General features: G+C 48.2%; 13 protein-coding genes across 18 annotated transcripts; 5 read left to right on the top strand and 8 right to left on the bottom strand.

Annotated features, from left to right (window-relative positions):
• Window positions 1-5574: 5574 nt before the first annotated feature.
• LOC112877385 lies at window positions 5575-11045 on the bottom strand. 2 transcript variants are annotated; one of them, XM_025941683.1, is made up of 5 exons: window positions 10047-11045; window positions 8776-9324; window positions 8427-8694; window positions 6109-6324; window positions 5575-5800 (listed from the first exon to the last, which is right to left on the bottom strand). In XM_025941683.1, the coding sequence occupies exons 1-3, from the start codon at window positions 11040-11042 to the stop codon at window positions 8584-8586; spliced, it is 1656 nt and encodes a 551-aa protein (XP_025797468.1). In that variant the 5' UTR covers window positions 11043-11045; the 3' UTR covers window positions 5575-5800; window positions 6109-6324; window positions 8427-8583. The 2 variants fall into 2 exon arrangements, with proteins under 2 accessions (XP_025797468.1, XP_025797467.1); XM_025941682.1 differs by having other exon boundaries at window positions 5575-6324.
• A 3392-nt stretch (window positions 11046-14437) lies between these two features.
• Window positions 14438-22580, top strand: LOC112873559 (sphingoid long-chain bases kinase 1-like). 2 transcript variants are annotated; one of them, XM_025936557.1, is made up of 10 exons: window positions 14438-14771; window positions 15030-15083; window positions 16000-16530; window positions 16635-17003; window positions 17994-18087; window positions 18161-18198; window positions 19009-19155; window positions 20226-20325; window positions 20452-21410; window positions 21692-22580. In XM_025936557.1, the coding sequence occupies exons 3-10, from the start codon at window positions 16123-16125 to the stop codon at window positions 21842-21844; spliced, it is 2268 nt and encodes a 755-aa protein (XP_025792342.1). In that variant the 5' UTR covers window positions 14438-14771; window positions 15030-15083; window positions 16000-16122; the 3' UTR covers window positions 21845-22580. The 2 variants fall into 2 exon arrangements, with proteins under 2 accessions (XP_025792342.1, XP_025792341.1); XM_025936556.1 differs by lacking the exon at window positions 15030-15083 and having other exon boundaries at window positions 14439-14771.
• Window positions 22581-24611: 2031 nt separating this feature from the next.
• LOC112873560 lies at window positions 24612-25558 on the bottom strand. Its single transcript, XM_025936558.1, has 2 exons — window positions 25278-25558; window positions 24612-25142 (listed from the first exon to the last, which is right to left on the bottom strand). Exons 1-2 carry the CDS (start codon window positions 25363-25365, stop codon window positions 24922-24924), a joined length of 309 nt encoding a protein of 102 aa, XP_025792343.1. The 5' UTR covers window positions 25366-25558; the 3' UTR covers window positions 24612-24921.
• Window positions 25559-41626: 16068 nt separating this feature from the next.
• On the top strand, window positions 41627-57459 carry LOC112874213 (pyridoxal reductase, chloroplastic). Of its 2 annotated transcripts, none has more exons than XM_025937416.1 (8): window positions 41627-41822; window positions 55427-55655; window positions 55771-55864; window positions 56051-56174; window positions 56325-56426; window positions 56516-56667; window positions 56767-56860; window positions 57054-57459. In XM_025937416.1, the coding sequence occupies exons 1-8, from the start codon at window positions 41679-41681 to the stop codon at window positions 57237-57239; spliced, it is 1125 nt and encodes a 374-aa protein (XP_025793201.1). In that variant the 5' UTR covers window positions 41627-41678; the 3' UTR covers window positions 57240-57459. The 2 variants fall into 2 exon arrangements, with proteins under 2 accessions (XP_025793201.1, XP_025793202.1); XM_025937417.1 differs by lacking the exon at window positions 41627-41822 and adding an exon at window positions 49417-49805.
• Window positions 57375-61165, bottom strand: LOC112874211 (methionine gamma-lyase). Its single transcript, XM_025937415.1, has 2 exons — window positions 60265-61165; window positions 57375-58275 (listed from the first exon to the last, which is right to left on the bottom strand). Exons 1-2 carry the CDS (start codon window positions 61079-61081, stop codon window positions 57608-57610), a joined length of 1485 nt encoding a protein of 494 aa, XP_025793200.1. The 5' UTR covers window positions 61082-61165; the 3' UTR covers window positions 57375-57607.
• Window positions 61166-68547: 7382 nt separating this feature from the next.
• LOC112874623 (heat shock 70 kDa protein, mitochondrial-like) lies at window positions 68548-72255 on the bottom strand. The gene is made up of 6 exons (XM_025938054.1): window positions 72052-72255; window positions 71315-71388; window positions 71154-71232; window positions 70503-71072; window positions 69791-70411; window positions 68548-69442 (listed from the first exon to the last, which is right to left on the bottom strand). Exons 1-6 carry the CDS (start codon window positions 72112-72114, stop codon window positions 68813-68815), a joined length of 2037 nt encoding a protein of 678 aa, XP_025793839.1. The 5' UTR covers window positions 72115-72255; the 3' UTR covers window positions 68548-68812.
• Window positions 72256-84547: 12292 nt separating this feature from the next.
• LOC112875700 lies at window positions 84548-85351 on the bottom strand. The gene has a single exon (XM_025939642.1). The coding sequence runs from the start codon at window positions 85257-85259 to the stop codon at window positions 84726-84728; it is 534 nt and encodes a 177-aa protein (XP_025795427.1). The 5' UTR covers window positions 85260-85351; the 3' UTR covers window positions 84548-84725.
• A 2195-nt stretch (window positions 85352-87546) lies between these two features.
• LOC112875699 (GTPase-activating protein gyp7-like) lies at window positions 87547-90614 on the top strand. Its single transcript, XM_025939641.1, has 5 exons — window positions 87547-87935; window positions 88029-88164; window positions 88244-88293; window positions 88737-88790; window positions 89052-90614. Exons 1-5 carry the CDS (start codon window positions 87787-87789, stop codon window positions 90346-90348), a joined length of 1686 nt encoding a protein of 561 aa, XP_025795426.1. The 5' UTR covers window positions 87547-87786; the 3' UTR covers window positions 90349-90614.
• Window positions 90615-91137: 523 nt separating this feature from the next.
• On the bottom strand, window positions 91138-93795 carry LOC112874619 (cytochrome b5-like). The gene is made up of 4 exons (XM_025938051.1): window positions 93618-93795; window positions 93401-93500; window positions 91707-91773; window positions 91138-91614 (listed from the first exon to the last, which is right to left on the bottom strand). Exons 2-4 carry the CDS (start codon window positions 93482-93484, stop codon window positions 91364-91366), a joined length of 402 nt encoding a protein of 133 aa, XP_025793836.1. The 5' UTR covers window positions 93485-93500; window positions 93618-93795; the 3' UTR covers window positions 91138-91363.
• A 168-nt stretch (window positions 93796-93963) lies between these two features.
• Window positions 93964-100050, top strand: LOC112874618 (protein HLB1). The gene is made up of 14 exons (XM_025938050.1): window positions 93964-94463; window positions 95159-95281; window positions 95400-95469; window positions 95637-95747; window positions 96018-96101; window positions 97086-97136; window positions 97601-97630; window positions 97751-97813; window positions 97915-97980; window positions 98120-98236; window positions 98349-98384; window positions 98724-98843; window positions 99093-99263; window positions 99527-100050. Exons 1-14 carry the CDS (start codon window positions 94147-94149, stop codon window positions 99635-99637), a joined length of 1470 nt encoding a protein of 489 aa, XP_025793835.1. The 5' UTR covers window positions 93964-94146; the 3' UTR covers window positions 99638-100050.
• Window positions 100051-106616: 6566 nt separating this feature from the next.
• LOC112874361 (serine/threonine-protein kinase BLUS1-like) lies at window positions 106617-115576 on the top strand. Of its 3 annotated transcripts, none has more exons than XM_025937639.1 (22): window positions 106617-107033; window positions 108898-109152; window positions 109234-109358; window positions 109444-109488; window positions 109753-109834; window positions 110116-110184; window positions 110297-110467; window positions 110549-110614; window positions 111008-111076; window positions 111168-111236; window positions 111416-111471; window positions 111642-111911; window positions 112695-112828; window positions 112976-113070; window positions 113166-113210; window positions 113293-113352; window positions 113893-113994; window positions 114102-114153; window positions 114228-114280; window positions 114394-114461; window positions 114791-114842; window positions 114971-115576. In XM_025937639.1, exons 1-22 carry the CDS (start codon window positions 106818-106820, stop codon window positions 115046-115048), a joined length of 2232 nt encoding a protein of 743 aa, XP_025793424.1. In that variant the 5' UTR covers window positions 106617-106817; the 3' UTR covers window positions 115049-115576. The 3 variants fall into 3 exon arrangements, with proteins under 3 accessions (XP_025793424.1, XP_025793427.1, XP_025793425.1); XM_025937642.1 differs by having other exon boundaries at window positions 106818-107033; window positions 112985-113070; XM_025937640.1 differs by having other exon boundaries at window positions 106818-107033; window positions 114397-114461.
• Window positions 115577-115803: 227 nt separating this feature from the next.
• Window positions 115804-118925, bottom strand: LOC112874362 (DNA excision repair protein ERCC-1). Its single transcript, XM_025937643.1, has 9 exons — window positions 118514-118925; window positions 118355-118430; window positions 118132-118235; window positions 117647-117746; window positions 117473-117549; window positions 116974-117073; window positions 116688-116759; window positions 116456-116524; window positions 115804-116272 (listed from the first exon to the last, which is right to left on the bottom strand). The coding sequence occupies exons 1-9, from the start codon at window positions 118861-118863 to the stop codon at window positions 115964-115966; spliced, it is 1257 nt and encodes a 418-aa protein (XP_025793428.1). The 5' UTR covers window positions 118864-118925; the 3' UTR covers window positions 115804-115963.
• Window positions 118926-127433: 8508 nt separating this feature from the next.
• Window positions 127434-129470, bottom strand: LOC112877593 (AAA-ATPase At2g46620-like). Its single transcript, XM_025941934.1, has one exon. The coding sequence runs from the start codon at window positions 129295-129297 to the stop codon at window positions 127729-127731; it is 1569 nt and encodes a 522-aa protein (XP_025797719.1). The 5' UTR covers window positions 129298-129470; the 3' UTR covers window positions 127434-127728.
• Window positions 129471-137786: the final 8316 nt, after the last annotated feature.

Raw genomic sequence — 137786 nt, 5'->3', positions numbered from 1 at the left:
GTCGTCACCTCATGGCTCGCTCGCACGTACGTGCGCATACGCGCAACCACACGTGCGGGTGTGAACGAAACCGATAAAAAAGGAAACACCGCGGCACGAGCGGCTCCCACGTGCGGCGCCCTCAATCGATCGCGTGCCGAACTTTCACTGTAGCATAGCAATATCGCGGGCTTTCTCAACCCAACCCTTTTTTTTTCCGGCCTCGCGTTGCAAAGTCAGAGCTCCCGAATACGCTTTCGGTTTGGTGAGCACGTACGGCGTCCACACACCCGGGAGGGGACGGGAGGCGGCGGGCGAGATCATTCCGCCTGATGGCGAGGTCTCCCTCTCCTCTCCTATCCTCTCCTCTCCTACCGTGTCCTGGTAGTACTACCACGAGCCAGTGGCCGTAGCGCCGGTACCCCAGTAGTAATTGACCGGTTTGACCCGGCCGACCGGTCGTACGGACGCGGAGGCGCGGCCGGCCACCATCAGCGGCGGCGACGCTGCTAACGAACCGCTCCCAACCGTAAACGAGCTGCGCTGTCGGGACAGGTGATCACCTGCTCTCCGCGCGCCGCGCGCGTTGAAAGTCAACCGCGCTAGCTGTTCGTCCATGGGCATGCCGGCGACCGGGCTGATGCTGGGGACTGACAGTTACGGACCCTGCTGCTTCGTGCCGCTGCTGACGAGACCTTGGATTTACGCGTTGGAGAGCAAGGGAGAATTGGTCTCCTTTTACCTTGGATGAGAATGAAGAAGCGTTCCAGCGGCTGTCAAATGTCAGTCGGGAGCGGTGGGGGCAGCTGGTTGCAGGCGAGCCGAGGCCGACCTGCATGGTGGCTAGCTGCTGGCTAGTTGCTCGCTGCTGTGAAATGTGGGCGTGCGGGATCACGAGGTGGTGAAGAAGAAGAAGAAGAAGAAGGACACGGTTTGATTGATGCGTGCACGCGCCGCGCTAGATCCTCGCTGTTGTTTTGTTCTCCGTTTTTCCACGATGTTTGACCTGGGTGCTGACTGGTTCCTGTCGTTGGATTTGACATGGTTTTGTCGGCTTTCAGTTTTAGATGCTGCGCGTTCTCGAGAAAATGATGTCCAAGTTTTGCATTACCTTCCTTCCATGCTCATGCACCTCCTTAAGAAGTAGCTACTTTTTACTCAAGTTCTGTAATACGCGCTCTCTCTACATGTACGTACATCAATACAGTAATAATAGTGTTGATAGAGAGAATTAAATACGTTTATTGGTCTTTAAACTAGAGGTGGTTATGTCTAATATACCGGAAACAGAGGGAGTACTGCAAGTATGTTTCTGCCTTTGTTACTGCCTTGTTACTGTAGGTGAAGAACCAGCATGGGTGCTCCAATATGAAATCATGCATGGTCAATATATATTTGCACTCCTCAGGCTAATTTTACATCATCCTTAGGATGGCAAACTTTAAAAATGAGTCATACCCAAAACAGGGGTATCAGAGTAGTCGGCCAAGCTAAGGTAAAGTAAAATCAGGCCTTGAAGGCTGAAGGTCACCGTCATCCCCCCTCTTTTTTAGCCCCAACAAGCGATGCCTTCGCCGGAGGAATACACGGAGCTGAAGTGAAAGCACCTCACTGTCAGCGAGCTAGCTAGTGGCGTCACTGTTCGCCACCGTACCCTCACGGCTGGCATGGCTGAGCGGCGGGCTTGACCGGCCGGCCGACCACGCATGTAGCTGCGCTCGCGCCAAGCATCACGCGGCTGCACGCATCAGCGAAAGCCAAACGAAATTCCACATCCGTCTCCGATCCCCCTAGAGACCGGTAGCTGTCGATCGAGGCCGATCGTTCGTGGACGACGCGGCGGCCGGAGCCAATCGAAAGCGCGCGGCCGGGGGAAGACAACAACGGCGTTCCCCGTGAAGGCGCAGCCACCCACGAGGCCCCTCCAGCGGAAAGGGACTCGCGCTTGCTTCCTGTTGCTATTCCTCTTGTGGGGGAGAGCTGTCACGGCGCTCCGTTCCGTTCCGGGCACGGGAGCTGCTGACGCCGACCGGGCTGGCACCTGGTTACAGCCTTACAGGGACGATGCAGATGGTTCAGGTCCAGGGTCAGGTTCAGTTCAGTTCAGGAGAGCTTGACAGGCTGCTACGCCATGAAGGCCAAGGCCTGTGCGTGTAATTTAAATTTACTCAGTGCATTTAGAAGTTGGTGTAGAGTGGTAACGGATCATGATTCTATTAGCCTCTTTACAATCTAACTTCAACTTTATTAATTTTCAATTTAAAATTTATAAAATTAGACCTCTACCTCTTAGATTATCTACACAAAATTTTAAGACACTCTGCAAGTACCCAATCTGAAACACTGTGGAGATTGTACCTGTACGACAGCAACCGATTCTGAAAGGCTGCAGCCGACGCAGCTGAAGGTTTCACGGCTCTTAAGTCTGAACACTGAACGCACAAAACCCTGCAACAGACTGACGCGACTCTGAAAATGATACGGTTCTGAACACACACACTGAGCTGCTGAAACTCTGAAAGGACGGTCAGTCAGTGAGGCAGTCAGGCTCCAAGTCTCACATTTAACGCACGATCTCCGGGCACCTCGCCTTCATTGCTCAGCCAGCGCCTGAACCTGAACTCACGCGACGCCCAGACGAAAGGCGCCAGTACCTGTACTTCCAAGCTCACTCGCGAAGTCAGCGAGCCCCGCCTCGCCTGCCCCGCCTGCCGCTCTAACCGTGCGTGCGGCCGGCATTAAGTGGGGTGCCGGCGGGCACGGGCGCCGGCGCCTGCACGTAAGCGTCAGCGGCCGCCCGTGGTGCGCGGCTGCCGCTGTCACCGGAGCTCCACCCGGATCTCTCTGACCGGCCCACCCGCCCCTACGTTTCGGTTCTCCACGGAAGCGGCGCGGTCACCGGTCGGACCGCCGCCGGGCTCGCCGTTTTAACCGCAGCTGCGTGGGCCGGTGGCAAACGGAGGGAGGGTTCGGAGCCCGGAGTCAAAGATGAACAGCTCGCGGGTTCCGTGATCGCTACGGGTAACTACTAGCTAGTCAATGACCCGAGAAGGTAAGCTGGGTCACGGCAGCTTGAGCTCCGATCCACTGGTCGGTACGCAAGCCATGCGCCAGTGGCATACTGCATAGCATACTATATCTGCACGGTGCCACAATTATTGGAGCACTACCAAAAGAAAATAACCAAAAGAAAAAAAACAAGCTGGCTGAGGAGACCCTGATGACAGGAGCGCAGTTTGGCAGCCTGCAGGTGAAGATAGATGGCACGGCTCACCACAGGTAGCTAGCAAGCATCTGCTTCAATTCCCGGTGATCGACAGTTTGACGCCGCGATACTGACTGTTAGTACCCTGTTATCCTAACTCCTAACCATCGAACTGTCAACTACTCCCGGCCCGGCCTTTTCGTGGTCGTCTAGTATGCTACCACTTGTTACCTCCTCGGAGGGTTCCAGTACCGTTCCGTTCCGTTTCGCTATCGCACCTCGATCGAGTGTTGTTACCGTGTGGTCAGCTGCTAGTAGCTAGCCTGCTGGCAACCCCACTAGCTATTAGCCGATAGATAGATGCTCGCAGATAGACACGCTGAATAATTCCCCCCCTCCTCTGCGGATAAAACGGGAGGATGGACGCTCGAGCCGGTAACAGATCTGGGCACTGCCAAGCTTGCGTGCAGCTTTGGTCTCCTTAGGCGCAGCGGCGAGATGAGGCGGCGTTGTCTTCTGACCGGCTTCTGTATTATCTGTATGAAGTAGTATGAACAGCGTGGTAACAGCTCGAAATCTACGCTGATATTTCTGACCGCGAACCCGTTAGATTCCCAACCACCGGCTCCGTCTCCACGCCACGAGCACGTTCCTCCTCCCAGAAATTTGCCGCCGCCGCGCCGGCCAGCCAGCGAGCTCGCCGCGGTTCGTACGGACGGAACGGAACGGAGGCGGGCTTAGCTTCTCACGCATCTGGTTCTCAGTTCTCATCCGATGGAACATGGATGGAGGGGAGGCATCTCCTGTCTCTCGAGGCCCTGCCTGCCAGCGGTGGCAGTTCCAACCGCCCTGTCGCCACGCGAAACATGCCGGGCGACGACGGGCGTGGCCGTGTACGACTCAGAGCTAGCAGCTCGCTGTTCATCTGCCAGCCTCGATCGGTGCCGCGCAAGGGGCACTGACCGGGGCGCGCGTTTCCTGTGGGTACGCAATTCCTCAGGGACCACAGGGAGGGAACCTTGTGTTACGGCGCAACTATTTCCTCTGATGATCCACGCGCGGTCCGAACGGGGCGTGAAGGGATTCGAGCTCGTGTTGCGTGTGGCCGGCCGGTGGCGTCGCAGTCCATGGGGTTCCCCGGTTATTAGGTTTCCTACCAGCTTCCAGCTTCCAGCTTCCAGAGGTTCAGAGAGATTAAAAGTTAAAACGTGCGCCAGTCAGAAGACCCGTCGCGTGTCAAACCAAATTCTGCTTGGCATCATCGCCGGCGTGGACGGCAACATCACCTGGTCCCCCGGCTGCACGCAAGGCAACAGCGCTTCCTGTCTTGTTTTTACACCGGAACAGGTTACCTACTGGGGCGGGGCGGAACGGCTAGATAAAGCGTTGGTGGTAAGTGGTTAGGCAGGGAACTGACGAAACATGGAGCGTGGAATCTGCAAGAAGCGCTGGTCGAAACGAAAGGAGTCTTTTTTTTCGACGCAAACTTCCATGGCGTGGTCCTTCGCTCGGTCGCTCCTGATCCGAAATCAGATGCTGCTCGCGACTGACATGGAATAAGGGATGAGGACCACACACACGAAGAATGCGTGACCACGGGGGATTTGGTGGTAGGCAATACTACTATACTATACTAGGAGTCCTCCAGACCAGACGGAGCTCAAGCTCTGGACCCAGAAGCAAGCTATGTAGAGAGGTAACATCTTCAGGATTGGAGGGCTGCCCAAGGAACTATGGGAGCAAGAGTTCAGCCTCAAGTCTTCATTACGTCAGAACGCGCTTGCAAGTTGCATCAGCATGGCAAACACATTGGCCAGACATATGACCTTTGGTGCAAAAACTTGAACAACAATTGAGCACAAGACCCTGCAATAGTTACATTCCAGATTTCCAGGAAACATTACTCGGGTCAAACACGAACGAGTTAGTGGAAATTTAGCTTGTTTGGTTCTTATCAGTCACAATTATTTTGCACCGTACCTTCCAGGACTCTGTACAACACTGCAGCTTAAAAGCCCGTACAATTGGATTGTACCAAGGTTTCATGCTATATCCTTCGAATCATATCTGACATGTCAACTTGTCAAGAAAGAACTACAAGGTGGGAAACAAAACTCCATGGACCTAGATGGGCCTGAAGATCTCTTTTAAGACAAAGATGGGCCTTAAAGACTGTTTGATAGTCCATGTCCAGACCCCACACAACATGCCAACATTACTCTACGAAAATAACATTGCAGAAGTAGGTCAAAATCTGTGTTGCTGGAGGCTGGAGAGAACATGCATAAAGCATTGCTCAGAGGATTCTTTAGCAGAAACTTATATTCAACAATCAACATTCAGTACGATGAGAAGCTGTGGAAAAAATGAGCTGTAACCCTCACACAAACTTACTAGATCAAATGGCAATTTAACTAGTGACTAGATCAGGCAATTGGAAAGGGAGTTAGGTCCATGTCCATGTTCATTAACATCAACACTAGACATACCACAAGAAGGTGGTTTCAACACTAGATGATGTCAGACAGTCACACAGAACTGAAAAGAAAGCGTGGACTTGACGGGCCTGTTCTGTAGCTCATCGAAATTTCACAAGATTCGATTGCCTCAGAAAATCTGCAAAATACCTCATGTTCAGAAGGGCCCTACGACTCTTACAAGGACTAAGCAAGACCAAATTCTAAAGTTAGTGTACTCCTATATCAAACTGTATCCAGTCTGGAACCCACTGCGGCTCTTTAGGTAATGCGTCACTTTCACAGGAGATGGTTTTTGAAATGTAACAGGAAAGAATAGATCGAATGGATTCTCCCTCATGGCTCTTGTGCTTTACACTGTTCACAATCTAACTAGGGTATCAACTATGAAGAAGGGTTACAGACTTACAGCTCTAAAACCCACAACTAACATATCACCACTCTTACCTGATTTCATGCATTTCAAGGAGAATCCATGAAGGTGAGTAAGCTGGTCTTGGAGAATGAAACCAGCCAGTTATTTCTCTCAGATTAAAGGTTTAGTCAAAGATCTCTCTTCACTAGGTCTCAGGCTGCAAGTATCATACACCAGCCGCATAGAGGTTCCAAAGCAAAAAAAATTCTCCAGTATGTCTTTTCAGCAAATTCTTCTGTCAGCAACCGCTACAAAAGGCAATTTCAGAAAATTCAAGTCAATCTGGCAGCTTGTATACTTCTATATCGCACTAAGATATATTAAAATTTCCACTGAAGTCAACCAAGACAACACATAACTTTGCTAACAGAATGAAATATATGCAAGAACAACATGAAATGCTGGTTATAGCAAGCATTATATGTAAACCTGAAAAAAAGGTATTTAAGAGAAAGATAGGACACACACATGCAAACACAAACTGTTGAAATATTTTGTTGCATAAGGAAAAACAAATTTCCAAAATAATTAATTTCATTTAGGTAAATGCTAATGTGGCATCTTGAGTTTTCTTTTACCTATTCTTGATTTTTTTCACCTGTGAAGCAGATTTGCTTGAAAAGAACTTTATTTATTTTCTAAATTTTATAAGCTGTGAAAGATGGAAGCCTCGTGAAAACTCAAAATACAAGAGGAAAACAAAATCTTGAGGTAGCGGTGCATATAAGATTTCTAAAATAACTGTTGATCTCCATGAATATGATTCCATGTACTGGTGTGACTATGAACAGTTAACATACTATCCTGCAAGCATAGTACTGGAATAAATATACCTGAGAACATATAATTGATTTGCGACAAGGGGCGGGGTTGGGCTTTTATGTTTTCATCTCTAGCTGCTTCTATAGGCTTATGGCTTTTATAGTTGTTGAGCTTAAGAAAAGGAACCTCGTGCTTGATATTCGATATTGCAAATGTATACTAGAGAAGATGATGACTGCAGTGTTCTGCACTTTCAGGTTAAATCATGTTTTCCACTAACAGGATTTTTTTACAACTAAATAATTGAATTACTCCAAACAATTCCCCCCAAATTTTGCCCAGGAAAATGGGATATAGTGGTTGATCAGCAATATGACTGGTAACTAGACCAGCGATCAGCTTTTGATGAGCGCGTGTATGTATAAGACTAGATCTAGGCAAAGCAAAATGTGTACCCTTTGACTCAGCGTTCTCCTAGTCTGGACTCAACAGCAGCATAGTTTATGATTACACCAGAGGATCTTATAAAAGTCCGACAGTAGTTCTGTAGATAAGTGCTCTCATGTCTCCAATCAGCAGGCATACTGTTCTTTTCTGTCATTGTTTTTCACTTTTTTCAGGAACATGCACATCTATATATCCCTCTAAGGTTATGTTTCGAGGAAAGGAAAAACTGAAACTTGAACTAGACTCGAAGGTTTATAACAAAGCTAGAAGTTTTATCCTTCTAAGAAAAAGGATGAATTAGTTTGCGTAAACTCCAAAGAACTTTTGGTTCCTAGAAACAAAACAAGCAAACAAGTATCACTGGCAAAGTAAAGTTGTAGAAAATTGGCAAAGAAATGGTCTCGTACCAAAAAGCAAAAGTCAAGGTCAATGATACCTACGGTAATACGAACACGATGTGTTTGTGCATAAGCAGTAAAAACAACAACGCCATCTTTCAGAATTCAGAAAATGATAAAAATGGTAAAACTTTCTAGTTGGTATGCCAATTCAATATAGGTGCCTATTGGCATAGTTACTATGATAGATAGATGTTCCCTTTGTATCCATGTTGAATAAGGTAACACAAAAGCAACTATCTGAAAAGTGTGTCATCATTGTGAAAGCTAGGCATGCAAATAGAGTACGAACAAACATGGTCAGCAGACTAACTATCTGCACATGAAACTAATTTGGAGCTCCTAGGGTTCAGCACACAAGGTTTTTCCCAAGTAGAAAGGAACTATAGTTAAACTTCTGTACATAGCATTTCCATATCTCATTCAGTAAAAGCAGAAAGGGTAAGGTTGATCGTTGGCGTTCATGTTAAACTTAAAGCTGTTAAAACATTGGCCCCAAAATGATGGCTCAATTTATCTGTTCTTGGCAATAGATGCACCGTAGGTAACAAGGTGGAAAATAAAATAAAATGATTGCATCAAGCACAAGTAGGTCAATAATACTGGAACAACAATTGTATTAGCCTGAGAAGCCATCTGAATATTTTGTACTAAAGTGCCCTATAGGATGCAGGAACTTCTCATGCTTAGCACTAACAAGCTGTTTTTAAATGTAATCTACTAAGAGAGGATACAGAAACTACCTTCAGTAACTACCAAGTATAACAAGCAGTTGACTACTGTCAAGCACTTGAGGCAGAAAAAGAGCCCCCATAACACTTGACTCAAAGAATGTAGGGTGGTAACTACATCTTCCAGGTATCATCTGGACAGAAAATATACATCTCTGTTTTCCATCAGTCATAGCGAATCAGAAGCTGAACCAAAAGTCCCACGCCCACATTGCCGAACAAACATAAACAGAGTACCATTAATAGACCCTTTAAGTGCACTGCACAACCTTCTTGGTGCCTGTATCAGCAGAATGGTAGCTTAACACTTGTAAAGAATTAAGAGAGAAAACAGGTGCTGCTAAGGAATGATAGTACATACCAGATGCCAATGCTTGCTTAATGGAGACGAAGAGACTTGGATCTCATCTATGTCAGGTATAGGGGGTGACCGGAAGCAAAACACCTTTCTTTTGAGATCATCCCTACCACTTGATCGTACGTAAGATCCCCTAGTCATGTTTCCATCCTTCCAGACTTCCTTCAAGAAAAATAAGATAGGCTTCTTGCACAAAGACTTCTGAACATCCCTAGTGTCAAAATCAAATTCGTTTCTCTGACTCATCCTATTATAAGCAATGTAAGTCCTTTGTGATCGCTCCAAATCACGAGGAAGAAGAACATTGGGGTATACTTCAATAGCATAGCCCAATGAGACAGCAAATGTAAGCTTTTGGCTTTGATCGTAGCAAATTGAACGCTGCAGGAAGCTCATGGGTTCCATTTTCATAGCCTTTGTAAACAGATCCAAACTCTCAAGAGAGTTCAAACCAGGGTATATGGGGTCCACAAGCTCCACGTGGTGGATACTGATGAAAGGAGCAATTGGATGAGACGCCAATAAACCATGAGCATTGCCTCTGATATCCCACTGATATATGACACAAGGGGGAAAATGACATTAGAAGGATGGGTGGATTGATATATGCCCGATTAAAGAAGCTGAAAAAAATATCATTTTGCAGGATGATTGCAGACAACAAAATAAATTTTGAATACTAAGCTATTATCATTTTCAAAGTTCAAACACATCCACTGCCTGTTTGACAGAGAGGCATTGAGAGACATACTGTAGAACAACCAAGCAGATCCTGGTGAAAGTGTAGGGTCCAGAAATGAGACCGAACGAAAGTAATCTTCAAGTCCTACCAAACTTCCTTTCACTGTCATAACCACCCTGGCGATACCCTACTTTTGTTGAGGCATTAAAATCTATGATATAACTGACCAGCTCAGATGGCACAACAGTGGAAAGCATCACCTCCCTTTCTGCTCTAAGGAAACAAGCATGACTGATGTGGTAAAGTTCCAAACAACACATCAATAGAGGCATCCAGGATCTAACCCAAGCTCATCGGGATAGATCCATGAAGATTCCATACATTTTGTTGGTTTATATTCAGAGTGTGTAACTACTTGTGAATTGAATGGGGGAAAGACGGTGTAATCCTCGGGTTACTTTCATGATGTGGCTAAGAACTAGTTTGGGAGCAAGTCCCACATAGCACAACAGTCTAAGCACTTCAATTGCTTCATGAATACTAACTGGATCAGAGGTGTATAGCACAAAATGTTGAAGGATAAGCTAGATACCTGGTGGAATCCATACTCGCGAGATAGGGGCACACCGAGCTCCGTAATGCAGGCATGAAGGCGGTCGTCGCTTCCATACAGCTTTGGGTACCTCTCGATGCACACATCGAGCGTCTGCGCGAGTGCGACAGCGAGGGGGAAGCTGAGCGCGACGCCGCCGCCTCCAAACGCCATGCTGTGGCTGAAGTAGGTGTTTGCGGAGTGGCTCTCGGACGACGCCCCGACGTACACCATCTCCCTCCAGTCGTACTTGCTGAGCACGGCGACCAGGTTGTCCGCGCACAGCACGGTGTCGTCGTCGACAAGCACGACCCACCGCACGCCAGCTCCTCCGCCGACGAGCCGCACGGCCTCAGCGGCGATGCGCGCGATCCGGAGTCCCGACGGGTGGCCCGTGGGGTTAGTGTACCTGAACCTGGATGTGTCCTCGGACACCCGGATCGGCGGCAGGGATCCCTCCCAGGCGGCGCTGGGCCCCGGCGCGGCGGGCGCGCCCGCGTCGAGCCAGACGTGGCCGCGCATCGTGGCGGGATCCCACCACAGGCGGACGTACTCGCGGCGGCGCGGCCAGAGATGCGCCGACCCCGCGATGCCGAAGACGATGTGGCCGAGCGCGAGAGGCGAGGCCGCGCCGGGGCCCGCGAGCGCCGCGCCCGCATCCGACAGCGCCGAGTGCTCGGAGGCGGCGGGCGGGGCCCCCTGGGACGGGGAGAGCACGAGGAGGAGCCAGAGCGCGGTGGCGAGCAGCACCGAGAGCAGCGCCAGCACGGCGGCGGCGAGCGGGCAGTGCCGCGGCGGCAGGAGCGCGAGCGGGAGGAGCGGCGGCGGCGAGGGGGCTGCGTGGTGGGGCTTGGGCATTGGGCTCGGGGGTACACGCCGCCGCCGCCGGTGGCCACGGACATTGGGGGTTGTCGCAGGCGGGACGTGGCGATGTTTTAGGGATGGACGGTGCGAGACGGGTGGCTGTCTCTCCTTGCAGTTGTGACACCATACCATTCCATTTCAAATTCCACTTGCACTTCTCTCCCCAGAAAACCAATTATTCCCCTTCTCCACAATTAATTTTGAATCTCAGCTCCTGACCGTGCCTTTAAATATTCATTCAGATGGTTTGAATTTGAATTCCGGATCGCAGTATCAACTGTCAAGTCCATGAGAGCGAGAGATTAGCGAGATTTAAGATTGCACGTGGAGGGTGGTGGCTGGATTGTTTACTGCTGATTATAAGCATATTTTTTCATCTTATTTTTCTAAGAGAGAATCATAGGTTTCTGACTTGTAGTGTAGGTGAATGGTACCCCAAGCTTCAGAAAAGAATATCTTGGTGTAGTGGGCTACAAGCGAGTGAAGCAAGGCGATGCCATGTGTCTAGAGATTGTGATCGCAAGAATTCTTCTAGGGGACCTGTAGAATATGTTCTCTCATCTCATCAATCATTGTGGCCATGCTTGTGCCAAAAGCTTGGGTACTGTGATGCGATGCAGCAGCTTGGAGAGGTCACAGCTGTGGCGCCGCGGTTGGCGTGAATTAGCGGGAAGTGGTTGGGATCAGTGAGCTGGAAATTGCGTCTCAAGCAACTGTAACTCCATGCTCCAGCAGCTGTGGATCAGTCTGCAGTTTGACAGGAGAGTAATTACTGTGCTGCAGTGTGCTAAACCTGACTGTTTACTAGCATAAACACTGAGGATGATGAGTGAGCCTGTTCATGTGATTGGTTTGGAGCTTTGGAGGCTGCATACATGTTTTGCACAAAAAGACTGGGGGAAATTCTGGTGCTCCATCGTTGTCCTCGTCCCTTATTCGTTTTGAGACCGAACACCATCCATTCGTTTCCCCTCTCGTCCCCTGTCTATTTTGTGAGGATTTCTTATCTTTTGTTTGGGGTCCCTGGCATCCATGTCTTGATAAAACTTTGTTAAACTGTACTGGTATACCACATACGCAGACATCAGCTATGCCATTGCATAAAACGAATAAAGTCAGCTGGTATTTGTTCCCGTTTCCCCTTCAAGAGAGAGGGGGGAAGGAACAAAAAAGGATGCCTCTTGATTGAACTCCGTGCACAGAGTTGATCGTACCTGAAACATTTCCCATTGAAGGACATCTATCAAGAATAAAAATAATTCAAAAAATTGTAACTTGTACTATGGACTTACTTGCAAAAAAAGAACAAACAAGTACATAAGGCTGACTAGTAGGTGATATCATTTTAGTTAAATGCACCTTGCTACTAGGTGTCCCTTAGATCCTCAAACTATTAATTTGCAGATCTGAATCCCTAAATTCACTTAAATAATTCAATCTAGGTCAAAGCATCTCTATTCAGTGTTGATTTGCCTGCTTGCCACAAAAGTTCTCAACTCATCATTTCTACTGCTGTTGGCCCCTACGTGAAATTCAATAGTAGAAACAAAAATTCCATTAGGAACCATTCGTCGTCCCAAGCTTGACATTTCCCCCAGTTCTCTCTCTTGGCAATTGGAGCTCCGAATCAATCTCTCAAGGTGGAGAGAGGTAGCCATATTGGCATGCTAAAAACGCAGGCTCATGTTAACTACTTACATTTGGAACTCCACTCACATGACTGACATGTGTACGAACATAGATCTGCAGATTAATAGTCCGGCAAATTACCCATACAAGCTTATCATATGATTTGTAAGGACATACTAAGTTCCAAATAGTGTAAGGAGGCACAGAATGCAATATTTACAACTGTCTTTAGTGGCCTAGATTCTTAGTGGCTCTAGTTTGTTTTCTGTACAAGGCTCTAATTTGGTATAAAATGACGTTGTATCTGTTTAGGGAGTTTGCAATCGGCCCATAACGTAGGACTGAACAAAGACATATACTGGGCCGTTTTTTTTAGAAGAAAAGGGAGGGTACCCCCGTTTTCATTTCATGGAAACAAAAACGGCTCGAGTCTTTTACAGCAGTTTAGAGTTCAAAAGCGTGTTCTAAAGCGTGCCCGCTTAACAAATCTAGAGAAGCAGCCACCCTGAACGTCATTGTCAGTCTCCCCGCTCACGCCAGAAACCGATGAAACGACCGCTCCATTCCTCACCAAGTTCAGAGCCGCTGGCGCAGCCTGCGAAACTGGCATGCTCCAGCTGATGCGTAGCGGTTGTCCTGCTTTTCTTTCCAACTCTTCCACGACTTCGCCCAGCCGAGGTTCCTCGGATCCTCTGCATAAGCTTTTCCATCTCCTCAGCATCCCGCTTGCCTTCCTCACCACCGTCCTCACGTCCGACCATGTTATTCCCTGAAAGCGAATGTCATTCCTTAGTTTCCAAATGCTCCACAATATAGCAGAAGTACACATATTTAGCACAGCATGTTTCTTATTACTAATCCACCACCTAGCTACAGCCTCAAAGCTATTAGCATTCTGAAGGTTTAAACCGTCGGCACAAAAGGACCAAACTTCAGAAGCAACACAACAGTCGAAGAAAAGATGGTGAACTGACTCAAATTCACCACAGAACAAACAGGTTTTATCATCAACATTTTTCCTTTTGGACGGATTGTCCCTGGTCAGTAACTTATTATTGCTAAGCAACCACAAAAACACTTGAACCCTGGGCGGAATCTTAAGACCACACACTGCAGGAGAATGACTTGGCTTGATGCCATTGAAGCTCACTGCAACATAGAGAGATTGCACAGTGTAAATCCCTGAGGAGTTCAAACTCCAAATAATAGTATCACACTCTCCCGTGAACGAGATAGACTCAGCAATATTCAGATTAACACCATCCCTTCATTTACAATATTGTAAAGAGGCTAGAACTAAATTGCTAAGCTAGAATTACCGAACCACTGATGCTCCCAAAACCTTACCGTTTTACCATCTCCTGTCTTCTAGGAATACCCCATCTTTGCTGCCTTGTAGGCCCAGAGCACACCCTTCCAAAAGGGTGAATCATCCAGCTCAGGACAATAGAAATATTAGGCTCCTGGGTTGTGTACTTAAAATCAACAATCTTCCTCCAAAGAAGATATTCTGGGCCGTTTTCCCTCAGGAAGATAAAACAGTACAGCCCATGTACCTTTAGCAGCAGGTGCAACCCAACCCAAAGTCCAATCTCAGCCCATTCGTCAGTGCGCGCAGCGTCACACAGGCTCCATTTGGCGTAACAGCATCGCCCGTGAAGCTGAAGCTGCTATGCCAATCGGACCCCGCCGCTGCTGCTACGCGCGCCGGTGCACCACCGACATGCGGGCCCGCCGCTCCATGGGACCCTCCATCGCGATTCGCGAAGCACATCATCGTGCGGCCGCGGGGGGCGAGCGGAAAAATCCAAGGCAGAGCCGGCGGCCTGCCCTGTTCGTGGAAGATACGCTACGTGCCATAGCAAGGACGCGAAAGGGGGCCCGATTAGCACTAGATTAACCGGACCATTTTGCCCGATCGGAAATAATCTAAGGCAAAGCGGAGCAAAGCAAACCCCACTACTCCATCGTTGCCGTGCTGTCTGTCTTCCATTAATAAATTTTTTTCTCCCCTTCCTCGTCTGTGTCTCGTCCTCCTCGCCCCTCACCTCTTCCTTCCTCGGGCGGCTAGCCAGCCTCCTCTTCCTCTGCCTCCGCCGCCCACGGTCGTCTCCGACCACTGCGAGCCGCGAGCTAGGGTTTGGCTTCCCCCGCCTAATCGAGCTCGGGGATTGGCACCCTCCGCGGCGGGAGGTCGCGGCTAGGCTCGACCCCCCGGTTCGATCCGATTTGGTGAGCGCCCCCCGCCACCTGCGTGGTTTGTATGTTTGGGGTCCTGGGCGATGTGGGTTTGGCGGAATTCGCACGAATTTTGGTCTAAGTGGATTTCGGATTGTTTTTTTGTCGGAAGGGATTGATTGGGCTGCGAGCGTTCTGTGGTCAGCAGCCACAGCCACAGTGGTGGCGTTCACATTTCCGCGATTTTGTCCCGGTTTACTGTTGAATTGGGATTGCGCTCTGGGAGAATTGATGTGATTCCATGCGTTGCAGGTGCAGCAACCCGTTGTCCGGATGGGAGCTGATACTGTAATTTGGTGTAGAAGAGTGAGTAGTTTGAATTTTGGATAGGGCGACCTAATACCGTGGCCTAAGTCAACCTAAATTGCGGGTTTGGATAAGTTATTATACTGCAAATGCTACTTGTTCATGCGTGTATGATCGAATCACGAGAAATTTTAGCTCTGTTCAGAGTGAGAATAAGCAAGGTTTTAATTTGAATTCAGCTAGTGATCTGTCTACCGTTCCTGCTGTGCGGGGAACAAACCCTTTTGTTCTTGCCTCTAGAATTTCTACTCAATCTATTAGTTTTTACATGGTTTCTGTGTTTCACTGACATTTTGTGTACTTGTGGTCCTCGAGCAATAGTAATTTAGGCTTTAAGCTGTGTGATTGGAGTAAGTTCATCTGTCTCATAGTTGTACCTGAGTTGTTAGCGATACTTCTAAAGCTTGAGTATGATACAGTGTTTGTTAGGAGTTGCTTGGCACCTTCCAGTATGAAAACCTTGCCTTCTGGTTTCTAAAGTTAGGTAGCAGAAGGTTTTCTGTTTGACCTTTTGAAAGAGCCAGCCTGTGTTCTACCTAACAGGTTGTTTCTCTAAGGCTGCTTTTTGATCTTTTCGTTGGTCACAATCTATCTGTTAGAGTCATAGAGATTCTTAGAAGCATTGCAAAATCGCTTTCTGAGTTTTGATCTTCCCTTTAGATAGTGGACAGCTGAACCATAGTCGATTTGCCTCAAGCATTACCTGTAGTTTATATTGTTTGTGTATAATTTGTTCATGACTTTTAAAATTGTATGAGCTAGAATTCTAAGCTTTCAGGGCTACTCAGGAGCATGTAATTCTAAGAGCAGTTGCTTTTTTATAAGAAATATAATATATTAGTCAGTTAGGTTACATGTTTATACATAGTAATTTAGAACCATTTTTATCAAGCTGATGTCCAGTTACATTTTGCAGGCTTAGTCATGAGTGGCTTCTCATGAGCTTCCCCTATTGATGCTTTACAGCTCTATGCTTTTTCTTAACATGTAACATCTCCGGATGTTATCCATGTACTGAATATACCCTTAGAAGTCAGAGATGCAGAAGTCTGACCATCATGAGCAGAATCTTACTTCACCAAGAGGGCTAATCCATAAAATACTTCGTCGTACAAATAGCAGGCGTTCTCCAACTGCAGCAGAGCAACAAACTTCTCCTGTATCTCCAGAAACAAACAACACATTATTTTCAAAGCAAAAGGATCCTGATGATGTCATCAATGATCCAGAAAAGGCGAGCACACATAGTATCCGAATTGAAGATGAGAAATCTGATTTACTTGGGTGCGAGGTTTATTCTGGGAAGCTTACATTAGATAACAGAGCTAAAAGTGCATCAAGTGAACAGTCTGGATCAGGGTCTAGTGGCAATTGCTTTGACGCTAGGCTCAGCACTGAAGCCCTTATATGGGGTTCTAACATCCTTAAGCTTGAGGATATTGTATCTGTAAGATATCTCATTGACTTACATAATTTGCACATATATATTTTTCAGTTCTGTTAGTCCACAACATCTGGGATCAATTTAAGATATATGAAATGACCTTACAGGTATCGTATCATTCTGGTCTCCGGTATTTCACGGTGCATTCATGTCCTCTTGAAAAAAGATCCAGTGGACTCTCCTGCTTTATGAAGCCTAGAAGAACCCAAAAGGATTTGAAGTTCCTATCCACTTCTCCACATGAGGCCTTTCGGTGGGTTAACAGTTTTGCAGACCAGCAATGCTATGTAAACCTGTTGCCTCACCCCATGGCATCTAGCAAGAAGCATTCTTCTGAACTCATTCCATTTGATGCCATGCTTGATCCTTATGTTAAATGTCGGTCTCCACCAAAGATTCTTGTCATCTTGAACCCTAGATCTGGACATGGTAGATCTAGCAAAGTTTTTCATGGAAAAGTGGAACCAATATTTAAGGTATGTCTAGCTGAGTATAAGCATGTTTCTTATCTCAAGATCGGATCTATGCTATCTGTCTCTTCTACTAGCTAGATTAACAAAAGAGTATCTTAGTCAATTTATAAGCATGCTTCCCAAGTTCCCATGATTGTATTTAGTAGGGCGTCTCATACTCAAAGACCAATGTTAGGACAACCTTCTCATTTAAAACCTCTTGCTATGCTTGTGTTTCATGTTCCCTTGTTTACCAGTTATACTGCTCGTATTAAGATATCTGTTTAACCGACAAAATGATGAATTACGGATTACCTTTTTTTCATGTTCCCTTGTTTACCATTTATACATGATTCATTGGTCCTGCCGCCATAGAGCATTTAATATGTATTTGATATTTCGATACTAGACATTCTCAATTTCTAAGATATCATTATCTTACTGGATAACCTTCTCTACGCATTATATCAAGTTGGGATTTATGCCGTGCTTTAGAAACACCAGTATGCATCTATTGGCTGTAAAAATTGTCTTTATCCATATCTTACCAGGGCTCATTATAAAGGTTCCCTATCTAGGTCATGTAGAGTTGGCAAGGCATGCTAGTTGTTATTGTCCATATGTTTAGAGACTGTCACTGAAGCTTTGGAACCTGAAATTGTTCCATGCTCCTTCTAGGTCTACTCTTTGTGCAATATTGTATTTGGAAACACCATTCTACTAGACTAAGTTCTTTAGGAATCATCGAGTCCAAATGAATCAAGACTTTGATGCCATTATGAAGATGTCTGATTCATGTCTATTTAACTCTTGTTATAAGTTACTGTCAGTTTCCTGCTTCATGACCATGCCTTTTAGGACTATTCTTGTCATGTGTTGTAGGTCATAGAATGCTGAAGTTATTAACCTTTTATGTACGAAGAAATGTACGTCATCATGCTTGTTAACACATTCTGCATGTTTTGAGTATCTCAGGAACTTAGGATATGGTTTAATAACAAGTGCTAGCCACAGCTTGCAGGTTTCAAGATGGAAGTGGTAAAAACTACACATGCTGGTCATGCAAAATCTCTTGTATCAACTATTGATTTTAGTACCTGTCCAGATGGTATATGCAATTTCACATCTTAGCTGAGTGTTTTACATTCACCATCTGACTCATTTTTCATCTGTATTGCTAGGTATTGTATGTGTGGGTGGTGATGGAATTGTAAACGAGGTTAGTATTAGTTTCATTCATTCATGTTTTCCTTCTTCATGGTATCCAGGTGTTTTTTCTTCGCTATAGTGTATCTGAAAACCTGCTCGAGAAAAGGTATCATAATGATGGACCCATCCATCCTGATTTCTGATGTTGCCTCAGCTTGTGCGACTTTTGGTTTTGGTAATAGCGCCATCAATAAACTACAACAGTTCTCTAACCAACCTAGTTAGCCCCGCAACTTGACATTTTGACCTACTCCATCGGGAACAACTTGCTCGAAGCTTGTCTTCTATGGTCTTCTGTGAGTGAAGATCATCCATGTGTCTGAAGTGTAGTAGTGGGAGGGGGCTAGACTTGCATTGTATTTTGAAAGTGATAATACTAGCATATGATATAATGCCTCTTGGCCCAAACACTAATCTGTTCAGCCCGTTTACATGAAGCAAAGACACAAGTGTAAGCAAGTCACTATCTGTTGATGGTACTGCTCCACGTGGAACCACCTTGGGAGTGCATTTAACATGTCCTTGGCATTTCAAAGTTTTCCTTTGAGGGAAGCTTATCAGGAAGACAAAAGAATTTTTGTGCATCATATATGATTTCCCATGCCAAGATTTTTTTATTGTGTTCTAAAATCCATAGAAGTTCTAAATTATGTTCAATTGCATTACTTGTTTGCTGCTATCATACAATGTGTGTTGAAACATCATTTAGATCCTTGTACGTTTGCAACTCCTTTGAAGTCATCCTCTCCTTGCATGTTACAGAAATAGTTTTTCGTATGCTAACTACAGGTTCTGATGCTGTAATCAATTGATTGTGTAGGTTCTCAACGGTCTTCTGTGCAGAGATGATCAAAATGTGGCTGCCTCTGTTCCAATCGGTATTATACCTGCTGGGTCTGATAACTCACTTGTTTGGACAGTCTTGGGTGTCAAGGATCCAATTTCTGCAGCACTGTCCATTGTCAGGGTAAAGAACACTTTCTTTTGTTCTACTTCATCTTCTCTGTCTTGTGCTCCTTCTATTTCCATGTAACTTATTGTCGTTGCATTTTAAAAGATCCTAAAATGTTGTTGTCATGCTGGGTAGGTTACCTTGCGTTCTTAGCCAGAACTGACTGCTTTGCTATTTCATTTCCCTGGTGTAGAGTATTCAATCCGATCTAGGTTAAGCTACATGCTGATTCGTGATTAATGGTGGTTTTGCATTACTAAGAGACAAGCTTATCTAATCTGACCAGTGACCAATATTCTGCCCCTTTATTCCCCTCACTCCCTCCCCCTCTCGCCCTACCTACATGTGCAAATCTTCTCTAACCTACATTCACTTGCCTTGCAATGCTGCCTGCTTTTGACAGCAACTGACCAAGCTACTGCACGTCCATACTCTATGGCACATTCCAGTTGCCATCTTGCTGTCAGCTGCACCCATGTTTCGCCACACTAGCTGCTCACTACTTGGGTTTGTTTTGTGATCTTATTGTAAGGATAAGTAGCTCAATTGTTCTCCTGTAGCTCTATCATTTTCCTATACATTGTTTTTCCAGAGCTCTGAGGCCTAATGGAGAGTAGAATTGTTAAAAGTAGTCATTTTGTTTAGGATTTCAGTCACTCAGCGTCTGAAAGCTGCTTAATCTTTCCATTGTGTCACTTCAATAGTCAAATGTACTATTGGAATGTCAAGTCTAATGTATTCTAATTGACTATAAGCTACCATAAGTCCTCTCAAAATGTCTTCTTGGAGCAACTATGTTTTTGGAATTATATATTAGACATGCCAAAAAAATCTGTATAAAATCTATAGTGTTATTATAATGAGGCCAAATTTAGCCAGCTCACCATCTCAAGCATCCTTTTGCTTTGTTGATATTACCTAGAAGATTGAAAAATAGTTGATGAAGCAAGTTTAACTGTTGCATGCCTTGAAAGTATGGTGTGTCAATATTTTTGCCAATACTTATTTAAGTTTTAGTTTGAAACTTTTGATGTGGATATTTATAGTTGTATGCAAATATTTATTGGATCATTTGTTGGTTGCAGGGAGGTCTTACACCTATTGATGTTTTTTCTGTTGAATGGATTCAAAGTGGGACTATGCATTATGGCACAACTGTATCATATTTTGGTTTTATTAGTGATGGTAACATATTCAACATCCCATACCATTTTCCCGTCTTGGTTCTTAAAATTAGCTTCTTGAACTAGCCATAGGTGACTTTTAGTTTCTGCAATAAAATGAAGTGATGTTCCATCTTATCTCTTGCAGTTCTTGAACTCTCAGAGAAATATCAGAAGCGTTTTGGTCCTCTCCGTTACTTTGTAGCTGGTTTTCTCAAATTCCTGTGTTTGCCGAAGTACAGTTTTGAATTGGAATATCTTCCAGTATCAGATGTCAATGGTGCTGAGCATAGAATTTTGGCAGGACAAGAAAAGGTTGATGCATCCGATCTTTATGATGATGTAGTTTGGAGATCGAGAGCAGAATGTTTACCGCGTGCCTCGAGTTTATCTAGCATTGATTCAATAATGTCTACAGGCATCATGTCTGGGGCAGAGCTGGAGGTTTGTAGTCCTCATGCAAACAATGAACCTTCTGAGCTTGTTCGTGCGCTTGACCCAAAATCAAAACGTCTATCATTAGGTAGAGCAAGTACATTCAAAGAGCCAGAAGAAGTGCTCCATCCCCAGTCTCATGGTACATCTACTCCTAGCTGGCGTAGGTCCAAATCAAAGTCAAGGACTGAAAAGGCGTGGCCAGGTTTGACTATGATGAACGATGCAAAATCCTCTAAGGTTAACACAGTGCATGACAAAGAGGACACATCGTCAACAATTTCCGATCCTGGACCCGTGTGGGATTCAGGACCAAAGTGGGATGCAGAGCCTAAATGGGATAATCAGCCTAACTGGGAACCTGAGACTCCAATTGAGCTCCATAGTCCTCGGGAGGATATTGAGCTTGGTCTGACTAAGGAGCTTGTACCAAGCTTAGATGAGAGATGGACAGTTCGGAAAGGACGCTATCTTGGTGTATTGGTGTGCAACCATTCATGCAAGACTGTGCAGAGTCTGAGCTCTCAGGTTATTGCTCCCAAGGCTGAATTTGATGACAATTGTTTGGACCTGCTGTTGGTTGGTGGAAGTGGAAGACTGAGATTACTGAGATTTTTGGTGCTTTTGCAGTTTGGGAAGCATATATCTCTTCCAAATGTAGAATATGTAAAGGTATGTTATGGCTCTTCTCTTGGTCAAGTATCAAATTTTTACTTCGTTCCTCTACTCATGATAGTGTTGTTTTGATTTTGGCTTGATGCATGTCATGCATTTTGTGTCACACAATTGTCACAACCTTTGGAAATTGATGGTGAATTGTCACAACCTTCGTTCCTCCATCTCTGTGTTACCTTTTTCTATTGAGAAGGATCTCTGTGTTACTCATTCTACCAGAAACCTCACATGCAAAGGTTTTTTTTAACTCTTTAGTTCACTGCTGTGCTAAATTTCAGGTGAAGTCTGTGAGGCTCAAGGCAGGCCCAAATACACACGATGGATGTGGTATTGATGGTGAACTGCTCCATGTTAAGGGGCAAGTTCGCTGTAGTTTGTTGCCTCAACAATGTCAATTGATCGGCAGGCCAGCCAAAAACCCTGTACAGTAGCTGTAAATACATTAGTCTGCAGACTCAGTCTGCAGCTCTTGAGGTCAGACCAGAATCTTGCACCTGTACAAGCGGCGAACTGTGGAATTTTGTCCGCATCCACACATCCGTAATTATATTCAGAAGTCAGAGCATCCTTGCTGACTCCCAGCTCTAGAAATGTACATTTGTGCTTGATGACCAAGAAGGTGCTGGGTGGGTGCTATTTATCCAGATGTAAAGCCAAAGCCTCTCTCAGACAGCAGCTTGTTGCGCACGTATTGGTTTCGCCTTTTCTCTTGTCTGATATCTAATGCGTCTACTATAGAGCCATCCAGATGAGTGTACTTGGGTCCAGAGCATATTGTTCCACTTCCACTTCCACCCCCCGATGTGTGCGGTTGTTTGGAGGTCCCTGATGCCAGCCACTTGATGCTTATTGCCCCCATTATAGGGACAACACCTCCAGCGCCATGTCCTTGATCAGCTTGTTGTGTTTGCAAAGTGTGAATAAGACTATATAGGCCTGTTGGATTCCCAGTACAGTTGTAGGGTTTCAGCAGAAAGGGACGGACGATATTTGTGGCGCTGGTGCCGCATCTCTTTTTTTTCATGTGTAACTCTTGTTCTTTGTGATGTATGAGCTGTGTAGTAATTTGTAAACGTTGTCTACCACACGAATTGGAAATTTCTCATAGCTGCGGTTTTATGCTGGCGAATAAACAGCGTAGCTTCCTTCAGGGAGGCTCTTTTTGCTTGCATGCTGCCGGCAAGCAGTGCTTGTACGAGGAATAGCTTGCCGCCAGGCCAATTTTCGGATGTGATTGTGAGATAATTGTGACTCGGCAAGTCATTTTCGCGACAACATTGGTTTCATGGAACAGGGTAGTGTTCGCTTTTTTAAGTTCCGTTCTGGAGGATGGTGATGTACTTATTCAGCGAGCACTCTCCAGACAGATTACTGGGACTTAAACTGATAACGCTGTTGGTCGGACACTGAGAAATCGTTGTGCATGTTGATCCTACTTGGCAGCAGTTGGAAGTTGGGACATGCAATTCGCTAAGAAAATGTAAAAAGGCCAACGAATATGCAGATCCAAACCCAGCGCAGGCATGACCGAGTCAAACAGATCACAACAAAGAGAGCTGGATACGATTAGCTCACTGCTAGTATCTGGTATCTGCAAGCCCCATGCAGATTTTTATTAGTATTTCCACAGGACAGAAACTGCTTCTACCCTGCCGCCAGGCTCCCGCGGCCATCTGGCTAGCACCTGCAATGGCATCCCTGCACCAGGGCGAGCCGCCCGGGGGCGACGCACCGCCCGCCTCGCCGCCCGCCGTAGTGGCACATGTCCCTGCACGCGGCGTTGGCCGCGCCATCCGCCGGGTCACACTGCTCCACGGGGATGGTCACCCCGCACGCCATGCTCGACGGGTAGTCCGACTCCACCCACGCCGCCCGCGTCGGGGGAGGCGCCGCCGCCAGGAGCGCCGCTGCATGCAAAAAGGAAAACCACCGCGCCGCGCCGCGCCGGGGTCAGATTATACACGGATGTGACGCGTGCGCACGTGCGTGCATGCGCAGTCCGATGCGGTGGCCGCGGCCACGCGCGACGGCGGCGATGGCGCAACGGCCTTACCGGTGAGGGTGGCCGCGAGGACGAGGAGGCGCGCCACGGAGACTCGCGCCATGCGACCGACCTCTCTGTGTTGTTCTCCCTCCGCGTCGTCGTCTCTGCTCCGGCGCGCTGGGAGTTGGCGACTGGCGACAGCGACGCTTGCCTGGCGGCTCCGCGGCGCTCGGTGCGCGCTGGCAATATAGGGGTGGTCAGTGGCGGTGGTCACGGAGCAGGCGTTGGAAGAGCGGCGCGGCGCAGGGCGCAGGCTAGGGAGGGCAAGTACACGTGACGGGACGCCGGGGTGGCACTGCTCGCTGGCATTCCGGGGGGCAATAAGATATGTGCATATATAATCCGAGTGCCTACTGTTCAATTAATTGGAAGGCTAAATATGGCGCCCGTATCTTGGCAGCGTGCTTTTGCAAGATATATTGTTGATCTCCTGCTAAACATACAGGGTGTTCTTCTCTTTTTTACCGTGCAAGAATCATGCATGCACTGCACCGGATGAGCTGTTGAAAAAACAGGACCGTTGGTAAATATGGCTAAAATTACTGTATTTATTAAATGCAAATTATGTGCTACGCCAAGCTAATTACTAGTACCTTCGTTTTCCAAACTCGTAGGTATCTACATATAGTAGATGCTAAATATGTGATCTTTCTGCACGAAGAGGTTATCATATATGCCGTGTCTATGTATAGCAGGTGCTCAATATTTTGTCTGATGTAGACAAGGTTAGAGCTTGGAGTGGCAGGAAGAACGTGGCTCTGTTCTCAGTGAAAAGTGAAACAGCTACTTGAAACACCGGTCTCTGATTGGAACTTGATCTGCAATAAGCTTAACGTACGCCTCAACTAGCAGAACAACTACTCCAGCACCGCGACGACACCATCCATACCGCGCAAGACCATGGCAAGCATCGTCACGCTAGTCACATGGGAGCTTTGGAAGAAGAGAAACCGCAGAGTCTTCAGACACCATGAAACATCGGCGACGGTCCTCGTATCGATCATAAAACAGGAAGCTCTAGCCTGGATGGTGGCCGGGACCAAAGATCTTGCGGGTCTATTTTTGCGAGATTAATTTTTATTTTTCTTGCACCGGCTAGCCGGATGTACTCTTCTGCAATATCAATGAAATAGGCACATTCTCGTACCTGTTCGTTAAAAAAAAAACTGTTCCAGTTAGAGTGAAAAGCAAGAGGCAGACAGCAGAGGCGAGGGAGCGAAAGGCACGTGATGACTCTCCCTCCCCTGTGTCTCTCACTCCCTCGCCGTCTCCAAACTCACATATACGCTCTGGGCACAAAAGGCAGAACGAAGAAGAACAAACAAACGCAAGCACCATGCCACCAAAAAAAAGGGTCACCAAAATCAACATGCAGATACACTACTCCCGGCGCCTACCGTACGCTAGTGTAAGTGTGCTACGAAAGCTCCCCTGCCGCTGCTCCTTTGCCAACAGCCCGGCCAGCTAGCACTTGCAGTGGCAGCCCCGGCCGCGGCCGAAGCCAAGGGACACGCACTGGCCGCCGCGCCGGCACCCGCCGTAGTGGCACATGTCCATGCACGCGCTGTTAGCCGCCGCATCCCCGGGGTCGCACTGCTCCACCGGGAACGTCTCCCCGCACGGCACCCCCGACGGGTAGTCCACCCACGCCGCCAACGCCGCCGGCGCCAGCACCGCGAGGATCACTGCACAAGGGTCATCAGCGTCAGTCACTCCACACCGAACGAGCACGCGAACAAACTAGCAGCAAACATGGAGGCGCCGAAACGCGCCGCCATGGCCGCGCACGCCGGTCGTCTCGTCGTTGTGCGCTAGCTTACCGGTGAGGGCGGCGGCGAGAACTAGAAGGGCGCGCGCCGGGGGCGGCGCCATGGAGACGGCGGCGCGGCATGCAGCTTCGCGACCCATCGACTCGAGACCACCCGAGACCTCACTGCTGGTCTCTTTCCGTGTGTTCCTGTGCGATGGGAGGCGGCAAGCTGGTTGGCTGGCGGCGCTGCGGCTCCCTGGCGCGCGTGATATATAGAGCGAGGCGATGACAAGGTGGGTGGCGGCACTACGGGCTGCTGTGATACAAAGAGGTGACGACCGATGGAGCAAGGAGCAGCTAGCGGAAGTTGCAAAGTGGCCGGAGCAGCAAAGGCAGCAGGCGAGAAGAGGGGGAAGCCAAGTACATGTGATGTGACGCCGAGACGGTTTGCTGGTGTGGTGGGACAATAATATGATATAGAATTATATTATAGATAATATAATTCAACTGTCAACTTGCACCTGAAGCTAATGTAGAATAATAAACGGGTGGTTAATTGGGACATGATGAGCGCGTATCATATCAACCTAAGGTGCTTTTTGGCAAATATTGCTGCAACTAGCAGCCGACTAGCCGGTAACACAAAGTAAAATTTGTCACTACGTGAGTTCGTTGTGGTGCCATCCTTGAAAGAAAAAAACATGTTTGGTCGCAAGTAGAACCAATCAGTGCATGCCTTTGTCAAAAAAAATAAAAATAAAGAGCAAGTCGGTGCTTAACTTGACGAACTAAATGTAGCTCAGTTGATTAGGTTTTTTTTGGTGAAACTTGCTACACGATGAAGTTCTGTCATGCTCGGCTATTCGCGTACAACTTTATGCCCTGCCGGATCTCCCGAATTCACCAAGCTATACCCGGTGATGAAACGACACGCCACGTTTCCAAATCCGGGGGCAGCAGCAGAGACCCCGACGAGTCCTCGTCAAAAAGGGCAATCATGTGTGTCCCCGTTCGATCAACTCCGATCGTCCAAGTACCAGCGGCAGCCAACTTTCTGAACCCGGTTAGTTGTCGTCTGATGATGATCCGATAGATCCACCAGCTGCGAATGAATTCGAGAACGTCCTGCGCACACGTCCGCGATCGACAGGAGCCCGTCGACGAACGCCGCCACGCCCGGCCGGGTCTCCTCGGTCTCCAGGAGCAGACCGGCCGGTCGATGGTTGAGCTACGGCTTAGCTAGCGCGCATGCACGCCGCGTCCATCGTGTCCCCGGTGGAGCCGTCGCGCTCAGGCCCCGGTAGCTAGCTGTCCACTCAATTCCCGTTCGTGCCCGGCGACGGAGCTGATCGATCGACGAGCAGCTAGCATCATTCGGAGCCGGCAGCGACCAGACCACCCGATCGATCGCACACACTAGCCAATAGCCATGTGTTTTCTTTGCGGTCAGTAGTGGGAGGCGCAAGTTGCTATAGGCCTCCATATACAAATGCAACCATGATCGTTATGGTCGCATAATTAAAGCTCGTCGACCGAACATACAAGCTAAGTTAAGGGTGCGTTTGGTTAGGCTATGGCTTTTGGAAAAGCTGTTGTGAGCTGTAGGCTGTGGAAAAGCTGCTGTGGGAAAAGAAGAAGACCGTCTGGTTAGAGCAGCTGTGAGCTACGGAAAACTGTGTGCTGTGGGAAACTGTATGCTATGTGCGACGTCGGGACGGCCGGGGTGGCGCGGCCTTGGGCGGGCGGCGCTGGGGTGGGGCGGCCGGGGTACTCTAGATCCGCGGCGTCAGGGCGGGGCGGCCGGGGCGGCGGGCCCGGGGGGCGGGTGGCGCAGCGCGGCGTGGCGCGCGACCGGGCAGCGCGGCGGCGCAGTGGCAGGCGGCGCGGCGGGGCGGGGTGGGGCGGCGCCGGGCGGGGGCGGGAGGAGGGGGGCGGGTTGCGGGATGGGAACGGAGGCGGGATAGAGCGGATGGGGATGAGAGGTGGGATAGAATGAATCTTTTTTTCATAATCAGTGGCAGGTGGATAATTTTTTGCTCAAAAAACCACTAAAAGCAGGGGTAGGTGCTTTTGTACTTGTACTGCGGCGAAAGTTGCTTTTGGACAAAAGCACTTAGAGCTTTTAAGTTGCAAAAGTCCAACCAAAAGTATCCTAAGCGAGACCAATCACTGATCACTTTGGCCGGTGATCGATCGATCACGCATGCCACCACCTTTGTGGAAAATCGAATGGAATTTGGATATTTAAACAACTGCACTACGGCAAAGACGATCTCGATCGCATCTCCCAGGGACGGATGAACGAGTAGTAGTGGCCAGTATCCTATGCCGATTTGATCTGCGAAGGTCGGATGTAGTATCATACGCAATGCACGGGAGAACGAGCGCACTCCAATTAGGTATTAAGGGTGTTTGGATCATCCCGACTAATTATGGGTGCTAAATATAGACTAATTATAAAACTAATTGCATAAACGGAGGCTAATTCGCGAGACGAATCTATTAAACCTAATTAGTTCATAATTTAACCATTTTGTGCAACAGTAAACATGCTAATAATGAATTAATTAGGCTTAATAGATTCATCTTTTGAATTAGCCTCCATTTATGCAATTGGTTTTGTAGTTAGCCTATATTTAATAGTCCTAATTGGTATCAAATACTCGATGTGACTAGAGCTTTAAGTTTCCTATGGTAAAACATATCCATCCAGGTTTAATTCCAGAATTTAATATAAATTTATTTTAAAAATTAACGGTACTTTTTTCATCGATGATACTTAATCCGGCAACAACAAGATGCATAGCGTGACTTTATTTATGTTCGCTTTGCGAAAAGGGCGATCCGGGAAGCCGGATACGAATGTGGCGAGGCCCAATTTTTGTAATCCCAAGTGCGACGCTAGTTATCGGTTTATCCGATCCTCGCGGAAAAGAGGCGGGCGCATTAGCCTCGATCGATCGCCCGGCGGGGGTAGAGATAACGCGGAAGTGCCTTTCCTTTTCGGTCGCGCTCGCGGTCAATTTCCTCTTCGCCATCGAGCGAGGATAAGCTAGCTAGCGGCGGCGGGCCATGGCGGGGACATGAGGTGAAAGCTGGGCGCGAGGCATGCCGCCGCACGTCCGCCGGGGCTCATTGGCCAGGCGCCCGGGGGTACCCGTGTGCGCCCGCGGGAGAGGCGGGACTGGCTCATCTAGCCTACCTCTAGGGCTAGGTGCCGGGGAGGAGACGACAGCGATCTGCCGGCTTTTGCCGCGCGCCCGCGCCCGCGCCCACGGCGAGTGTGGCGATGAGTGGCCGAGCACGAGCCGGGCCGGGAGCTCGCTCGCGCTAGGGCGTATCTTCCGCGCACCACTGAGCTGCAGGCGCCTTCGGATTTGTTGTTGCTCCGGCCGGGCTCTGATGAGCGACGCGGCATCATGCAGGCGTAGAAAGCAGCAGCAGCGACGGATCGGAATCGGAGTGCATGTCTGGCTGCGCGTGCTTGGGGGTACTGTTTGCGGTGAGAAGGCATTGACGCGGTTGGTTTTTTGTTCCATTAATGGACGGACACCGACGTACAGTATGTCTCCGCTACCGCTTGCCCTTCTCTGCATTGCTGCCGTCGGACACCGTCCTTTTTCTCTGGCCGTAACCGCACTCGCTGTTCTGCCACTTTAGGATTCTACGTTGGTTACAGTGGCTCCAAGGAGGAGCACGCCCTGCACACGGGCTATCCTTAAGCTCACATTTCACGTGTTACGTTAAGAAAACCCAAGTGGAGACATACGAATAAGGTTATATTTGGATCCTCTCCATCAAACGATTAGCTAGCTAATTGATAATAGTCTCTTTTAGATAGCTAAATATTAGCTAACTAGCTATTAACTGGGTGTGTTTGGATCCACCAATTAACTACTAGTTATTAACATTATTAATAGACCATGCTATCTCTGTGTTGGGAAATTTAACAGAAGGACTGGGGTAATATGACATTTTAACTTTTTAGCTGAGATTAGTTGGGTTCAACCGGCTAATAAGATAACACTATTTTTTAATTAATTGAAATATCATTAGCTATTCTATTACCTGACCTGTTTGGATCAATAATAGCTAAATTTGGCTAACTAACCATTAGCTAGTGGATCCAAACATAATCTAAATAAAAGTTTCACTCTTCAAGCTGTTCTCACTGTACAACCAACTTGTGAAATATTGAAGACAGGAGTGAACCTTGAACCTGTTTGGTTAAATTTTAAAATATGTCCTACCAAAATATGGCAAGAGGGTACCTGCTAGTGCATAGACTTGGTCGGAGGGCATGCGCCACCACTAAATTTCTTTTAGGTCCACTCCTGGTCGAATGGAATGGTTCCTCTACGATAATTACAAAGAGACTTATCCCACTTGACGCGTGGGCTTCTCGAGACCAGGCTCACACATTATTAGATGAGATCCTCTACGTATGGTTCGGAGGCTCACCCGATTAAAGAGGGTCGATCTTTTGTCTCGATAAATTCTATTTAACATGTTTCTTCTTTCAGGGTCGCCTTTATAGTTCTTTTCAAGCTCTACCACTCACAACATCAATTATGAAGTACTTTTAAGGTCAGAAAATGCAATTCAAAGAAAAAAACGAATTGAGCGCATAGCTCAGTTGGTAAGGTTTGTTGTGTTGGAACCAATCCACGTCAGAATTCACAGAATTTAATCGGTGCTATGTTTTTAATGTTAGGTGATATGTTCGTCGATAGAGCATGTGGTAACTTTGTCAATCTTAAATTATGTAGCTCAATATTTTAGAAGTATTTATAAGAGTGAGTAAGGTTGTATATATCTATTTATAGTGATAAGTATACGGCTTAAACCCAGCAGAGCAGCTCTACAGAAAAGCACGCAAACGTCCCTTTCCCAGCTGTGAGGTGCCTAAAAAACACTAGGCGCGCACGTTCAACCCTGAAACAGCCGTCTTCCACGATCTATAAAGCAGGAACAAAATCAGCGAGCAAGCCCACCCTGTCGGCGGTCAAAACTCTCCCTTTCTTTTCCTGTTTGGTTGGGAAATGGGAGTCAAAACGTGTCAACCGTTGTGTGGCCGGCCCATGGCAGTGGTGGGCTTAGCCCGGCCGCCTCTCCAAACGGCGAGAGAGAGGGATTCGACGGAAATGCGTGCCTCGGCCACGTCCGCGCGCAATGCCGAACTTGGGCCTCGCAGAGCGGAACTGGACCCTCATCTGGGGGTGCTTGTGAAGTTGGGCAGATCTGATCTGGATCAGCTAAAAGGCCGGCAAGGCGGCGACAAGGGCGTACAAGAAGGCCCACGTATGTGCGACTGGGCCTATGCACGGACGGCCGCGGCCTGCTGTCCTTCTCATTGGCCTTTCATTTTTCCCTATTTTTTTAAAAGCCTTATCAATCGGCTGTCTCTATCATGTTAGTGGCCGGCTGGCCGCAGTGGTGCATTGGTTGAGAGAAAAGAATCATTCGGCACAACAAAATTTTCATATAAACTAAACACGAGAGTCTGTGTCATATATAGGCGGAGTGGTTTGTCGTTGTTGCTCCGTCTCAAAATATAACTATTTCTAGCATTCAAATTTTATCTCATAATATTGGTACTTTTAAGTTTTTAAGTAAGTTTTTTGGTACGTGAGGTCTAAAATTCCTCTCCTTGCATGCAAATTAATTATAGCATGTAGGTGCATGCAGGCTAAATAGAAAAGTTATAATTATCCTCTTGATTAGTGCATGGTAACTAAAGAAAGGTAATATAGAATTTTACTCCTTATTTTTAATCTGTTCGAAAAACTATAGAAGTAGCTATATTATGGAACAGAGGGAGTATATAACACTAGTGGTTTTAGTGATCTCTTCATAATTAATGATGTGAGGTATGATCGATTAACAAGGGAAAACAGCTCTCCAGTTCTCTTCTGAAAAAGGACAGAGTTATTTTTTTAAAAAAAGATATAGTTTTGTGCAGATACAGTAGCCGCACTACTATGCATGTGACATCGAAAAGACAAGGCTGGCCTAACTACTTTGTATTAGGACAGAGTTAAGTACGACCATGTCGATACTCCCGGCCCCAACTGATTCCCAACCTGCAGACCCTTGCCATATGGGGGGAGGGTTTGAATAGTTGTTGGACATGCACTGTAGTATTTCTTTTTCGGTTGTAGTATTTCTTTTTCGGTTGTGTCTTCAGCGTGCGTGTCACGCCCTTCGCGTACAACGAATCCAAGACATGATGAACAGAAAATAAAACTGCAAAGCACGTTAACAAAACCAGCAGTGTCATCGTCCTCCTTTATCACCATCAGGGCGCTCTGTTCATTGTATTATATATCAAAAGTTAGCAAAATGAAAGTTTTTTTCTAAAAAAAGAGAGGGAAGAAGCCAGCATGCTTCAGCAACTCATCAAATGCATACACGTAATATCGTTCATCAGACGTATGCATCTGCAGCAGTTGTGTTTTTGTAGTGCCGCCGGGCACGGTCCCGACGACATACTATGAGATGACAGACCAGGCATCCAATAAGACAACAATTTTCTGATAAAAGGCTTTCGCTTGCTACGAGCACGTCACGAGACACGACCATTAATCAAGCATATCTGAGAACCGTAGAGGAAGAGGTAGGATCATCTTTTCTATTGCCGATCGAGACGTACCTCAAGGTGATTCTGCATGTCGATCTTGCTACGTGTCTGCCGTATAAAAAATCGCCGCATAAAAAACTGACCGTTGATTCGACACTGTTCAGAGTTAAAAACTCCTCTCTCGAGGCCCTTGTAACTCATACACTGCGCGTAGTAGGTGTCATGTACGCAGATGCAGTCAGTCAGACGCCACAGTACACGCATGCATTACTATAGTAACATGCAGTGACTCAGCGCTAGCTCTCTCGATCTCTGAAGTCTGAAGAGATCTCAAAAAAAAATTTCACCGTGGTTGTGTGTTCTCCTAGCAATGGTGAAAGTTGAATAATGCAGGAGCCGGACCCTAGGGCAAACGCCGGCCAGCGAGAGAGAACAAGCACACCAAATTCCAAATCTCGGGCCGCGCATTTCACCCAACCACTCCCCTACCCGCTGCCGGCCCCGGCCCCCTCGTCACCGCTAGGGTTTCGCCGCCGGCGGCCCCCCTCGCGTCCGTCAGGATCGCGATCGACGGCTGCCACGGCCCCCGCCCGCGTCTCCAGCAGGCAGCGGCCACAGCTAGCTGTAGGTCCGGCCCTCTGCCGCCGTGTTCCTTGTCACCATTCATCCCCGCCTTTATGGTTGTTTAATGCCGCCTGTTTTTTTCCATGTGGTTTTGCCTGTAGCCGTTGCGGTGCCTGGCTCCGCGTGCCCGGCGCGGCTGACGGGCGGGCCCCGTGAGGTCCGTCCCACCTGTCAGCGACCGGGTGTAGGGCTGGTTCGATGAACCTGTGAGATGCGCGAGCACCCTTTCTTTATTGTTTCTGTGACTTCAAAATTTTTTGCAGCAGTAATCATTCACGCATCATGACCGCTCCATGGACCACGCCACCTGTGAGCTCGTGTCTATAGATACCCATGCCCTCGCACAGCTTCTTGCAAAGGAAAGGGGAGATGAGAAGAAGAAGAGAGAGGTCCGGGGGAGAGGGAGACCCGAGAGGGATGGGGAAAAGATATGAAGCTATTTGCTTCTGAGTGGAATGTTGTCTGGTTCAAGGTCTTGCCTGTGGTTTGAGGATGAATCTCCTGTAGGTTTCGTTCCTCGAGTCTGCGGGATCTCGGACCAGGCTTCATTCCCCTCAGAGATAGCTTCAAAAGATATCGATCTACTAGTGGCCTGGGGGGCTGTGTTCTAGATTTGTTCTTGTTGATTTTTGATATATTTGTGTGGTTTTGTTCATGAGATTCGTGGCTGTTCTTGGTGTGGAGTACACACAGTTCTTCCTCTCCCGGATCTTATCTCGAACTCCACTGTGCCTTCTTGTTTGTTTTCTTTTGCTTGTTGCGAACCCGAGGAGTAGCAAGATTGGTGTAATCATGGCCTGCGCTTTGACTCCTCTTTCCTCTGTGCATCTGACAGGTGCTGAAAGTTTTCATCATTACCTTTTGATTGGGGAGAATCTTCGCTTTCTCTCTCCTCTCTCTCTTCAGTTTCTCTCTCTTTGCTTCTCTGATTCCGGTTCTTCTTCTCGGTTCTCCAATCTCTATGCATGCATGGATTGCTACTGGTGTTCACGAAGTTTTCGAGAACATGTTATTCACGAAGCTGCTACAAGTTGTAGATTTTGTATGTATTGATCTGGATATTCTTTTCTAGGTTTGATGGGGTGCGTCTATCTAATCCTCTGGACGAGAGATGCAGTATATGTGTGTAGTATTTTCTTCATGTTATGCTGGCACCTGGAGCTTGATGCATGTATACATAACATCGATGTATGTACAAGTACTTCAGCTGTGTGTGTTCTTTTCAGCAGGCGTTTCTGATATGTAGTTTCTTGATGCGGCTGGAGCTTCTCTGTGCAGCTGGCTCGATGTTTTGTACCTGGCTCGATTATTGAATGTTTCCACTCATAATTAATCTGCCTCTCTCTAGTCAAGCTAGTATGCACTGAGAAGATATGTGGATGTAAGAAGTAATCTGAGATTTGTTCCCTGCCTAATCAGTTAGCAGGTACCAATAAGCAAGATTATCTGATGCACCATATGTTCTTTGTTCTGAGCAAAGCAGGCAGATTATGCGTCCTTCAATTCTGTTGCATGAACGCTTCTTGATAGTGTCTGTGTTAACAGTTCCATTGTCTATTATTTTGTGCAACTAGGTCTAGCTATGTTGATGCTGCAGAAAAGTCTCAAGTATCTTCTCACTTATTTTCAGTGCCTGGTTGAGTATTCGGTCTGCATCAAAATGCTAGATATACTCACCATTCAGCTGATTCCGTTTCCTTTGAAAACATGTCACCATTTCATGACAAAAATATACTCCATACTTCGTCGATCAGCTACTTCAACATAATCAGAATCCGCAAAACATGCGTCATGCGTGTCATCTTTCAAATCCTCGGTTCCTAGCTCATACAATTTTGGATTCGTATTAAATCGGGCCTGTATGTACTGCTGCATTTTTTTTGGCTATACATATGCAGCTCAACATGTGAAAGTTTTTCGTTCCATATATAGCACATGGATGCTAGTTGAGACACGCAAAAATGATCATGGTTGATTCAAACTATGATTCAATCTATTGTATTTTTTACTACATACATACGGTGTATTCTCAAAGAAATGAAAAAATAATACTAATAAAAATTGGTAAAAGTTAAAGCTCTCAAGGAGTATATATGAACAAAAGCTAGGCTTTGGTACATATACTACTGAAATTAAACTGAAGATCTCGTATTGACTGATCGGATTTCTTACATGGCCGGCTCGATCTGTCTACTGCATCTTGATACACCATATCGGACACGCGTGAGTAATGTTGGTGGTATTTTCGTCTCTACTTTTCAATAAGTGAGCTCACATCAGTCTTTTCAGCACGATGCGTAGTAGCAGTGTGCTGTGTACTAGGCTCCAAGTAGATAAGTTAGCTAATATATGTGAGTTTTCTTCTGTGGATCTGTCCTGCTCGTGTTGTCTTGTTCAGGCTTTGAACAATTCACAGACTACAACCTTTGTCCACACCTAAATTAAAGCCGCACTTTATTTTACCTTGCGTCTCGTAAAAAAAACACTGATTGCAAGCTAGGTCATGCCACAAAGAACTGCTAGTGGCTTGATCTCTTTCGTTAGCGCATCCGAAGAAGTTCAACCCTGCAGATTCTTACGTTCTGTATATATAGGAGCTAGAAGAAAGGCATGCATAAAATTACAGCGTGCATGTAACACGCTACAGGGGATGCTTTACAGAGTTACAGCCGCGGTATCTCTGCTCGTCTGGTCAATCAGCACAGCACAATCGAGGGAATTCTGGATTGCTTTTTTGACCGTAGCTAGGTAGTATGAGACACTCCCGTCTGAGCATACGTAGTTGCACCTGTAACTGCTACTCCTGGCCGTCAATTCACTCGATGCATCGTCGCCATGGGATCAGAGTCGCAGCAGCTAGTAGCGAGGTCGATCGAATGCGTGCGTATAGCTACACCTCGCAGCGCTACTCGCTTGCAGCGGGTACGCCCTTGCAGCGGGGAAAAGGAGGTGTCACCATGCGGCGCGCGCGGCATTGATGGATGGCGCGGCCCGCCCCTCTGCGCGCAACGCCAATGCATGCTGCAGGAGAAGCAGGGAGCCATGAATGCCGGCCGATTGATCGAATTCAATTGAGCCAGCAGCTGTGCCCTAGCCTCGGTTCTCCTCCCGTTCTTGAAGAGAGCGCCGCCGGACGGACCGGACAGACTGCTTGCAGCCGTAGTACTAGTAGCTAGGGTCACCGGTCACGCCGTCGTCGCCCGCAACAAGCCGGCCGGCCGGCCGACGGCCACTGTCGTGTGTGTGTGCAGTGTGCTTACAAGAAAGTTCTTCAGCAAATAAAGCGATGGAGGAGGACGGGGATTGATGTCGATCCGCGCGCTAAACAAACAAGCTTTATGAAATGATTAAATGGGCTGAATTGAATATGCATATGAAAGCGCAAATAAATTGGTCGGTTTTATATTGTTATTACTCCTTGGTGTTTAGGTTGCAAGCAAAGCCCAGATCAGATACATTATATTCTAGCTCGATCTGCCGCATGCCTGTAAAGGGCAAACTGAGTACGTACACGCGTTTTCATTGGACTTTTTCAGAAAATGCGGCACCTATTCATTAGCAGTACGATTTGTCACTCATCAATTCATGGGCGGAGGACTCTATTGGTTTATGTACTATCTGGTCTTGTGTTAAGTGTGGGAAGGATGTGCAACATACACGAACTATAGCAAGACTAGAGGTGTCGATCGTCTTCCAAGGATATTGTAGCCCCTTCCTATTGATCGCCGATCTCCACAATTAAGAGGAGGGGCATGGCTTTGCGGCGCGGTCCAAGAAACGATGCCGTAACTGAATTGTTTAAGAGTGTGTGGGAAAAAAATTTCACTGCAAAAAACCATTCATCATATCTAGTTGTCTTATCCTCGCAGGCTTGTAATAGAAGCTGCCACAAATACCTCGAAGACTACCTGTGCTCGATCTTATTAGAAGCCAACACATATAATAACTATTTGTGCCTAACAATTGGGGATACAAAGAGTCTCTGAGGCACGGATACTCTTTTGAGTTTCTAATTTCAATTTCAGCGTGTTTAGAAAATTTACAATGTTTTGATACATACTTCTTGGATGGAGACAAAATTTAGAAGATACTATACCACAACCCCAAATTAGCGTCACTCGTGGGTCGGTAAAAGTCAGTTATCGCCGACAGACTGTCGGTCGGTAAAAATGCACGTCGCGCCATCAGTTGGTGATACGAGTTTCTACGTGCAACAATGGTGATGAGAGTTTCTACGTGCAACAATCAGTTTCTATTTCTATTTACTTTCATATGTCATGAGAAAATAAGAATGAGTTTAACCAATTAGCTATGAAAAATTCTGAACCAAGAGACTGCTATTTCACGTCTCTTTTTGTAATTGGAGATGCCCCGGTTATCGGAGCTCAACTACTGCAGTCAATTTATCAGTACAATGTGCCTACAAAAATATTATCTAGCAACCAAGCAGAAACAAATCCACTGCAAGAAGAAAACTAGATATTAAACGAGGGCAGCTAAGCAATGTCATAGGTCCTTGTAAGATTTCTATACAGAATAAATGCACACACAGATATGGTCTTTGTAGGATTGCTCTCTGACAATCCAAGAACTGTGATCTTTTTACAAACTAGCAAAATGCAACAAAGTTAGTTAATACCTTGAACACTGAATTTCTATAATTAATTATAGGAAGCTAGTGTTACTTGCAGTCATTAGTTAGATTCAAAATCTAACTGAATGTAATGTTAGTAGTGCATATTGATTGCCCCGTGAACCAATATCCCTGCTTTTAACTTCTTACTGTAACTACTATGAGTTTTTAAGTTATTTTGATACCATATTTATTGCTGCAAATAGAAGTTGCCTATCTGTTATGTAAATGTATCACCTTGTGGCTGCTAAATTTTGAGTAAATGATCCTTCTATTTCCCCTCTGTCAGTTTGCTTTGTCATTCTATGATATGGAAATAACAACTGCATTTTAGATAGATAAGTATTGGTACTACTGTTTTCTATTTTATCCATTGGCTTGACCACTTTAGATAGATATACTAAAGGCCACTCTGTTCTAGCATTGCATTGCAAGGGAAGTGACAATGTTAAGAGTTGAAATTGTGTATAATACTCATTTCTGATTCACATCCAGCATATTTTGTCTAAGTAGCTGATTGTATGTCAGTTTTGATTTTCAGAAACTTCTAGGATAGGTGTGTAACACCCTAGGTGTTAAAATCCTAAGTAAAAAAATCTAAACATAGCATCATGCATAATAATCCAGAATTATTGAAACAATGCATTTAATTATGTGTGTGCATATGCATGTGTATGAATGTGTATATGCATGTGTGTATGTGAGACTTTTTCCTTTTGTGTTTATAATCTTTCATGCTCCACTTTTTATGACAAATGTAGTATAAAAAAATATAATCATATTTTAGTACCTTACAAAGTGTACTTCAAACACCATTTGCAAATTCAAATTTTAAACACATGAGATGAATAGGAATTCAAATCCTAGTAGTCTTAAATTTAAAATAACTTCTAAACTAAAGCTCAAATGACCTTTGATCCAAAACGAAATTCATAGATTTTCAAATTACCTACAACTTTCGTGTCAAAGTTTTTCAAGTTTTTATTCAAAAATTTGAGAAAATTTAATTTAAATCCCGGTCATTTTTTCTCTCCCTCGCTCTCTCTTCTCTCCCCTCCCCTGCTCTGCTCCGGTCGGCAGAGAAGCACCGCCACGCGGCGGGGCATCCCTGCGCCGGCGAGCCGCGCCAAGGCGCGACCCCTAACAGGCTGCCACCGGCCACCAACCGGGCCTACTGCCGGTGATTTGCCGCGCCCCATATCCCGCCCCTGCCCAGCTCACACGCGCCATACGGCTGTCGATACCCGACGGTCGAGCCACGACGCGCCGGCGATGCCGCACCCTTACCGCGGCCTTATCCCGGCCGTGTCTCCCTCCATTGTGCCGCGCCTAGCTCCACCTCCCCTTTCCTCTCCTCCCTCGCGAGCCTATAGAAGGCCACCCGAGCCCCTGCCTGCACGCGCACCCAAGCTCCCACAGCTGTCTATTGCCACCGGCAGGCCCCTCCATATCTAACTTGCCCCTCCGGCCCTCCTCCGCCCGAGCTAGCCCCTGGAATAGGTTCCCCTTGAGCAACTGAACCTCTCCGGCCTAGCCCCGTACGCTTAGCCTCGTCGGACCACCACCGCCCGCCACTGCCGGCCGCCGGCGAGCAAGGCTATCGCGGTCAACCCTCCTCAGGCCACCCCAGCCCCAACCAAGCACACCAACAGATTTTCCTCGACCGCCTCGTGCTCCCCTACCCCTTTCCCCTCGCTAACAGCGAGCCTTCTCGCCGGATTTTGGCCGGAAAACACCCAGCCCCGCCCAGGGACTATATTGCGATCGGCAAGTTCTTTTTAGGGTCATTTCTGCTAGATCCAGGGACCTGTCTGCGAGAACTCGAGCTAACTTTTATTTTCAAGAGGCTGTCAATTGTAAATCAATATAAAATTATAGAAAAATCAAAAAAATACAAACTAAAATTTGTTGTGACTCTCTTAATGAATCCTGTAACTTTTGCATAGAAATGACCAGTTACAAACTATAACTAAATTTTATTTAAAATAAGATTGTTATAAAATTAATCTTATTTTAAATAGCCCATAAATATATCTCTTGATCTAGGATAGTACCTTGGATGATTTTCGATTATAAGCAAGCCTCTACCTATTAAGATTTGTGTAAAAATCTCAAGACCTGAACAAGGCTCTACCTTATTTGATGTGCTATTTTCTAGAGTTATTTGTTCATACTGTTCTAGTGATATTTTAGGGTTAAACCTTTTATAGTAGAGTAACCTTGATGCATAAATGTTATGGACAAAGTTTGAAACTTTTTACTTCTGTCTAACTTTCTCATATGTTTTTAGTTAAGAAAAACTACATTGAATCAAAGTAACTAGTTCTTGTGCTTGAAAAATAAGAATTTTAACCAGAAACTAACTTTGAGTAGATTATCATGTTGGAAAAGTTGGAGACATAGAAACTTTGTGGAACTGCTTATAGAAATAAATCTTGATTAACATAGATATATTTTGACTTATTTTCTATGCTCTGTATCTTGCACACTAAAATATAAAAAATTTATAGTAGAGTCAACATAAGTTTATAAGTACTCAGTAAAATGTTGAGCATCAATTTTTGCATGGTTTATTCTGTATAAATGAATCTTGATCCTAGCAGTAGCTGATTAATATATTTTTCATGATTAATCTGCTAAATGAAAATGGCTGAAAATTTTACAGTGAGTTTGTACTTAAGTAATATGCTCTGTATAAAAATCTCAGCACCAAAAATTATCTCTAATAGTTATTTTGTTTTTAATCCATGCTTACTTTGAAAAATAGTCGTTTATGAAATGATAAAATCTCTCACTTACTTAATGAAGTTAGTTAATCTAGATACTACTCAATAAATGACTGCCCAAGAAAAAAAATAAAGTGCTTTACAACTTAAATTGAGTTTTGTTGAATTACAACTTTACAGTGAAATAGTTATTTATCTTGAGCCATTAAAACAACTAATACATATGCATTCATATAGAATCGACGACTCTCGCTGATGGATAGAATCGACAACTCTCGCTGATGGAACCTACGAGCTGGTACCGGAGCCCGAGAGTGAGCAACGCGAAGTCGCTATTTTGGGCTGTGAGAAAATTGTTGATTTTAATGATATTTAAAACTTTCTATTTGATTGTTTATTGAAAATTGTTTAGATGCCTAAATAGCTAACCAAAATTTTAGACAAGAAGAGTAAAAAAGAACAAAACTCTTCTTGTCTAAAGTGGACGTGGCAGATATGATTTTATCTGGCGTGGACGTAAGAGAGAGGGAAAGAGAGAAAGATGCCATCTAGGAATTACCAGATGATCTAGAATCATGAGAAAATTCTTATAGCAGACAGCATTTCCTACTGTAGAGGCGTGGCCTGTCATCTTATCTATGGACACATGCCATTTAATTTTTTTTTATAACACATGCCATTCAAATTGGGTACCATTTAAACTATACATAACGGCTTGTCTATTGTATATATTTAAGTAACATGGAACCGTCATACTATTACCCATTATCTGAGAAAACGGAACAGTACTCCATACAGCCATCATCCCTCCCACTACCTGTGCACCTGACTACCTGAGAAGCAAAGCTGGAGCTGAGACCGTTCCTAAAAATGGAAAAAGGAGAAGAGGGTGCCGGAAAGCGGCGCCGGCGCGAGCTCGGAGGGCGCGGGGGCCGGAGGGTTCCGTTTGGACGACTCTGAAAGTCTGAAGGCTGTCAACAGCCGAGAAGGCCGCGGTACTCTAGGCGCGGAAAAGCGGTGTCAGGACTACCCCTCAGGCCCTCACGTCCAGGCGCCAGGCAATCGATTGCGAAATGATTCGGTCCGCCTGCGCGAAAGGGCCCCGGGGCTCGCGCGCGCTCCGGACGCCGACGCCCGCCCGTGTCCGGATGCGCGCGGGCGCGGCGGTGCCAGCCACCCCAGCGCCAACGGAAGGCGACGCGAGGCCTCGCACACCGAGGCAGCCTGCCCGGCCCGGGCACCGCGTCTACGAGGAGGTCGCTAGCCCCCTGCCGCTGCCGGAGACTTTTTCACGGGGGCCGGGCCTGGAGACTCGCGCCGGGAGCGGGCGGCTGCCTGGCTCCTTCAAGCCCGAGCGCTGCGGCCATTAACTCCCCCGCCACGGCCACGGCTCACGGGGCCGCTGCAGCACGGCCTGGCCCCTGCGGCGTCCGCCATCGCTCGACCGATCAATCATCAATGCCCTGCCTCTGGCTGCCTCTGTGTGTGTGTGTGTGTGAAAGTTGGGAGTTACCACCGTCACCAACCAGTCAGCAGGGGAGTACTAGCAGCCTAGCGTAGGGCACTGTGCGTTCCACCCACCGGGCACCACCGCTCCCGCCGGAGATTCCTCGCCCGCCGGTCGCCGCGCGCCCACGTGTGCGCGCACGCGTCCCCCTGCGCTGCCGCGTTCGGCGTCGCGGCATCTTTCGGGCCCCCAAGTATAACCGGGCTGGCTCGTGGGCGGACCTGGGCCGCAACGACCAGCCCGGACTTGGTTTCGTAATGGGCCCTGGCACCGCGTGCGCAGAACTCCAGAGAGGATCCGGAAGGATTTTTATCGCGGATGAACGGACGGGAGCGGGCGCGCGTCTGAAGCTCTGAACCTGTGCTGCTCCCCCTCCCGGCGGCCACCGTGCTCCACCACCGATGGCTCTGCCGCCGGCCGCAGGGGCGGCAGCGCCGGCGATGCCCTTCGCCGGGCAGCCGCGCGGGCACGGCCTCCGGCGGCCGGCGCCGGCGCCGCCTGGCGCGGCGCTGCGGCTCGGGCCCCTCTTCTGGCCGTGGGAAAAGGTCCGTTCCAGAACTCCCTCGAGGCCTCAATACCACCGATCATGTTTGCAACTTAATCACGTTTGAGCGCTCGAATAGGTGTGTGTAAGCTATCACTGTGTTTGACTCCGGGATCGATCGAAACTGTAGTGCTCAGGATTGAATACTCGTTAGTACCAGTGCAGCCTAGCGTCTAGGACCCGCATGCAGTTGCAGTTTTTTTTTTTAAAAAAGAAAAATGCAGTGCACGATTCGAAGCTTTTACTCTAAGGTCGCGTTTAGATGCACTCCAAATTCCAAGTTTTTACACTCTCTTTCCATCACATCAATTTTGGAACACATGCATGAAGCAGTAAATGTATGTAAAAAAATAACTAATTGCACAGTTTAATTATACATCACGAGACGAATCTTTTGAGCCTAATTAGTCCATGATTAGATAAAATTTGTCAAATACAAACGAAAACGCTACAGTATCACTATTGCAACTTTGTTGCAATCTAAACAAGGCCTAAGACAGTAAGACTCTGCGTCGCTCGACTCGGTATGCGAGTGACATACTGACATGACGTGAGGCTGAATGCACGGCTCGCCATTATGAACACGGCAGGCGAATGGGACACCGGCGCAAACTTGATGTTCTGTCTGAGTGCGCACGGCCTCACTGAGCCTTGATTTCCTGCCTCCCAAAGCACAAACCGCGACAAGGATCCGATGACCCTAGACGCCAGTATTCGTGGAGATTGGTTAGGTTAGCAATAGTACGTACCTTTTACTTTTAGCATCCAGCCATGGATCAAATGGCGAATGTACTATTTTAATCGAAACAGTCAGTAGATTATAGGTAGCAACACTCTTTTACACTCTTCCTGATGCCGCAGTTCCTCTTTATCGAACTCATGCACGGACACCCAAATGTTCCGCGTTGTGTATGATTGTCTTTGGAAAGAACCTAGATGAGATGCCAAAAGTTCACCTTTGTTACCAGCTTACCAGTTCATGGCCGGTCAGCTCTTTTGAACTCTTAGATGAGGGGAAAGCCTATAGGACTTTTTTGGGTTTTTTTCTTACACAGAGACTTCCAATTTCCATTATGAGAAAACGGGTCTTCTACAACGAGATCAGGATGATAGAAGAAGACAGGTGCCCAAATTAAAGCACCACTTTTCTATTTAAGTTTGTATCATGTTACGGTGAATATGTTTGTATCGGTGTCTCAAGATGGCTTAAAATCTAGTAAGGGGGTATTAAGGGTCTCGTAGTATATTCCCTAGAATATGCTGTTTGTTGGAGACTCTCCTTTGGACTTCTTTGAGAGAGTTAATGAAAATCCATTTGGACCAACAATTGGCATCTAGAGCTTAGGATTTCCTCACCTCTCTCCAATCCCCTCTTTCTCCCTCCCACCTGCCTGGCGGCGCCACCCCTGCGTCCCGATCCAAGCTGCCACTCCTTCTCTCCGAGATCCAGGCGCGGGCTCTCACTCCGGGCGGCACCTTCACCCGGCGGCGCAACCCCTTCCCCACCCTGGCGCGGCGCAGGCCAGGAGGCCGCGCGTGGGCGGGCTAGGGAGGCGGCGGCGTAGTGCGGACCAGGGGGCTGCGCGCAGGCAGAGCGCCGCGGCGGCTGCGCGCGGGCAGCCTGAGTGGGTGCACGAGGACCAGTGCGGTGGTGTGGGCACCGCAGGATGCGGGCGTGCGGCGGCTTGCCTAGCGAGCGGACCAAGAGCAGCGGCTTCGTCCCCAGCGGCGCACGGGCGTAAGGAGGTGCAGCGACTCACATCCCTCTGCAGCGAGCTTTTCCACTCCGGCTCATGGCTTCTCGTGCACCAAGCCACACCTCCGGTGGCGGCTCCATCTTGTCGAGCGCGAGGCACCGGTGCGAGGAGGATGCAGCGATGCTAGAGACTGCGGCGGCAACGTGCGGAGCAGGCGGAGCGGAAGGCCCTGGAGGCGGCAGCGGCGGCTTTCGCGACAGCGTTTGAGCGGCGGCGTGCTGCTCTTCGGGCGGCAGAGGAGGAGGAGGCTTAGCAGGCGGCTGCAGTAGCCGCAACAGCTCGGTAGTGTGTTGCACGCGTGGACCAGCGCGCTCAGGAGCGCGGGGCCCGTTCGAAGCGGCCCAGCAGGCCGTGGCTGTGGCCATGGCCGCGCTGCGCGAGGCGGAGGCTGGCGACGACGACCTCGGCTTGGGCGCCGGCACCGACAACGTTGACCTCGGGTCGGAGGACGACGTTGAGGCCGACCTCCGGCGGGCAGAAAGGCATTGACATATCTCCCCAATGCTGGAGCGGCGCCAACGTCCCTTCCCTCCGCTGGAGCGTCGCCAGCGTGCCTCCCCTTCCCTGGAGCAGCGACGGGGTCCCCCAAGGCGGCAGGTAGAACCTCCCGTCTTTCAGACAATCTTCAAGGCCTCGGTGCCGCCGTGGCCGGTGCTCACGAAGATGAACTACACCGACTGGAACTCGATCATGAAGGTCAAGTTGTATTTGCGGCAGATGTGGGACACCGTGAGGCATGGTAACGTCGACCACCATGAGGACCGGCGTGCCCTTAAGGCCCTTCTCGCGGCCGTCCTGCAGGAGATGGCGCCTGTCCTTGCGAACAAGCCCACCATCAAGGAAGCTTGGGAGGCCATCGCCAAGGCACGTATCGGTAGCGATTATGCACGGCGGTCCACTCTCCAGAAGCTTCGGCAGGAGTGGGATCGCTTGGGCCTTCCGGTCGGGTGAGGACATCGATGACTTCGCCCTCCGCCTTTCCAGCTTGATGCAGCATCTCAAGCAGTTTGGCGACGATGAAGTCAACAAGGAGCGGGCGGTCAAGAAGCTCCTCCGCATCATCCCCGACAAGTACACTCAGGTCGCCCTGGCAGTGTAGACGCTGCTGGACCTCTCCGATCTCACGATCGAGGAGGTGACGGGCCGTCTCAAGGCCATCGACGACCGCAAGCTTTCTCCCATCGAGCCGACCACCGAGGGTGGCAAGCTTCTACTCACCGAGGAGCAGTGGCGTGCTCATCAGGGTGAGCGGAAGAAGGGGGAGTGTCAGCCTCGAGCTCGACGAGCGTCCGCAAGCGCAAGTCGTGCAAGGCTCCCCGGCCGCGCGGAGGGGCTGATGGCGGCAACTCCAACGAGCGCAAGGCCACCCGCAACGACACCTTCCACAATTGTGGCAATGGTTGTGGCAATGCTGGCCACTGGGCCAAGGACTGCAGGCAGCCGAAGCGTGGCGGTCACGCTCATGTCGTGGAGGCTCGGGTCGACAACGAGCCGGCCCTGTTCCTGCTGCACGGGAGTGTCGAACTGCGCTCCTCTCCCGTGCCGGCTGTCACCGCGCTCATCCACTTCGACGAGCCGCGAGCTCACGCCTTCCTCGGGAAGGGCGCGAGCGACGAGAAGATCGACGAATGGTACCTCGACATTGGTGCCACCCACCAAATGACCGGGCGGCGCGAGTACTTCTCCAACCTAAACTCCACCGTGAGAGGCTCCGTCAAGTTTGGGGACGCCTCCATCATGGAGATCGAGGGTGCCGGATCCATCATCTTTGTCACGAAGACCGGCAAGCACCGGCTGCTCACCAGTGTCTACTACATCCCAGCGTTGCGGAACTCGATCATCAGCTTGGGATAGCTGGATGAGTACGGGTCGCGTGTGGAGATTGAGCACGGACTACTACGCATCTGGGACACTCCTCGCCGTCTTCTCGCTAAGGTGAGCAGGGGGAGCAACCGCCTCTACGTACTCCACGCAGAGTGGTGCAACCTATTTGCCTTGCAGCTCAATGTGATGACGAGGTGTGGCGGTGGCACCAGCACTTTGGGGCCCTAAGGCAGCTCGGTGCCAAGGGGATGGTGCGGGGCATGCCGAACATCAACCACGTGGTGCAGTTGTGCAACACGTGCGTGCCGGTGAAGCAGCGGCGCCTAAGGATGAAAACGAAAACGGAAATTTTCGGTTACCGGGAATCGTTTTCGAGATTTTACCGAGATTTTGGTTTACGGAAACGAAATCGGCTACCAAAAATACAGAAACAAAAACGGTATTTTCTTCCGGTGACAAAAACGAAAACGATTTCAGCCTCTTCCGACCGTTTTTGAGAACTACCGTATTCAGCCGGTATTTTACCACTGGTACTACCGAATAGACCGAACAAAATTGAAAATAAACAAAAAGAAACAGCAATATCTATATTTACTGCTTTCCATGAACAAAAGCTAACAAAAGATTCAACAAAAGCAAGCTTGGACTCGTCAATCTGTGTGGGGCTGTGGGCCTTCAACCGGAGCAAGACCAAGCAAGGATGTGCCACCGTCCCGCCGGCTTGCTGCTGCGCTGAAGCTGCCGCCGGCCGCTGCAGATGGGGGGATGCGGGCGCCGTGGGCCGTTCACTGGCAGTAGGCACGCTGGCCTGCTGCATGCATAGGCGTCAGGCGAGGAGGAGGCGTAGCTGGCCAGCTGCTGGGCTGGTGCAGCGGGGGTTGCAAGTCTGGAATGGTGCGTGCAGGGTGGATGAGGCTGAGGTTGTGGCCTTAGGGTGTACAGCTTGTTAGTTTGATCTCCCAGAGACCCTCGGACCCCAACGGGCGCGATGGGCCTCCTCTCACCCGCGCCCTGATCGGGGGCGCTCCAGCTCGTTCATAGCTGGTGGGCCTCCGTCGCACTGCGCTATAAAAGAGAGGTGGATGCCAGCGGCACAGAACACGAGGTTCACCGCCGCCGCCACCCCACCGACAGTCTAAACCCTAGCCCATCGAGGAAGCGCAGCAGTGGCGGGAAGACCCACCTACGGCCGTCGTCAACATCGCCGCCTCATCCCGCTCCCTCGGTTGCGACCCGAAGCTTGACTACCCCTAGCATCACCGCCGCACGCGACGATGACGGGCCCCTCTGCAACACCCGCGATGCAGGGCGATGAAGGTATAACTCCCGTGCCCCCTTCTCCTTCTCCATCTCTTTCGCACTCGACTAGTTTTAGATCTACTCGATTTCTTCCGACTCCATCACGTGGTAGACGATCCGTGGTTAATGTAGTCGAATCACGAACCTAACAATGGTATCAGACGCCTAATCTACTCGCGTTGATTAGAGTTTGGAAGAACCCACATAAAAGAACCCAGAGAAACCCCTAGAACAAAACCCACAGAAACCCTAACCCTAGCTAAAAGAGAAAATGGGATGGTGGTAAAGGGGGGGACTTACCTCTTCTTGCGCCGTCCACCGTCGACGCGCTCGGGACACCGGCGCGTCGACCCGACCTCGCGAGGCCATGGGCCTCGCACGGACAGAAGCCGCGCGAGCTGCCACCGTGCCGCTCGCCGCGTGCTGGATCTGGGCACCACGGTGATGCCGCTCGATGGCGGCGCGCTCACCTTGCGGTGGACGCGCGCGCCGGCGAGGGGGCTCACCGTGGCCCGCTCGGTACACCGCCGGCCAGATCCATAAAATTTGTAGAAACGAGACACGCAGTCTTCCTTGAAGATCAAATGATCCGAGAGAGCGGAACAGTTAGGAAGATTGATCTTGAGGAGAAGCGGGTATATACACCCAATTCTGTGATTCAAGAACATTTTTTCTCGCTGCCCGCCATAACTGCACCGCCAGTGCAAGTCACTGCGATGCCAACACCTGCAGTGGCTCCTCCTGTGGTAACAATGAATGAGGATATGGAACCTGTCAATCAGAATCCTGAAGAACCTGTTGCCACACAAGGAGGGGAGCAACAGCAGTCCCAAACAGATGAGGCACCGCAGGCTCAGGCCTATGAGAGACCCCAAAGAACAAGGAAGTCCGCTATTCCTGACGACTATGAAGTCTATAATAGCGAAGAAGTTCAAATGGAGGATGATCCCACTTCATTTGAAGAAGCCATGAGAAGTGAACACTCGTCGAAATGGTTTGATGCCATGAAAGATGAAATCAAATCGATGAGTACCAACGAAGTTTGGAACTTAGAGGAAATTCCTAAAGGAGCCAAGACAGTAGGCTGCAAATGGGTTTACAAAACCAAATATGACTCCCAAGGGAATATAGATAAATTTAAAGCATGACTCTTGGCAAAAGGATACACACAAAGAGAAGGAATTGATTACAATAAGACTTTTTCTCCAGTTTCATGTAAAGATTCTTTCAGAATTATAATGGCCCTTGTGGCTCATTATGATCTAGAATTGCATCAGATGGATGTGAAGATAGCATTCCTAAATGGGGATCTGGATGAAACCGTCTATATGGCACAGCCGAAAGGTTTTGTCATGGAAGGTAAAAAAAATTAGGATACCGTCTAAAGAAATCAATTTATGGGCTAAAGCAAGCTTCAAGACAGTGGTAATTGAAGTTTGATAAAACAACAAAAGAGTTCGGGTTCAAAGAAAATATTGAGTACAATTGCGTTTACGCAAAGTTCAAGAATGGAAAGTATATCTTTCTAATCCTGTATGTGGATGATATCCTACTAGCAAGTAGTGATGTCAGTCTGTTACTAGAAACGAAAAGGTTTTTATCCTCACATTTTGAGATGAAAGATCTTGGTGAAGCAAGATTCATTTTAGGAATCAAGATTCATTGAGACAGAATGAAAGGGGTATTAGGGCTGTCCCAAAAGACATACATAGAAAAAGTTCTAAAGAAATTCAATATGCATAAATGCGGTGCCTCACCTGCACCTATAGTTAAGGGCGACGGATATGAAAAATTTCAATGTCCCAAGAATCAATATGAAATTGATCAGATGAAGACGGTACCATATGCTTCAGATGTGGGAAGCTTACAGTATGCACAAGTGTGCACACGCCCTGATATAGACAGTATGCACAAGTGTGCACACGCCTTGATATAGCTTATGTTACCGGGTTGCTTGGCAGATTCCAGAGTAATCCAGGACCAGAACACTGGAAGTTAGTAAAGAAAGTTCTGCGATATTTGCAAACAACAAAAGGCCACATGTTAACATACAGAAAAATAGAATCTCTGGGTATCGTAGGATACTCAGACTCCGATTATGCAGGGGATGACAGAAAATCCACGTCTGGATATGTGTTCACCCTTGCCGGGGGAGCAATATCGTGGAAAAGTTGTAAACAAACCGTCACTACATCGTCCACACTGTATGCCGAGTTTGTTGCGTGTTATGAGGCTACGGGGCAGGTGAACTGGCTTAAGAAGTTTATACCTGGTCTGAAAATGGTCGATAACATATCTAGACCATTAAAGTTGTACTGCGATAATGAGCCCGCAGTAATGTATGCACACAATAATAAGACAAGTGGTGCTGCCAAACACATTGACATAAAGTATTATATTCTGAAAGATAAAGTCTGAGATCAGATTATAAATCTCGAGTATATAAGCACAGTAAAGATGCTTGCGGATCCGTTAACAAAAGGCTTACCACCCAGCGTGTTCAAGGAACACGTAGCCGGCATGGGGCTAAGGGATAGCCTGTGATATTCGGACTACAGGGGCCCAAAAGGTTAAAGAATCTATTTCAGAACGGAGGTGTGTATTGTAGCTGTTAAATCTATCGGCAGATGACCGTGACGATGAGGCATGCTCTATGCATAAATCCATGATGAAATGAGAAAAAGTAAATGGAAAGAAAAGAAAAGGTACAGGGTGAGATCAAGAGGGAGACTGTTAGTTTGATCTCCCAGAGACCCTTGGACCCCAACAGGCCCGATGGGCCTCCTCTCACCCGCACCTTGATCGGGGGCGCTCCAGCTCGTTCAAAGCTGGTGGGCCCCCGTCGCACTGCGCTATAAAAGAGAGGTGGGGGCCAGCGGCACAGAACACGAGGTTCGCCGCCGCCGCCACCCTACCGACAGTCTAAACCCTAGCCGATCAAGGAAGCGCAGCAGCGGCGGAAAGACCCACCTACGTCCGTCGTCAACATCGCCGCCTCATCCCGCTCCCTCGGTTGCGACCCGAAGCTCGACTACCCCTAGCATCACCACCGTCCGCGACGATGACGGGCCCCTCTGCAACACCCGCGATTCAGGGCTACGAAGGTATAACTCCCGTGCCCCCTTCTCCTTCTCCATCTCTCTTGCACTCGACTAGTTTTAGATCTACTCGATTTCTTCCGACTCCATCACGCAGTAGATGATCTGTGGTTAATGTAGTTGAATCACGAACCTAACACAGCTGTTATATTCCTAGGGTTGAGTATTGGGGTTGGGCCAAATTTTTTATTGGACTAGATTCCGGTTATCTCCGGTATTTTGGTTACCCGAGGTCTGGAACCGAATTGACTGTATTCATTTCGGTTACTTGAAACTCAAGATAAAATTAGTGATCGAATTTCTTAGTTTCGGTCTCGGGTAATTCGGATTTTGTCTTCGGTCATCGGTTAATTATGTCCAGCCCTATGGATTGGTTCGATACTTGGATTAATATCTTAATCGAATCTTCACTACTTGCATATGAGATGTGTCAACTCATATAGTTAGTGTTATGCTCTATTGTTTGATATGTTTATCATTTTTGAAATATAAATTTGATGGGTTTCGATCGTTATCGATGTGTTCTTGACCGTCTATTTTTGTTTCCGAAATTATCGGAATACCGACATCATTTTTGTTTCCGAAAATATCGTATTGCTTTCATTTTTTATGAAAAAAATGTGAAAGTGAAAGTGGTGGAACCTTTCGCCAATCGTTTTCGACGGTTTTCATCCCTAGCGGCGCCTCCCCTTCCCGCATCAAGCGAGCTTCCACGCCAAGGAGAAGTTGGAGCTTGTGAGCGGTGACCTCTCCGGCCCCATCACACTGGCTACTCGTGGAGGCCGGCGCTACTTCCTCCTCCTTATCGATGACGTCTCCCGCTACATGTGGGTGATCCTCCTCGACACCAAGGCAGCTGCTTCGGACGTCATCAAGCATCATCAATCCGCTGCGGAGAAGGAGTGTGGCCGCAAGCTTCGTGTGCTCCACACGGACAACGGCGGCGATTTCATGGCAGCTGAGTTCGCGGCGTACTGCGCCGACGAGGGCATCCAACGCCACTACTTTGCACCGTACACTCTGTAGCAGAACGGCATCATCGAGCGCCGCAGCCAGATGGTGGTGGCCACCGCTAGTGCTCTCCTCAAGCAAAGGGGGATGCCGGCCATCTACTGGGGTGAGGCAGTGCTGACCGCCATTCACCTGCTCAACCGCTCGCCTACCAAGGCACTCAACAGCAAGACGACATACGAGGTGTGACACAACCGCACGCCGGAGGTCAGCCACCTCCGCATCTTCGGCTGCGTCGCGTTCGTCAAGGAGCTTGGCCACATCGGCAAGCTCGACGACTGGAGCACTCCAGGGGTCTTCATAGGCTACGCGGATGGTGTTAAGGCCTACCGCATCCTCGACCCTGTTACACATCATGTGCGCTTCGCGCGCGATGTTGTGTTTGACGAGGGAGAGGTTGGGCGTGGGACAAGGTGGTGGATGACGGCTCGACATCGACAATCAGTGACTTCGTCGTCGAGTACGTCTACTTCGAGGGAGCTAGGGGAGCTGGCAGCTCTTCTTCACCGAGCGTGCCTATCCCAGCTTCGGGATCGCCACCATCTCTGGCGAGCCCACCTCCACCGACACCGCCGGCCACGCCCCGTTCTCCTACGTCGACGCCTCGTACGTCTACGCCGACGCCCCATACACCTACGCCGGCACCCGCTTCTCCAGGCTCGACACCGCCAGCTTCGGTATGCGACGAGCATCGCTCGGTGGACTTCCTCACGCCGCTCTCCAACGATGAGGATCGCGTTGACGCGTACCACAATGGCGAGCCTCTGCAGTACCGCTCCGTGGAGGACATCCTCGGCGAGCAGCCGGTGCCTGGACTTGTACGGTACGCCTTGGAGGTGGAGTTGCACATGGCGCACAATGACGGCGAGCTTGAAAGGACCAACACTAGGCCTAGAGGGGGGGTGAATAGGCCTTGTTCAAATTTTTCCTGAAAATCTTGGCAGAAAAAACGTCAGCGGCCGGATGATCTGGCTCAAGGTCGGATCTTTCGGGTTCCGGATGATCCGGCCAAGGGTCGGATCTTCCGGGCGGCGGATGATCCGGCCTAAGGTCGGATCTTCCAGCTGAGAGAAAATAACCAACAACTAAATTCAAAATATACTTAACTTTTGACGATTCACTTTGAATACAAAGTTGGTAAAAGGTATTGCAAAGCCTATGCAGGAATCCAATATACGAGATCTACACTTATCTAGTAGATCGGGTCGAAACAAGTTCAAGAACGATATGAACAACAATAAGTAAATGGAGACACAAGATTTAATCCGAAATTTACTCCATAAAGGAGTTACGTCTCCGTTGAGATGCTCACAAAGAGCCGGGCTGTCACTAGCCCCAAGTCTCCCACAATCAACCACAATGGAGGATTGAGTTACTTACTATTTATCTCACAAAGAGAGGGGTAATACAAACTTCCGGGAGCTCAAACCACAAAGGAATGGAAGCTTACCGGCGCCTCTAACCGTCTAGGAGCTGGGCTCCAAGAGTAACAAACGCAAATCGACGAATCAAAGGATGCTTCAAGTGCTTCTTGAGATGAACAAGTGAAAGCCCACGAAGTGCTCTCTTCCCACACCCTAAATTTCACTCCCTCTCAATCCCTAGGTGAATCCTTGCAAGAATCAAGCTCTTGGATGGAGGGGAGGGTTGAAATGAATGCTGTGAAGGTGTGTTAAGTCGTGGGAAGCAGCAGCAATGAATGAGGGAGGTGAAAGGGTATAAATACCCCACCCACCTCAAGTGACCATTATGTGTATTTCTGAGGGGTACCGGATCATCCGGTGTTAGTCCGGATCATCCGAGCAAGCAACAGAATAGGTCAAAATACACTACACAACTCCCATGGCCGGATCATCAGGCCTAGGGTCGGATCATCCGACCCAGCACAGAGGGGAACAGCCAGGAAGATCGGATCATCCGGCCTGGGGCAGAGAAAAATTTGCTGGCAGGCCGGATCATCCGGCCTAGGGCTGGATCATCCGACCCAGATGAATTTTGAAGGTAGATTTTCTCAAGAAAGAATTTCATCTCAAACGGAAGCACTTTGACAATCTGGATCAATCGACAACATCCCCCTTTATACTACGGTGGTCCTATACTCAAATTCAAAATGAAGATCTGAATTAAATCATCAGTGAACTCCACCACCATACATATTTGAATTGGGGATCTTTTTTTTATCTTCTTCTCAATTCTTTCATTTTATTCCTGCACACAACTTCATCAAAGCATCATATCCCAAATTGTGATTGTCAAGAATCACCAAAATCAATTAGGAGCCTAGATGCACTTTCAGAGCTGCGTTCTTTTGCGGAGGCGGAGGGACACGCAGCCTGGCGCGCCGCGATGCAGCTGGAGGTGGACGCCGTCGAGAGGAACCAGACCTGGGAGCTGGTTGATCTCCCCGCTTGCCACCGCGTGATCACCCTCAAGTGGGTGTTCAAGCTGAAGAAAGATGAAGCCGGTGCGATCGTCAAGCATAAGGCCTGACCGGTTGCACGCGGGTTCGTGCAGTAGGAGGGAGTCGACTTTGACGATGCCTTCACACCTGTCGCATGGATGGAGTCCATGCGTCTCCTCCTCGCACTAGCAGCCCAGGAGGGCTGGCGCGTCCACCACATGGATGTCAAGTCTGCCTTTCTCAACGGCGACTTGAAGGAGGAGGTCTACGTCCACCAACCGCGGGGATTCGTCATCCCCGGCATGGAGGGCAAGGTACTTCGCCTGCGTAAGGCCCTCTACGGCTTGTGACAGGCACCGCGGGCATGGAACACCAAGCTGGACGCGACCCTCAGGCCATGGGGTTCGTGCAAAGCCCGCACGAAGCGGCCATCTATCGGCGGGGCAAGGGCTGCAATGCCCTGCTGGTGGCCGTCTACATCGATGACTTGGTGATCACCGGCGCCAAGAACGATGAGGTGGAGGCATTCGAGGAGGAGATGAAGGCCGCCTTCCAGATGAGCGACCTGGGGCCCCTCTTCTACTTGGGGATCGAGGTGCACCAGGACGACTCCGGCACCAGTCTCCGACAGACTGCCTACGCCAAGCGCATCGTTGAGCTAGATGGGCTCACTGATTGCAACCCCTCTCTCACTCCGATGGAGGAGAGGCTAAAGCTGAGCCACGACAGCACCGCGGAGGAGGTCGACACCAAGGAGTACCGGCGCCTTGAGGGGAGCCTTCGCTACCTCACCCACACGTGGCCAGACTTAGCATTCGCCATCGGCTACGTCAGTCGGTTCATGTAGCGATCGACGGCGGAGCATTTACAAGCCGTCAAGAGGATCATCTGCTACATCGCAGGCACCCTCGACTACGGCCTGCACTACCCGAGGTGTCCCGATGCGGCACACTTCATCGGCTGTAGTGACAGCGACCACGCTGGCGACATCGACACGAGCAAGAGCACGAGCGGGCGATGTTCTTCCTCGGCAAGTGTCTCGTCAGCTAGCAGTCGGTCAAGCAACAGGTGGTGGCTTTGTCTAGATGTGAGGCAGAGTACATCGCCGCTACTTCCACTTCGATGCAGGCGATCTGGCTGGCTCGACTGCTTGGTGATCTCCTTGGTATAGATGCCGAAGTAGTGGAGCACCGGGTGGATAGCAAATCCGGCAAAAAACCCCGTCTTCCATGAGCACAGCAATCACATCAGGGTGAAGTATCACTTCACAAGGGGCTGCTTGGAGGATTGGAGTGTCAAGGCCAACTACATCAACACGCAGGACCAGCTCGCTGATTTTCTCACCAAATCCCATGGGAGAGTCAAGTTTCAGGAGTTGCGGTTCAAGATTAGGATGATCAAGATCGCTTAGAAGACTCCACAAGACTTAGGGGGAGAATTGATAGAAGAAGGCTGGTGCCCATGTTAAAGCACCACTTTTCTCTTTAAGTCTTTGTGTCGTGTTATAGCATATTCACTGGAATATGCTTGTATCGGTGTCTTAGAGTGTCTTAAGAGTCTAGTAAGGGGTATTAAGGGTCTAGTTGTATATTTTCTGAATATGCTGTTTGGAGTATAGGACTGCCCTTTGGACCTCTTTGAGAGAGTTAATGAAAATTTATTTGGGCCAACACAGGAAATCACAGAGAAAACTAAATTGAGGACATCACAACAGAGGGATTAGCAGAAATCCACTGCTCCACCACGCTAAACAGATACTGACACAACCTAGTAGCTTTTATGCACGATTTGTAACCGGAAAGACATGATTTCCGCTCTCGCATCACATCTCATTACAAAAGCTTCTCTGAGTTATAGGATTTAGTTAAAGACATGATTTCGACTCTCTGCATCAGATCACCTCTTCAAAATATGTTGCATTTGGCAAAGTAAGCTGAGGATATTGACCTGAGCTAGGGAATGTTTCAAGTTTGATCTTGTATAGTTTCTTATGGACATGGGAAACATTTAAGTTCCATATCTGATAGATTCAGGCTTCTAAATAACTTGAATCACCTCTACTGAGCCAAAAAAAAGGTCACATTTCTGTCTGAAGTCTGAACCAGGACACACTACAGTATCTGCATAGTTCAAAGTGTTTGCTGTTAATTCAATAAATTCCCATTCTTTCGTCAACGGAATATCCTGATGGTAACACTGTTGCGCACAAATATAGGTGAAAGTCGGTCCCCTTTCTGTTTCCCCCATGGGCTTTGGAACGTGGGCCTGGGGAAACCAGCTTCTTTGGGGCTATCAAGAAAGCATGGACAGTGAACTTCGGGAGTGCTTCAATCTGGCTCTGAGGAATGGCATAAACCTTTTTGACACTGCTGACTCTTACGGAACTGGAAAGCTGAATGGACAGAGCGAACGGCTACTCGGTAGATTTATACGTGAGTTTGAAGGTTAGAATAACACAAGGACTCAAAATGGTTTCAGGAATCCATGAACTGATGCTATTTCTGTCAGATTTTCAGTTACAGTGGTTTTATCTAATGTTGTTCCCTTCTGCTGTCGCAGGGCCGATTAAATCTCCGGATGATGTGGTCATTGCAACGAAGTTTGCTGCATATCCTTGGCGACTTACATCGGGCCAGTTTGTCGGCGCCTGCAAGTATTCTCCCAATTTGTTTGCTTAATGTACATCAGCCACATTTCACTTGCTCAGTACAGTTTTTCTTCAGAACATCTTAATTTGTAGAACATTAGCACAAAAGCTTTAGCTCAAAAATCATTAAGCAAACATTGAGCATAACATGGCCATTAGTCTGAGAGTTACCCACGAAGTGTCTATTTTCAGATCATCTTTGGAAAGGTTGCAACTGGATCGGCTCGGAATAGGACAACTGCATTGGTCCACTGCTAACTATGCACCTTTGCAGGAGCGTGCTCTCTGGGATGGTCTAGTTGAAATGTATGACAAGGTCACTGCACTTGGAAACATACACATCATATATCATGTCATGTCATTATTTCAAGTTACTGGATTCCACTTAGTATAATCAATGGCAAATACCAATCATATTATTTGGTCAGTTAGGTACATAGTCTGACTGAAAGTTTTTGATTCTCAGGGTCTCGTTCGTGCCGTCGGTGTCAGCAATTACGGGCCAAAGCAGCTTCTGAAGATTTACAGCTATCTAGCTTCTAAAGGTGTTCCCTTGAGCTCAGCTCAGGTAGCTAGCCTGCAGAAAAATTGTTAGCTCTATGTCTTGTCGAACTTTATATTCATTATTGCATTATCTGAAAGTAATAAGCCGTGCAGGTTCAGTTCTCGCTACTGAGCATGGGTGACGAACAGATGGAACTGAAAACCGTGTGTGACTCATTGGGCATTCGTGTCATCGCGTACAGTCCGCTTGGATTAGGGATGTTGACTGGAAAGTATGATTCTTCTAACCTTCCAAAAGGACCAAGGTGATGGGATTGGGAGCCTTTTTTTGTTTCTGAACTCTTGTTTTGACAGGTGACAAGTGCATGTTTTCAGGGTCTGATCTTCCGTTCTCTGCACTGCAGGTCTGTGTTGTTCCGGCAAATTCTTCCTGGCTTGGAGTCTTTGCTGTCCTGTCTGAGAAGGATTGCAGAAAAGAAGGGGAAAACCATGTCTCAGGTACTTTTTCATGCACACAGTGCAAGCATGAATTGAGCAAAAGACGGGGTGGCATGTCTGAACCCTGAACTCGGAACCGCAGTTGTATGGGCATGCCACAACTAATATGGCATCTGTTCGTGATGTGTTTCTTGTGATTGAGTTTGTGTAAATGTGTGTTCATCTGAACTTCTGACGAAGTTTCTCAACGCAGGTGGCCATAAACTGGTGCATCTGCAAAGGCGCGATTCCGATCCCAGGCGTGAAAACGGTCAGGCACGTGGAGGAGAACCTGGGCGCGCTAGGCTGGAGGCTGAGCCCTGCTGAGATCGAAGAGCTCGAGTCCGCGGCGATGGCGGCTCCGAAGAAAATGATCCAGAACGTCTTTCAGACTGCCTGATCATGTACAGGGATATGAATCTCAGTACCAAACATCACAGAACAATGTTCAGATGAAGAGTAGCGAGACGCTTTCACCGCTGAACTATGAAATCTTGCTAGCATAGCAAGCAGTGGCCAAGGAGCTGCATGTATCTTCCTGCAACAAGTTCAGATTAAGTAGCACACTGATTACACTTATTCAGGTCCGTTTTCAGGATCCCCAGAGATGAAGCGGCTTACACTCGCTGGCTTATCCATCTGAACCAGAGGGGTCAGACGGTGCTTAACCTTACCCTTACTTACTTAAATGGTAGTAATAATAGTATAATATACACCAGAAACACGCACATATCACCCTGCCAGCACACATTTGGAGTCGGACATCGGTCAGTGCTTGCGGTGGTTGCTGTTGCCGGCGTCGGGGACGTCGCGGTCGGCGGCGGCCTTGTGGTGCAGCAGCGCCGTCGCCGCCGCCGCCGCCGCCGTCGGCGATGGCAGCGGCGGCTGCATGAGCGCGAGCGCGCGCTCGAACTGCGCCCACCGCTGCTCGAGCGTGCCGTTGTAGCCGACGGACATGCGGACGAGCCCCGGCGAGATGCCCGCGCGCGCGCGGTCCTCGGGCGGTATCTCGCTGCTGGTGCTGCTCCCCGAGCAGGACATGAGCGTCTCGTAGTAGCCCAGGCTGACGGCCATGAGCCCGAATTGGGTGGTGTTCTGGAGGTGGTGCATGAGGCGGTTGGCGCGGTCCTCGGTGCCCATGTCGACGCAGAGCATCCCGCCGGAGCCGTACCCGGGATTGGCCGCGGCGGCCAGGCGCGCGTGGTGCGGGTGGTCGGGGAGGCCCGGGTAGAGCACGCGCAGGCCCAGGCGCTGCATCCGGGACGCGAACGCCAGCGCCCGGCGCGAGTGCTCCTGCATCCGCAGCGGCAGGTGCGGCAGGCGCTCCGACAGCTCGAAGGCCACCTTGGCGTTCATCGTCGGGCCCAGCAGCATCAGCGCCCCCTCCTGCAGGTCCATCATCTCGTTCACCAGGCTCGCCGGCCCGCAGATCGCGCCTGCATGCGTGCACAGAGATACGTGCCATCAGATTCAGGTTCGTTTCACGTGGTGCATCACACGCGCGTCTTGGCCGTCTCCCTCGTGCGCCGCACGTAGACGTATGCCCAAACGACAGGAGAGCATGGACGGCCCTTGGCCGCTAGCCCGCCTGCACGGAGTCGGGACAAGGCCACGCGGTGCACGGCGAAATGGAGGTGGGGTTCGTGGTACGAAACAAAGCCAAAAGGCCGTGCATCACTGGTGACACCAGCATGCAGCGCTCGCGATCGCTACCGCACAGACTACTACTTAGAAGATGGGAGAAAAACGAAGGGAAAAAAGGTTGGAAGAGGACACGGCGCGGCAGGCACAATGATTAGCCGGATGACGCGGGGCCGCCGCGCGCGAACCAAGCACGAGGTCGCTGCGAACGGCGCAGGATGGAGGCGGCCCGGCCCGGGCCTGATGTGCAACACATGGAGCGCGCCAGAGTGACAGGCCTGGACGGACGGCCATGTATGGCTAGCTAGATGCCTAGAAGGGGATGGGGTCACCACGTCACGTACCCGGCTAGCTAGGGCGAGGCCACTGCGGCTGCATGACTCACCGGCTTGTCGTTTGTTTGGAGGGCCTCGGCCTGCATCGTCGCCACGTGGGCAGTGGCGTAGCTGCGATTTCAGTCTAGGGTGGTCCAATGCAACTTAATATGAATTTTTAATAACAATATATAATATATAAATAAGAACTTATCGAAACCAACATCCTAAAATAAACATTTTTGAAATTTGCTTGCAATCGACACAACCATAATGTACAAGCGTGCATACATGCAATGGCGTCGTGGCTCGCAGATCTCCGGACTCCGGTAGTCCCTGCCGTGGTGTTGTGCTTGCCGCCAGCAAGGCCTTGCTGCCTAGTACCAAAGTATTTGCCGATGCTAGCTGCTGCAGCGCTGTTCTTGCTCAACGGCCTAACGTTCCGTGCTCTGATTTCAGTCAGTGCCGCACGGTTGTCTCGAGGGAAAAACTGAACGCACAACAATACCTCAGTGAAAGAAGGCGACAGACACGATGTCTTCTTTTTTCGGAATGGATCGATCTAGATTGCTAAACAAGGGGGTAATGTGCCTTGGACTGGATTCTCAAGGTGGTCCATGGCCCACCCGAACCACCCCCTAGCTCCGCCCCTGCACATGGGTGGTGCGCCATGGCCGGGCGAGGAGGAGGAGGAGGAGGAGAAGAGTAGTGACGTGGATGTGAGTGAGTTTGTTCGGTTAAAGCCGAAGGGTGAATCCTCCCAGGTAAAACTAGACACTTGTTCCTACACTACACCCAAATGCCCTTTGCGTTAGAGAAAAAAGACTCGTTTCATTACATGAAACTAGTGCGGAAGTTTTTTTTTTCGCTAGAGGGGTGCAGACCAATTCCTGACAGGGAATTTCAAACTAAACAACTTAAAAAAGCGCACGTGTGTGTACCAGTGTATGTGTGTCTTTGAGTATAATTATCCCACGGCTGCTGGGGGTAGATGCGGCGTGGTGGTGATGTTGATAAGAAAGAGTCATGTCGTGATCACTGACGGCCTCTGCCACTTTCTAGTGGCTACTCCAATCTGGTAATCTACCGTAGCATACTAGGCCGGTAATTTGTTTTCACCTTTTTCCTGTGCGGAACCCCACGGCTCCGGGGATTCCATGTGACGGCCAAGCTTTTCAGCTCCAGCTTCACTGGAACGTGACGCACTCGCGCAGCCGGCCGTACAGGACAAACGAGACCGCCGCCTACGCATCTCCTCGCAGCACGTAACGACGCTTAAGATAGGCTTCAATTTATTTTTTACGCTAAGCGTGCATGCGCCCCGCTAATGCAGCGCGTCGTGGAACGCCCATTCCGCGGCCTGGTAAATTCCAGCCACAGACTGTTCGGCGCGCTCCTCGTCGTCGCATGCACGCCCTCGCGAGCTAGCTGATGCGGGGAAGGATCGGAGAGGAGGACGCGTGCCCTTACCGGCGATGATGTCGGCGCCGCCGCTGATGAACTTGGACACGCTGTGGACGACGACGTCGGCGCCGAGGCGCGCGGGGGAGACCACCACGGGGGTGAAGGTGTTGTCCACCACCAGCTTGGCCCCCGCCTCGTGCGCCACCCGCGCCAGCATCGGGATGTCCGCGACGGCCAGCGTCGGGTTCGACATCGTCTCCACGTACACCACCCGGGTCTCCCCGGGCACCACGGCCGCGCGCACGGCGGCCTCGTCGTCCGCGTCCACGAACGTGGCGCGCAACCCGGACGCCCGCGGCAGGAACCGGGACAGCAGCGCGTGGGTGCCGCCGTACAGGCACCGCGACGCCACCACGTGGCCCCCCGCGCCCACCAGCTGCATCAGCACGGCGGAGATGGCGGACATCCCCGACGCCGTGCAGTAGGCGGCCTCGGTGCCCTCCAGCGCCGCCATCTGCCGCCCCAGCGCCAGCACCGTCGGGTTGAAGTGCCGGCTGTAGATGTACATGTCGCCGCGGTCGGGGCCCAGCTCCCCCGCGAACAGCCGGCGCATCGTGTCCGGCTCCATCACCGTGAACGTCGCCGACGCCTCGATGGACATGTTCACGCCGCCGTGCTCGCCGAACTCGTGCCGCGCCGCGGCCAGCGCCGCCGCCGGGTCCGCCTCCCGGCGCCGCGCCTTGGGCTTCTCGTCGTCGGCGCCGAGCGCGACGCTGCCGTTGATGCTGCTGCTGCTGATGTTGCCGTCGCCGAGCCCGTCGCTCCCGAACGGGCGCTTCAGGGGGGTAACCAGCTCGGAGGCGGCGGCCATGGCCTGGGCCATCGGGACGGGTGCGGGCGTTGCAGGGGAGGAGCAGGAGATCGGGCTCAGGACTCGGTTAGAGAGCGGCGCGGGGGGAGGGAACAGGAGATGGTGGCCAATTTATAGGCGAGGCCGGGATCTTCTGCGGCCGCGAGACGGGGCGACGCGGCGCGATGACGTGGACGGATCGGAACCGCACGCGGCAGGAACCGGCGGTGGATGGAGGGGCGTGAACCGGGACCCGTTCTACGGCCAGGGCAGAAGGCTGGAGATTGAGAAACCGCAGCACGGTATCCTCGCGCCAAGTGTAGAGCCTGGACGTTTTGCTTTGGATGGAATTTACTCCAGTTTTGCAGGATGGAGTTGCTAATAGTAAAACAGTTTTTCTTTTTACTGACGTGGTATCTTTGACCATAAATTGCCACTCTCCGCGTTCCAAATTATAGGTTGTTGTCGTCGAAAAAATTTGCAGACATTCTAGCTTTACAATTGTACATTTATTTACGAATTTGATAGGGGTACATCTGTACTCTTAATTTCACTACTCCCTGTTACTCTCAAATATCTTTTTGGAGATTTCGACCAGAGATTCACTCACCAATGCCCGGCAGCACCTTCTCGTGCTATTACTATTAGGCAGGTTCTGAATCTGGTAGAGGAGATATCGTCACTATTTTCAGCAGTACTACTCCACTATTGCTCCTAATATCTCTGGAGATTCCGATGACTCGCCAATGCCCAGCAGGCTGGCACCTACCGTCGCCATTCCCAGGAGGACATGCCAGTATGTGCAAGTGCTCTCCAGCCATCACCCTCAACTCCATGACCTCTTGCGCACGCTCTCACGGGCGAGATCCGTGCCGTGCATAGCTGATGGATCCAACACCCTTTTTGCCCCCGTGGTGAAAGTGAAACCCGGGAATCCGGGCACGTTCAGTGAACCGGAACCAACAACCAACACCCCGTTCGCGCCGGCACAAGAGTCAAATTTGAGTTACCGCGCTACTGGTGCCGTACTTGGGCTGGCAGACCAGGAAACTGCCACCCGTGCCTACGCTCGGAGATTCCTCGATGGCCGATGGCACGACGACACGCGCCACCAGCTCCCCCCCGGGAACCTTGCTCGGATGAATCTGGCCGCTATCCCTTTCTGAATCCGGCGGCAGCGAGAGCCGAGAGGGCCAGAGGGCGGCAGCCGGAAGCCAACCCGAAGTAGGGTGCCGCAACGGCCTCCGGACTGGCCATTTTTGTTTCGTGCAGCGTGTCTTACTGCAAAGGCGAATCAGGCGATGATATGGATCAGTTGTTGACAAGCGTGTGACGAAGGAAGCTGAGCTTTTAGCGTGGATGAACAAGGCCAAGCCGTGCACGGCCTCGGCTTCCGCAGATGCCGCGGCACGCATGGGCGATTGGCAAAGGTGGACTGGCGCTCACGTGTGCCCCAGCCACACAAGCACGCGCAGCAGCTCGAGAAAAGTTTGCCTTTTGCTCTCTCTTGTAGGCCATGTAAGCACGGGCTTGCGCGAAGCTTGGGGTGGATGAAATGAGACCTCTATCGAACCTTATCATCGGGAGGCCGTGTGAGTCGTAGCCAATCGTCGAGCCTGATCCCAGTTCGAGCTAGTCTGACTTTTGTGAGAGCCCGGTACATGACAAGGAAAGAAAAAAAAAGGGGGGAACGGAGAGTCAAACAGTGGCTGGCTCCCCGTGTGCGATTTGAATTTGGATTCCGTCGTCCACGGAGCCTCACGCTTGCCCGGAGATTTTCTGGACCTGTGATTACTCGAATACTCAACCCTGACGTGACAGTCTCCAGACGAGCTCCGAGGTCTGTTTTGGAGCGCATGAACGTTCCTGAAACTCCACCTACGTGAAGATGCTTGGCACGGGGGTTGGTTGGTGCGTGGCGTTCCGATCCGCCACGGCGGCCTCCGGTTCCTTTCAGGGACACGCATCCCTGACGAGGTGGGTGACGGTGAGAAACGGGGGAGCCGGCGAGCAGTTTCGGCTGGGGCGAGCGGACGGTGCGGGGCGCGGTGACGTGACGATGCGGACGCGCGCGCGCGGAGCGCCCTGGCCCCTGTCCCCTGGGTCCTTGGAGCTCTGCCCGTCCCGTCTCGGCACCCAGAGCGAGGCGCGTCGCCTTCCAGGCATGGCGCGAAAGCCCCGTGCTCTCGTGGACCCTCCTCCCTGTTGGGAATGGGTCAGGGTGGAGTGGAATCCGGAGCGGACCCGTCCTGTCCAACCATCCACTCGCGAGTCGCGACGGCCACCGCCGGCCGGTGCATGCACGCACGGGGCTCACCCACCAACTCCGGAGACGACCGCGCGCGGCACAGCCGCCGGCCGCCGGAGCCCCGGTGCGCCGCAGGTCCATCGTCCGTGCTATCGTATCGTCATCGCCATCGATCGCCGGGCGGGACCACAGAGATTATCGGTAACTTTTCTTATCCCTTTTTTCGCCCGCTGATCTCTTGGCCGTATCCGGAGAGCGAGCTTATCTGAAGGTGCGTCCAGCGTCCAAGGACGGAAGATTACAGTACAGTAGCAGATTAAAAAAAAAGTACGCCGTGCTTAGCATGCTGCCGCCGCCGGCGGCCGGAGCTTGCTTGCTCCGTTGTCAACCGACGTGGAGGAGGATCGGAGCGCGATCATCTCCTGCGTCATGCATTTTATCACCGGATTCGGCCGTGCTTTTCCAACGGCGCGAATTGCGAGACACGATGATGATCCATCCACATTCACTGTGAATGTTGTATTGCTGTTGTTAGGCCAATCTGGTGCGAGACTCTCGTGGATGAACCTTTCTTTTCCATCTTCTTTTTCTTTTTTATAAGGAAATGAGTTCTAACTTCTAACTCTACGTTCTAAATTTAGATCGTTCTGATAAATTTATATGTATAAATTTTTGCTATGTAGATGGATAGTTGCGTAATAAAAATTATGTATCTAAATTTGTCGAAAAAATTGCAATTTAGAACGGAGGGGCCGAATAGTTACGAGTGGCACAGGCTGCAGCTGTTGCTGCGCAAGCACAGGCACATGCATGGGATGGAAAGGAAGGGAAGAACCTTACCGGCCAGCTGCCCGGCGCGATGGGTTTTCCCTGCATGCCTGTTTGCTGGCCTTGTTTTTTCCTGCGCTACAGAAAGATTGGACGGAGGCAATGGCGGCCCCATCGCCTCGCTGCTGCATCCATCGGCGTCGACCGAGAGGACAGGAGCAAGACCGCACCGGCGGCCCATGCCTTCGAGCTTTTTGCGGATCATCGCCTCCATCCCGCAAAAAAAGTAGAGTACACTCTTGCGGTGCGCTGGGACCGGATATCCTTGGCACTGCTCAAGAATTCCATGGCTTTTCAAGATTCCGCAACGAACTGCGACAGCAATTCACCCCGGAAACTACCCCTGCGTCCCCAAGCTAAAAACCGAGACCGCAACAGTAATTCAGGGGAGAGCGCACTCGGCGTCGCGCTGCGAGACGAATGGTGCTCCCGTGGCAACGGCGACGACGACGCCCGGCAGATCGATGGTTCGCAGATAAGCATCCACGTTGGCTCGCACGTGGCAGCAAAGCCATTACTTGATAACAACCCAGTCCAAGCATATTGGACGGTGACCGTTTTTTTTTTTTATTGGCAGCATCGTACCTTCGCCATGTATAGTACGAGGTTTAATACACACAGTAGCCCTACTCCAGTAAATCACATGGACAAAACGACCAGTGCAAGTATATGAATACTATATGACGAGCTAGCAAGACTTGACTAACTAGAATTGGTGGACACAAGGAATAAGCAGTGCTGTTAATATAAAATATATAAATGGTTTTTTTTTCACATGATCTTGTTCAAGTTTTCTTTTATCCTTTGACTCTATGGAAGCTTCTATTTAATTTTCGTTGCAAACATGTTTCGGATCTGCGTGCTATTTCATTATCATTTTGTGCCACGTTTATGATTGGGCCTATATATAAAATACTACTGTGCGTACGTACATCACAGTTTATTGCGACCAAGGTAGGTCTTTGACGTGTCAGAGTTGTTCAGATTGCTGCTGTACTCAAACTTCACATCAGGGATTACCTTCTTCACATGGTATGACTTTGATGAAATAGCTAGTAGCTTGCTGCTTGTTCCCATCGTTTCAGCCCAGGGTTTAATTTCATCGCAAGCAGCTGTCACTTTATCAAGAGCACAAGAAGAATTTCAGGATATTTTACCCGCCAACTATGTTCATCGTTTCAGTCGAGGATTTAATTTCATGGCAAGCAGCTATCATTTTATCCGGATCAAATTTGCACGGTTGCGACGGTCGGATGGCCTACGTTGTCCGGTTGAAAGTTGAAAATTGGATTTTTTTTTTTATGGTTCGAGGATGTAAATCGGACTTTTCCTTTTTTAAAAGAAGTATTTTTAGCCATTTCACGGTTTCATCGTCCATGACCTATACGGCTATAGCAGTATCGCCCCTCTCGTTAATCACATGGACGAAAATGACCCAAAAATATTTGTGACAAGCAGCCAGCTGGACCAGCAAGAATTGGCAGACAGAAGGAATAAAATGATTCTTTATACACACCGAATTCTTCCACTTTTGTTTTATCCTTCGACTCTATAAAAGCTTTCTGTTTCCATTGCAAACATGTTTTATATTCTGTGCCCTAACATTTCATAAATTCAAACACACAGCAAAGAAGATACAACCTCGATTCTTTTCTATACCTATCCTTCAAGTCTTCAGAAGTCTTATCTTTTAAATGCAAACATGTTTCGCACGTACTATATACTTCTCTTGCCCTCAGACAGAACCCAAATAAAATGTAAAAGCTGCTCGTGCCAAAATGACCTTGACAATCATTAAATCATTAAGGTACACTCGGCAGGCTTCTTGAAAGCTGAAGAAATTGCTTCCATGAGAATGACGTTGAAGCACGAGTGAGATGATAGGGTTGCATTGCACACGTATCACCAACACCAAGTGGTCCAAATCATAACCAAAATAAGCATCTGGCAACGGCCACGTTTTTGCAAGTTATTGCGGTGTCCCTGTCCTTCTGGTCGAGGTTTCATCCCAAGTGGCGGTAGAATCCCTCCTGCCACTTTACCACGGAGATTGGGGTTATTTGGTTTCCTACCTAACTTGCCACAATTTGCCACGTCTAAAGTTGGGCAGGTTTGATCAATTTTGATACCTGTTTGGTGTGTAGCCACGTTTATGGCAAGATTCTTCTGCTGTTATTTTGGTCTCACTTGTCAATGACTTTAAAAGTGTGGCAAGATGTTCTTAGGCATAGCAAAGTGTGGTGAAGAATTTGAGCGACTAACTTTAGACAAATGTGGCAAGAAAAATTATGGCAACTTATGACGTGTTGATCATGAAACCAAACAGCCTTTGGAGCTTGGAAGGGGTTCCAGGATATTTCACACGCCAACTACGACTATTGGAGATTTGGAGGACCTGCAGAAAAAGAAATTAAGAAAGGACGAGTATGTTTCTACATCCTCTCTTTTTTATATAAAAAAAGACTCTTTTACATCCTCCTGCTCTTATATATTTTTCTTTCAAGTACTCTGCTTGAACTTAGGTTTTTCCGAACTACAAGTACAGAAACTCCATCGCAATGAATAAGGAAAGAGTAACAAAGATAGCTCTGAGGTGCCTCTCCCAAGCAATCTACGATTACCAACATGTTCAACTGTCTGAAGATCAGTTAAACGTGATAAACACTTCAATACCCATCTTCAAATAAATCCATCGCGTGTACTCGCATGTCCTCCAAAAATTGATAGTTAGACTCGTTTGATGCTAACTTTCAGAAGAAGAAGAAGGATTAAGTTGATTATTAATTTCATTGCTTGTGCGAAGGAGGCACATGGCCGGTGGTGCGATCTTCGCCAGAAAACTAAACAGTAAACAGTGCAAGAAAGCAACCACCTGGACGTGTTCCACCATCCCCTGATGAGCAGCTGACTCTGGAATCATGGTCGGTTTTTTTTTTGGATAAGAAACCATGATCGTATTAACTCGTGGCTGTGGCTGAACGCTATATACTAGTACTAATTGCGCCCTACCACTAGCGTGCCAGGAAATTCAATCATTGCTCAGAACTGAATTTCACATGGCGACACGATTTCTCCGAGAACAGACAGAGCAGAGCAACAGTAAGAAGCATGAAAGAAACCCACTGTCACTATGATTCTCTGAAGAAGCATCAGCAACAGTAAGAAACACGAGAATAAATGTACCTTCCTTCACGCAAAAGAAAAAAATGAAAAAAAAACTTCGTGGTCTCGTGCACTAGCTGATTAGCTGAAACGAGAGAACTCGCCAATGGTTCGATGCGTGCGTGCATCAGAGCCCAAAAGAGGCACCGTATGCAACAAAGCAACATGGCCAATCCTTCTGGAGGCAAGATTTTACCGTCACGATGTTGCATGTGAATGATTTTGAAACAGTTGAAGCCCTGGGTTGAGCACCCGCTTCTACGAGATAGAAGGGGACAAGCAATGAGCCAAACTAAAATGAACTTGCGGCTAAAATTTGGCTTACTTTAGCAACTAAAATGAACTAGGAGGTTGCTATTATGGAGCCCAGTTTTTGCTCCCAACCAAATGATAGCCAAAATTGGGCAGAGGGGCCAAATTTTTGCTTGCCTAGCATCGGAACGCATGCACCAAACGTAATCATTTTCCTGGTAGATCATTGCGCTGTTGCTGTCCATTGGTCGAGGTTTCAACCCGCAAGTGGCAGTAAAATTGCTCGGTTCGACTGACCGAAGATCTGCAAAAACGTGATAAACACTTCGATACACGGGATATTTTGCATGCTAGCTATGACTCTATGACTACCGGAGGAAAGAACGGAATAGTTTCCTTTTTCATCCTGCTCACATCTTCCTGTCAAGAACTCGAAATTATAGTTTTGACAGAAAGAAACATCACCAAAATGAACAAGAATAACCAATGAAACGGCCTTTGGGATCTGCAAGAGGGAGCACGCACGAATGATACATCCCGGTAGCGTATTTTGAGGTGCCTCTCCAATCTTTTATGATCCACGAAACGTGTTAAACATAGCAATAAGCACCATAAACTCATTGCATGTTACTTTCGAATCTTTCAGAAACATAATTAAATCTAGGAGAGTCGCATCGAAGGTTTGATTTTTTTTTGGCAGAAAGACAAATTTGACAAACGTGACAACACCTCGAAATGCCTTTCCATGTCAACTCAGCAGGCAGCTCATCATATATAGGCACCAGCGTGTCGTGAGATTCAAATCAAACTCCTTTTCACATGGCAAAAGATTTGGACGGAGAACCCATCGCAGCAAGCAACTTGTTAAGTCAATAGTCGAGCATTGCTAAGAACATACCACCAATCCGTTTCAAAATTAGTTTTGGCAAATCTAGATACATAAGCTATGCATCTATAAATTTAGCTATGCCTAATTTTTGGAACGGAGGGAGTATCAGACAGTAAAACAAATCTGAAACAAATATACCTTCGTGCATTAGCAAAATCCGCCAATGGTTCACTGTGCTCGTGGATCAAGGCCTGGACAAGGCACCATACGCAACAAAGCCATGACCTACCAGACAATGTTGTGTGACCTCACATCACTGCTGAGGAGAAACAAGGGGGCAAATCCAAAGGATTATTACAGAACAGGTTACATCACATCTGACTATCTTGTGTTCCCAAAAAAGAGTGGCTATTTCTAAGGGATGCTACTGTTCAATCCCTTCAACTCACTTCTTGACCTCCTCATACTCAGCCTCTGGAGCCTGATCGCCACCGCTCTGAGGTCCAGATCCTGACTGCGAACCGCCTGAGCCACCGCCAGACATGTGCTGCCCGATCTTTGAGACAGCCTTGTTAGCAGCCTCAAGCTTGGCCTTGATCTTCTCAATGTCATCTGAGGCCATCTCCTGGCGGAGGTCAGCGATGGCTGCCTCGATCTCAGATGCAACCTCGGCTGGGATCTTGTCCCTGTACTCTCCTAGACTCTTCTCGATGCTGTAGATAGTGGTGTCTGCGTTGTTCCTGATGTCGATGAGGGCTTTCCGCTCCTGATCCTTCTGGGCATGCAGCTCAGCTTCTTGGACCATCTTCTGGATGTCAGACTCAGACAGCCCACCAGAGGATCGGATGGTGATATTCTGCTCCTTTCCAGTGGCCTTATCTTTGGCAGAGACGGTCACGATTCCATTGGCATCTATGTCAAATGTGACCTCAATCTGAGGCAGACCTCTTGGGGCCGGAGGAATGCCCACAAGGTCAAATTCACCAAGAAGTTTGTTGTCTGCAGCCATCTCACGCTCACCTTGCAACACACGGATACCAACTTGGGTTTGATTGTCTGCAGCAGTTGAGAACACCTGAAAAAAACAGAGCCAACGATCAGATCAAAGTAACTAGAGCTTGGGAGTGAATGCTACAGCAACATGGATCAAACACTTTACACCACCCTACCAGAACATCCCTAAGAAAAAATGACCAATGAGTTAAAAGTTAAGACCAAAAGCTCATAATCCACTTCACATTAGATGGAAGTACGAGGGGTCCACATGAGCTCATAATCCAACGCACGTGAAATAGATGTCTAAACAAAATGCTTTGATAACATTCTAAGTTAAATCTGGGATTGCCACAAGATAAAGCTGCATACTCAGTAGAGTGAAACAAATTTGCCCTTCAGAAGAAAGATCAGAGATATCATAACTCACCTGGCTTTTCTTTGTGGGAATTGTAGTGTTCCTGTTGATCAATCTGGTGAAGATACCACCCAGTGTCTCAATACCAAGTGACAGGGGAGTAACATCAAGGAGAAGAAGCTCCTTAACATCTCCACGGAGAATACCACCCTGAATGGCAGCACCCATGGCCACAGCCTCATCTGGGTTGACTCCTTTGCTTGGGCTCTTTCCAAAAATTTCAGAGACCACCTCCTGTACCTTTGGAACCCTGGTCATTCCACCAACAAGCAGAACTTCATCCACCTCCTTAGTGGATATTCCAGCATCCTTCAAGCAATTCTTGCATGGATCCCTAGTCCTCTCAATCAGGTTGTGCACAAGAGCTTCAAACTTTGACCTTGTCAATGTGATGTTCAAATGCTTTGCTCCAGAAGCATCAGCTGTTATGAATGGTAGATTGATTTCAGTCTGAGAAGTTGATGAAAGTTCGACCTTTGCCTTCTCAGCAGCTTCACGAAGTCTCTGCAGGGCCAACCTGTCCTTGGACAGATCAATGCCCTCAGTTTTCTTGAAATCACTCACCAAGAATTCCAACAGTGTGTTATCAAAATCTTCACCACCCAAGAAGGTATCACCATTTGTCGCTTTGACCTGAGTGATAATACATAGAATTGGATCAGAAAAGAATGTATTTCGGAAAAAGTTTCCAGAAGAAGGTGACTTGAAAGTTATGAAGATATACCTCAAAAACTCCATTTGAGATCTCCAGAATAGAGATATCAAAAGTTCCTCCTCCAAGATCAAAGACTGCTATCAAACCCTCCTTGTTGTTCATTCCATAAGACAGAGCAGCAGCTGTTGGTTCATTGATGATCCTCTCAACATCAAGGCCAGCAATGCGGCCAGCATCCTTTGTGGCCTGACGCTGAGCATCATTGAAATAAGCAGGAACAGTAATCACTGCCTTCGAGACAGAGTTGCCAAGGTAAGATTCAGCTGTCTCCTTCATCTTGGTCAGCACAAATGCACCAACCTGACTTGGCGAGTACTGCTTGCCATCTGTTGTTTCAACCCAAGCATCACCATTAGGAGCCTTCACAATTTTGTACGGCACCATCTTCATCTCTTTCTGTGTCTGTGGATCGTCAAAGCGGCGCCCAATCAACCGCTTTGTTCCAAAGAAAGTATTCTGAGGGTTGGTTACTGCCTGGCGCTTGGCCGGAGTTCCAACAAGCCTTTCACCTTTCTGAGTAAAAGCAACAACAGATGGTGTTGTCCGCGCACCTTCGGCATTCTCAATAACTTTTGGGCTCTGCATTAATTAGTAAAAGTTAGTAAACAGCAAATGGGAGAAATGAAACCATGATAGGGAAAATTGTTAGGTGTAGCTGACCTTTCCCTCCATAACAGCAACACATGAGTTAGTTGTTCCCAAATCAATTCCAATAACCTCATTTCCAGCTGATTTTGCACTGAAAGCAATTCATCAAGTGAATTAGCATTACTACAACCAGAAATATGTGTAGAATTAAGGCAGCAAGAGATCATTGTTACCTGAAAGGTCTTGCAAAATTACCCCATTTTGAGAACACATTGGCAGCACATGTCGACTGTAAGCTGGCGCCCAGCTGAAAACAAGCACAATCACCAACAGTAAGAGCTGAGCTACAAGCTATGAAACAGATAGTACTGTCTACAAATTGTTCAAGGTTCCCCTTCGTTACAATCCTAGCTAGACTGGCTGAATAAATCAAACAAAACTGATAAAGAATACTGCAGACAAAAAAATCTAATTGGTCATGGCGCAATGACAATTTATTCAGGGTTAGCTCCATATCAGTAGTGAGAATGTGAGATAACGGTCACCACTAATGCAAAACATCCTGTGCGCACGGAAGCATGTACAATCTTTAAACGGTACACAAGTCCATGAATAAAAAAAACTCAGCAAGTAATTCCGTGTAGCCCCCAAACAATTTACACACTATGTTCTCTCACAAATCGTAAGAGACCACTGCTCCTCCACAAGAGTAAGCTAACAACCGTCCAGAATTCAACTAATTCGCTAATACCCCCGAGCACATCGAATCTACAGGCACTACTCTATCGTCCTCGCGTAAAATCCACGAGCACGTTATACCCCCATCAAATCTACAATCACTCGCCCCCACCACCCATTCCTCCACGCGGATCAACAAACAAACCGCTAGATTACCAGCCACGAGACTACTACACCAACCACAAGTAGAATCAGGGAGACGGGGGGAGCTGGAGAGAAAGGAGGGCCTTACAGATCCGAGAGGGGACGCGAGCTCCCGCCGCCGCGCGGCGCGGAGGAGCAGCGACGCCGCCATGCGTGGCTAGTACCGGGCGCGGGGCGAGGAGGGTTTCGGCTGCGCTGCCGCTGCGGCTGCCTGCGACTGCGAGACGGCGGCGAGGGTTTTGGGAGGGGATGCTTCGGGAGACGGCGTGACGGGAATGGGGTTGCGGGGCGAGGTGGCTCGTGGTGGGCTTTATGAGGTCGTGGCCGCCGCGGCTGGATAGGTCACTGAACGGTGGGCCGCCACGTCGGGCGGACGCCGGGCCGCGGCGACGAGGAAGGCTGTAGAAACCTCTGGACGCGAGAGCCAGGTTCTCCGAGGGTTTTCTTGCCTTTTTCCCAAGGCAGGTGGTAGGTTTCTCGAGAGGGTGGGCCGAGGAATGGGCTCTTTCCGTGTGGTGGACTGGCAGGCCGTTTCGCGGCCCACGGCTCTAACATTCGGTCGGAAGAGGACCAAGGGCTGGAGAAAAATGGTTAAATTTCCGGTTAGAAATTACAGTGCTCCGACAATATTTCCGGTTAGAAATTACAGTGCTCCGACAAGAAATTACATCGAGATCAGGAACTTGAAAATGCAAGGAACACCAAACTTAGACAGGTTCGGACCGCGAAGTGCGTAATACCCTACGTCCTGTGTGGTGATTCGTATTTCCTTGCGTGTAGAATCGTCTTGATGATCTTATCTTGAGAGGGTCCCTGTCCTCCCTTATATATCCGGGAAGTCAGGGTTACATGAATCCGAACTGATACTAGCCAAGGAATCGTACCAGAACATATCTCGAGTAGATTTTTTCTGTATCGGTTAGCTTTATCTCCTATTTAAACGGGATAAATAAGAGATAAACGAGATAAATAAGATGAATAAGAGATAAGACGGACTTAATCTCTTAAACCTCTTTAAACTACGCTATGTACACAGTCACGTGACCCCGGGTCTGACAAGCCACCGAGCTCTTCGTAGCTGAGTACTGCAGGCTTCTCGAGTACTTTCAAAGTAGTTTTCGGTCTCTTCTGAAGCTCCGTCCTAAAGTCCTTCTTCGAGTACTTACTTGGCTGCATCAAAGTTATGAGGTGCTCATGCCCCAAATTATATTTTACATATGGTGTGCGATTGAAAAATCGCACTCCATATGGAGTAGCCCCCCAGCCTTAGGTTGAATCGGAAAATCAGACTGAGGGTTGCATTAATCTTGAATCTTCCTTACTTACTTTTTCAAAATAAATTCGAAAAAATAACTAGTCGATGCCGCGTATCCCGCAACCCTCGAGTCTTGAATCCAAGTCTCTCAAGTTTAGAAATAAGGATCCAAAAGTCGTGGCATGCAGTGTAAAAATATCCATATGGTAAAAAACTGATGTGATGGTACAAATGATGGAATTTAGATTAGACATTCGGAAAACCCCCTTTTTCGGGACAATTAACCCTGAAAAAATGGTTAAACGAATATTTTATCTAAACAATCCACCAAATGACCTCTCAACTTCCAAATATTCCGTGAAACGACTCTTCAACTTCAAAACAGTAGAACTATTCTCAGCCGCTGGTTATTTAACCCTGCGGTAACTCCAAGTAAAAACTATACTTTCAATCACCAATCTACCAAGAACCGTCAAAATCCTCGAATAGAGCCGCGCTCCACCTTCATCCTCCCAAAGAAATCCTAATCTCCCAGATCTCCCCGCCCCTCTCCCCGCAGCCCCCGAGCAACTCGTGGTGAGCGGATCCAAAGATGGCGCCTAAGAAATCAGAGAAAGAAGGGAAGAAGAAGGAGGCGCAGCCGCCGACCGGAAAGTGGACACACAGTAAGTGCTCCCTCAACAATCTCAATAAGCTAGTTTCCGAGGGATTGCTCCAAGACAAGAATCTTGTCAATTGGTGCCCCTCATTCCGCGAACCTTTTCCTATGGAAAATATTGATGAAATCGTCATATTTTACCATTTTGCCGAACGGGGTCTGGCCCTCCCCTCTTGTTCTTTTTTCCGCGGCCTCCTTTACTATTACAGGCTTGAGCTCCGTCACCTCAACCCGAACTCAATTTGCCACATCTCGATTTTTATTCATTTCTGTGAAGCCTTCCTTGGAATCGAACCCCACTGGGATCTTTTCCTCCTCTTCCGCGTCAAACCACAACCCACCTCCAAGAACCCTTCCGTTGTAGGGAGCGCCGACGTCCAACTCAGACAACAAGCCGGCGACAAGTATCTTACGTACAAATTCCCCTCCAACATTCTCGGGTGGAAAAATCACTGATTTTATATCGAAAATCATGCCCCCCAACTCCCAGAAAAGTCAAACAGTCCACTTGTTGTGAGGCCGGAGTGGAATATCGAGCTTTTCAGGGGGGACATGGATCAAGTTGAGGAGCTGTTAGACACCATAGCAGCGCACAAGCTGATGGGAGTGACCGGCGCATCCATCATATTTTTCTTTTTCAAACACCGAGTCCAACCAATCCAGTAACACCACCGTCTTGGCTTCGAGTACACGGGCGCTGAAGATCCGTCTCGCATGTGCACAGAGGAGCTGTCACACGAAGCCGCGCTCCTCCGAGTCAAGCGGGTGCTGTTGGACGTGGATGCAGTCCCCTACATCCCAGGACTGTTCTGCACGCGAAGTCCTCCAAGACCGGTGAGTACTCGACTACTTTTTGTTAAAAATAAACTCTGTTATGCCGCTGCTAACTGAAAACCTTCTGTAGGGGCACACAGAGCTGTACCGGAGCTACCCGACATCCCCCGGCCGGACCACCTCCTCCCCAGCGCCGCGGCCGAAGCCAAGAGGACCCGAGTAGCCGAAGCTCTGCCCGGCAGCGAGTCTACAGAGGGCGGAAACCCCCGAGCAGAGAAAGAAGCCGAGGAGGAGGCGAGTAGAGGCGACTCCCTCGGACCATCCGTGGAGTTGGCCGATACTCTACCTGCGGTCCCGCAGGGTCGCCGGGTTGCGCGCAAGCGAAAAGCGCAAGAAGTCGAGTCCTCCAGGTACGAAGATGCTGCCTTGTTGTCATACACCAATATTATTGCATGCTAACATTTCCCGTTTGCAGTCCTCCAGCTTCTCCACCCAAACCCGGGCGCCTAGAGATGGAAACAAACCCAACGGCCTCTGCGGCGGTTACCGTGGCGGGCACCGCGCCAGAGGCTGGTGTGACCCCGCCGCCGACAACGAGTACCTCGCGACGGGCTATGCGGGTGAAGAAGGCGGTCATGAAGAAGTCGACACTGTAAGTTTGCACTCTGTTGCCTAGTGATCATTCAGCTCTTTTTCGACTTGTATGATGGTATAACTGAGTCTGCTTTATTAGGTCTGCAAGCGCCGCTCCACGCAAGTCGATGCCGGTCGCTGCTATTCCAGCCCCCGAGCCAGCGACCCTAGAGGAGCCCACGCCCCAGGAGCCACAACAAGCCGAAGCGAGGGCCGGTGGCGAGGAACAAGTCGAGGCCCCTGACGCCGCTCCTGCGGATGGCATAGGTAATCATCTGACCGTCCAAGGCTAGCTGCCTAGACCCAGGTATTATGTACTGAAAACATCTAGACTTGCAGGTGCCTAGCAATCATCTTCTGGGGAGGCCGCAGGGACCTCGAGTCCCGAGGAGCTGCTGATGGCCGAGCTCGGGTGCCAGGACATCATCGCCGCCGATCTGGTGGATGACCCAATGCTGACGGCCGGTAACATAAAGACCTTCAAGAAGGTATACATGGAACTGTATGACTTTGCCATGGTAAGACTTGGGTACTTTTCCGCTTGTATGCATTGTCGAGTTGTTTGTCTGACTCCCCTCCTTTATGCAGAACGTGATCACTCACTCACAGAAGAAATCCGAGAAGTTAAAGGTGGTCGTGAGTGGTCACCAAGAGCTTGCTGCTAAGGAGAAACGCATATCCAAGTAGCAAACGAAGAACAGCTACCTCCGGAGAGAACTCGACATGCTGAAGCAGGAACGTACTCGAGAGACATGGCTTCTCAAGAACGACCTGCGCAATCTCGAGGAGCGGCTCAAGGAAGAGAAGAAAGCGCACCAAGGTAGGCCTTTTTCCTTCATCGAGTACTTTCCTTTAGCAGGTTTCCTTGGACGCTGAAAATATCTGCACCGCAGAGCTTAGAAAAATCTTAAAATACAAAGAAGAGCTGCCTACTGACGTGAAGAATATGCTGTATCGCCGTACAGATGACGTCAAGAGGCTGCAAAAGATAGTCGCCGATACTGAAGAACAGTTCGCTGACTGCCTTCGGCAAATCAAGACGCTGGGCGAAGAGAAGGGGCGGCGGGAGAAGGAACTGGAGATCCTCAGGGAAGCTGCCCAGACGCTCGTGGATATGGTGGATCCAGCGGAAGAAGGCGAAGTGGACAAGCAGCCACTGCTGGAGCGACTTCATGTGGCGTCGAAAAGAGTTGTCAAGTTCCTCGCAGAAGCCCCGGTCGCATGTGTCAGCCACGCCCTTGCATTTATGAAATTTTTTTGGCCAGAAGCCCCGCTGGGAATGTTCACGCAGGGAGTGGCTGCGGAGTGCACTGAAGAGCAGTTCAACAAGTACCTCCAAGAAGCCCAACCTGTCGCAGAACAGATAGTACAAAGTGTACTGCAAGAAGATTAGGGTGTAAAGAACAAGTACTCATTGTCTTGTAAATATTCTTATTTGATATCTCCTCTTGTGTATGCCTTAGCTGAACTATCATCCAGACTTAAAGGCAAAGTAGTCGACATTGCCCCGAGTGTACCGACCCGAGAAGTAGTCGTAGCAGCTCCGAGTAGGAACCCAACTAACAAGTTAGCCGTAACCTGATCGGGAAGGTCTAACCCGTTAGGAAAGAACGCGAGCATCGTCGCGATATTGCCGTATTTTATGGCAAAGAAAACTAAACTACCCCGAGTGCACTGACTCGAGAAGTAGTCGTAGTAGCTCCGAGTAGGAACCCAACTAACAAGTTAGCCGTAACCCGATCGGGAAGGTCTAACCCATTAGGAAAGAACGCGAGCATCGTCGCGATATTGCCGTGTTTTATGGCAAAGAAAATGAAAGTACCCCGAGTGCACCCACTCTGGGTGTAGTCAAGATCGCTCCTCATGTGAGCGCGTCCAACAAGTTAGGTATAAACCAACGGATCGAATTTGTTGGGAAAAGACGCGAGCATCGTCGCGCAGCTGCCGTGCTTCTGGCAAGGAGTTGAAATTGTCCTGAGTGCAACGACTCTGGGCGTAGTCGACGTAGCTCCGTATGCGAGCCCATCCAACAAGTTAGGTATAAACCAATCGAACGGATCGATCTTGTTGGGAAAGATGCGATCGTCATCACAAACGACCGTTAAATGTCATGGCGAGAAGTCGAAAAAGCATGGACGTGGCCGTAGCCTCCACCAAAGCTTGGGACAAGAGGTCATGATCACGGCCGTAGCCTCCGTAACACTCATGACAAGAAGTCGATTTATATAAAACATACATGAGGCCGTAGCCTCCGTGTGTTCACGGAGAAATTTACAATCCGAATCTTGTGACACGTAGCCTCCAAATTGATTCGGAAGAACAAGACCACCTGAACGCCCAGAAATCAGCTATCTCCGAACATCTTCTCATGGGTAGAACTTGCGCAGGTTCTGAATGTTCCAAGAGATCGGAACATCTTGGCCCTCGGGATATTGTAATCGATACGATCCCGGTCTTGTAACCTGCTTCATGACGAACGGACCTTCCCACCTTGAGTTGAGCTTGTGTAGGCCAGACTCGTCTTGGATGCGACGTAGGACCAAATCGCCTATGTTAAATGACCGTTCCCTCATGTTGCGATCGTGATAGCGCCGAATCCCCTATAGGTATCAGGCTGACTGAACAAGAGCGGTGCACCGAGCCTCTTCGACAGAATCAAGCTCTAACTGCCTCGCTTCGTCCGTCTCGCCTTCATTGTACATTTCAACCGTGGGGATTTCCACATAATGTCGGCTGGTAAGATAGCTTCAAAGCCGTAGATGAGGAAAAACGGAGTTTGTCCCGTGACTTTGGACGGCTGAGTCCGGAGCCCCCAGACGACATGTGGCAACTTATGCATCCACTTTCCTCCTTTCTTACTGTTTTCATCGTAAAGTCTTTTCTTGAGGCCCTCAATTATCATGCCGTTCGCCCTTTTGACTTGACCATTGGCCCTTGGGTGTGCAACAGAGACATATTTGACCTCGATGCACCCATTTTCACAGAAACTCCCAGAACTGGTTGGCCGTGAAGTTTGATCCCAGGTCTGTGATGATGGTATTTGGGAAGTCGAAGCGATGCAAGATATCAGAGATGAAATCAACAACACGATCTGGTGTGAGCTTGGCTATCGGCTTGTACTCGATCCACTTGGTAAATTTGTCGATAGCCACCAATACATGGGTGAAACCGCCTGGCACCGTTGTGAAGGGCCCAATCATATCTAGGCTCCAGCAGGCAAACGGCCAGGATGGCGGTATGGTGATGAGACTGTGAGCCGGGACATGAGATTACTTTCCGAAGAATTGGCAGTTTTGGCATCTCCGCATGAGGTCTTCAGCATCGGATACTGCGGTGGGCCACCAGAAACCAGCTCTGTATGATTTTCCCACCAGCGTTCTTGAAACTGCGTGGTTGCCGCAAATGCCCTCATGTATCTCCCGCAATATGTCGCAGCCGTCTTCTTTCGTGACGCATTTCATGAGCACCCTAGATCGTGCGCCGCGCCGATAGAGCTTGCTGTCGACCAGGACAAAACCTTTGCTTCTGCACATGACACGAGCTGCCTCTGCGCTTCTTGCGTCTACCCCTACTGGAAGTTTTTGATCCCGGATGACGTTGATGTAAGCCTCTCTCCAGTCCTCCCCAAGCATCATAACCTCTCGATTAGGCTGGTGAAGACCATTATCAGTGATTACCTGAGGTGAGGACTTAATGGATGGCTGTTTCAGCTCCTGGACGAAAACTCCCACTGGAACCTTTGCATGGGTGGATCCTAGCTTGGACAGTATGTCCGTGCCAACGTTGTGTTCCCGTAACACATGATGAACCTCTAGGCCGGAAAATTTATTTTCCAGCTTGCGCACTTCTTATACATAAGCGTCCATCGTCTCCTTATTGCAATCCCACTTTTTGTTAACTTGCCGAACCACAAGAAGAGAATCGCCATATACAAGTAGTCGCTTGATCCCTAGTGATATTGCCAAACGTAGCCCGTGAAGCAAGGCTTCATACTCGGCTTTATTGTTGGATACCTCCCAAAGGATCTGAAAGACATACTCTGGCTTGTCGACTGGAGTTAGAATTTGATTCTCTCTCCACTCAGCCATGAAATCGACTAGAGCTTGAGACTTGATTGCAGTGCGTGGCTTGAAGTCGATAGACAAAGCCCCCAGTTCCACTGCCCACTTTGATATACGCCCAGTGGCATCTTGATTATGAAGAATATCCGCTAAAGGGAAATCCGTAATCACAGTGATCTTGTACTCATCGAAATAATGGCGCAACTTTCTTGAGGCAATCAGAATTGCATATAAAAGTTTCTGAACTGCTGGGTACCGTACCTTGGATTTGGTGAGTACCTCGCTGACGAAATATACAGACCTCTACACTCCAAATGCATGGCCTTCCTCACCTCGCTCGACTACAATAGCACTGCTGACAGCATGAGTTGTTGCCGCGATGTAGGGAAGTAGATCTTCCTCCGGCAGTGGTGTTGTAAGGACCGGCGGAGACTGAAGGTGATGTTTCAGATCTTGCAGGATCCGCTCGGCCTCCTCCATCAATTGGAATTTATCTTCGCGTTTCAGGAGCTTGAAGAAGGGTAGTGCTCTCTCCCCGAGTCGGGAGATGAACCTATTCAGAGCTGTCATGCATCCTGTTAGCTTCTACACATCTTTAACTGTGGCCGGAGCCTTCATATCAATGATGGCCGTGATCTTCACAGGATTGGCCTCAATTCCCCGGTTGCTGATGATAAAACCGAGCAATTTTCCTGATGGTACTCCAAAAACGCATTTGGTTGGGTTGAGTTTCCACCGAAATTTGCGCAGGCTGCTGAACATTTCTTTCAAGTCTGCGATCAAATCGTCGGAATTCCTGGTCTAGATGACCACGTCATCCACGTAGGCTTCAACGTTCTGATGCAGCTGATCAGCGAAGCACATCTGGATTGCACGATGATAAGTAGCTCCCACGTTTTTTAACCCGAAGGACATAGTTTTGTAAGCATATGTCCCGTACGGGGTGATGAACGCGGTCTTAATTTGATCTTCCTCCTTAAACACAATCTGGTGATATCCCGAATAGCAATAAAAAAAACAAAGAAGGACACAACCCGCCGTCGAGTCGACGACTTGATCGATGCGCGGTAGCCCAAAGTGATCTTTCAGGCAATGTTTGTTGAGATCAGTATAGTCAACGCACATCCTCCATTCATTATTCTTTTTTCTTACAAGAACGGGATTAGCTACCCACTCTGGATTGATAACTTCTTTAATGAATCCAGTCGTGAGCAGTTTAGCTATTTCCCATTTGATTGCCTCACGCTTGTCGTGAGCAAACCTCCACGGACGTTGCTTTTTGGGCATAGCCTTTGGGTGTACATTCAGACTATGCTCGATCAGCTCCCTGGGCACCCCTGGCATATCCGCTGGTTTTCACGCGAATATGTCTTGGTTAGCCCGAAGGAAACTGACGAGCATGAGTTTCTATTTCTCACCTAAGCCCACGCCGATGACGGCGGTCTTAGATGAGTCACCCTCCTAGAGCTGGATCGTCTGGAGCGCCACGTCGTCAGTCGACTGGATGCTCGACTTGCTGGCCTTTCTCGAAGGGATCTCCAGCCCGGACTGGGAGAGGCCGCTGGATCGCCTCCTGATTGCAATCATACGACTTCTTCAAGTCATCTCGGAGAGTAAGTACTCCACTTAGTCCTGGCATCTTGAGAAGCAGATAAATATAATATGGCACTGCCATGAATTTGGCGAGTGCCGGACGACCCAATATAGTATGATAAGAAGATTCGAATTTAGCCACTTCGAATTTGATGAACTCGGTGCGGTAGTTCTCCCTCATGCCGAAGGTGACTAGAAGAACTACCGTACCAAGTGGGTGCACCGCGTTACCTGGGACAATACCTAAGAAGGGTTATTTGCTCGGAACCAGCATGCCCGTGAGGTCCAGATCCATCTTCCTCAGAGTGCTGGCGAAGATGAGGTTGAGACCACTCGCACCGTCGATGAGCACATTGGTGAGCCTGTCCTCTGCCACCACTAGATCCAGGACCAGGGGGAACTTGCCGGGCTCCGAGAAGCTCGTCCACTGATCGTCGTGGGAGAACGAGATGGGGACCTCCGACCAACGGAGTGGCCGTGGTACCGCCGGCTCGATGGACATGATCTCCCGGAGAACCAGCTTCTGGTCCCGCCTGGAGCCGAAGTCTCCATCTCCTCCGAAGATGACGTTGACGGTCTTTGAAGCATTCTAGAACTTCGCGTTGCACCCTTGGTCCTCGTGGTCGTCGTCCTCGGGTTCCTTGTCTACTGGTTTCTTGTTGTTCTTACCACCACCGAAGTTGCTGAATGTCCTCCGGAGGTGGTAACAGTCGATGGCCGCGTGATTGGCACCTGGGTGCCATGGGTATTTCTTCTGCAGGAGATTCTTGAACTCCTCCTGCGTCGTCGACTCCTTGCCTCGCGAGGGACAATCCACAGCCGCGATAAGATCATCTGGCCTGCGCTTTCGGGGTGGACCCGAATAGTCCCACTGGCCTTTGTCGTTGCGGTTGTCATTTGGACGCCTCAGATTGCTATCTTGGTACCGCGGGAACCGCTCCCGCATCTTCTCCTCCTATTCGGACCAGTCGTGCATCATGTCACGAAGGCCCGCAACAGTTTTCGGCCTATTCCGCCCGAAGTCTCTGTAGATGCCTAGGTCGGTGATACCGTTGTAGAAGCAGTTGATGATGTCATCCTCTGAGATGTTCGCGATGGTAGCGCGAACGTCGAAGAAGCGACATGTGTAGGACCGCAGGAGCTCGTTACGTTCCTATTTACACTGAGCAAGATCGTGACGAGTATTTGCGCGAGCGATCGCTCCCTGAAAGTTGTCGATGAAGACCTTGAGCTATTCCCAGGAGTCGATCGAGTTGTTGCTGAGTCTTTCCAGCCACGTAAGCGGCGCAGGGTCCAAAGCTATCGGAAAGTAGACAACTTTGGTGATGTTGGAGCCCCTTGCGACTTCAATAGCCATGGAGTAGCAACGTAGCCATTGCTGAGGAGCCTGCTTGCCGTCGTACTTGGTGATGCCGATCGGCTTGAAGCCCTCAGGGTATTTGTAGCTGCTGAACCGTGCAGAGAAAGCTGGGAAACGGTCTCTACAGTCAGTACCTTCAGTCTCAACTTCTTCGCGAACCTTGCGCCTGGAGTCGATCACGGACCGCGCATCGCGGCCTTCATTAATGTGCTGGCGCAGGTCTTCTGGAGGAGGTCGATGATTGGCCTGTCGCAGGTTACCCCCTGGAGGTGGCTGCTGCCTCCCGCTAGTGGCCTAACTCCCGCGAGCATTGTCGTTGTTATGGCTGGGCTGAGGTCGAGGGCGACCGCCAGCCGTTCGGCTGTGAGCCTGGCTCCGACTCTCGCCCACACGCTCCTCCCTGATAGTAGACGCCGGGTTTTTCTGATCCAGCTGGTTCCAGGCCCTCTGCGCGCAAAGAAGTGCTTGGCGCACATTCGGATCGTTACTGCGCTCGAGTATGGCCGTAACCCTGGCGATGTTGGCCATCGGGGTCCTGAAGCCCCGTTCGCTTACGGCGGCGAATTCAGGGTCAAGCTCGCGATGCATAGATCGCCTGCGCTCGTTGACCCTCCTCCGCCGGATTGTGCGGGCTTTGTTCCTGGCCCTCCGTGCCTCACGATTGGCGTTATTTTCGGCGCCGGCGTTGGTTGTGACCTCATCCTCAGATACATCATCAAATTCGGCGATGGGGAAATCGCCATCATCCTCGCCTTCTTCCGCCATTAGAACCTGGCAAGAGAAGAGCTTATCAGAGCTCGTGTCGACTAGTTCAGTCGACCCCTCTGCCATGGTGGCCAACGGCCTGCCCTCCTGGAAAGGCAAAAGCTCGAGGTGTGCTACAAGTCGATCACCGGCCTCGAGTAGATCAGAAAGGCTCATGCCCTTCCAATACACAAAACGCCCCTCCGGAGTGGTGGTGATCATTAGACTGTCGGCACCGAAACAACCCGAAGTCCCCCGACGTGCGGTGCCTTCGGGTTTTTGGAGTAGAAAATCCAAGTCCTCCTCCAATATGGAGAGGGACTTGGAGCCGTTGGCCTCCTGAAGATCAGTGGCCAAATCCATTGGCCGAGTCGTGATCGGCTACGCGGGTCCTTAGATTGGAACAAGTCCAACCCGAGGAAAGTTGTTGCGGCGCCGGATGAAGTCGTGCTGAAAGTAGACTCCTCCTCGATTCTCGTCGCGGTCCGACAAATCAACAAATCATCGAGATCATCGACGAACTTGTCGTGGTCGCTTTGAGAAAACGCCGTGGGGGTTTTCGACTTCATGTCGACGAGGAAACGATGGAAATCACCCTCGCCATCTGCAACGCAGACCCACGAGTCAAAAACGAAAGTTGTACCCTGAGAAGGTACTGACCTAGTGAATTGGAACGATGCCATCGAGTTCGCCGGTGGATCTTCGATGCGCTCCCCTACCTGGCGCGCCAGTTGTTGGTGTTTTACCGGCTGCCCATCGAAGGGTATATCCAAGGTGGTAAGTTTTAGGTGAAGGGACGCCGAGATTAGGAACTTGAAGGTGCAAGGAACACAAAACTTAGACAGGTTCGGGCCGCGACGTGCGTAATACCCTACGTCCTGTGTGGTGATTCGTATTGCCTTAGGTGTAGAATGATATTGATGATCTTGTCTTGAGAGGGTTCCTGTCCTCCTTTATATATCCGGGAGGTCAGGGTTACATGAATCCTAACGGATACTGGCCAAGGAATCGTATCAGAACATATCTCGAGTAGATTCCTTCTGTATCGGTTAGCTTTATCTCCTATTTAAACGGGATAAATAAGAGATAAACAGGATAAATAAGAGATAAACAAGATAAATAATATGAATAAAAGATAAGACAGACTTAATCTCTTAAACCTCTTTAAACTACGCTATGTACACGGTCCCGTGGCTCCGGGTCTGAAAGTTTCTCTTTCAAAAAACAAAAATAAATAATAAAATGTCTTTGGTTCAATTTTTGTCAAATGCGGATTTTGAAGAATCCTCAGAAGGGTGGAAGCCCTCGTTATGATCATAAGTAAAGTCCACTTAAATGTGACTTTTTTTTTGTATGCCGTTAAGTTTCCCTTCAACTTGCGAATTGAGCTTAATTTGTTGAGCTTCTTGCAGTATAACCTGCCCATACGAATCCAAGTTCAAATCTTACGTTTGGGACCGTCACTGGCTGGTAGCTCAACCACCCTTAACTCCAGGCACATTCCCGTTTTTGGTGCGTAAACATCAGATCGACTTTCTCAATTATTATTCCTCACGTATGGACCGAGGTAATTAAACACAGGCAATAGAGAATGAAGCAAACGAACTCGCAAAGAAAGATACATGAATTAACCATCATCTCCACGCGTGATCACGCACGCCACGGTGCCGGGCCGGCCGCGCGCTCACTTGCTGGTGGCGGCGTCCTCCTTCTTCTCCTCGCCATCGGCGGGCTTGCCCTCCTTCTTCTCCTCCTCCTCCTCGTCGGCGAAGGCAGCGGCGGGGAACGAGCGGCCGATCCCGACGTTGGACTTGAAGTAGATCCTGTCGCGCTTCTCGCCGTCGAGGCTCATCTCGACGATGGGCACCCAGAGCATGACCTGCTTGCTGCGCACCCCGGTCATGCGCTTCATCCGGCCGTCCTCCACGTACGCGGTGACCTCGGCGTCGTAGCGCACCCGGGTGCCCGTGCCCCGGAAGTAGTGCTCGTAGGGCGCCTTCTGCCGCATCCACACGAACCCCGTCTCCCGCACCCAGCCGCACTCCTCCAGCCCCCGCAGCGGCATCACCCCGCCCGGGAAACCCAGCGCCCGGAGCATCTCCTTGGAGTGCGCGAAGCAGGCCTCCGCGCCCGTGATCACCTCCGCGCCCTCGCGCTGATCCCTGCGGCCGCCGGCCGCCGCGGTCGCCGTCGGCACGGTCGTCAGGGACGAAGCCATCGCCGCCGCGCGCGCGCTGATCGGAGCTAGCTATATGTGGCTTGGTGCCTTGATCTTTGCTTGGACACGTGCTGGATCGGAGTGTGTTGTTGTGTGCGATGCAAGTGATGAAGGTTGCAGGAGGGGGCCGGGGGTGTTTTATAGGGGAGGACGGCGGGGAAGTGCAGGAGTGAATAGGTTGGTTGGCCGGTGAGCTACTACTGGTCAATCGGGTAGCTGACCATGGAGGCGGTTTCGGTTAGCTCACCAAGCGCGAGCAGCCAGGACGGACGTTTGGCGCCGAACGGGTGCACCTAGAGGCCTAACACATGGAAGTCGCCATCCGATCCGGCCGTGTTCACTGGATTACACGATCGGAAATCTCTCAAAAGGAAAGAGCTCTGTGTGCACCCGTTGCTGTTTCCCTTTCGAGTTCAATGCGGCGCGCCGATCATTAGCTGAGGCTGCAGCACGATCACTACGATTTGGAACACGATTCCTGATGACGGCATGAGGCTTCAACTTGGAAATCTAGCATCCTTAAGAAATGACGTGTGACCAGTACCTGCCCCAACAACATCGCCATAGCTATGAAACTCCAATGATGAAACGCTGTCCACCACCCATCCTTTGATGATTGATGAAGGAGCCAAACTCCACTTATGAGCCTGACAGTTTTTAGATGCTATATAAAATTCAGGCCGACTATTTTATCTTTTAAAAAGAAAATATCTGGTATATATTACCAAAGTGAAAAATGAAAACAAAACAAAAAAGTTCTTCGCAGAAGGAACCAGCAAAAATGATAAAAAAACACCTATAAATCCTGAAGGTTCTTCTTCGATGATCGCATCACCAACCAAAAGGACTAAACATCGGTTCTAGACCAACCATGTAAAAAAGCATCAAGAGTTGTTATAATCCTCCGCTACTTTACTTAGATGCCTTTTACACGACACTAGCTAATTGTTTTTGTATTTTTTCTCTAGTCATTTCTTTTGCAAGTAAAATATGTTGCTTTTTATTTTCTTTTTTTGCTTTCACTTGTTTAGCTAGGTCGAAAGGATTTGAAATTCTAGCTTCTCGTTTTTTCTTAGGCCCGAGTTGATAAATGTTACCTAGGTGACCATCATCTTCAGTCAAGTTATCATTATGAACATCATTACGGGTATGGTGCAAGGATAACTGCTCCAGGTATCATCATCCGGTGATTCCAAATTCTAACTTCTGGTTTTTGCTTAGGCTCGAGTTGATAAATATCACCTAGGTGACCATCACCTTCAATCAAGTTATCATTCTGAATGTAATTATGGGTATGGTACAAGGATAACTGCTCCAGGGCATCATCATCCAGTGATTCCAATTCATCTAAGTCACTAATAAGGTCTTTTTATCTTTTATTCTAAAGTGGCTAGCTATGAGTTTCTAAAATTTTAAATGTTTAGTCGCTTTTCTAACTCTATCCCATTATTAACTATAAAGACACCAATGTTTGATATATATGTTGAAATGAAGTCTTCACACAAATTTCAAAAAGAAGCTGTTTTTCATACCTTACAACACATCCTGGTTATGCTTGACCACCTCCTCTGTTCCCTTCCAGAGAGTGTTCCTCAAGTGGGTTGTGTCGCCCTTTACCGTTTTGTATCTGCTGGTGGTGCTACTCTCGTAGTCCTTTCAATGGAGGCAATGGAGATCTGCTTGGCAAAATGTTGACACTGCTCCGGATCATATCCTCATCCTTACTCAAGGAGGAGGATTGGTACACCATATTAGGGGGCTTGTCGACCTTTGGAGGACAATACCGTAGAGGTCTTGCAAAGAATGGGTGATAATTTAGTAACAGACTTTATTTATAAACAAATTAATTCCTTTGCTATTTCATCCATATATATAGTTGCTTTTATAATAATAACTAGACATATTGTATTGTGATGTAGAGGAGAGAATATCGAACCATTTCTTTATTACAAAAGCTAAACTAGTTGGCTAATCACATCATGGAAAATTACCTAGATGGAGACTCTGTTGCCTAGAGGCGAATCTGCAGTATCATCATTGGTATCATAGTCCACAGGACACCAATGATTTTAGACAACCACGAGTACCAGTGTAACATCACTCTATTACAGCACATAATCCAGCAATACTTCTAAATATTTGGTAAGATTAGAGCTTCATGACGTCAATGGATAAATTTCCTAGATCGGCCCCTTGACGCGCCTTGTGACCTCTAAAAAAAAATCACGTCACGGTCTCACGGAGAGCCAGCAAGCGAGCAGCCCTGGTTGCTAGGCGCCGAACCGACCCACTACGTGCCGCGCCCGACCGGGCCCGTGGCCGTGAAGGCCACGAACGCGGCCCGTCGGTGACGCCCGGCACCGCGCCACGCACCACTTCCTCGAAATCTCTGTGATGCCACCACCCGACACCGGAAAGGAAAAAGTAACCGGGAGGCCGGAATCTTCCGATCGAGGGCACCACCGGCGGCGGCGGGGATAGCACCGGAGGGGGAGCCGTGGAGCGATCCGCCAGGCATCTGCGCCCGATGTGGGCGTGGGGCTGCGTCGAGCGCGTGGCCGCCGGCCTCCTCGGCGGCCCCCTCGCCGGCGGGGGCCGCTGGAACACCGCCGTCGCCGTCGGGGTCACGGCCGCCGCCGGGCTCGTGGTCGTCGCCGTCGTCGTCTCCTCCCGCAGGTCGGTCGCCCCACGCAACGCCCTCCCACTGTCCCACACCCTTTTCTGAAATCGTTCATGCTGCTCCCTGCCTCAACGCGTGCTTCGATGCAGAGGCGGGCTCAAATCTCCGTGGTGGCGGCGGCGGAGGAAGGCGCCGCTCACGTCCCAGGAGTGGCGCGGCCTATTCACGCCGGAGGGGAAGCTTCAGGACGGCGGAGTGAAGCTTGTGAAGAAAGTTCGGAGCGGAGTAAGTCGCTGCAACCATGGATGCTGCTGTAATGCAGCCTTCTGAAGTTATGAGGCTGATTCATGTGCTTATGTTTCAGGGGATTGAACCGAGTATCAGAGCATTGGTCTGGCCATTCCTTCTGGGAGTGTAAGTAATCTGGAAACTCTGAATGTCGGTCCCAGTACAGTTGTGGTAGAGCTTAGTGACGCAAATTAGATTCACAAGATGCTTGAACATGAGATATCCATGCTAGATCTTTTTTGTTCTCTAGCAAAGGATTCAACTAGCATAACCTTATCCATGCATTTTGGGAAGACCTGTAGCATAATAGTATCAATCTGAACTTACACAGTTACAGGCTATTGGGCTGGTTAAACAGGCAGAACAAGATTCATCAATATGCTAGTTATACATAAGGCTAAACCTCGAGTGATTATTATCTTGTAGCATTCCTTTCAATGGGCACAACTCAACAATATATTCTTTCTATAGTAAGAAACAATATGCTGACAAATTTCATAAGTTTTGTAGCGTGCATGCTTGTGTTCAGGATATTAGCCCAAGTAATCTGATTTTCGACCCTCATGCAGTTATAGCCTTGACAGTTCTGAAGCGGAAAGAGATGCCGTTAAGGCCCAGAACAGGTACAAACTTCAGAATGAAATTTTATCTTTTTTACCTTGCGTCTGTTCTTCATGTCTGCATATGTTGGAGTGAAGTTGATCAAAATAAATTTGCCTGAGGGTTCTCCACTCATAGTCCACTATGGCGTTGCCGCTATTTTTTTTCTTTTAATTAGTACAGATTACAGAAACAGGTTTCCATTTAAGGATGCTATTTTGTTAGATGTTCTTTGTCCTGATTGCCTTAAGCTGAACTTGACAACAGTGGCTGATCTTATGTAGGAAGGGATATCTGTTACTGAGGAAGCATTGTTTGCGAAAATCTGCATACAGCATGGAAGATAGCAAGCAATCAACAAATAAAACAGCTGGAGTCAACCCTGAAGGGGGGAATAGTTCTGAAAAAGGTGAAGAATCTGGTTGTGTTAGTCCTGTTGAATCTGAAGAAGTTCCTAAAAATCCTAGTGTGGAAGAGGCTATCTCAACTGAGGAAGGAAATCCATGTCTCAGTACAGAGCAAGAATTGCAGGATGACACTTCAGAAACAAAGCCTGAGAAGATGGATGACAGCCAGTCTTCGTCTAGTTCATCTAACGAGGAAGAGAGTGAGAGAAGTGATGTAACTCATGTAGAAACATCTCATAAGGACTTGGCCTCAGTTTGTGAGTCTTCGTTAGAGGATGAACAAGAAAGTATCCCCAGATATTCCCGCACAGGAGGAAATATGGATGATATTGAATTATCTAAGGCTGCCCGCCCTGTGAAGCCTACACGGGCAATTGAGGATTTTGAGACATGGCAACGCATTATTCGTTTGGATGCAGTCCGTGCCAACGATGAATGGGTTTCCTACTCTCCATCTCAAACTTCTGTTCCCAGGGAGAAGGCAATTGAATCTGCTAAAGCTGTTTGTCTCAAGGACTACGAACACTTAGAACCATATCGGATCTACCATGCATCACGCCTTGTTGCTATACTTGAGGCCTACGCAATCTATGACCAAGAAATTGGGTATTGCCAGGGCATGAGCGACCTCCTTGCGCCTCTCCTTGCTGTTCTAGAGGAAGACGATGCAGCCTTCTGGTGCTTTGCAGGTTTCATGAGGAAAGCCCGCCACAATTTCAGGCTTGATGAAGTGGGTATTCGCCGGCAACTCAACATGGTGGCCAGGATAATCAAATACAAGGACTTCCATCTCTACAGACATCTGGAGATGCTCCAAGCCGAAGACTGCTTTTTCGTTTACAGGATGGTGGTCGTAATGTTCCGGAGGGAGCTCACCTTTGAGCAGACCCTATGTCTCTGGGAGGTGATGTGGGCTGACCAGGCAGCAAACCGTGCTGGGATTGCAAAGTCATCCTGGCGAAGAATGCGGCTGGGAGCCCCTCCAACAGATGACCTACTACTATATGCGATTGCAGCGAGCGTGTTGCAGAAACGTAAACTGATCATAGAAAGCTACAGCAGCATGGATGAGATCATAAGGGAGTGTAACAGCATGGCTGGGCAGCTGGACATTTGGAAGCTCCTGGATGATGCACATGATCTGGTGGTCACCCTTCACGATAGGATCGAATAGCTGTGATCTTCATTTCTTGTGCTATTTGTTGTATTAGCTCATGTTATACGCTTCCATAGTTTTGTTACATCAAATCTCTTTGTATGGTAACTCGAGGTACCAGTAACGGATAGAACCACGGTGATGGAGGTAGCTAGCTTGTTGGCAAGGCCAGCAACATTTTTACTGAGCAAGCATACTGGATGCGGTGGATAAGAGTCCCTTGATTGAGTCATTCATCTGTTACTCTGATAGTCTGATGTATTACCAATTTCTGTTTGTGTTTATTCTTGCCCCTCGCTGCTTCCGCTCATTCATGTGACTAATATGATCGGGGAATACGGCCCTTTATGCGGAGAAAAGCTCTGCTACCTGTTTCTGGTGTGATAAGTTTAGCAAGCAGCGTCGATGCAAAGAATAAACATGTTCAAGACGGGATACTGCCTCAGTCTCACTCCAGGAGAGGCAAATCTCTGGACCACAACCTCAACTGATCCATGACATCACTGGATGCAAATAATTCCTTGGCACAAAACGTGTGGCGTATGCTTTTACTCTACCTCAGCCACAGGAATATGCTCAACAAATGTCAAAGTTGAGGTAGATCTGGTTGTTTTGTTGATCCGATCTCTGACGGGGCTCTGGATTTTGCTGAGGATGGCGGTCAGTAATTTGTCTGGCCAGATGGTTACCGGAATCTTTTCCCATCAAAATAATATATAAATCTCAATCAAACGCAGACGACATCCCCGAGTGCGCGCAAACACGTAAAATAAAGAAAACTGTATATCTTGTATCCAGATCTGAGGATTCAAAAAAAAAAACTGCAAATATGTGGTATCGGCTTTCAAGGAAGCTTCAGACATCATCTCATATCTCAGTTCACGGGAGAACGCACGCTTGGACACAAACATGGATGTTCATAGTACAGAGTACTTATGATCAATGAGATAGCATTCTTCTACCTGACAAATACACAATTATTGCACTATTTTCATCCAAATCATTTCACATAGGTGAATCTCTACGAGCTGAGCTACTCTGATTTGGTGTACTGCCGGATACCAAACGCAAGGCCCAGGATCAGAATGGGAACGAGAAACTGCAAAATTTTGATGAGGAAGTCGTTATCCTTGTCCACATGGCTGGGAGCTTGCTGGGGATTCACATAAGTACGCTTTACTGGGATGGTTGAAGCATCAATCTGCCCAATATGGTACTTCTCCATCATCTCCCTTGCGGAATCGCTGTGGCCAATATCTTCAAAATCAGCAGTAGCATCTTTCCCTGGTTCCAATCAAGAGCAGGGATTGGCTTTCAATATTAAGACAGCAGGGTTGAAGGCTGAAACTTTGAAGTACAAGGGAAGTATGGCTCACCAGTTACAGCTAGCAAAACCTCATCTCCCCCAGGATGCTCATCCATAAAGGGTGTGACATCATAAACCTGGAATTACACATATTATAGCACAGATGACAGAATTTTCCAGTTATTTATTCCATTTTTTTAGAGTAATAGAAAAGAAACATGGAACATTACAGAAAGAAGAAGCAAAGGTTTTGATGTTTCAATATTTTACACCACCACATCTACTTATACTTTAACAATCTTAATTTATGGAAAAGGTGCAGTTAGCTAACAATAGTCATCACACATTTGTATCTGTAATATTTTTTTCCTACAAAACTCCAACTATGTCGGGAAGATCTGCGGATGTTACATCTTGTGACAACAATGCTAGGGTGAGAATTCATCTGCGGTAGCATGGGGCCAAAATCCTACTTCCGAAAATAGCACGGCCATTAAACATTAGCTACACTAAGAATAGCAAAACATTTGGCAACGAGAACAGAAGGTAAGTTTCTGTTTTCCTTTTTTTTCTTTAAAAGAAATTTCAAGTTAAGTGGAAACTAGAACATGGTACACATTTTTTCCAACAAAATGTTTGAAGATAATAAGATTTATATATAGGAGAGACAGAAGAGAGTTTGAAAATTTCTGAAGGGAAAACATCGCATCTCATCAAAAAACACAAATTCTAGAATAACAACTTCTATTTTTCTGGGGTACAGAAACCTATATATATAATATAAGGGCCTACTGATACTAGTACGGGGTACAACCAAGGACATATAATTGAAAATGGAACAAGAAAAATACAGGCCACACGATGCAAACAAACCATTTTGTTGGGATATGAATATCAACCATGAAGCATCATTCCTTTATGATATATTTTTATTTTTGAGGATGTATATGTTCACTGACTCTTTTTTTTTCTGCCATGTACAAGCAAAAAGCAGGGTAAGAACAAACCAGCTTTTCTCTGTTGCAATATATTGTCATTTCATGATACAGAAAGATGCTCATTTAAAGCACCATCCTTGTGGTAAATTCTACAATATGACGTTACTACATTATTGAATTGTTATAGGCCCTATGATACGTTATCTGTCCTATAATCCAAGCATATGAAGCAACCTGAAGTGGACCTAAAAGGTGGTTACTGGATCTGGAACGGATAAATACTGGTCATGGAACAACATGAAGTGGATCTGAAAGCTAGTTACTGGACTTGGATTGAGTCACCCACTGATGAATAGCTACCACTGATATTTGGCCTCACTAAATATAGGAGTAAGTTTTGATCCAGAAAATAACTTTATAGGACACGGCAGTTTAATTTCAGCAAATGAGTGGATCTGGTTCGGGAAAACTCTGCAAGAGTCGCGGAATATTGAAGGCCTCATGTACCTAAGATGGATGCCACACCTGACTCAATTCTCATGCCGCAAGAAACCCAGCCTACCATCAATTATTCTCCAAAAAAAATCTTATCATCGAACCGATAGCGTCGTAAGCTCTCCCTCACTCTTAAAATCTTCGCAGCCGGAGGGAAACGAAAGCAATCAGCATTCACCAACAAGAACACTTAACAACTTCACAAAACCGTACCACACAAGGGTACGAAACAACCCTATGGCGCCAGGTCAGGTCACCAGCCAGGTCACCAGTCATCCAAAACCCTATGGCGCCACAAGGGGGAGGGGAGGCGGAAGCAGAAAAGCCGCACCTTGCCGGCGATGATAATCCAGCAGTCCTTGGTGACGTTGTGCTTGGCGACCTCCTCGAACGCAAACACCTTGTCGCTGGCCATAGCAGTACCCTACGCCCTGAGCCAAAATTCCCCTCCGAAAGCGTTAGCGCTTTGCAGCCACGGAATCGAGCCACGGAGCGTTGAGGCGGAAGCGGTTGGGTTGCTAGTGGTTGGCCGATGGGCGATGGCTCACCTGCGCGGCGCTTCGAGCCGGAGGCGGAGGCCGTCGGGGAGGTCAAGCCCTGCGTCGCGCTTGCGCTGGCGCACGGGATGCGAAGAGGAATCACGAGATTTGGACAGCCTCCGCACGCGGTGGCGCCGGCATTTGAGCCCGGTGCGCCCCGCCCCGCCCCCCTACCCATCTGCACCGTACGCGGCTACAGCGGTGGCGTTCCCAAAATGCCCTCGAGAGCCAGCTGCTTGGACAGGGCGGCGGGCCTTCTCCTTCGTGTCGTCTCGTGTTGGGCTTCCAGGCCCGTCACGGCCCATAACGCCGTGAGAGGGAGGAGGTTGTTACTGCGTTGACACGTAAGCTTCCCCCTTCCCCACCTCCGCTGACGCGACGCCCGCCTCGGCCCCCCGCTGGTTCCCGTTCGCCGTTCGCGCAGTGACTGACCACGCGGCCGTGCGGAGCGAGACGAGAGACCAGTGACCACCACGCGCTCGCGGCTCCACTCCGCTCCCAGATCCCGCGGCGCGCGCGCGAGCCCCGAGGACTGATCATGGAGGAGCCCACGGAGAGCCGGCGCGCGGGCGCCGAGGATCTCGCGAACGGCGCGCTAGAGCCGGAGGAGGCCGCGCCGGAGGTCGAGGTCGAGGTCGAGGAGGAGGAGCCGCCGCGATCGGCGACGGCGAAGCAGGAGGAGGCGAAGGCGGCGCTGGGGGCAGAGGGCTCCCGCCCGTTCACCATGCGGGAGCTCCTCGGCGAGCTCAAGGAGGACGGCGAGCCGGCGGCCACGGGGTCCGGCGGCAGCGCGAGATCTGCGTTCGGGGACGGGAACGGGATCGGATCCGCTGAAGCCGAGGGGTCGTCTTACAGGTTTGTGCTGCGTCGCGTCTCGCTGCCGCGTCATTTTAGATCTCGCTCCGTGTACTGGATCACTGTGAATTGGTTAGGTTTGCGGCATTGCGTCTTTCGCCCGCTTCGCGTTGGATCTGCTTCGGCTACGTGAATTATGCTGCTCCTCCTTAATTTTGGTGGTTAGCTGCTGGCATACTAGAGTTGTATCATCATATTTGGGTCTACTTTAACAACTTGAATTGCGCTATTGGTTGCATTAGAACGCTAGCATAAATGTTTCTATGACTGGCAGTAGTCGGTGATCTTACTTCAACAAAGCAAAATCGCTGTTCCCCCGAACCTACTAGAACTATCATCTTCTGGTTGGATTGTTGTATAGTTAGGTATGGATACAGAAGCACTTTTCTTCTGGGCACGTTGCTTTTTATGGAATTTGTGACCAACTTCTTCAGCTGTAGTAACGGATAATGGATACCAGATGGTTCTCACTTCTCAGTAGATGCATTAATCATTATATCTGCTGCAACGTAACTAGTTAACCATCTATTTTCTTGGCGTTACACAACTGCTGCAACGTAACTAGTTGACCATTTAGTTTCTTGGCGTTACACAATTGCTGCAATGTAACTAGTTGACCATTTAGTTTCTTGGCATAAACACAAATTTATAATGAGATAGCCCCGAGTTTTATTTATTTCTTCAATCCTTCTCAGCCAAGATAGCACGCAGCAGTTTTCATCCCACCATGATGTAGCAATGGATTTGATAAATAGTGTAACTGGAGTTGATGAAGAAGGCCGTTCGCGTCAAAGGATTCTTTCTTTTGCTGCCAAAAGGTTTGTTTATATTACCTGATTAAACTCTGTTTCTTAATGTTACAATCAGCCTACATCTTTTAGAGAATTTCATCTGTAATTACTTGTTATTGCCAAGTTTTAAAGTTCTGTTATGCAGGTATGTAAATGCAATTGAAAGGAATCCCGATGACCCTGATGCATATTATAATTGGGCTCTAGTCCTACAGGTACACATCTACATTCCTTTTATACATGTTAATATATAGTGAAGGCATAACTGTGACCAAATCATAATTAATTTTTTATTTATAGCATGCACGTTAAATGTACACTGCAAGGTTGTTATTTAGATTTCAGGAGAGCTTGTATCTTATTCGTTTGAAACATTTTTCAGGAGAGTGCGGACAATGTGGATCCCAATTCTAGCTCCTCCAAAGATGCTTTGCTTGAGGAGGCTTGCAAAAAGTATGCCGAAGCTACTCGCCTCTGTCCAACTCTTTATGATGTAAGTTTCTCATTTGATACATTGTTTGATCAGAAGAATTCGAATTTACAGTATTTTCAGTGCTTTTGGCCCTGGCAAAAAGAAAAGAAAAGTTTTAAAAGAATCTCAATTTTCACTTAGTCTGTGAAAAGCAGTGAGAATTTGAGATTACCCTACAGAATGTGATTTCATGGTTCTAATGTATAGTGCTCAATGTTGATCATTCTTATTGTCTCAGATATCAACCTTTTTAATATTCGTGGTCCTTTACCGCATCCTCTTTTCTTTTAGGCATATTATAACTGGGCTATTGCTATTGCTGATCGGGCTAAAATGCGAGGTCGGACAAAAGAAGCTGAAGAACTCTGGAAGCAGGTTTAGTCAATATGTCCCGCGCGTCTATAAACTTGTTTATGTTGAATGACAAACTTTTATTTTGCAAGCAATGCAAGTAAATCCAGACACAAAATTTGAATCTAGTTTATTTTCATATTGGCTCTCGCTTATCTACTTGTGCAATTTTCATCGTTTATGTTGTTTATATGATTATAAATTTTGCGCAACTTTTCTTGAGGTATTATTAACTCAAATTGTGGGCTTGTAGTATATCTTGCACATATTAAGTTGTTTTTGTTCTATCTATTTATTGCTGTATATAATACTTGGTTGCCTATTTTGTAAATCTTGATGGCTAAATAAGAGCAGACAAGTTATCCAGTAGTAATCAGATAGCAAGCGACATGGTTCATCACATTTTTTTATTTCCCTTGTAGCTCTTGAACTCTCTGTGCTATGTGATGACACCTTTTCTTGAAACCTGGGAACATGCTCTACCAATGCAATGATCCAACATCTAGATTCACATTTTCATCTTAGTGTTTGGGGGCAAGAATAGTTCTCAAGGGTTTAGAAATAATCCAAATGCCTCCTTTCTCCTTGTAAATCGTTAGTTTGGTCTCATAAAAGATTCTATAAAACAAGCTATGGGATGTGTTCTGATTCTTACGTGCATCTCCATTTATGATCAAACTAAATGCACCTCATTGAAGTAGTATTATAATCAATGGTTCTAATGAATGTTTTCTTTCTTCAAGGATTAATTTACTTCAATTGGCATCTTCATTTTTTTAGCTGTGCTAAATAAATGGAAACCGGCATTTCACCCTTTCAATAGTGGATCTATCTGCTATCCCTCATCCATGATAGATGCCATTCCTGTTTTTTTTTTTGGTAACTAGTTTTTCATCATTAAGTTGAACAATTATCCCTATATCTAACTGAATAAACTGCTGTGCTGTTTGACGTTTATGTGTTAACTTTGGTTGCATCCATCATTTTCCTTTTCTTTTTTTTTGACAGGCAATACTGAATTATGAGAAGGCTGTTCAGCTTAATTGGAATAGCCCACAGGTCAGCGGCTCAGCGCTAAATCCTTATATTTATCTGATTGCACATTATATGATAAAATAAAAAGATAAAAGGGGTTCAGTTTGAGTTAAGTGGATGATGAATATGTGCCACGGAACTGATACAAAGACCATCAAGGTTTAGAAGAGTTAAGTATGAATTTATTCAGTAATGTCACACACATGTTTAGACTATAAGAATGCCATCCTTTTGCAGAAATAGCTGTTTTTCTCTTGTTCTGATATATCCATTCGAGAGAAAAATAAAAAACTCTCTTGCTCAAGAAACCAAAGTGCTATGGCTTATCCTTATTGACCTTTTTCTTTTGGGTTTATTTTCTCCATCAGCATTTGGTCAAAGCCACGACATGGGATGTTTCCATATCATTTCAGCTTGAAATTTCTAATCTTGACTTCTTAATAGCCAACGTTGCTGTTTTCTTAACTTGCCTTTCTTTTTTATTGCAGGCTCTCAATAACTGGGGTCTTGGGCTACAGGTACAATATTTTGTGAATTTTTGTTTTCTTAGCCTTCTTTCCTGAAGTTGGCCTACCTATTTGCTCTTGAGTGCTGCCTATACTGTCAGTTTGTTTTAAGAGTATGAGTTTGCAATGCAGGAGCTGAGTGCAATTGTTCCTGCTCGGGATAAACAAACCATCATAAAAACAGCTATAAGTAAGGTAGATACACTCTGATAACAGTGCCTAGGATTATTTTTTATGGTATGCTCACTACAAGTCGTTTCTGTGATAAACCACTGACACTTCTGCTGTCTTCGTAGTTCCGTTCTGCAATTCAGCTGCAATTTGATTTCCATCGGGCAATATACAACCTCGGAACTGTCTTGGTGTGCTTCCTGCCTCATGACTCACCTGCATATGATAGTGACTTTATTTTCAGTATATTATAGATAAAATTTTAATGGATTTATACTGATTAAGTTTCATGGCAGTAACAATAATAGATCTACTTTTACAATGCTGCAGTACGGTTTAGCTGAGGATACCATGAGATCTGGGAAGCCAGATGTCTCTCCTAATGAGCTTTACAGTCAGTCTGCTATCTATGTTGCAGCTGCTCATGCTCTGAAGCCAAATTACTCGGTATCTATCAAAATATCTGTTGGACTTTTACTTTCTTCTATCATATGCCTTGATGCTTTGTTTTTCCCCCCTAGAAACTCTATAGCTGACTGTGTGCCCTTTTGTCTAACAGGTCTATCGCAGTGCTTTGCGATTAGTCCGCTCAATGGTACGATCCATTTATTCTATCTCTAAGAAACTCTAGTTTATTTTGTTTGGTGTTGTTACCTTACCTAATAGTAAAAGTTCATGTAGCTGGGGATATGAGGGTTCTCTTTTCTCAGTGAAGCTGCCCATGGGTATATTGAACTACTTTTGCAAAGCCATACTCTCGAGGGAAAAGAGCTGACAGCCCTCAAGAGCTTCAAACCTCTGTTAAATTTTGTTTCTCTGATTAACAATGTGCCTGTCTTCTTTTTCGTACATTTCTGTTTTTTAGATGTTATCTTGTTCTATTCTTCATTATGTCAGTGTGACTTTGTTCTTATTCGCATCGTATACCATGCAGTTACCTTTGCCGTATCTCAAAGTGGGGTATTTGACTGCTCCTCCAGCAAACAATGCCATTGCACCACACAAAGATTGGGAGAGGTCGCAGTTCATCTTGAATCATGAAGGACTCCAGCAGGTAATTCTGCCAATGTTCATTCTTTATTCTTTTTGCATGCTTGTCCCTGATCATAATCCTTTTGCGGTTTGAAGTTACTGGTCTCTCTTGTATCTTCTGTCATCTCGTTGTCTAATTGTTGCTTCGTTTTTAAATATATGATGTTTAGGGCAAGCTATGTAGTTCATTTTTACCTAATTAACTTGTCCTAAACATCATATTTTTAAAAACGGTGGGAGTAACTTATGTAAGTGTTGCTGTAAATTGTAGGCTGATGCTTCTGACCAGCCTCCATCACAATCCGCTGGGCATATGGATAGAGGCAGAAAGCCTGTCAGAATAAATGTTGCAGATATTGTTTCGGTGTCAGCATGTGCTGATCTAACGCTGCCGAGTGGTGCTAGCCTCTGTATAGAAACAATTCACGGACCTACATTCTTGGTATGTGCCTGCCGGTTTATTATTACTTTTCATTTGTTCATTCTTTATATGTTGTTCTCTTCTGTTGAAATGTGTTCAGTGTTAGATGTAGACCACACATCTAAATTCTCTTGTTTGTCAAAAAAAAATGACTGGATCCTTTTAAATTAATGGGCAGCAAACATAATGCCATAGTCATCTATATAGCCGCTTTGGCTATCGCTAGTCAAAATAAATGGTGTGGACTACATAATTCATGCCCATATTATTCTCTCCTCTGACAGGTCGCCGATAGTTGGGAGGCTCTTGACGGTTGGCTAGACGCCATACGCCTAGTCTACACTATTTTTGCAAGAGGAAAGAGCGATGTCCTTGCCGGTATTATCACTGGCTAAATTGGTTGCTGCAAGTGCAAAACAGCCACTGGATAGAGGTGTGAAGTTTTGGAGATTCTGCTGCAACCATATCAGTTCAATGCCCGCCTTTGATTTGTTATGTCTCCACATCTGTGGTTTATTTATCGCACAGTTTTTTTCTAGATGTAGGGTATATCATATATGTTGATTTGTAACTCAATACTTTCCGCTGATTGGTGATGGGTCCATTTTCGTTCGTAAAAATGGTCGTGTCACTGTATTGTGCATTCACAGCTGATGTACCGGACATCCTTTAGTTTGATTTTATTTCTGTGTAACCATGTATCAAGTTTACTGCTGGAAGGCTCTGGCCTTTGCCTGCCTCGCCCTCGTGTCGTGATTCGAGAGTCCAGGCTGGACTCATCAGCAACACCAAGGACCTATTTGGTTTATTGCAGAGCATTGTTACACAGTAGATTAATCGTGCTATAATTTTTTAGGCTGCTTTTCTGTTCGCTATTATAATTTGGCCCTGCTAGCTTATTGGCCTCATGGCCATGTGACTTGCATACATTTTTCTTTCCAAGGCACAGTTCTTGCTTCTACATGGGAGCTACTTTGCTCTGTTCCAAAATAAATGTTCTTAGACAAGCCATTTTAAGGTTGACCAAATTTATAAGAAAACTATCAATATTTATGATATTAAATAAATATCATTTGATTTATTATGAGATATATTTTTATATGATATCTATTATCATAAATATTTTTTTTTAAATTTGATCAAACTTAAGATAGTTTGATTTAGGACAAACCTAAAAGTACTCTCTCTTTGGAATGGAGGGCTGGGTGGAGATTAACCAATAACTAGTCATAATCCATCCGCATAGTTGGCAGCTATGTAGAGCAAATTCTTCTACTAAAATACAACACACAGGAAACTAATATTAGTTACGTACGAAAATATCACATTTAAAATCAAGAAAATCTGTAGTAAGATAAATTCAAAATATGAGAGAGGAAAGGAACTATACTCTGACCAGCTCAGGTTTTCAATTGAATGAAGATTTTTTTTTTTGAAAATACAATAGATTGAAGAATAGTACCCTTAGATATCAAAATACAAGGCGTGGCTTAACTCAACAGTCTTCAAAATTATTTCGTCCGTTTCAAATTATAGGTTATTTTATCTTTTCTATATAAATAATATTTAATATGCATTTAGATATATATATATAGGAAAAATTTTAGATATACGCTATGTCTATATACATAGAAAAATTATTTATCTAGCAAAATTAAAATGACCTATAATTTGGAGTGGATGGAATAGATATTAATCATTAAATTCTCTTATATTACAACGTGTATATATAGCAAGAAATATAACTAAACTATTTGTTATTTTCATATGATAAATTTCTATCATCCAAGAAACTATTGGTTGAGGATCACAAGGTTTAAATGGTGTATGTTTTATACTTCCTCCGTTTCAAACTGTTGATCATTTTGGCAAATTTAGATATATAGTTTTTGCTATATATTTAAATATATTCCATATTTACTTAGATGTAGTATAGTAAAAATTTACAAAAAAATTCTAACCGGAGGGAGTATGTGCCGTAACCTCCTTTACTTATCATGTGGAGTACACTCTCATAGAAGATACGGATTCACCTACATTGACCTCGGCAGGCTGGACGGCGGTCGCGAGCCAGAAGGCCCTGCTGTCCAGCGGAGCGCAGAGGCTCTTCTTCTGGCGGCCCGGGGACGCCGCCTGCTCTCGGCTGCACGACCCCGCGTCCCGCAGGATCGACAGCGCGGCGTTCCACCATGGTAGAGCCTACCTCATCGACGCGGCGTGGCGGCTCCGCATCTACGACCTCGGAGCCTCCCCCCCGCGGCTCGTCCGGAACACATCCCTCCGCCCTTCAGCGGTGAAGGTGTTCAATGCCTCCGGGCGGTCGTCGTTCCAGGTCCTGCGCACGCTGCACGCCGTGCCCTGCGGCGGCGAGTGCCTGCTCGTCCTGACGTACGGCGGGCACCGGCCGGCGCCGCCCGCCGAGGTGTACAGGGTGGACTGGGCTGCGGAGCCGCTCGTGGAGATCGGGGAGAGGGTGAGGGACCTCGGCGAGCACTCGCTCTTCGTGGGGCGCATTCGCGCTCTCGGCGAGGGAGTTCCCGGCCGTCCGGAAGAACTGCGTCTACGACGTGGAGCACGACAACTTCTGGCGGGAGGGGTGGTGGGCGACCATCTTCGACCTGGGGTCGAGATCCTGGGAACGAATCCCCTACCCCGATGACCCCAGCAGGGAGGACGGCAGCGGCTGCTGGCAGGCGTACTCGTGGTTCTGTCTCAGAGAGCCATTGCTCAAGGAGCAGTGTGCTTGAACTTTGGATGATCGTCTGCCGCCGCCGCTCTCGCTTTGAAACTTGGAAAACTGCTGCAGTGTGCCAGTGTGTCTATGGGCCCATTAGCTTATAACTTGATGCGTATAATGGGGCCGGCCCATATAATGGGCACACATTAGTTTTGGCTACTTATCCACGCGCGCGCGCGCGTCATGCACCGTTTACCGGCTCAGCTTACTACGCTTTGCTACATGGCTAATCGCTTTCAAATCATGACATGATGACCATTTACGCAGCTTACAGGTTCCACCGTTGCAGGTTGCAGTATGTTGGGTTCGGATTAGCCGAAACCATGGAAATGGAACTCAATCTTAACCTTAAAGTAACAGAGCAAGAAGAAGAGCAAGCCGAGCAAGCAAGAGAATAAATAGTCAAAAGTTCTCTCCTCTAAATTCTAGGACTCTATTTTTAGAAAGGAGGAGGAGGTTGTTTATATTTATTCCATTAGTGAGGTCAAATATTACAAGTAGGTCTCTAAATGTAAATAAGTCCCTAAAACTTATAAATAGATCTCTGAATGCTGCAACTAAGTGCCTACGCCTCACAAATAAACCCTTAGATCCCTAACTTAGCATCTTTTATACAAAGAGGGTCCTAGCCTTAGATAACGGCCTAAGGCGCACCCCAACACAGTACATGATTGTTGTTGCGTTGCCGAAGTCATGCCTTGATGACCTCACCGGAGCCCTCCCATGAACTGACAATTATGCTAAACTAAGCATGGAACGGAAGCCAAATCATGGACGCCTGACAAGGACACAAAGCAAAGCCCGTCCGTATATATCCAGAGCAGTCGCTGTAGGATGTAGGAATATATAGCATACAAAATACAGAGGATAGAAATCATGCCGCCCAGCTCTACGATCATCCTGTCTCCCAATGGCAGCTGCGGCCTAGCCCACGACTAACCTCTGTTGCAAGCTGTGTGCAATGCATCAACGGACTGGCCAGCCAACCAAAGCTCTGCCTTTTCAGCTAAAGACGACGGCCAAATCCTCCAATATTTTTTTTTGAAAATAAAAATCCTCAAACAATATTCTACGTACCCCATTTTGCGTGCCAAAAATACCCACAATGCAGGTAGCCAGACGATGTTGATGTTGTTGCCCACCATCTTTTTTTCTCTCTGGCAGTCCACGGAGATGAGACGGTCAGGCAGACGCAACGCTAACGCATGCGAGGACGTGACGGGACGCTAGCTGCACATAGGACGGGGGCACGCATATCCATGCGTATTCAGCATTCCCTTCCGGGCAATCACTCAGCACCCTGCTGAACAAAAAGCTTCCAAAATTCCCATTGTCTTCAAGCCCTGTTTATCCAGCCACAGCTAGCTAACCCAAATTTTCCCTGACCGCCGTGATGACGAGAGTGACGCGGTACGTGTCAGCGCACGTCATGACGATCACGACCCGCGGAGGCGATAACGCAAAGGCGTCAGCTGCTGCGTCTGCACTCTGCAACGCCGCCTGAACTGAGCAAGCAAGTATTTTTTTTTTCTCGTTCGTGCCGAGACGAAAACGCCTTTGATTTACGCGGCCGCTGGATCTATCCGACCGCACGGCGTGCGCGGACGGACAGATGCAGCAGCACTTGGCGCGCCTAGGTTTCATCCGAAGAATCTCCGCTCCCCTTGAGATCGTACTACGGACGATCGTCGTTAGTTGGTACTCGTTATCCTAGATGTTCAGAGTGTGGATGGCAACTGTGTACTTGGCCTGATTTGAATGCAATGTTGCTTTCACTTCATCTCCTCCTAGGTGCGAGCACTTAACATAATTCAGGTCACCCGCCACCCAATGATTCTTATTATTACGGCGAAAGCAACAGGTAAAACTAGGGAATGGCACTGGATTGTCTGCACCAAGGATACGTATGATCGCACTTCCTGCTAGCTGCAAGTCCCTGGATGCACAAGGTAAGCTCTATTTTTTCAAGATCCTGTTTGAGCTGGTCATCATCTCTAGCTTCTACGAATATTGAGCTAAAGCTCTGGTGTATTGAGGTCTGGAGCTGTAGCTATTTGATTTATTCCTTTTTTGTAATTAATTTGGTCAGATTTGCGCGATAGCAAACAATTGCGCATCTTCGTTGGTTGCCGGACGGCCAACAACATCCATCTTACAGAAGCATGAGGCCATCTTGGCGAAACGTTCCAGGTGGTCAAAAAATGATGATAACATGCGCATCCCTTGACCAACCTCCCGGCGGAAGCGAAGACACGCGCCACCGGTGGCCGTACAAAACGGAAAGGGTCACGTACTCCAAACAACTTACATCTCCCACGCCAGCCGTCCGATTGGAGCCCACCGCATCCGCGGGTGGGTCAATCCCACCAACCAACCAGCCCACCGGGGGGCGCCGCCGCCGCGTAGACACGTCCGCAATGATTCCCCGCCGCACCCGCGCGAAAAGCCTCGGCCCGGCCCCGCCTCCCCCGCACATGGGCGCGCTCCCCTCCACGGGAACAGGTAGGGGAGGGAGCCCATCGCCGCCCCGCGCCCCGCGCGGCGCGGCCCCACACGCCCGCACGGGGGCCCCGTCCCGTCAGCCCCGGGCCGCAACCCCCCCGCGCGCGGTCACGACGGCGCCGAAAGGCTCGGCTCCGTCGGTTTCCGCCGGCCCGCGCAGGAGCACGCGCGCGGCTCGGCGGTGGGGGCACCGCGACGCTAAATCAACCGAGGATTTGTGCGGGGCGCCGTGCGCCCAGGCGCCCTGCTGCTGCCCTCGGCCTCGTGTTCGTTCGTACGCGGCGGGTACGTCCTCGGCCGTGGTACCCGGCCGCCCGCCCCGCGCGCGGCTATCTAGCTAGCTAGGCCAGCCGCCCGGCCGCTTGGCAGGTTGCGTCCGCGGGCCGAACAGACACGCGCGCCCGGGGGCCCGCTGCGGCGTGCGGATTCTCTCTGGCGGGCAGAGACGACGGGCGCGGCGTGTTTCGGTTGACCCGGCGGGTGGAGTGGCCGGCTAGCTCAGTGCTTATCATTTCAGCTCCACTTGGTTCCTAAAGGTTAAATTTCAGCTCAAGAATCGAGTATTAAATAAAATTTATTTAAACTTTTTTCACATATAGGTGCTAATTCGCGAGATGAATTTAATAAGGCTAATTAATCATAACCTGCAGCAGTGATGCTATAGTAACCATCCGCTAATCATGGATTAATATACCTTATTACATTCGTCTCATGAATTATCCCAAAAATTCTGCAATTAATTTTATAATTAAACTTTATTTAATACTTCTAAATGATAATTTTTTATGTGACAGGATTAAAGTTTAGCTCTCAGGAACCAAACACCCTTGCGGCTGTATACAGTATACTTGTTCACTAGGAAAAAAAATGGTGCGGCTGTGCAGCACGACTAAAGAAATTGCTGACCCTGTTGGAGAATTGGGGTACAGTGTAGTGTAGATGATGCCGAAATAATTTCCGTCTCCGGTGGTGGCTAACAGAGAAGAATCGTTTCTGCTAGCTGTTTTCATGCACGGATTTCCTGTGTATGCGTTGGCATTGCTGGGTGTTTCGAATAAAAAAGCATTGCTGGGATGTATTGAGAGAAGTAATGTATGTGTTTAGTTCTTTTTTTGTTGCTATTAGCTGAGTATTTCGTGTAGCTTTAAACCCCATAAAATTCGTAATCTCCTATCACGAGTGAAAGAAATATTTGCAAGCAACACAAAGAGTAGCAAAGTTTTTATCGTGCTTTTACTCCTCTTCTAAAGATCTTAACCCGTATCTAAGGTATTTATGCTAAAGGTTAGTGCACGACTCTAGAACATGTATTACTTATACACTACAAATTAATGTGACCGCATGCTTGATTCAAAAATATCATATATAAAGAAAAAATATTATATAACAACTACCTAAGATATGTGTAAAACATTTCAAGATATACGTTACCACGACCGTTCAATCAAGATTTGCTATATAACTTATAGATTAATTTTATAATATATGCAAATGACAATTCTTCAATGATACACTGCACTATCATTCATTCTTTTGGGTAAAATAATCCGATTTTGGTAAAATCGCTCATAAATAGGCGAATCATTTCAAGATACGCTTCATCATGAGTCAATTTTAGAATATCAAACCATGGCCAAAACCATGGGTTCCACTTTTTCTTGGATTTATTTGCAATATTTTGTCGCTTATTATCTTTAAAAATAGTAATAAAAGCACGCCTTCCACATTTGCAAATTTGGTCAAAATCGTCTCTCGGAATTCTCGTTTACCACGGGGCACCGAAAACATTCCATTCCCAAAATTGCCAACTAACCCTGACAAGTCGTACAACTGCCTCCCGCAGACAATCCCACCGGGAGACCAGCATCGGGAGGCGGAGATCTACCGGGCAGTCGGCTGCACGCGGCTCCCTCGCGGTCACCGCCCCGTGCTCCACCACTGCCAAAAGGACCCAGCGCCGCCGGGGCCCGCCCGTCATAGTGCCACACACACCAGCAGGGCCTCCCCCACATCGCCGCCGCTCGGCCCCCGCTCCGCACCTCGCCCCCGCCACGTCACCGCCGAAATAATTAATTTCCGCCCTTTTACGACCTCGTTCTCTTTCCCAAGCGGCCTCTTCCGTTCGCTATCTCCTCTTCTTCTCCCTCCCTCCCTCCCCCTGCCCCCTTCTCTCTCTCTCTCTCTCTCTCTCTCGACCCCCTCGCCGTCCACACGCGACCGCGCGAGACACTGGTCAACGGCCGGGTGGCAGGCGGCTGCCGTTGGGGTGGGGCTTAGCTCCGTCGATCGCCCCGGAGGAACGCGGCGCGGTGCTGCCTCCGGCGCGCGGGCTTTCCATGGGGAGGAACGGGAGCGTGAAGCGCTCGGGGTCCGCTGGCGGCTCGGGGGCCGCCGCGGGGCCGCCGACGTTCACGGTGAATCCCGGCGACTACCGGCTGATGGAGGAGGTCGGGTACGGCGCGCACGCCGTCGTGTACCGCGCGATCTTCGTGCCCAGGAACGAGGTCGTGGCGGTCAAGTGCCTGGATCTCGATCAGCTGAATAACAACATCGTGAGCACCTGCGACACCCCCCCCTTCTCCCTCCTGCAATTCGTGGGGTTTTCGGTTGCGGTCTGGTTGCGGGTGCCATCTGCTGTTTGATCTGGCTGGCGAGAGATCCGTTCGTCGATTTGAGTGAATTTTTTAATTCATTTGGTAGCTTGGCAATTGCGGCGGAATTTTGATCCGTGTAACGCCCTACCAGATCAATTCGGACCTTGCTTTGACATCATGTTGATAACAACTTCCTATTTACTGCTTGGTCGGCTACTAGTCGTTGGTTAGTCTGAGTCTCAGTTGAGAAGACCAATTGAGGCATGCATGTACCTGCATTTTAGCTTTTTAGCGCATTTATTGTTTTACGTGGTATATTTGTGGGTGCTCCGGTTGAGACGGCGAATTAAAATATTTTGTCGGGACTCTTTTACTTAGCGCGAGTATGGGCTTCTGGTGGCTTGGGAGTTTGAGAAGACGCAGGCCAAAGAGCCATACGGGTTTGGACGTCCTAGATACTCCATAGAGAACTGGTCTCTGATTTTTTGAATTCAGTGAATAAATCAGTCTCCTTTACCTAGAAATGCTTGGCCATTTGTTTTGCTATTCTTCTTCTTTTTTTGAGTGGTTGGATTCATTCTACTAGATTGTTTCTCTAGTTTCTGGTATGTTTACATTTTACACGAGAAGATCATTTCCTGCAATGTACACTGGACTCAGGCAAATTTAAGGCAGTACAGCTAGACGGTGATTCTGTTTTCTGTTGACTTTTTACAATTTATTGATATGATGAACCGATGATATTAAGCTAACATGAGCTCATTGTTCATGATGGGTCTTTAAGTACCACTCCCTCCATTCCAAATTACAGATCCTTTTTGCTTTTTTATATACATAGTTTTTTACTATGCACCTAGATATACGCTATGTTTATATACACAGCAAAAACTATCTATCTAGATTTGCCAAAACGACCTACAATTTGAAACGGAGGGATTAGTTGGATGTGTGTTTTAGCATAGGCCTTTTAGTTTTATTCCATCCAAACCTTCTCAATAGATGGCTGATAATAAAATTTATTTGAAAAAAAATAACTAGTAAAGTATCTCTCAGAAAACACCTTTTCAAGCCACTGTCTCCTACAGTTCTATTTTTAGCTATTGGTTCACTAGAAAATTAGATGGACATGTTTCTTTTACTAATACAGCCATGCTTTCTTCCCAACATTCCATTGACTAGTGTCCCATTGATTGGCCTACTGCCTGCACCAATGGGAGCCAGCCACTTCATGGTCACTTGTAGATCATGATCTGGCAATAGTGTGCTACATAATTCTCCACGTTTGTCTTTCTGGAGTGTGTTAAGGCTTGTTTGGCAGAGCTCCACCTTCGAGACCCATGCAGAATTTGGAGTTTTTGTGATAAATCAAAGTTTTTTAAACCTCTGTAGTTAATCCTAAATAAGAAAAATAAAGCTTAACTACATATTCTCGATTTGCCACAGCTCCAGCTCCAGCTCCAAGAATTTAAATTCTTTGATGTATAGAACTTGCCAGTCTCATTTGTGTAGGAATTTGTCTAAGTGTTCACAGTTCATATTTTTAATTTTATCCTCTTTTTGTGGCTCATGTTTGTATTCATCTCTGGCAAGTCACGGGTAGCTTTGAAGTGGCATATAAAACTTTCTTCAATCCACTGTAAAGGGGAAGCCTAATCAGCAGTGCGACTAGCTTTTGGAATGCCAAAGTTGTCAAAGCTTGTCTAAGGCTAAACGATAGTGAATTGTCTTCACCGCTTGGTGTCGATGTCTTACTGACTGTTATTTCTCTTTTTATTGTGAAAGGAATAAATGGATTTAATTCTCACCGCTGTGTTATTTGTAGGATGAAATACAAAGGGAGGCTCAAATAATGAGCTTGATCGATCATCCTAATGTCATCAGGGCTTACTGCTCATTTGTTGTGGAACACAGCCTTTGGGTGATAATGCCATTCATGACAGAGGGTTCATGTTTACACTTAATGAAGATCTCGTACCAGGATGGTTTCGATGAGCCAGTCATCGGTTCCATCCTAAAGGAAACTCTTAAGGCTCTGGAATACCTTCACAGGCAAGGTCAAATACATCGTGACGTCAAGGTTAGCTTCGGCTGAATATTTTTGTTTAAAACTGCAAGTGTTTGATGTATTTACTCATTGTTTCCATCTGGCACTGTGCAGGCTGGTAATATCCTTATCGACAGTGCTGGTGTAGTGAAGCTTGGAGACTTCGGCGTTTCTGCTTGCATGTTTGATAGAGGTGATAGGCAAAGATCTAGGAATACATTTGTAGGAACACCATGCTGGTAACTGCTTAACCAAATTTTTATATATATCTTGTATAGCTTTATCATGTTTGATATGTTTTTTGGGTTCAACTTTTCTGTCTAGGATGGCTCCAGAAGTGCTCCAGCCTGGCACTGGATATAATTTCAAGTATGTTAACCTGTGTATATATTTGTAATTGATTTTCCTCAGCTCATGCCTGGATGGATCCTAGAGACCCTACCTCTTTCTTACATTGATGCCAAAAGATCACCATATATTCATCATGAATTGCTTAATAGCTGCTATTCCTCTTGGATTGTGTCTTCACATATTTTTCATATAAAAAAAAAGATGCTGCTGCTGTTCCAGGCTTTTGTAATTTGTATGTTAACAAGTCAATATGAATTCACATCCAGTCTCATCTTTGTACAGAGCTGATATATGGTCATTTGGAATCACTGCGCTTGAACTAGCGCATGGCCATGCTCCATTTTCAAAATACCCCCCTATGAAGGTAATGCTTCTGCCTGCCCATAATATTTTAGTTTTGCTGGTTTGTTGTTGCGTTAATAAATGTTTAAAATGCCCTGTGGCATGTTGCAAATTGCAATGCCTTCCACGTGGTCGTAATGTTAGAAATAACCTCTTAGACCTGTATGACCCAGCTCAATCTTTTCATTTGTGGGATAATGGTGGTAGATGATCCCATGAGATCTAGTTATAGCTGCACTGTTATTTTGGGCCAACCTAGCAACATTGTCAATCCTATATATTAAATGTGTAATTTGATTGCAGGTTCTTCTCATGACCCTCCAGAATGCACCACCTGGTCTTGACTATGAACGTGACAAAAGATTCTCGAAGGTACTACCGATCCTTTCAGCTGATTATCAGATATGGACCAGTTCTATGGTTAACTACCATAGATTGTGTTCTAGTTTTACCTTTCTAAGTAGGCATTTTCAGTTGTGTTCAGTCATTTAAAGAGATGGTTGCCATGTGCTTGGTCAAAGATCAAACAAAGAGGCCAACAGCTGAGAAGTTGCTAAAGCATTCATTTTTCAAAAATGCAAAGCCTCCAGAATTGACCATCAAGAGTATCTTATCTGATTTACCTCCTCTCTGGGACCGTGTAAAGGCTCTTCAGGTATGCTGCCTTACTTTTCATGTTATTATCTTGAAAGACCCTCTTCTGGGAAATGTAGCTGAAGTTTCTGTGTACTTCCAGCTTAAAGATGCAGCACAATTGGCTTTGAAGAAAATGCCTTCTTCAGAACAGGAGGCCCTCTCCCTGGTTTGTGATATGCAATTAACTCATTTTTATATTTGTTCTTTACCTTTCTTCATGTTGTAAGATTCATTTCTTTTTCCAGTTAACATAATCATTGTGATGCTTTAAACAGGCCCCATTAGATATTAAAATTACAACTTGAAAGTTCCACTTTATAACTTTTTTTCATAATACAATTATAGTAAATCAAGGATTCATCAATTCTGCTTTGATAATATAACCTGTGATATCATATCTTGCATACAAATGTGTAATGCTGAATAATTGGACCTACATTCTGTTCCATAAATAGTCGTGCCTCACATATGTTTGTAGCATTTTTTTCTGTACAATTTGGGTAAATGCTTCAATTAGTTTTATAGGCTGCTTATCATAAAATTGCATGGATTCATACAGAGTGAATATCAACGAGGTGTTAGCGCGTGGAATTTTGATATCGAGGATCTCAAGGCTCAAGCATCATTGGTAAACCGAACTCTTGTTCTCCAGTTCAAATCTCCTTTCTATTCAGCCTTCCATCCATTTGAAATTATCATTAATCTGGCTGAATTTCCAGATTCGTGATGATGAGCCACCAGAAATAAAAGAAGACGAGGACACTGCAAGAAACACTGAAGTTGAAAAGGTCTAGCAGATTTTTATTATTATTTTCTAGGGAAGTTATTTGATAATTATCTTAAGAAATGTTAACTTTACTTTCAAGAAAATTTTTCGCAGAATGTCGCAGAGTTTGCATGTGTTCATCTTTGCATCAGAACCCTTAAGTATTTTGTATGTAACTGTCACTTTTTGTTCATTCGACAGGATTTATCTTCCAGGAACCATTTGGGGAAGTCATCTGCAAATGATTGCAACTCCAGGTCAAGTCAATCTTTGTTAGCATCTTATAGTGATTTATAGCTCTGAAGTCCCGCTTCAGTTCCATGTAACTAAGTAGGATGCTAGAGATAGGGATGAATCAGTATTACCGATTATACTGTTTTAAAGTACAATATTGTTACTGAAAATGTAATCTCTTGATATATTTCAGGGAGCAAACTTTTGCAACCAGAGTAAATTCACATGGAAACGGCCCTGTTACGAACGAAGTCTTTGATTTTGATTTCGATTTTAGTGATGCCGACCCTAAAAGGAGGGTTGATGGATATGAAAACAACAGAAGAGAGAATGACTCATTGCCCTCGACATCAAAGCGAGATCCAGAGTCAAATCATTGGACAAATGATATTGGGCAGCGACAACAGACTTCTGGTGGGAACAATAGCTCAGTAGCTGCTGAAAGGGGTCCTGGTTTTGAGAGGTGCATTATCTATTAATTGCTTCTTAATTCTTACTTCCTCTGATCACAAGTATAAGTCCATCTAGGTTTGTCCAAAGTCAAACCTTTTGAACTTTGACGTGCAATATCTATAAGAATATTCTATCTTAATTGAATTTTTTATAATACTATGGAAGTATTTAATGAATCCAGTAATGTCTTTCTTGTGTTATCAATGTATATAAAATTTTAGATTTTAAGGTCAAAATTAAGAAAAATTAACTTAGGACGAAGTTAGATGGACTTATATTTTTTATCTATGATTTGGTGGTGTTCTCTGAGTTTTGTGTTCTCTAAGAGCCCGCTTAAATTTTTAGTTTTATTCTACTGCACATAATGCTAGTGACCGAACGTTTATATCTGGGGGTGATAGCTAGCTATTGATTTTAGCAAGTCTGTTTATATCTAATTTGTCATTATTTTAGTTATTATAATGTGTGTTCTATTATAGGTAAATTTAAGTTATTTCTTTGTAAATTCAATCCTATTTTTATTAATGTGCAGAAGATAAAGTAAATCCCAATTAATTTGTTTAGGTCCTCAATAATTATGGCCTCCTTACTTTTCCGAGTTAGTTGTTTTTTCTGGATGTAGGACTTCCCATTTTATTAAATCTTGCTTTCATACCACAAGTGCTTGTTATGCCTCTTGAAGAATTGTTGCATTTTTATTTATGAGGACTAAAGCATTGAACATGTTTTTTAGAGTGTTGCCATTTTCTTATGCCTGATGCTTAGGCTAATTATTATTATTGTTTGGTATCAGGGATGCTGCTGTGCAAATGATATCTGAGAAACAAAGAAGTGATATGAGAAAAACAGCAAGCCTTAGTGGTCCACTTTCATTGCCAACTCGTGCTTCTGCAAATAGTCTGTCGGCTCCTATTCGATCTTCAGGAGGTATGAGGGTCCATCTGATTATCACTGCACATGTTCATTGTTTTCACTTCTGTACAAAGCAAACATGCACTGGCAGTCTGACACTGCTTTTAGGTTTTCTATATGTATTGTGGCTTTTGAACATTGATTTTCTTATGCTCATTGTAGTTTATGTAGATTCATCAGTAGACAAGTCCAAACGAAATGTAGTGGAGATTAAAGGCCGCTTTTCGGTGACATCTGAGAATGTTGATCTTGCAAAGGTAAGTGAATTGGGTGATACTGGATACAATATTTTTAGCATGGCTCAATTATGTAGTATTTCATCAAGAAAATTCGATAAATCTCTACTTTCCAGGTTCAGGACGTTCCAGTCAGCAGTCTCTCCCGCAAGTCACCAGAGGTGAGGTCATTTTTATTTTGGAATATAGTTACAATTTCGAAATGTCATTCACAAATTCATGGTTGATTTTTGGTTTTCTCAGGTTTCACTGCTAAGAAAATCTGCTAGCGCTAGTGATTGTTTGGTCAATGCTAAGCCAATGGTATAGCCTTTTTTCCCCATGATTGATTTTTCTAATTCCTCTGAAATTGCAGTAAAATATTTTTCATTTTAGTGGAGAAAAGAAAACTACATACATCCAGTTTAGCATATTTTTATACTTTAGAAATGTTATACAAGCCCTGGAATCACACGTATGGATGGTATTAAATCTTGTACTTATTATTGTCCTTCTGCCACTTCTGTAGACCGATTGTAAATTTGATTATTGCTCAATTTTGGTACAGCATATATGTTGATGGATACTTAAAAGTTCTAGCATTGTTGAGTTCCTTCACTCTGCATTAACCATTGTTTTTCTTGCCGTTGTCGATAATTGTTAGCTCCATATAGTTTCGTTGTAGAGTCAATAAACAGTTTCCAAAACCTTCAGAACACTGGCATTATTGTTATTTCTGTCATTCTATGGGATATTTGTGAACAGAGCAATGTTGTTCATGATTGAGTAATGATACCTGTTTTGTGGAGGGTGACTTCACTCTATCATTTTTTTAAGAAAAAAAACAATGCTTTGATGTTGCAGTGTAACCCTGCTCAGCTGAAGGAACTCTGCAATAGTTCAGTGTCATCGTCAATATTAATTCCTCACCTTAATAACCTTGTGCAACAGACCATGTTTCAGCAGGTATGAAGGAAGCTTTGATGTCATCCTGTGTTACTGTTTAAGAATGCACAACACATGTTAAGTTATTTGATAAGATTTTAGCTAACAAATATATATCTCTACATTAGGATCTGATTATGAACCTGTTAAGTAGCTTGCAACAAAATGAGAAAGTTGATGGTAAGTGGCGTTTCTTTTGTGGCTATTGAGGTTCAATTTATTTCTTTGATCGTAAGTTAAACTCTCTTCTTCAGGATCAGAGCCTGGAATATCTTCTCAAGTCCGAAATATGGAGAGTGATAAAGTGGTAAGCATCAACCTAGCTTATGATTTCAAGCATTGGCAAATGAGGTTCCAGTCATAGTGGTTCTTTCAATATTTTGTTAGATATCACTTAAAAATGCCATTTCATTTTTTTAGCAGGCTGAGACAGCTAACTCTGAGAAGGAACGGTCATTGCTTGTTAAAATTTCAGAATTACAGTCTAGGTAAGCCAACTTCTGCACAACTGCACAAGTGATATTAGAAAAAGTTGCATTGTTAAACACCACAGAAACAGTTATAGCAAATTTACAACTCCATATCACAGATTATTATTTGGTATGGCACCATTTATGTTCTGTTTTGGCAACCATGGTTTAGTAGCTGAACTTACAGATGCACTTTCACTATCAAACTGAATCGGGTATTTTAGTACATTTTACAAATGCTCACTGTTAATGTTTGTGTTACTTTGAACATTCATACTGCTGACAGGGACCACTTTCTTTTATTCCTACAGTTTTTTAAGGATGTTTATTTTTTTTTCACCATGCAGGATGATAACGTTGACTGACGAACTAATTGCTGCTAAACTAAAACATGCGCAGGTCAGTATCATTGTTTCATTTTATTACAATAAAGAGACTGGAATTTGTGCTATCATACATGATAGAAATAATCATGATCCTGGCATTTGGATTCTGATTTTTTTTTTTTTGCCCCACTCCATTTTCAGTTGCAGCAAGAGCTAAATGCATTGTACTGCCGAGAAGAAATCGAAGACGTTAGGGATGAGGACAATGAAGAAACATAACATCAGGAGGATCCATGCCGTGCGAATTAGCTGCCCTGGATTTTAACATCGAGGTTAAGGGAGTCTTAACAGGAGAAGGAACTTGATGCCAACAGCGCTTCTGAGTCGCAAATATATGCCTGATCTGGGGACTAGCTCTTACAGCTGTGGCACTTATGGAATTCTTTGCTTTGAAGGTTGTCTGTGCCCCTGGCCTGCTGCCATCAGTGTGTATATCCATCTTTCTTTCAATTACTTTTATTTTCCATTGGTACAACGGGTTTTTGGTGGTCCCAAGATTGCGGTTGCGGCATGGTTGATTCTGCTATACATATCATTGGAGTAGCTGTGATTATGTAGTTCGTAGGGTGCCGGTTGTTTCTCAATGCAGAATAGCGGAAGACTGCATAATAAAAATTGTATTTTATGTAGCAATAGGTTGTATATTTCTGATTGGTGCATTCGTCGATATTTTCATGCATGGCTTATTTGCAAACCTCCGAACAGAGTTGTTTGCATATCTAATAATAAAGTATACCTTTACTCCAACGCTGTCACGTATTACGTGCGGCGTCTCTTCTGTCGTTTTAGCGGCAGTGTTTTTCCATAACCCCCATAGCCTGAATTTCAATACCGACTCGATGGCATTAGGACTTCCTCCTGAACCTGCTATTATGGCCACATTTTACCTCCCGAGCACCATGCTTTGTTTCAGCACGTACGCGTGCCGATTGCTGCGCGTTGGTGCTTGCCAAGACAGAGCCCCAGACTCTTGGTTTGGTTACCCGAGTGAAAGAGCACAAATGTTTTCTACGGTTAACACAGGGAAACCATACAGCGGAAAATTAAATTTTGCAATTGCAACAACAATCACTGCCTGACAGGAAGAGCAGACTGGCAACGGTACACTACTGTTAGCATCCTACAACGGCTGATCTAGTCTTTGGTCTTGCCATCTTCCATGTTTGAGCTGCTACCACCTTCACCAGCCTCGTTGGCGGCGTCACGGCTCTGGCTGTGCATCTTCTCCGGATACTTGGCAAAGGCAGCGGTAAGGGTCGACCTCACATCGGGACCTTTCTTCTTGGATGCCTCTGGTTTCCCTGCTGTGTTTTCTGAGCTATCATTCGTCGATGAAGGTTGACCTGACGCTTTCTCTCTGTCGGGAGTATCAGGTACTACAAGGTTCGGACGGGTGGAAACCCGTTTGAACGGCTCATGGAAAGTATCATAAAGTCGTTTTACCTGCAACAGTTGAACAAATTATATGCACATTAATTAAAGGAAATGGGGTCCGTCATGCTATCAAGCAGAGCAGCAATGCACTACAAATAGTGTGTTTGCAGTTCCTGTAAAAGGCATAACAAATGTGCACATCGCACAGCAACATTGACAATGAAAGGTAGAAAAGGTAAGTGAATGTAGTACCTTCCGCTCACCAATCCCTGGGCAACGAGCCAGCTCTTCCATAGAAGCATTCATAACTTGTGAGAGTGACTGAAAAAGTAAAAAATAAATTAAGTGCAAACACATTTTCTGCATACTTAGTTGCTAGATTACTGCCATATGAAAGTGCCAAAACATAATACATTGTCAAACAATTATACTGTATATGAAATGACAAAGATTTCAGGTCGAAGTAATCCTTTGTCCAACTTACCCCAAAAGATGAACCAAGTGTGACAACATCTGTTTTATTAACATGCCGAATGGAAGTAAGTGCATGTGTCAACTGCAAAACAATATCCAAAAGAACGTATATAAGTAATCCATGACGCTTGAAGATCTAATAGTTAATAATATTGCACTACCATCAGCCCAAATGGGCAGTAGAGAGAAAGCTTCTATATTGAAACCACTTGCAATGCTAGAAACATGCTATTGAAAATAAACAGCACTAAGGAAGCTGAGGGGGAGGGGCAAGGGTGCTTAGGAAGCATACATACCCGTGATAGATAGTCATTATCCATGTGCTCACGGATATTGTCAGCTGGCTTGTTTTCGTACACTTTGATAGTCTCCAAGTACCGACCACATTCCTCCAGGCTACGAGAAAACAGTTTGCTCAGACAACTTACTCTTGAGTCTTTACAAGCATATCGTTGCATCATTGATTCATCACGCAACATTCTAGTACATCGATATCTTGTTATAAAAACTCCCCGATTTGTGTAATGGAGGCCATTAAATTCATTCTCAGATAAATGAAAATAAATGTGTGCAACTGTTTCAGAATTTCAATATTGAGATGCTAAATAACATTTTCTTGAACAGAACTGTACTTCACAGGTAATACCGCAGTACATAAGATCCAGCACAAGGTGATCGCATCACAGAATTACATTCATATTCCGTAGAATTGATATAAAAACACATGATGTAGCACAGAGAATAGGAACAAGAAATTACTTAATCCAAGCACATTAGGAAGTTATAGAATAATACCTCCAACCGCACAGGAGGGTGCAGTCATGAAGCAGTGCTGTTCTTGTAATTTCATGCAGAGGCTTGACTACATCTTCCTATGAACAGTGAGATTGCTAAAATTCTTAAGTTAATATGTTTTAAAATGCACATCCTATGACAAAGCAAATATGTAAGTCAAGAAACTGAACTTACAACATCAATATGGCACAAGATGACACGCAGCCTGAAATTCTTTTGCAGTTCTCTTATCCGATAATACAAGTAATCTGGATGTAGAAGATGGTACCTGATACTGCATCCGCAACAACAGAAACTGACCAGTAAAAATCACAGAATGACAGTAAGGACACACTCTGTAGCACCATCATGTCCTGATAAGCAACACTGAAAATTGCTAAGACACAGTATAGCACAAAAGAGTAAAACTAGAGAATTATTCTTACAACAAAGGAATCATAGCAACTAGAGAATTATTCTTACAAAAAAGGAATCATCTCAGTCATAGCTATGACACAGTGTTGTGGGCTTCAGGCAGGAAGAAAAAATGTCTCATGGTAGATGCACAATCAACTAATCTATACAAGTCCAATTCAAAGTTTCTAAAGTTTTTTTTAATGCAATTCAGAGTTTCTAAAGTTGAACTGAAGATATAACGAGATGCAGAGAATGAGAAGTACCTCAAGTACAACGCACATGACGATTGACCAAGCACATAGTCCGGCACAACATCGGCGAACGCCCACCTAGCATTCCTGATGTGCTTTAGCAGAGGGTTCCCTCTCTGTGGAACAAGAATGAACAAAGACTCGAAATTTGCCATAGAAGAGGGGGAGGAAGAGGGGGGGGGGGGGGGGGGGGGGGAATCGAAGTGCCATGGTGCCAGAAATCGCGTCCCAGTACCTGCCTATGACTGACGAGAATTGCGTTCTTGCTCTGGGTCTGGGCCACCGGCGCGGATGAGCTAGCCTGAGGCGGCCTGCGCCAGGAAACCGAACTCATCACAGTCGAGGCCGGCGTCGCAGGGATTGGGAACAAGTAAGGGGAGGGCAGTATACATACCTCGGGGTGGAGGTGGGCTGGGGAGGCGGCGGCGGAGGCGAGTAGAAATCGGATGACTTGAGGAAGGAGAAAGCCTGCGAGAACGACCCCGACGACGAAGAGGAGGATGAAGCGGCGGGGGCGCCGGTGCTGTTTAGAGGAGGGTTGTAGGAGGGCGGCGTCGAGGAGGAGGACGATGCGCCAGTGCCGAAGACCTCCTGGTAAGACGGGATCTTGATGAGGTTCTTGCCGGGCTGCCGCTCCGGCGGACCCTGCTGCTGCTCTCTTCCCCCGTCCATGGCGGCGCGGGAGCCCGAGAGGCGTGTCCGTTCGAGGACAGGGAGGCGACCCACGAATCTGACCCTGACCATCGCTGCTGCACGGCACCTGACGAGCGAGTAGCATGGAGAAGTTTTGCTCTGTCTTGTTTCGGTCAGATCCATGGGCTTTCTCTGGCCTCTAAAGCCCTTGGGCTAGATTTATCGTAATGTACTGTTGTTTGTCGTTTTCTAAAACAAAAAGAAACAAACGAGGTTGTCTGTTTGACCAATTGGATAGGTGGCAATGGTGCGAGTGTGGCACATATGAAACCACATAGCAAAGTAACTACAAGAGTTCATCCCAGCCCACCTCCGTAAAGGATTTTGGATATGCGACTTTAAAAGATTTCTAAAATAGAGAGTACTGTAATCCCATTATCAAGCACTCAGTTGCTGGAATTGTTCACCTATATGGCCGCTTAGACTGCATGCTGTGTAAATACTACGCACTAGCTAGCCGTACCTGTTTAATCACTCATTTAGCTTATTTAAATAGCTAAACCCGAATAAATAGTTAAATGTAGTGCTGATAACAAATTGCAAGTGAAGCAGTTGCAGCTGCAACTGCCGTAGCTGCAGCTAGCACTAGCGAACAATCCGAGAAATGAGTGGCGGATACAATCATACAGCTATAGTAGCACCATGTGGGATGTGCGCATGCAGGGAGAGGGGGCATTTGCCCCTTTCACCCTACCAAGTACCAACGCAAAACTTTGCCTTGATTTTCTTTCAAGCAAAATAGTGGCTCCCTTTTTTTAGATAGAAGGTTTCTTCGCTTTTATTTATGGTGAAACGAAGCATAAGATATCTGGAGGTGTTGAAAGAGCTGCTGTGATAAGCGGGAAAACCATCCAAAAATAACGATTGCTCGTGTCAAAAAAGCTGCCAGGTAGACGGACCATCCAGGTCAAAAGAACGACTAGGCAAGCCATCCTGCTAGGCGGGTAATTCTCTCCGTAGTTCTGTATAGCGTTTTGTGCGAAAATCAGGACGAGCCCGCTTCAAAGCTTACAGATTCACCACAAAGGTTCGATAAAGAAACAACACTGCCAGCATCATCGGCTACAACAAAGACTTCCCTGCATCGCAACCCCAGAAGCCTGCACCCGGCACATCTCCAAATCTGATGGCACCAAAAGATGTATGTATTGTGTAGAGGTCACTTCTTGCGCAGAGGTGTGTACTCCAGCTTCAGCGGTTGTAGTAGTTTGACCATCAACATTTCCACCACCTTCTCCATGTCTACCAGGTGCACCTCCTTGCATAAAGGGAGCCAGCTCTTCAGTGTCGTCACCAGCTCGTTTAACAGCCTGTCTACCAGGTGGCTTTCTTTTTGTTTCTTTGAATTAATATCATGGCTGACTAGAAACAATCTATAACTTACTTGTGGTTTGAGATTTCTTTTATTGTATAGAACTTGGCAAGTTGGATGTTTATCATAATTTTTTAAGTTTAACCTAAACCTCATCTTTCCATGAACGCTTGATATATATAGGCATGCTAAATCTTTTTTTTATAATAATATGGCAGGCTAATCTTAGCTAGTTCTCATTGTGCGGGTTTAAGTTAAAAGACAAAAGGCAAGTTTGGAGGCAAAAGGTTTAAAATTCTAAAGATCAACGATGCAAGAGAACAAAGGTGGGTTAGAATTACCATCTAGCTAGCTGCGTACATTGTGAGCAGCGGGTGATGTGTATGCGTGCGGGGATGGGTGCACGTGGCTCTTTACCCTATACTCACATTGCTTTGCCTCTAACAGGATATAGTACTAGCGAGTTAAGGTTGTAGGAGCTGGCGTCGATTAGTGTACATCCAAACTGATACGTGATGAGGGCATATGGAATGCTCTAACATATATAATTCTAAAATTTACCAAGCAGATGGATACATAAGTGTATGGTAAAAAAAAAAGCAACCTTCTTTTTTCCTTTTTTTGAGGGAAAAAGTTGGCTTCCTTTGCTTATATTTACATGCTTATATTTATAGTCGTGGATGAACCGTATTAGTAAGTATATTGCTACACGTCAGCAGTCTCATAGATCGTCTCATATAAGTATGTAGAATTTTTTATTAGGTGGCGGAGAGAGAGGGAGGAGAGAGAACAAGATGCTTGTTTCGCGAGATAACACCATTGTACGAGTTGTTGTTGCCATGCAACTTACAATATTTTCTTTTTCTATACACAAATTATAGAATTATGTATTTACTATAAGATAACTTATAAGACAACTAATTATATTATATGCATTGTATGTTACATCGTATTAAGATGATGTGGCAATATACGAGACCGCCTAATCAATATATTTGCCCTGGGTTGGTGCTGGTGGTACATGTTGCAACACAAACCTCGTCCATTTGACACGTACCGGGCTAACCTAGCTTAACCCCGTCCCTGGGCCCCTGCCTCCGCTTGCAATGCGCGCAACGGAAAGTGCCGGATGATGGGCCCCTGCCTCCGCCGGGTGGCAATGGCATGATTGGGCGCGTGGGCCTGGGCCAACCGGGGCCCGAGCAGTCGAGCACGACGCCGAGGCGTCGTCATCCATCGCCGGTCGCCTCAGGTCTACAGAGCTCGCACTGTTTCGAACAGTTTTTCATCAATGGCTTTGAAGCCGCGATGCAGGTTTCAGAGAGGGGACCCGACCTCGAACTAGGCCAGCTAGCTAGCTACTTTCTCGAATCTCGACCGTGCACCACTAGTCAAAGCCCGGCGACGTGCATGTACTGACGCTGCGATGCACGGCTGGTCCATCAGATCGGCTGCTGCCCCCCATTCAAATCTTACTGACCGGCCCACTGTAGCTTGGCAGCTAGCTGGCCGTACGCAGTCTGAGCGACCAGTGCTGAGCATAGCAACCCGGTCTGGAAAAGGCCTGAGCTGAAACCCCAGAAAGTCTGGGAGGGGACGGGACGGGCCAGAGCGTGACGACAAGCGTGAGATCCCAAGAGGAACGGATACGAGACGGCGAGATGATGCGATATGGACGCCAAAGGAAGTGGTCGGAAAAAAATGGAAGAACATGGAGCCATGGAAGAACACGCGAGCACGCACTCCTCGTGTACCTGACTCTGACATACTGTGGCGAGCGAGCGACGGCTAACGCCAGCGGCGACTCGATGGAGGATTGAGGATGGGTACACGTGCGCGCGCGACAGGGTTCGGCCGGCGCGAGGGGGCGACGACGAGGGGGTTCCCAGCAAACTCGCGCCGACATGGCACATGTGCGCGAGGTACCACTCCGAATCTCTGATCCTACCTGTCACGACATGGGTCACGCTACGCGCGCACGTACACTAGCGCGTTCGTCTCCAGCAATCCCATACCTTAGGGGGTGTTCGTTTCCGGGTATCTAAATTTTAGAGGGGTCACATCAAAGAGAATCTTATCATTTAGAAGTATTAAATAAAGTCTAATTACAAAACTAATTGCAGAACCCTAGTGCTAATTTGCGAGACGAATCTAATGAGGTATATTAGTCCATGATTAGCGAACAATTACTGTAGCATCACTGTGGCAAATTATGGATTAATTAGGCTTATTAAATTTGTCTCGCGAATTAGCATCTAGCTGTGCAAAAAGTTTTATAAACAGATTTTATTTAGTACTTCTAAATAGTAAGATTCTCTTTGATGTGATGGATCTAAAGTTTAGATAGGAGGAAACGAACAGGCCCTTAGTCGCTGTCTGGCAGGCAGAGCGGATTCCTGGCCTGCGATGCCAAATGCCCGTATCGCCATGCATGCGTGCCTCCGGATCGTCACGGCGTCTTGTCAGCTGTCACGGCCAGCGCAGCGCGACCGCCGTATCCCACTCGAGCGACGACGTGGCCCGCCCCGCTCTCGATCGAGCCATGCTTCCACGCTGGCAGGCAAGTTCCGGGATTCGATAGATGCTGGCCGCTCAGCCACTGCCGCCGCCACGGGTGGGGCGCGGAGCGCAAATTTGGCCCGGGGATCCTCGTCAGGACTCGGGAGTGGATCGGGGATTCGTCGTTCGGCCGTGCCGTCGGAGTTGGGACGGTGGCGGCAGCTGGGTGTACGTACGCTGTGCATGAAGCGGCCAGGGGATCAGGAAATCATCAGGATCCGTGACGCACCTGTCGCATCACGCCAGGCCTGGCCGCACTTCCCTGCGGCACAATCATTAGGGCAGCCGCAACCGGCCGTTAAGCCCTCTCTACAAGCGATCCATGTAATCAGCCTATGCTAAGTGGAAGTAATTAAATATGCAAAGAGAACGCAGCTTTCTGCAGACCTGGCGAGAGCCGATAGAGAAAATTAAGATGGGTATTGGCAACGAAGCTACGCACAATCGGTCGAGTTGCCGATAGGATCGAGTGCTCCCAGATCCGTATAGATTTTTCCCTTACCCTTCCCCGCCTCCGCATCTTCCCGCGCAGCTCTCTTCGCCACGCCAAATCTCTACGTCTTCCGCGGCATCCGCGCGTCAAATGACTCGTCTTCTCTGCGTGAAGTGCGAGCTAAACTCCCCTCGGTTTGTTTCCCATGGCGCTCCAGTTAATTCCATCGTCTATCTCTTGGCCTTCTTCAAAACCTAGCACCCCTAATCCCAAATCTCTGCTAGCGATGAGCCATGGGTCCAAGCAGGAAATTGCTAGCGATGAGTACTTAAAGGTTGCAGAGAGTACTTCACTAGAGTGCTCGGAAATGTTTGTGCAAGGGGTGATTGAGATATTTGGGGCTGAGTACCTACGACGCCCCACAATTGATGATACGGAGCGTTTGCTCCAAGTTGGAGAGTCCCGTGAATTTCCTGAAATGTTAGATAGCATTGATTTCATGCATTGGCGGTGGAAAAATTATCCAACTGCATGGAAGGGGTGGTATAACTAGCGCTATGGATTTCCAACGGTCATCCTTGGAGCAGTAGCTTCATATGACCTCCATATTTGGTATGCATTCTTTGGTGTTGTTGGGTCGAATAATGATATAAATATGCTGAATCAGTCCCCTTTGTTTATTGAAGTGATAAAGGGTGAAGCTCCCTGTGTTTAGTTTTTTTATCAATGGCAGTCAATACAACACTAGATATTATCTTGCTGATGGAATTTATCCGGAATGGGCAGTGTTTGTGAAGTCTATAAATTCACCTCAACTAGAGAAACACAAGGTGTATGCAAGGCAACAAGAAGCTAAAAGGAAAGATGTGGAGCGTGCTTTTGGGGTGCTGCAAACTCGCTTCAACATCGTGCGTCATCCATCACCATCTTGGGGCAAGACTAATCTTCAAAATTATGAAAGCTTGTGCTATTCTCCATAACATGATAGTGGAAGATGAGGGAGAAATGGCTGAGGAGCCTTTAGACTTGAATGTTGTCCTAGGAGCATCAATTGTTCTTCCACCTGAAGTGCAAAAGGCTAATAACAGTAACCCATGCTTTGATGACATTCAACGTAGAAATTCTACTATACATGCTCACTCAATCCATAGCCAACTGAAAAATGATCTAATTGAGCATATTTGGCAATGTTATGGCAGTAGGGGAAATAACTAGTGACTTTTTTATGTAAGTTCTTGCAGTTAGTTATTGTTCTTGTTACAGTACAAATAGTTATATTGAGTACATTAGCTTACAACTCTATTCTTTTTTTCTAGCAGGTTCCGAAGGAGGTTGCTGTCAAATGGTTTCGGACAATGCTTTTGTTGGAACTTCCTCAAGAAATGCATCTTCTATCTATTTTGTGGTCTGGATGAAGCTAGTACTCTTGAATGTAGTGATATGAAGATCTTACTTATCGATTAGTTGCTATATATGGGCACCTAAAAGTTCTAGTTGTACTGTATTTGCACTTCTTGCACCTGTTAAATGTTGAGATGTTTCAATTATCTATTTTCAATTTGCCCATTAGTTGGTATTGTGGCATTTGCAAAGTTTCTTCTTTCAAAGTGTTTAATTTTGGTTTCTTGTGTTTATTTTTCCGAAGCCACGTATATAGCTACAGTGATGGTGTTTATGGTAGATCGTTGTCATTCATGTGGATGTGCGGACATTAAAAGCAGTTATAACACCTTTGTAGATACCCCATTGAGGTGATTTCCATAATATAGCCTAAAGATGACATGGAACATACTATAGAGGCAGCTCTCTGTAACCTTTGCGGGTGCCCCTATCTTCATCGCATCATGACATGTGACGGACCCCTGCTGGCTGCTGCCCGTAGGCAGGCCCAGAAAAAAGCTGCGGCCCATGACGGCAGGCAGCAGGAGGACAAGGCTCGCACAGTGCTGTACGTTGCATGCGAATGGTACCACCCCACGCCCGCGCGCTTGGCAGCGTTGCCACTCGACATTCGTCGTGTAGCGGGGGCTCCGCGTTCTGGTCGCGGATGGCTAATAAGGATTGTAAAATGTTCGAGTTTGCAGGTGTCCTTAAATTATTCGAAAAATCCAGTTGCTGGCCGGTACCCCAGCTGTGTACGATTTGCTTTCGATCGGGGAACATGACGATGACGATGTGTTAGGCTAAAACCCAGCTTCAGCGAGAGACCCAATCACGCTGTCGGGCTGCTCGCTAACCCGGGCCACCGGGTGGCCCATCCAGCAAGCTGCAAGCACAAGCACAAGCGCGGGATTCGAGCTCCCCACCTGCTGTCGTGTCTGCACGTCATGGCAACGGGTTCCCCAAAAGCCTAGCATTGGACTCTCTTTATTTTGCTCTTCGGGGGGGAAAAGCAAAAACACACAGTAGAAGGCCGTAGCCTAAAATTCCTTGCGTTTTACGGCACAGACATGCGGGCCGACCGGTCTTGCCACGGCCGTGACTGTGCCGTGAGGCGTGAGGATTGCTGGCTTGCTGCTGAGTTCAGGTGTGATGTGTGCGGTACGGTGTGTGGCGTGGCCTTATCTGATCTTTTCTTCAGGCGGATAAACACAGCACGCGTTGGAGTCCATAGGTCAACAGGGGTGGCGGCCTATCGCGTACCGCAATTTGTTTTTTTTTTGAGTCACGCAGAGAAGCATCTAGCATGAGTATGGCACGGCACGATCTCTTCTCTCAGATGTTTCTTTATTTCCCAGTTCCTCCGACTCTATGCGCTCTAGATTCCTTTTTTGGAAAAAAGTTCGATTTATTGTCGGACGCTCGAGCACAGTACACCATTACGCGGCCGCACCGATGGAGGACGGTGCGCGCGCACCCATCCTGAGGAGGGCTCCCGCCCGGCCGTCCTCCTCCAGCCTCCTCCGTCCAGTTCATCTCTTCCGCGGCAGGCTGGAACAACGAGAGGACACCTGTGCGTGCCGTGCGGCGTCGGCGGCCGCTGGTCCTTCCTAATTCGCACACACCTTGCAGGGAGCTAGCTGTGCTCTGCTGTGCCGCGCACAATCCTGTGACCGGAATAAATAAGATCCCTCCAAACGGCATAGATACCTGCACGTAAGAGTGTATATATATATGTATACATATACATACTTACATATAAATAAAACAACAACCAATACGTGCAGCAATATATAATTATATATACTAGAAGCCGCAAAGCTAGCGGCACACAAGTACAGCGAGTGCCCAGCACAATCATCGAGCCCGGCCGCTCGCGGACGGCTGGAGCGCGTGTGCGCTTCCCCATCATTAGCTCGCACAACCACGCCCCTAATCATCGCTAGCCTCTAGGAGTATGCACTCTTTTTTTTCTCGCTGGGTCACAATTTTTTTTTTGGGTCAAAGAGGAGGGGATCCCCAACCTCAAGCTTCATCAGAAGGCATTATAAAAAAAAAACCCCTTCACGGAAGGCATTTGGTAGTAAAGCTAGAAAGGGTTACGGATCTTGAGCAATGTTCTGGAGGGCCGTTTCAGTGACAGTTCGCTCTTGCCGCGGCAGACGCCAACTCCGGAGTCTCGCTCGCGTCTTCTCCGCAGGCCGTCGTCCTCAGCCGCTGGTGGGATTTCCAACCACATTGTGTTAGCACAGCGTATTCTGCTGCTGCTACTATAGTTTAACGCCAACCGGAGTCTAAACAAACGCGGATGGACACCTGAAAGCGGCGTGATGGCGAGGCCGCAACCGCAGCCAGCCGGCGACTGACGAAATCGCGGTGGAGGATGACAGGTTGGGGGCTCGACCCGGTTCTCCGCCCCCCCCCCCCTTCTGTACCCAATCATGGGAGACCCGATCGGAGAATTTGGAATTAGCGACCGAGCCTAGCATGGCCCACTGCCAGCGGCGGCACACCACCGATCGTCCGAGGCCGTCGCCGGCCGGCCGGCGAGGGGGTTGGGACGGACCGGCGGCGGCGGCGGTCCAGGTTTAGCACTCGACGCGGGCTAAATGACAGAGATTGTTTGGACGTTCCACGCAACGAACGTTCCGAGGAACAGGGCAGTCGCTTGTTTCTCAGTGCACGTGTCGTACACTTGGTTCAAACTTAAATTTGATCTTTGACCTTTTTGTAACGAAAGACTGTATCGTCGATCCAACAAGAGTAGTAGAGTACCTTCATGGTTGTTGGTTTTGTTGGTGAGAATTTGATGTTCGTGGCAGCTGTACCGTACTGAATTGGAGGCCAAAATGCCAATGGACCTGTCAAGCCCGTAATTCAGATGTCACATGTGCAGTCAGGTTTGAGCATTGTGGCAATCGTGTCTGTACTCTGCACTGGGCAATGAAACTTGTTTGAGATGAGCCCTTCCTTTGCCTCTCCGTTCCAATGTTATTGGAAATTTTTTTGGTCCAAGTGACGAACTTGCTCATCCTACCATAGTACAGTGTACAGCCCCAAATTTCAGATAAGAAGAAAACCCTAGCTAGTGCTACCAGATTACAATGTACAGCGCACCGGCCCCCAAATTTCAGATAAACAGAAAGGATGTACTTAGCAACCATGATTATCAAAAGTAAAAAGAAAATAGAGAGCAAAGCCAAATTGCTCCCAACAGATAAATAATTAATAACTAATCACCGGTCCGGTCCTTGTCAGAGCTGGCCTCGCTGCCCCGCCCGTTCGGCGATGCCGCGCTGTCGTCCACCGGCACGACGCCGGCGTCCTTCCGGCTCCTGTACTTGATCAGGCCGTAGAGCTTCTTGAACTCCCTGATCGGCGCGTCCTTGGCGAACCCACCCCCGCCCCGGGGCGACGACTGGCCCGCCGCGCCGGCGTCCGACGCGCTGGCGTAGTCGAGGTGCCCGGACCACCTCGAGGTGAGCCTGGGCGGGCGCGCCGCGGTGGCGGTGGCGGTGGCGGTGCCGGCCCGCTGCGGCTGCGGGGGCGGCGGCGGCACCGCCACTTGCTGCAGGGCGTTGATGACGGTGCGGAGCGCGCGGCTCGGGGACCCGCGGTTGGCGATCATGATCTCGCCGAGCTCGGCGGGGCTGAGGCGGGCGCCGGCGTGGAAGCCCTCCTCCACCTGCGGGTACAGCTTGTGGTCCTTGAGCCCCAGGTAGTTGCTGGCCAGCGCCTTGAAGGCCTCGAAGTCGCACATGGTGAAGTGGATGTGCACGTCCAGCCGGCCCGGCCGCAGCACGGCCGGGTCCACGCCGTCCTTGCCGCCGCTCATGGTGAACACCATGACGCGCTCCTCGCCGCAGCAGGAGGACAGCCCGTCCATGAAGCTGAGCACCCGCGCCGTCCTGGCCGCCGCCGTCTCACCGTCGCCGCCGCGGAGGTACCGGTCGAGGTCCTCCACGAGGATGAGCGACCGCGGGGCGGTGTCCAGGAGCAGCGCGCGGAGGTCGTCGCATCCGCCGCGGGACAGGTCGATGTCGTAGACGTCGTAGCCGAGGAACCTCGCCATCGCGGCGGCGAAGGTGGACTTGCCGGTGCCGGGGCCGCCGTAGAGCAGGTAGCTCCGGCGCCAGACGCGGCCGAGCCGGTGGTAGTAGGCGCGGCCCTTGAGGAAGCTCTCGAGGTCGGCGCGGACGCGGGCCTTGAGCTCGGGGTCCATGGCCACGGTGTCGAGCGTGGCTGGGTGGGTAAAGGGCGCGGACGCCCACCGCGGCGCGCCCGCGCCGCCGGCGTTGGCGTACAGCCGCAGCTCCCTGCGGCGCGCCTCCATCTCGTCGGCGACGGACTCGACGTGCTGCAGGTAGGGCCGCAGCACGCGGGTGCGGTCGTGGCGGCGCACGCGCAGGACGAGGCGGCCGGCGCCGGCGTTGGTCCAGGCGAGGCGCGCGCCGAGGAAGGCGTCCCGCGCGGCGTGGCCCGGGCCCAGCTGCAGCGCGAAGTCGTTGCTCTTGGCCGCCGACGACAGGACGCAGGCGGCGTCGGCGTCCTCGAGCGACGGCAGCGACGCCACGTACGCCGCCGCCTTCCGGAACAGCGGGTTCTCCGCGCCGTCCGCGCCGAGGCGCGGCACCTCGTAGTACTGGTACGCCTGCGCCCACTCGTCCGCCCACCGCCACGCCCGCCGCAGCGCGTGCGCCGCCGACTTGTACGACAGCACCAGCCGCAGCGCCGCCACCGCCAGGACGCCGTAGGCCAGCGCCCCGATCACCCCTCCCCAGACGCCGCCGTCCAGCGCCATCGCGGCGCGCACCGGCTCCCAATCACTCCCCTACTCCCCCTCGAAGAAGCCGACGCCGTTGGCGGTTGCTGCCGCCTGCTTCTGATCCGGTCGCGTCGCTTCGTCCGTTGCGGAGAGCAGAGGAGGCGAGACGCGAGACGCGGCTCGAGGGGTGGGGGGAGTAGATCGGATTGTTGGAGGGGTGGGTTTTAAGGGAGAGCGCCCCGGCCCGAGCCGGCGTCTCTCGAGATGGGGGAAAGAGGGTGGGGGGAAATTCGCTGCGGTCGGGTGGGATCGGGTGCGGGTGCGGCGTGGCGTGCGCGGAGCAGGCGGGCGGGTCGTGCACCGCAAGGCTGGCTCCCCGGACGCAGGGCCGGGGCGGGGCCGTGCCTCTTCCGGTGGCTCGGAATCGTTTGGGTCCGTCGCTCCGGCCGGCGCGACGGCGCTCGCGTCCAGGTCCAGGCGACGGCGATGTTGTGGGGGGCCGTGGGTGGCGCCCGGTGGTGGGTGGAACAACGAACAGCCGACGTCGAACAGGTCACGGCTCACAGCTCCCACGAGTGGTTGACGAGTTCCCGAGCCCCCGCTACGTGCCGGATGGAGATCGATTTCTTCCAGGACAGCGTTTGCGTGCTGGAGATGGAGAGAGCTCGAGTCTATACGGTCACCGGCGGTATATCCTTCGTGCCGCTGCCTGGGCTCCGGCGGCGCTCCGGACAGACTCGGGCGGACGTGCCGTGTGGGCTAGTGTTTAGCGGCTGCTGCTACAGGGGAAAAGGCATCGCGTGGCGTGCGGCCGAATCCGGCGGAGCCGTTAACGGAGATCTCCCGGATTAGGAGCTAGTGATACCCCCAAATCAGAGTCCGGACTCCGGAGCGGTGGTGCTCCGGTCGATTCGATGCGATACGATCCCCGTCAGCGACCGGATGGAGAAGCTGGACACTTGCCCTACCAGTCGTTTCTGGACGGGCGTTTATGGAACCGGATGAATGCGGCCGGATTCGGACGCGTACCGCATCGTATGCATGACCTGTCATTCCATCTTGCCTCGTAACACCTCCGTGTTGCGGATCGACGCCTGTCAAAAGAAAAATAATGGATTTGCCACTGCAGTATGCTTAGTTTCTTGCTTTGGCCTGGTCCACGGCATTGTTTTTATAGGCCAGCGAACCAGGAACCGATTTTCCTGCTCGCATTGTTCTACAGCTCGGACTCGGAACAGCACTGCACTAGCTGTAGTCTCCAATGACCACTAGTGTCAATGTGTCATCCACGTCCCTCTTCATCTCTTGCAACCCCGAAGGGCTAGAACCGGCGATCACATGCCACTCACGTCTGACTTTCTTCCGCGCAATGTCTAACGTAAACTGTGACAGAAATAGTCGTGATACACTTTTAATTCCCACACGTCTCTGCTAAGCGTTCTGCAAATGGATCGTTCTCACGTCCTGCAGGATGCTACGCGTGGGCCCGACAAAATGAAATTGTTTACGTCAACGGCGTAGGCTGTAGACTGCAAATATTGGGCATCGAAACAAACGTCAACCTCCAGTCTGCAAAAACAACCTCCATAAGACCAAAACCACGTTTGCCTGACCAACCGGCAGTTTTACAATTTCCCTGCCTGGGTTTATCTGTGACTGACGACCACGTCGTTCTCCTCTCACTGTCGCCTGTATGTGAAAACAGTTTGGCTAATTAAGGAGCTGTCTGCGGGGCTCAAAGTAAGCTAGTAATAGAAGATTAATTATGCCTACGCGCTGGCAGCAAGATGTCTGAGTTCGCAAAAAAAAAATCAGACAACATACTTTATTGTAGGAACATTTTTTAGGAGAATATTGTAGGAGCATTGTCTTTTCTGCGCTCTTTTTGTTTGACTTTTTTTCAGGAACACGCACTTACCGCGCATGTTTATTGCAAAGAATAAATAGCCGTAGCAATATGGAAAGCAAGCCTTCTTTGAACTCCGTGTTTCGTCGCCCGCGGCCGACATTCCAGCGCGCCACCTCAACACAACCGCTCATTCGATTGGACCGGTACAACAGTCGCAGTCCGTCGCCTGTACAAAAATGAAAGGAAACGCATAGCCTATACATACTACAAAGTGGCTTTCCTAGTCACGGACCAGATTTTTATTTCTTTACCCATTCTTTAAAAACTACCCGTGCCCCCACCCAAAATCGGTTGAGCTCTCCGGTAACCCAGCAGCAGCAGCACCACCCCCCCCCCCCCCCCCCAAAGCCCACCGAAAAGCCTGGTCAGGACGCATCGCCGCTACCTCGACGTGCCGAACAAAGCCGCCAAGCAACGTGCTCCTTCCCGAGCAACCGCGGCCTGGTGCGACTCCTCCTCTTTTTTTTTTGGCTCGGAGGAGACCGCGGCACGTCGCGCTTTCAAAGCGGTCGCGCCTAACTGGTGGTGTTAGGTGCGAGCCGAGGCTGCCGCGCTCCGGGCGTGTCGATGCCTGGGGTCTTCCTGGCTTTTTAACTCGCAGCACGACATGGAGCGGCGCGGCGCTATCCGCTTGCTGCTACGCATCAGCATCAGCTGCGTGCGTGCGTGCGGGCGGGCTGCCCGGAAGGAAGCACACAGCTGCGTGAACGCGAGGCACGCGCGAGCCGGACTCCGGAGAAGCGGGCACGCATCTTCGCCTCGCCGGCCGGTCGAACCCCGCAATGGCGCGCGGTGGTGTGGCGCCCTCTGGTCGCTGGGCTGGTGTGGTGAGTTGTGACACGAGCGCGGCGGCCGGCGAGGGGTGGGGTGATGGACGGCGCGGCGCGGGCGAAGCAGGGCCCGAAACGTGGGATGACCCGAGCCGAGCGTCGCGTCCGCGTCGGCGCCCAGGTGAAGCCACGCGCGCCCTGCCGGGCTCCCCGGTCGCTTTCGCCCCCCGATGCGCGAGCCCCGCGGGCGAGAGGGACCGGCGGGGGCTGGACGGCCGAATCGTCGCGGGACATGTCCGGCTGTTCGTTCCGTTGTACTCCTACTTAGCTCAGCCACCAAACACCCGGCGCAGTGTCAAGGAACGAACGCTTGGTTCTTCTTCAGCCTGTAAGAGCAATTCGTGGATGGTTCTAAACGGTCAAAGCAAACGTATGCATAAGAAGCATGCCGCGTGCCTATCGGTCAACACGAACGCATGCCGAGTTCCTCCAACATGCCGCGGCCAGAAAAACACCCACCGGCTAAAATTTATTCGAACATTCTTGACTTGTCAGTGCGAAACAAATTGTTGAACCTTTTTTAAAAAAAAAGAAATCTTGGCCTTGTGAGCCAGTACGCTTAGTTAGGAGTTGCTGATAACCTAATTAAGCTTCCGCGTTTCTTAGGCCAACCGTCCACGTGCAAGAATTCTGTGGAAGGTTAGATTTCCTCTCTCTTAAATTTTTTTTTCGCGGGGGAAGGATGGATACCAGAGCTAAGACTTGTGGTGGTTTGCATCCTCCGAGCAAACTCTTGCTGGCTATTAATTATAAGCTCGCGTCGCCGTCATAGCGAAGGCGTGTGAGATATGCGAGGGCGTCGCGCCTGACCTGCACCGAGACGTGTGGCGTGGTCTCTCGTGGAATATGATCCGCGCTCGCCGAAGATCCGCCGGCCGGCGGCGTCGACGTCGCGGTCTTTAGTACGAAAACGATGAGCAGCTGCCGCCTGCCGCCTGCCGCCGACACCTCTCGCCACGGCGGCGACGGGTGAGGTTGGACAGGACGGCGCACAAGCTCGAGTGTGAACGAGCCATCGAGGGTAAGAATATTCTGGCGTTTTGATTCTGAGATGCACCAGCGATGCGGCGCCGATCGTTTACCAGTAGAAAGAAAAAAAAAGTGGGAGCATGACCTAAATAAGATGCTTGAGTACCGAAAGCCCAAGTTGCTGACGAATATATGCTACTAGCACTAGCACTTTAGGACACGAATTTTTCTCTGATGTTGCGCATGCCATTTTGTTTTGGACTTGGCTAAATTACGGCCGGCCATAATTTGTCTTTCCGCTATGACCGGCCCATTTTGATAAAATCAAAACACAACACGATCTGCTCTTTTTCTTTTTTAGCAAAAAGCTGCTACCCACTACACTGAGCGCAACTGCTATTACCATAGAAGCACAAAGACAAAAAAGATAACGTCAGTGCATGCAAAAATCAATCTCATATTAAAAAATCTATAATTTTACAACCGAGCATCAAAATTGAAATCCGATTGCACTATTGCGTTGCCCCAACAAAAAGATCAAAACAAGATCTCTCTTCAATATGTTTCGATGATATTTTTCTCATACAGTTCCAAAAGCACTTTTGTTAAAAGTTGAAAGCATATCATAATGAACTCCTAAGCAATTTAGAATATATGTACAAAAAATATCCTGCCACCTCCTTGATTCACCGAAACCGCTTAAAACAATAAAAAATAAATTGTAAGATACTTAATGAACTGTACTGTTATGCTGAGATAAAACAATATTAATGAATTGTATTGTTATGCTAAGATAAAATAATATTATTGCTTACTGGAACCAATATTATTGCCTCTGTATAAAATTTTTATTGACAACTAACATTAAAATGCCTACACGAGATTGGAAAAAAGATATAACTAACCCAGTTAAAATGCTTATAAGTTTTTACCAAAATGCTAGTTGAATAAAAAAAATGCACAAACTCAACTCGGTGTCCGTCGTAGTGTGCCCGCCATCGCTGTTCCGCTCGCATGCTCCACTACCCTTCTGCACGCCGGCGCCACCGCGGCCCCCTCGCCCGCACGCCGCACGCCGCACGCTGCTGCTCCGGCAGCACCGTGGCCCCTCGGCTCGGCTGCTCTGCTCCGCACGCGCTGCTGCGCGCCCACCTGTGCTCCGCCTGTGTCCGCTACGCCCACCCCCGCCCGCGCTGCTCTGCACGGGCCGCTCTGCCTGCACCGCCAGCACCGTGCCGCTTCGCCACCCCCGCTCCGCCCGAGCCGTTTCGCCCCAACCGCTTTGCCCGCGCCACTCCTCCCGCGCAGCCCACCCCACGCCGCTTCGCCCCCGCCGCTGCGCCCGCGCCGAGCCGCTCCATGCCGCCCAACCCATGCCGATTTGCTGCGCTTGCTCCTCACCTAGCCGCACGAGCTGAGCTGCTCCGCCGCGCAGCGAAGGTGGCCGCGGGGTGGGGAAGAGGAGGGGAGGCCGCGGCAGAGGACGGAATAGGAGGGTAGGCGGCGGTAGGGAGAGGAACCGACGGCAGAAGAGGAGGGAAGGGGAGGGGATGCGGGGGAGAGGAGGAGGGGAGGGCAGGTGTCGGTGGGGAAAAGATAAGACGGAGAGGGAGAGGAGTGAGAGAGATAAGAAGAGGTGGAGTAGATGCAGCGGCCGTACGGTCGCACAAACGTACGCCCGGCTGTAATCAAGTCATTACCTTTTTTCCGCCACCTTGTTGGTTGCAAAAGATTATGCCGTTTCTGTTCTAGTACAGCGGCCGATGTTTCTTAACAAGGGAGAGGTTCTGTGATTTTTTTAATATAAAATTATATTGTAATTACAGAATAATGCACTAGTACTTTGAATTGTCAAAACTAGGTTGCAATCGTCTTTCTGTTGGACAAAATAACAATAAATTGTCTACTCGGGAGACAAAATTTTGATTTCGTCTAACAAGTAGATGATTTCTTTGACACATCCGCGGATCCACGGTATTTCGTCGGATGTGCAAACGAAAAAGCTTATTTCGTGTAATAGTTAGACCTATTAGGTGGATGAAATTTGGAAAATAATTCCCATGACCTACCCTTCCCGTCTCTCTCTCACACTCTCTCTCTCTCTCTCCCTCTCCCTCTCCCTCTCTCTTGCATGCGCCTGGCCGGCTCGGTGCTGCGCGGCGTGGGCGGTGGGCGGAGGAGCGAGCGGTGTGGGCGGCATAGCGGGCGGTGGGGGCAGAGCGGCCGGTCGGGGGCGGCGCGACAGGCAAGGGGTGGCCGGCTCGATGGGGCCGGCGAGGGCGGCTCGACAGGGTGAGGGCGGCGCGGGTGGCAGGTCCTGCGCGGCCGTCGGGAGGGCACCACGCTGGCGGCGCTACACGGCTGGCAATTTTTTTCATTAATTTCTGTTGTGGAATAATATGTTGTATTTAGTGTTTAATATAATATTAAGTTGAAATTAGTATTTACATTTTGATTTAGATTAGGGTTTACAGTAAATTGTAGTTTAAATTAGGGTTAGATTTAGATATATATTAGGGTTTAGATTCGGATTAGGGTTGCACTAATTTTTTTAATTAGGGTTTAGATCGTAGAATGTAGATTAGGTACAATAAATTGTACTTTTGCAATGTATAACCGGTAGTCTAAATTCATAGCAGATGGGAGCCATGTCAAGCCTAAGTTAGATTAGGATATTTTATGGGATCGGAGAGATGTTCATGCCCATCGGGTGTTGATTTGAGTTTGTTTCCTCGTATCATCGTTGACTGGGTGTCGTATCCATGCACAATGGTCGAATGGGTCAACGAAGTGTTTTTGGTCGGACCGATGGACGAAAAACTGTATTTCACCCGCTCCATGGAGGTATAATGGTAATTTCGTCTAACGGGCGGACGGAGTCTATATTTTATGGGTTCGATAGACGATTGTGCCATAGTTTTGATATTTCCTAGTAGTAATTACTGTATAATTTCATATAAAAAAAACCCCGAGGTTCTGCACCTTCATTAATTCGTTGCCATACTGAACATTCCGATCTGAAATCGACTCCCTCTGTCTTTGTTTCATGCGAATTCTGCCCACTGCATCTGCAGAAAAGCAACACTACAACCATCTAGCATCGACCGATTCCACCCTTCCATCCGCGCAACCGTACGCAGGTCTACACGTCCGGCCTTTCCCCACGGGTGTCTCCAGCAGAACGGAGCGAGCTCTGCTTTGCAGCTGGAGTTGCATTTGGGCACACAGGAAAGCTAGCGTCGGCAGAGCCCGTGCTTTTCCTAACATAAGATTTTCGCTTCAATCAGCAGCTGAAGCTGAACGCGTCATCAGGAGCTTAAAAGAAAATGTTGGCCATGGTGACTGATGCAAGTGCTGCGAGTCCTCAATTGCGACATAGCTCGCCAACTGACCTTCGTAATCAAGAATCGGAATCAGCGACCGTGCACCGACGAAAAATGTGACGCGCGTAGAGAAGAATAGGCAAAATGTCGAATCACGTGTACATTTTTTAAATTATCGTCACCAGAGGCTCGTGGAAGTGCCAGGGGCTGATACTGGTAGTGGTAGAAGACGGAGAACTACGAGGCCAGTGAGCAGCTGCAAGCCTTTCACCGGAAGAAGCAAAAGCAAGCCTTCTCCGAGGGCGGCTTCAGGCGAAAGCAGACGGTGCCAATGGCATCAGAGCAAAATCCTCTCAGCTAGGAACAAGATCGTGACGTCACTGGCAGGCAGGAAAACGGTGGAAAAGTAAAGCTCCATCGAAAGGCATGCATGCAAAAAGCTGTTCTGGACAGGCTAAGCATCCAACAACAACAGTTGAAAAAGGCTAATCGCATGTGCTGATCCTTGGATCAGCTCAGGATTAAACGCGTGAGGCCTAACTGCACAATCTGAACAATATTTGGCACTTTGGCCCCGTACTACGTGATGCTGATGCGCCACGCAGCAAAAGGGGGCGCCGTCGTTACCGGCTTGTAAAGGGAGCGCTCCGTGTTGGCGTTGGCCAATCTCACCTTGCTTACCTCCTAGTGTTTATCCGGACGCGCTCGCCTGAACTGAACAGGACGTCCAAGGATTTCCGGGGCCGGGAGTGGCCGGCGGTGAGTGCGAGAGGGGATTGGGAGCCTCTCGTTGCGGAAAACTTGGTCTCGGCTTATACCTACCGTGACGAAGTCCCCAGGAGGAAAACTCCAAGAGAGAGTCCTGTGCTGCGTTTCTTTTGTATGGCTACTAGGTTAGTCCAAAAGGCAGAGTTCGTGTGTTCTCACTCTGCTGTCGTTGCACTTTTTCATTACTTTTGTCTCTTGAGTGGAACTCTGTTGTCACTGCTGATGGAGAGCATTTGACCTCGTTGTTTGCCTGTGGAAACTATTTTCTGACTTCTGGATACGCAGCCCAGAGCCCAAATTGACAGGCCGGGTCAATGCATCTGGACCGAAGAAATGAGGCCCAAATGCGTGGCCTGCAGCAGCATATCATTTCTTTTCCTGATGGGCTTGTAGGATGGGCTGAGGCCCAACGGAGAGAAGAAACTGTTTCTTCTGCAAAGCACTGAACTGTCCGAACAGGATGTTTTCTAAATAAAAACAGTTTTCAAGTAGACAAAAGCAGTCAACAGTGTGAGAAGGCAACAAGTGAGCCTCAGTAGAAAGGATGAAATTGCATCCATACCCACAGCCACTAGTAGTCAAAGGAGGACGACAGTACCAAGCAATTTTCTGACATAGTAACACAAGTTGGTTTTACAACTCTTATTCTGCAGACGCTTGGCAAGTCCAAACCGCCCGGCCAACATGGAGAAAGACAGAAAAGTCGTAGCCTCGGCTAACGCGGTG

The sequence above is a fragment of the Panicum hallii genome, chromosome 9, assembly GCF_002211085.1.
Source record: "Panicum hallii strain FIL2 chromosome 9, PHallii_v3.1, whole genome shotgun sequence".
NCBI classification, from domain to species: Eukaryota; Viridiplantae; Streptophyta; class Magnoliopsida; order Poales; family Poaceae; genus Panicum; species Panicum hallii.
This window is presented reverse-complemented; position numbering and strand designations above follow the sequence as displayed.

Bases quoted from the DNA above. Each gene is read 5' to 3' on its own strand.
- LOC112877385 (XM_025941682.1), bottom strand. From the start codon at position 11,042: ATGGTATGGTGTCACAACTGCAAGGAGAGACAGCCACCCGTCTCGCAC. The intron at 9,325-10,046 runs GTATCTAGCTTA...GTCATATATCAG, and splicing joins GCGAGTATGGATTCCACCAG to TGGGATATCAGAGGCAATGC. The intron at 8,695-8,775 runs GTATGTACTATC...CTGCTGATACAG, and splicing joins TAAGCAAGCATTGGCATCTG to GCACCAAGAAGGTTGTGCAG.
- LOC112873559 (XM_025936557.1), top strand. From the start codon at position 16,123: ATGCAGAAGTCTGACCATCATGAGCAGAATCTTACTTCACCAAGAGGG. The intron at 19,156-20,225 runs GTAAAGAACACT...TGTTGGTTGCAG, and splicing joins CAGCACTGTCCATTGTCAGG to GGAGGTCTTACACCTATTGA. The intron at 21,411-21,691 runs GTATGTTATGGC...GCTAAATTTCAG, and splicing joins CAAATGTAGAATATGTAAAG to GTGAAGTCTGTGAGGCTCAA.
- LOC112873560 (XM_025936558.1), bottom strand. From the start codon at position 25,365: ATGGGTCGCGAAGCTGCATGCCGCGCCGCCGTCTCCATGGCGCCGCCC. The intron at 25,143-25,277 runs GTAAGCTAGCGC...ACCCTTGTGCAG, and splicing joins TCTCGCCGCCGCCCTCACCG to TGATCCTCGCGGTGCTGGCG.
- LOC112874213 (XM_025937416.1), top strand. From the start codon at position 41,679: ATGGCTCTGCCGCCGGCCGCAGGGGCGGCAGCGCCGGCGATGCCCTTC. The intron at 56,175-56,324 runs GTCACTGCACTT...TTTGATTCTCAG, and splicing joins TAGTTGAAATGTATGACAAG to GGTCTCGTTCGTGCCGTCGG. The intron at 56,668-56,766 runs GTGATGGGATTG...TCTGCACTGCAG, and splicing joins AACCTTCCAAAAGGACCAAG to GTCTGTGTTGTTCCGGCAAA.
- LOC112874211 (XM_025937415.1), bottom strand. From the start codon at position 61,081: ATGGCCCAGGCCATGGCCGCCGCCTCCGAGCTGGTTACCCCCCTGAAG. The intron at 58,276-60,264 runs GTAAGGGCACGC...GCACGCATGCAG, and splicing joins CGGCGCCGACATCATCGCCG to GCGCGATCTGCGGGCCGGCG.
- LOC112874623 (XM_025938054.1), bottom strand. From the start codon at position 72,114: ATGGCGGCGTCGCTGCTCCTCCGCGCCGCGCGGCGGCGGGAGCTCGCG. The intron at 71,233-71,314 runs GTAACAATGATC...AATTGCTTTCAG, and splicing joins AATTTTGCAAGACCTTTCAG to TGCAAAATCAGCTGGAAATG. The intron at 69,443-69,790 runs GTGAGTTATGAT...TGTTTTTTTCAG, and splicing joins TTCCCACAAAGAAAAGCCAG to GTGTTCTCAACTGCTGCAGA.
- LOC112875700 (XM_025939642.1), bottom strand. From the start codon at position 85,259: ATGGCTTCGTCCCTGACGACCGTGCCGACGGCGACCGCGGCGGCCGGC.
- LOC112875699 (XM_025939641.1), top strand. From the start codon at position 87,787: ATGTGGGCGTGGGGCTGCGTCGAGCGCGTGGCCGCCGGCCTCCTCGGC. The intron at 87,936-88,028 runs GTCGGTCGCCCC...GCTTCGATGCAG, and splicing joins GTCGTCGTCTCCTCCCGCAG to AGGCGGGCTCAAATCTCCGT. The intron at 88,294-88,736 runs GTAAGTAATCTG...ACCCTCATGCAG, and splicing joins TGGCCATTCCTTCTGGGAGT to TTATAGCCTTGACAGTTCTG.
- LOC112874619 (XM_025938051.1), bottom strand. From the start codon at position 93,484: ATGGCCAGCGACAAGGTGTTTGCGTTCGAGGAGGTCGCCAAGCACAAC. The intron at 91,774-93,400 runs GTGCGGCTTTTC...GTGTAATTCCAG, and splicing joins GGATTATCATCGCCGGCAAG to GTTTATGATGTCACACCCTT. The intron at 91,615-91,706 runs GTGAGCCATACT...GATTGGAACCAG, and splicing joins GGTTTTGCTAGCTGTAACTG to GGAAAGATGCTACTGCTGAT.
- LOC112874618 (XM_025938050.1), top strand. From the start codon at position 94,147: ATGGAGGAGCCCACGGAGAGCCGGCGCGCGGGCGCCGAGGATCTCGCG. The intron at 97,631-97,750 runs GTACAATATTTT...TTTGCAATGCAG, and splicing joins ACTGGGGTCTTGGGCTACAG to GAGCTGAGTGCAATTGTTCC. The intron at 98,844-99,092 runs GTAATTCTGCCA...TGTAAATTGTAG, and splicing joins ATCATGAAGGACTCCAGCAG to GCTGATGCTTCTGACCAGCC.
- LOC112874361 (XM_025937639.1), top strand. From the start codon at position 106,818: ATGGGGAGGAACGGGAGCGTGAAGCGCTCGGGGTCCGCTGGCGGCTCG. The intron at 109,359-109,443 runs GTAACTGCTTAA...TTTTCTGTCTAG, and splicing joins TTTGTAGGAACACCATGCTG to GATGGCTCCAGAAGTGCTCC. The intron at 111,472-111,641 runs GTCAAGTCAATC...GATATATTTCAG, and splicing joins GCAAATGATTGCAACTCCAG to GGAGCAAACTTTTGCAACCA.
- LOC112874362 (XM_025937643.1), bottom strand. From the start codon at position 118,863: ATGGTCAGGGTCAGATTCGTGGGTCGCCTCCCTGTCCTCGAACGGACA. The intron at 117,550-117,646 runs GTAAGTTCAGTT...CACTGTTCATAG, and splicing joins TCTTGTGCCATATTGATGTT to GAAGATGTAGTCAAGCCTCT. The intron at 116,273-116,455 runs GTACTACATTCA...CAACTGTTGCAG, and splicing joins CAGGGATTGGTGAGCGGAAG to GTAAAACGACTTTATGATAC.
- LOC112877593 (XM_025941934.1), bottom strand. From the start codon at position 129,297: ATGGCGCTGGACGGCGGCGTCTGGGGAGGGGTGATCGGGGCGCTGGCC.